Source organism: Nyctereutes procyonoides, unplaced genomic scaffold (genome assembly GCF_905146905.1).
Source record: "Nyctereutes procyonoides isolate TBG_1078 unplaced genomic scaffold, NYPRO_anot_genome, whole genome shotgun sequence".
Classification (NCBI taxonomy): Eukaryota; Metazoa; Chordata; class Mammalia; order Carnivora; family Canidae; genus Nyctereutes; species Nyctereutes procyonoides.
The window spans coordinates 20,328,896-20,468,009 of NW_026575147.1; the positions used below are offsets into that span (position 1 = coordinate 20,328,896).

The following is a 139,114-nucleotide window of genomic DNA, read 5'->3' on the forward strand; positions in this document are numbered from 1 at the left end:
TTTGAAGAGGATAATGAAGTCAAGTGATTGGAAAGTCGCTCCACAACTTTCTTGCTCTCCTTCATCATCTAGGAAACTAGAAATGGTTTTTAAAGCATCTTGGTAAAAAAAAAAAAAAATAAAATAAAATAAAGCATCTTGGTATAAGTAAGACATCCAAAGAGCGGAAAACTGAGACCTAAACGACCTCTCCCATCTGGGGAAACAAGCTCCAGGCAGAGGGCAGACTGGGGAACAAATCTGGCAGAACAAGGTGTGAGGAAAGTGTAGAGGGCGATTTGAAAAAAATATTGGTAAAATCTTCAAATGAAGATTGTAAGAATACAAAAGATTGCTTAGTAGAAGATCGCAGAGGTAGGACGTCTAAGGTTTGGAGGAATCGACATCTCACAAGGTACCATGCTTTCCTTTAAGAGCATTTCTACATACATTTTAATTACTTGAGCCTCTCAAACCACCCTGTTTTTCAGATGAGGAAACTGAGGCTTAGGGCCAAGTTCTGAGTGGTCAGGATTACAGGTACTAAAGGGCAGAGCTAGAAACAAATCTCGGTTCCTCATCAAATTGTTCTCGGCCGGCCGTTTCCAGGCCGAGGCAGTTCGGTGGCGATCCGGGAAGGGGCCGCCAAGGCTTCCTTCGCTGCAGGGCTCGGGCCGGCCTGCAGGCGGCGCCAGCGGGACGGCGGCCGCGGGTTCCAACTGAGCGGATACTCTCCAGCCCCGCACCGGAGGAAACCCGGAGTTATAAACCCGCAAAAGCCGGCCACTGCCTGCGCGAGGCTTTAAGTGTCCTTAAGCCCGAGGTAGTGGACGAGGCGGCTGGTTGTGCCCCCCCCCCCCCCATTGGTCCTTGGGATAACAGGTTTCTTTGGCTTCGGCCAGCCGCGGCCGGAGGAACGACGGACCGGCCCCACGGCCTGAGCCTCCTGGCGCTGCGCTGGAGCGCAGCCAGACTGAGGGGAGAGGTCGCGCATGCGCGCGAGGAAACACGCGCCGCCCCGCCTCGGGGTCCTGCGAGGGGAACCAAGTGCGCCCTCTGGAGCTGCCCCCGGGAGCCCCTACCTCCGGTGGGGCCGAGTCCTTTGCAGCCCCCCTACCATGCGACCCCCACTCTCCAGATTCTTTAGGACAAGATTTCCTGTTGTGAAACTTAAGTCACTCGCGCTGCAGCTTAATTTTATTTCTCAAAGAATGCCCTCCCCCCACCCCCATGGAACAGGCTACGAAAACGTCCTCGGTGCAGAAACGTGCTCCAGCGCCCTCCCCACCACTTCGGTGGTGCCGTGGGTCTCCGGGGCCCCGGCTCATCTCCACACACCATTTCTTTGTTTGCCTCCTTCAGGAAACCTTTCCTGATGAACCCCGGAAGGACCGCGGCCATCCCCATTCCTTGGGACCGGCCCCCTCCACTCCAGGACACTTAGGCACGGCTCGGGGACACAGCAGTACTGGAGGCCGAGGCTCCTACACAGTAGGAGGAGGCGTGTCTCGGGAGGCCCGAGGGCTCCACACCGCGCGGCCCCGGCCCCGTTCGTCTGTCCGTCCGCCCTGCGGCCCGCCCGCGGCCCAGTCTGTGCAGGGAGCCCAGAGGCGAGTTAAGGCAGCTCGGCTGAGGGAGAGGGGAGTGGGAGGGCGCCAGTTCCCCCCGAAAAGCTGGCTCACTGAAGGGGCGAGCTTCTCACCTCCCACTCCTCTCTGGAGGACAGGGGGAAAGACAGTCAATAAATAAACCCGAGGCGGGCCGGGCCCCCGGGGGCTCGCGGAGTCGGGGAAGGCTGGCGTGTGGGGCACGGAGGGGACACGCTCCTGTCCCTTGTGGGCTCGGGCCTCACGCGCCGGCTCCCCTTAGACGTGAAGACGGCTGCCGCTGGGCACGGCCTGCGGAGAGGGGGACGCGGCCGGGGCAGGCTTCGGGGGCGGCGGGGGCTTCTCCACGTCCACCCTCTTCAGGGCGCGGCCCCGGTGGCCCTCCGGCCGGCCCAGATACAGGAGATGTCTCCCGGGGCCCCCGCAGTACCTGGAGGGCCCCCCCGAGGGGACCCGGGTGAGCAGGGCTGGCGGGGAGCGGTGCGTGGGGAAGGGCATCCTCCGGCTGCTCCCGACCCCCAGGCGGGGCGCCGGGGCGGACAGCGCGGGCCGGGCGGAGGGGGCGGTGCACTGGCCTTCGGGGGGCACGTCCAGCCTCAGCGGCGGCCCGCACTCCCGCGGGAGGAGGCTGGAGCCAGCAAACAGGACCGGGGCGGGGGCGGACGGGAGCGCCCGCGAGGTCAGGGCCGCCATGGCCGGGGGCTCGGCCGCCTTCCTGGGCGGCTGCGGCCCGTGCAGATAGCGCAGCAGTTCCTCCAGCGTGGTGACTTCCACGGCCTGCCCGGGACAGCCGGGCGGCGGCGGCCTCACCAGCACGCGCGGCGCGGGGCCGCCCCCCGCGTTCCCGCCCCGCGCGCGGCCCGGGGCCTCTTTGGCATTGTTCCCGTTCTGGTTCCACTCCCAGGGGCTCCCGGCGTGGCGCAGGCGCTTGACCGGCAGCTCCGGCGTGGACTCGGGCGTGGGCAGGCAGGCCAGCTCCGGCGGGGCCACGCCGTCAGGGGGAGGCAGAAAGGTGGTGTAGAGCTGCGGTGTCTGCGCCCCGTCCCCGTCCTTGGACGGCGGAGGCTCTGCGCCCGCACCGTGCAGCCGGGCCAAGCTGCGAAGGGAGAGGGGGCGCGGGAGCCCCGGAGTCTCCACGTCCTTGCTCCGATGTCTGTGGGCTCGGCGGCAAGCGCAGGAGACCAGGAGGCCAGAGACCGAGGCGCCCAGGGCGAAGGCTGCAGCAGCACAGGCCAGGAGGAGTGGGATGGGGACGGAGAGGGAGGCTGAGGCTGGGGGGAGGTCCCGGCGCACGCCTGCTGACCGAGAGGGAGGAGGGAGGCTCAGCCCAGGTAGGTGGGCCTGGGAGGGCGAGTTGGAGTTTCACCTCGCTCCTGCTGCCGCTCAGCTTCACTCCAACACGGGCTGACTGGCTGACCGTCCTCAGCATGACCTCCCCTGACCCCCTCAGTGCACACAGGCCATCACACTAGACCTCACACAGGCTAGAGCTTGGGCCTGGGGAGTCCTGGTCCCAGCGCTGGCCCCTGTAGCCATGCCAAGAGCGAGTGCCAAACTCTGCCCATGCAGAAGGGGGTAAGTCTGAGATGCCCAGCTCTAGGGAGGGGAGGCTCCAAACGCGCATTAGTGAGCACCAAAGGCTGTCAGTGAGGGGCTTAGAATTCTTCAATCAGCAGCCCCACACATCACTCCTGTCCCTCCCAGCCAGCCCCTTACCCTGAGTGTGAGCTCCAAGAGTGGAAAACTGGGGCCGGGGGTGGGCATCACTTGGGGGGCTGGGGGTCTCAGGGGAAGGGCCAGGACCCAGAAGCACTGGTGACAGAGACCAGGTCAGAGCCATTGAGGCTTCTGTTTTCCACCTCTGACACCTGATCGGTGGGTCCTCCCCATCCCTGTTTTGAAACCGAAAGTTCTGGAACTTCAGCCTCTACTCTCCTCTGGGCATGGGGAAGGCTCACCATGCAGGACATTCTTTCATGTATTTTTTTTTAAAACACTATTTATTAAGCACCCTAGTGTGTGCCCAGCACCAAGCTCTATGCTAGGTATCTGGAGGATGCTAACCCTGTTCTGAGACTCGGTGTGTGGGGTGCTGGTCCGCTGCGCTGGAGCACAGGCTGGGTGAGTGTGGGCTGAGCAAGAGAAGATGATGCGGGGATAGGCAGACTCACCATAAGCAGAATCCCCTGTGCCAGAGTGACTCCCCGTAGCTCCATCTATGAAGAAGGGAGACAGAGGGTGAAGATGGGGGCAGGAGGAGATTCACGGGGAACCGAAGTGGGCGACTATGCCACAAGGTACAGAATCCCATGCCTGGGATGGGAGCTGCCAGCCATCAGAGCCATGTGCAACTGTGGCCACGGCGGCCTCTGCCCTTTCTGTTTACCTTCACAGTCACTGTGTTCCAGGGATTCCTGGGTCCCAGCTGGATCCATATCATTCCTAGGAGGGAAACAGAGGTGGCTTAGTGCAGTTACACATCTTGCCCCCAGCCCCCACCCTGGCCCTCAGCCTCCTCTCCTAATGGTGCGGACAGAACTTTCTCCTCGGCAGATCTGGGGGCCCCTCACTCACCCACCAGGTCCCCTGATATCCACACAGCCTCTGGAGCTATGCCATCCACAGTAGGGGTCCTGAGAAGCCAGACAGCTCCTGGGGAAATGGAGTCACCTGAGGCTCTCCATTCACATCACACCCCTGCCCACTCCCCTCCTCTCCCCCTGGCCTCCATGAGGTCCTGAGCCCATTCCCACCCTACCTAGCCCATTCCGCTTCTAGTCCCCAGGTACTGTCAGCTTGGAGGATGCTCCCTCCCAACTGCCCCGGCATTTCCCAGCCACCCCTACCCCAAGGAACCTCCCCCAAGAGAAGGTCTGCCCTCAAGCCCCCTCACCTCCGACAGGCCCCATGCTGGGCACAGCGACTGAGAGGGAGGTAGATAATGCAGCCAGAAAAAGCCACAAAGAGCCTGTGACCTTCGGTGTCCAGCTCCAACCCTATGACTCGCCGGGCCGTTTGGGCTGCCCGCTTCCCATTGCACCTGGGGTGAGGTCAGAAGGAATCAGAGATGGAGCAGGTAAGGCTATTTTCTCCCTGGTCCAGTTAAAGAACAGAAGGCTGGCAGGCGCACCAGCACAGAACATAACTCCTAGGGCTGCCCCACCACACTATCTAGCTTCTTGTCAAACCACTCTACCCTACGGTTTCTGCCATGCAGAAGCCAATGTTGGGAGTTCCCACCCCATCCCCACATCCCCCTGCCTCCTCACTCCCCCTTCCTGCTCTGCCAGACCAAGGCCTCACCTGGATGGGCTGTACGCATTGATCTCTTCCAACAGGACTGGCTCGCGTCCCCCAGCGGGCCCCCCTGGGGGCAGCACCTTCAGCACTGTCCCATCATTGGAGCCCAGGAACAGGACAGTGGTGTTACTGTAGGGGCCGGCCCTACCATCCACGGCTAGCTGAGTCAGTAGGGCCCTGGAGGGATAGGCCTCTGTCAGGGTGACCTGACTGGGGGAGCTGGAGTGTTTCAAGGACAGCCCCATGGATGGAGGCCGCTCCTGGGCCCTTCCGCCTTCTTTCCCTCCACTTTCCTGGCTTCTTCCTCCCACCAATACAATTTCTCTTGTGAGGTCAAAGAAGGAGAGTGGCTGGGGCATCGGGGTTGGGCAGTAGTTGTTTTTTTTAGCAGCATACCTGCTGGTGAGGGTGAGCAGAGGCTGATGGGTAGCAGGTGGCACAGCGGGGTCCAGCAGTGGGTGAGCCTTGATGAAGGTTAGAACGTCATCAGGGAGGTCTCGAGAAGAGGGGAACAAGGCAGCCACACCTACTCCTGCACAGGATCCTGGCCTGGTAGGTGGTGAGAAGGGGCAGCATTAGGACAGAGAGCCAGGGCCTCCGTTAGGCTCTGTGCGCCCGCTGACTGCTCTCAAACATGATTGGTAACCTCTGCTCTCCCCTTCACACAGACACTCATACAGCTACTTCCCCTTTCTTTGCAGGTCTCCAGTCCCACACCAACCCACTGAGCCCCCTCCCCATAATCCCATAGACCCTCTCTTTATAGTCTTGTATGGGAACACTGCTTGCTGCTGCCCCTCCCCAAACCGCCCCATCCTAGGTACCTGGGGGAGGGAACCCTGTCCTCAGACACAGGTGTCCAGGCCCCATCCAGACTCCTTTGCTCCTTGAACTTGCCCTCAAATCCACGCTCAATATCATCCAGGTAGAAGGCACAGACCGCAGAGCCAGGGATGCTGAAGGAGCCAGAAAAAGATGCAGGCTAGGTGTTGGAAGGAATAGCACAGCTCCTCCCAGGTGAGACGCAGCAGCTACCCTTCTGCACCACATTAGGGGGTGGGGCCTGAGAGGGTGAGGCAGCCCCTGGGGGCCAGGCTGGGAGGAAAGAGAGCAGAACAGCAAACCGGCTTTGATGGCTTTGATCAGAGTCTCCCCTCACTGTAGGGGCATCGGTAGGCTTTGAGAGGGAAGCTGGGAAGCTGGTGGCACAAGGGACAGAGTGGCCCACATCCATTAGTCTGGTACTAACCTATTGGTCTGGGTAGTGAAGACCCCAAAGAGAGCAGGGTGGCCATAAAAGTCCACAGGCCCAGTTAAGGCCTGTAAGACATCAAAATAGAAGGTAGAGTCCCCAGGGACAGAGCAGTTGAGCCTCAGCTTCAGGAAGGATGTCCAGTGGCGGTCCAAGGCCCGAGGCGAGCCACCCATGTCCCGCTTACACACACGGGCCACTCGGGAGAACTGCACCTGGGGGAGGAGAGGAGAGACTGAGAACAGTGAGGGCCCAGGCTGGGGTGGGGCTGGGGGTGGGAATCTGGAGTGCTGGAGCCCCAAGAGACAAATGTTAGGGGTACTGCAAAAGAAGGGCATGGTGTGTGGTAGAGGAGACTGGGTCAGGGACAAGGGACACAGCAGGATGTGGGGGGAAAGAGTTGGAGGCTCCTCAAGTTGGGCTCAGAGTCCAGGGGATTGCTTGGTGATTAGGGCCAGGTGCTCTCCTCTGACTCTGTCTGCTCAGGATCCAGCAGAACCCTCTAGCTACCCACCTGTGGTGCCCACCTCCTTACCCTTCCCAGCCGAGCATCTTCGACAGAGACCTCTCGGAAGAAAAAGTAGACATGGTCTCCGTGCTCCAAGGCATGGACAAAGTATGGCTCTAAGAGGGGAGAGACTGGGAATGGTATGCTCAGAAACTCCTGGCCCCATACAGCCTCTTGACTGCTTACACACACACACACACACACACACACACACACACACACACACACACACATACACACACGGTACCACCCCCCTGCCTGCTGGCTTCCTGCTACAGGCCTCCCCCTGCACCTCCTCCCCAAGAGCATCCTCCCTCCCCCAGGCCCGCCCTGACCTCTGAGCCACTTGGAGTCGTACTTGGCAGAACGGAGTGCGGGCTGAGGCCCAAGGCTTCTGTAAACCACAGCATCACTGGCCTGGAAATCCGAGGCTGTGGCCGAGTAAAGGCTGCCCTCTGGAGGGGTGGGTAGGGTGGGATCAGGGGAGGGCCCAAGGGTCTGGCTCTTCTTGGGCCTCCTTTACCCCTACCTCACTCAGCCTGGTCCTGCCCCCTACCTCTACCTCAGCCCTCAATGGGCAAAGACCAGATGGGGAGAAAGGCTAGGGCGGGAGCCCCCTCCAGATGTGGGCCCACTTCTCACATGCTTAGCCTGGGTGCACACCTGCAAAGATGGCCACATTGGACTGGGTGGCATCAAAGGGGCATCGAGCCTGTCCACTCAGCTCTTCACCCTCCTGCTGCAGGGACGTTATCTGGAGGCAGAGGGAGCAGGTCCTTGGAACCCCTGGGGTCTTGGAATCTGGCCCCGCAACCTACTCCTTCATATCCCCTTGCCTCTTCCCCTCACCCCCTCCAGATCCCTGCCCTCAGCACTCTGGGTCATGCCCCCCATGCGGGCTTCTCTTCCCACCGCCACCCCAACCCGCCACTGCCCGCCCCTGCCTACCCCATAGCTGCGGCACACAGGGCTGAACGAGTTGGTGCCACAGGCAAGAAGCGTCCGTGAGTCCCAAGGAACCAGAACACGGATGTAGTTGTAGCACTCGTCCTGGACGATGCAGAACCCTAGGTCAGCGCCCTGAGTCCCTGGAAACGAGGCTACCTCCCTCGAGCCAGTCAGAGCAATGTGGGGTCAAGTCCCAATTGCACTAGTCACTGCCCTGCCGCTTTGGGCAGGCCCAGGGGCCTGGCAGAGCCTAACTCTTATGTGACGATTGCCCTCTCCCTCTCATGCACATTGCCCCAGTGGCCTGAGATTGGAGCGGGTGGGAGTGGGCACGGTGAGGACCCCACAGCCAGAGCCTGGGCTGGGGAGCTCTCCTCCTGCTGCTTACCGTCAGCTTCCCCCGCACGGCGCAATTCTCCATGTCCTGACTCCGCCATGTCAGGTACTGAAAGGAGAAGCAGAAGAGGAACGTCGTGAGGTAACCAGAACGCCCCCTCACGTTGTGGCCCCTTTGGGATTCTTCCTCCCACCCATCTGACCCCCACCAGACCCTTCCCAGCCTTATCTCCAAGCCTGCACCTCCCCCCTACACGCCCCTCACCTTGTTGGGCACCAGCCCCTCCCCTTCTTCCTGGGCTTGAAGATCGAAGGAGAAAACATGATCCCTGAAGGGACAGGTGAGGAAGGATCAGGGCCAGGCCCAGGCACTGCACCTGAACTCCTCGGTGCCCATCCCACTCAGGTTCAACAGCTCAGAGATGAACCCTGCAGGCCTCCTGCCTTCTCTCCTCCCCCTCACTCCATGCCTGGACTTTTGTGCTCAGGTCCAAGCTGAGGTCCAACTGTACTATGGCTTGTACACTTGCATGTGTCCCCTGCAGGATGCCGCAGTGGCCATGCAGGTCCCATGTCTGCCCAGGAACATGCATGTTGGCCCCACAGCTGTGCTATGATCAATTTACCGGGCGGCCACTAGCAGGGTCCGGTTCAAGGTCAGGAATCTCTGAAAGTCCAGCCCGAGTTCTGCAACCACGGCATCATCCTCCAGGCCCCGGAACCAGGATGATGGGGAAGTGCCTGGAACACAAAAAGCTGGGTGCTGAGGGCCAGCCACACACCACACACTCCCTCAATATCCTTTCCGACCAGATGAAACCCAGCCATGGTCATCGTGAAGGAGCGAGAGGGGGCATGAAGTATCAGTAAGCTGATGATACAACTATTTATAAAATAACGCTTGCTGACTCAGAGGACTTCACTGCCACCAACCACTATGTGAGCACTTTAGAGACACTGCCTCATTGAATACAACTGGAGGAGGGAAGTACTAATATTGGCCCCATTTTACAGATGAGGAGCCAGTGGCTTCAAGCCACTAAGGAATCTGCATGGTTCCTTTAGCTTGGGAGTGGCAGGCACCAGGATTCAGACCCAGACTGTCTGACTCCAGAGCTGAACATGGTCCCTTCCTGGAAGGGCTGCAGGGCAAGGGCTCCCCTTCAGTTCCCACAGCGAACGCTGTCCTGTCTGGAGCACTGACTGCGGTTCTCCCAGCCCTCTCTTTATGCCCTCCTCTGACCAGCTCCAGCATCTGCCCCCCTGACTATGGAAACCATAATCGTCGGCACTCACAGGGAGCTCAGAGTTCAGGGGTAGATGCTATTTGTATGGTGCTCACAAGGCATCTGGCGCACGTTAGAATGACTCTAAATCCTACATAAATAACAGGAATCTGCAAGTAGATAAAGTTTTCTTCTCGGAAAAAAGTGGGTTTACAGTTTCCCTCACAGTGGGATCTGGGCTTAGCTGTGGTGCAAATGGCGGGGAGGGAGGGAGGGAGTGTTGGGAGCCACCAAAGCAGCCCCAAGCCTTCACTGTGTAACCAATAATAATAGCAAACACACAGCAAACACATACTGTGTGCCAGACAGTGTTCTCGGCACTTTTGTGTGTGACCTCACTCGGTCCCCTAAATAACTCTACTGAGGCAGAGTACTATTTGTTGTCTCCATTTTGCAGATGAGGAAACTGAGGCAAAGAAAGGTAAAAGGACTCAGCGGAGGTTATGCAGCCACCGAGCAGCTTGGCAGCACTCAAACCAGCATATATGTGGTCTGGCTGGGCCTGTGTTCTTAACCACCGGGTGACTGCACTGAGGTGCTGCCTCAGAGTGGAGGCCCAGTGATGAAGAGGCTCTACCTGTCAGCAAAGGCTCCCCTCTGCCAGGTGCCCCCCCTCCCAGCATCTCACCTCCTCCCCCGCAGGAGCCTGGAGTCTGAGCTCACACAATGGGCAGCCAGGCACTCACCTTGCAGGTCAGAGGTCAGCAGAGGGAGGGGGTCCTGGGGAAAGGCAGTCTGGGTGTGAGGAAGTGAGAGCACCAGCAGCAGGAGCAACCAGGGCATGAAGCGGGGGGCCCAGGGCATCCTGTGCGGGGCAGCTCAGGCCCCAGGGGGTGCCCCTTCACCCATATGCCAGCCCTGAAAGGAGACAGAGGAAAGTGTAGAAGGGGCCCAATCCCTTCACCCTTGGCAGTGGAAGGCTGCTCCCCTGACCTAGCTCTAGAGGACCCTATGGGCTGGGGGAGACAATCCTTTCTCCGGCACCGCCTGGTCCCAGCCAGCTGTCACTGTCACTCAGGGCCTTTCTCCAACTGGCCCAAACTGGCTGGTGTGGGGCTTGCAGGCATGACCCCAGGTAAGGACAGGACACACCCGCTCCCCTTCCAGCCTTCTCACTCAGCCTCTCCTGACTGGGCCTGGGACATTCAGTAGGTGACACCTCCTGGCCCCCCTCTTGCTAACCCCTTCTCAGTTATAATTAGACACTAAAGCCTTAAAATTATAAATAGTGACTCCTTGGCACTGGGAGGAGGAAGAGGGCACCACGTCTGCCTTCCCCTCCCTCACAGACCCCTGCGGCACCCTGGGAGCCATGCAGGCGCAATGCCCAGGCAAAGGCGGCTGCGAGGAAGCCATCACCCCCTCTAGGGTCGGGGAAGAACAGAGTATGTGGAGGGCAGCCTAGGAGTCGTAGTCTTAGTCTAAGTTCTTGCTTCAAGGGACCTTCCCATCGCTAGGGAGAAGTTGGGTCCTGAGGGGAGTGTGTGTGGGGGGTGCCTTAGCCAAAAATGAATCTGCATCAAAGCCAGATCAGAGGCTAAATTTAGCTCTGGCTGCAGCTGTCTGCCCGACCACTGTGCCCCCTCCCAGCCTCTCTAGCCCCCTGTGCCCTCCCTGGCTCCTAAGAAGCCCATGCATGTACTGGACAAGGAAGAGCAGAACTGCCCTCTGTGAGGAGCTGGGGCTGGGCTTGGCTCTACTGGTGAGGAGAGATGGCTGAACACGTATGTCCCTCTTTCCCTTTCTTCCCTCTTCGGGCTGCCTCAGAATGGAAATATAAATAATTCAATGACAGGCAGGCAACGGTAGCCCAAAGTCCAGGAAAAGATGGATATGGTAGAAGGGACTTGAGCCAGCCTGCCTTCCCACCAATCAGCACTGAACTTCATGCTGACCCTGGGTGGCACCCTGGTGGGGAGTGTACTCCAGCCTCCTGCCCTCCCTCCCCTCAGACTGAAGTGAGGGGCTGAGGACCTCCTGAGATTGGGCCAGAAGGGGGAGAATCCCTTCTTCCTGTGAACAGACAGCTCTCCTTCACCAGTCCTTAGTTGCTCATGCTGCCATGTCCCCTAAAGAGGTGACCCTGGGCTTCCAGACCCAGCCCATTCCATCTCCCCAACTCCACTCTTATGGCCAGGAGCCAAGTGTACCCCACCCCCAATCCAGCGTCACTGGTGGGGAAGCTGACGTCAGATGGGGTCCCCAGAGAGCTGGAGGAGGGGAAGGGGTAGGAACACCTAATGATGACCCCCCTCCCCAGGGGCCGAGCAGTCAGCTAACTAACGACCCCCTGGTGCTGAAAGGCCAGGCCTCCCTAACCGCCCCCCCACCATTTTTCCAGATGCTGTTGCTCCCAGGGGAAGAGAAAGGGACACAGCTTGTCTCCTATCCTCCCCCTCCAAGTTGCCCTGGGCAACTGGTTATCTTCACCCAGGAAACAACTTTGGTCTCTGGCAAGTGGGGAGAACAGCCAGACCCTCTTCCTGTTTCCAGGCCATGCCAGCTCCCATCTCCTGCCCTCAGGAGCTGCTGCCCTTTCCTTACCTGGGGTGGTGACTCCTGGGGGAGGGGTTGAGGGAACTAGGAGACCTCTGACCTGATGGAAGAAGGGACAGGAGGGAAGAGGCTTAGTTACACCTCTTTACCACATCCCTTAAAAGTAACTGTGAAAATTCAGGAGAAGGTAGGGGACATGCTACCCTGGAAGAGGGAGTGTATGTGTGGTGGTGGTGGGGGGGTTGACATCGAGGTTGATTACAAATGTGCTGGCCGCTTCATGCCTGAAGATGTGAGGGCAGGGGTTGGGGCTGGCCCCTAGCCAGAAACTCCTGGAATGGCAGGACCATTCTTGGGGGAAAGATTGACCCTGAGAGTCCATGGGGCATGATGACCACTCCCACATTAAAACCCTCAGAATCCAGCAGTCTTCTTAGCAAAAGCGCCCTAGCTAGGGACAATAGAGGCTAATTTGCATCTCATTTACATGCTCTTCATTTCTAGGCAAAATGCTCTGATAGCCAGCACCCCCAGCCCCTTCCTCCTTCCCAGAGAGCAGGTCCTGCCTCCTTCCCACCCAATGTCACTGCACCCCACCCCCAATTTACACTGGATTAGTCCAGCCTCTGAAAACACTTGGTTGGCCTTTGCATTGGTCCCCTAGACTTAAGTATGATAGATCTTTAGGAGGGCTTCCCATATCTGTTTTTAGAGGAACAGCATCTACGCAATCCCCATCCCACCCAGGACCTGGGGAAAGGCTCCCTCTCCTGGGACCAATCCCAGCTGCAGAATACCCCCTATCTGAAGCAAATGGGGGAGGCCTGGCCGGCTTTCTCCCCCTCCCAGGTCCTCCCTTTGCTGGGAGAGGAAACAGCCCTTCTCACTCCTCCTAGCCCTTGCAGCCACCTCTGGGGAGTGGCCAGGGTCATAACCAGAGTCTAGGGGGTGCTGGGGAAGGGATGGAGAAGGGGAGCCTGGGCTAGGGACAATAGCAGGAAGCTCTCAGGCTGGTTGCCCGCCCCAGTCCACCTTCCTCTGGGGGAGCAGAGGAGAGGTGAGGGGGTAGGCAGCACACGGAGAATCCTCGAGGAACAGGCTTAAGGCACATTCCCTCTCCAAGACATTTCTCCCACCCTCTCAGCGCCTGGCTCCTAACCTGCCCTCCCTCCCACCCAACCCCCAACGAAGATAATCCAGGTGTCTAGACCCTGGCATAAGGTGGGCCCAGGGCCAGAGCTCGACGTGTCTCCCCTTCACTGGATCTGGGGCTCCGAGAGGGGCGGGTAGCAGAGTCTGGGCCGGGACCGGGTCCCAGAGCCACGTTAGCGGGAGGAGGGGCTGGAGGGGCCTGCAGGCGCAGACAGAGTGGGGGTGGGAACGGGGGCTGGGGAGCGGAGGCGGGTCTCCGAGGCCAGTGAAACAGGGCCAGAGGCTGGGAACCGACGACGGCAGGCCTGGGGCCAGTGCTGAGCGGGGTCCGTGGGCTCAAGGTGCAGTCGCCTGCTAGGCTCTCCTCCTTCCGAGACCTCGGTTTAACAAAGCCTCGGGGCGAGTAGGGTGAAGGAAGGAGAAGGTTATGGGGACTGTTGCTTCGGGGAGGTGAGGGGCGCTTTCCCCTACTCTCTGCCAGAGCCAACCCCCTGAGATGTGCTCAGACTCCCCTGTTTGCACAAGGACAGAGGTGCAGCCGTCACACCAAAGTCCGGAACGACGCGTTCCCCTTCCCGACCCTGCAGGGACATCGAGAAGGTCCAGTTCTCCGCAGGTCTCAGAACCTTAGTTTCCCTCTGGGGAGTCAAGGGATCAGGTTTTCCACCCTCTGTACAATGCGCGCCTCAAATAATCGCCTTTCGCGCTCCCCAATCCAGAGGACACGACTCGGAGAAACCCGCTGGGAAGAGGCGCCCGGACCGTGCGCCCAAGAGTGCACTGACGGGGCTCGGCTACGGTCCCCTCCTCCCTCCGTGCACCCCAACTCCGCTGACCCTCTCCGCCAGGCAGGCACAGAGCGGCTGGCACCCTCCCGGGTCCCTCTCGCACTTCGGAAGGTTGTCCCCGTCTGCGGCACCCCGGGTCCTCCTCGCCTCCCTGCAACCCCATCCCTGCTCCGGGGTACTTGCTCCGAGATCCGGGTCAGCGAGACCAAGAACGCAGCGGGCGGGCAACGGCCCCGCACCGCGCCGAGTTCGCAATCCGTGATTGGGGCTCTGGCGGGATGTGACGAGCGTCCGATTGGGATGGAGCTTGGATCCGACCTCCCGGGCGCAGTCGGGTCGCGCGAGCCCAGGGTCCAAGTCGCAGCCCCCACTCCCGCCGCGGCTCCGCGCAGGAAAACAATGCGACCGCCCGGGGCTCTGGGCCCGGCCCCAGCCGCCCCGCCCGCCTCCCGGCCGGCCCCGCCTCTGACCCGCCTCCGGGTCGCCGCAGCCAATCCGGCTCTCGGATGCCGGCTGGACGCTGCCCTCCCAACACCTCTCCAGCAATAGTCCTTCCCGGGGGCGGAGCGTCGGGAGCACCGCCCACCGAGAGGGCCAAGCCGGGAGGCTGAGCCTGAGACCCAAGCCAGGCGCGAGATGGAGAGACCCGCGGACCGTCGCCGAGACTCGGGCAGAGCGGATCACATGCTTTGCAATGGAGAGGCCCTGGGGAGAACTCTCACAAGAGAGGGAGGAAGAGAAGCTGGAAGGAGAAACAGACGGGAAACCCGGGGACCTCGGCCGGGCTGGGCTGTCAGAGCCTCGCGACTCTCCCTTTCTCCCCAGTGGCTTTGGCTATCCTGCTTCCGCTTTGGGAGTCTTACCCCTTCCACCTCTATTCTCCCCCCACCCCCTGGCCCTTCTCTCTACTGTTTTCACCGCAACCTTCTTATTTCTCCCCTCGCGCCTCCTCCTCATGTTCATCACGACGCCAGTAATGGGAGGCCTAGCACGCACTTGAGGGCTTGCGGCCTGGGAAAGGAAAGGAAGACGTCACCAGGAGGTTTCCCTTGTCCCCATCATCTCCTCCCGTCCCACCCCTACTGTCAGAGCAGGATGGGTTTGGGCCACTAGGCCAGGAGCTAGGGAGCCAGGAAGCCAGGGTGGCTGGCAGTCAGGCTGTTGGTTGATGGAAGAGGACAGGTGAGTGGGGCTCAAGCCAAAAGAGAGATGTGGATATTGGGGCAAACGGACTCAGAGAATCACACTGAAAGAGGAGCAATATGGAGCCTCCAAAGAGGGAAAGTGACCAGTTGTCCCAACCCCACATAGCCTTACTGGACCCCAGATACAGGATTAGCATTGTTCCATCCTTCTTCAGAGGGCTTGGACATTTCTTCTCACAGCAAAACTGCTCCTCTTCATCCCCACTCTCCATAAAGACCCTTTGATTCTGGGAAGGTCAGCAGGGAGGGAGAATGAGATTACTTCAGACAGCTCTACTTGGCTCCCACCTTGGTATTGCCTGCTGAGATTCTTTCCTGCGTGGGGGCTGGGACAAAAGACTTTCTCAAAATTCCCAGGACAGTGGGTGGCCTGGGAGACACTGGCATTCTTGGATAGTTTTATCTCAGTGGGCACTTCCTTTCCCCTACTCCCACATACTAGTCCCTGGACTGGAGGGAAGGAGGGGCTGGGGTTTGCTACTTACGGCCAGTCTTTACTGAACTGAGATCAGGATGGGTAGCATCACTGACTGGGCTAAGCCTTTCACTGAGTAAGCAAGAAATATAAACACACAAACTCAGAGAGACACGGAGATGGAAGGCCAGGTGAACCAGTGAGACTAATCAGAAACAATAGGACAATACTTACAAAAGGCTAATTACAGAGGGTCTTGGGTCCAAGGCAATTCGGTATTTTTAAGGCTGTAAAGAGGTTTTGGGAGAAAGACACCTCAAAATATAGAGGCACTCAGAGTTTGAAAGAAATCTCCCCAGCTCTTAGCAAAGGACTTAAGTACTCACATATGTGCTCATTAAATAGATTAGTAAATGGATATTGAGGTGTTAATTCATTTAAAATTTTAGGGCCCAACTAAAATCCCAGTTCCATCTAATAAGTATTAAGCACTTAATTTCAAGCACAATCGGGATCCCTGGGTGGCGCAGCGGTTTAGCGCCTGCCTTTGGCCCAGGGCGCGATCCTGGAGACCCGGGATCGAATACCACGTCGGGCTCCCGGTGCATGGAGCCTGCTTCTCCCTCTGCCTGTGTCTCTGCCTCTCTCTCTCTCTGTGACTATCATAAATAAATAAAAATTAAAAAAAATTTTCAAGCACAATCCCCTGTGGGATGTGGTCCTAATCTTTAAAAAAATGACCACCTACCATCCCACCAGAGCAGCCCCAGCAAGGAGGGCCCCAAGACCACCAGCCCATGACAGCCACAACTCCAGCCAGCCAGCAGAAGTCACCAGGCACACACAATCTACACAAGTGATCACCATACGTAAGACCATCCCTTTAAGAGAAGTAGCTGTTTCATTAATTCATAGAAACAAACACAGAGGGACGCCTGGGTGGCTCAGTGGTTGAGCATCTGTCTTTGGCTCAGGTCGTGATTCCCGGGTCTTGGGATCGAGTCCCACATCGGGCTCCCTGAGGGGAGCCTGCCTCTCCCTCTGCCTATGTCTCTGCCTCTCTGTGTCTCTCATGAATAAATAAAATCTTTAAAAATAATAATAAAAAAAAAGAAAAGAAACAAACACAGAAAGGGGTGCCTGGGTGGCTCAGTAGGTTAAGTGTCTGACTTCCACTCAGGTCGTGATCTTGGGGTCCTAGGACTGAGCCCCATGTCAGGCTCTGCAGTCAGCAATTTTTAAAATTCTAATTCCAGTAAATTAACATGAAGTATAATATTATTTTCAGGTTTAGAATATAGTGATTCAACACTTCCATGCGTGGAAGTGTACTCCTTAATCCTCATCCATCCCCCCACCTACCATCAGTGTATTCTCCATAGTTAAGAGTCCATTTCTTGGTTTCTCCCTCTCTCTCTTATTTTTTCCCTTTGCTTATTTGTTTCTTAAATTCCACCTATGAATGAAATCATATTATATTTGTCTTTGACTGACTTATTTTGCTTAGCATTATATTCTCTAGCTCCATCCATGTTGTTGCAAATGGCAAGAATTCATTTTTCATGGTTGAATAATATTCCTCCATATCTATCTATCTATCTATCTATCTATCTATCTATCTATCTATCATTTTTATACATTCATCAATAGTGGACACTTGGGCTGCTTCCATATCTTGTTTATTATAAATAATGCTGCTATAAACATGGGGGTGCATTATCCCTTTGACTCAAGTGTTCTATTTATTTATTTATTTATTTATTTATTTATTCATTTATTTATGATAGTCACAGAGAGAGAGGCAGAGACACAGGCAGAGGGAGAAGCAGGCTCCATGCACCGGGAGCCCGACGTGGGATTCGATCCCGGGTCTCCAGAATCGCGCCCTGGGCCAAAGGCAGGCGCCAAACCGCTGCGCCACCCAGGGATCCCGACTCAAGTGTTCTTGTTGATCATTAAACTCTAACACCATTTCATTTAGTGCTTTTTCTGAGGTTTTATCTTATTTTTTCATTTGGAGCATATGCCTCTATGTCCCCATTTTGCTTGATTTTCTTTTTTTTTACAATATTTTATTTATTTATTCATGAGAGACACAGTGAAAGAGAGGCAGAGACACAGGCAGAGAGAGAAGCAGGCCCCATGCAGGGAGCTCAACATGGGACTTGATCCTGGATCTCCAGGATCAGACCCTGGGCCAAAGGCGGTGCCAAATCGCTAAGCCACCTGGGCTGCCCCGTGATTTTGTTTTCTTCTACTTTTCTTCTTCTTCTTCTTTTTTTTTTTTTTTTGATTTTATTTACTTATTTAAGAGAAATAGAGAGAGAGAGCATGAGTGGGGTGAGGTGCAGAGGGAGAGGGAAAAGCAGGCTTGGCAGGGAGCCTGATGAAGGGCTAGATCCCAGGACCCTGGGATCATGACCTGAGCAGATGCCTAACTGACTGAGCCATCCAGGTGCCCTTAAAATATTTTTTTTTAATTAAGTAATGATCATATAGATGCTCACTGGACTGGAGAGAAGAATGGAGGAACTCAAAGAGAACTTCAACAAAGAGAAAATATTAAAAAGAAATCAGAATTGAAGAATACAATAGCTGAAATAAAAAATACAATAACAGGAATCAGCAATAGATTAATGGTGCAGAAGATCAGTGATCTAGAAGATAGGAAAAGGGGAAGCACCCAAACTTCAAACAGCAAAAAGAAAATTTTTAAAAATGAGGATAAGAGATCTTTTGGAAAACATCAAGAGATAGGGGTCCCATAAGGAGAAGAGAGAAAGGGGCAGAAAATATAATTGAAGAAATAATAGGTGAAAATTTGCCTAATATAGGAAAGGAAATAGACATTCATGTTCAGGAAGCAAAGAGAGTCCAAAACAAGATGAAAGCCATGAGGCTAATGTTGGGTGTAGAGATTCCTTAAAAATAAAATCTTTAAGGGTACCTATATGGCTCAGTCAGTTAAGCATTTGCCTTCAGCTCACTTCATGATTCTAGGATCAAGCCCAGCATTGGTCTTCCTGCTCAGTGGGGAGCCTGCTTCTCCCTCTCCTCCATGCTCATGTTCTCTCTCACTATCTCTCTCTTTCTCTTCCAAATAAATAAATAAAATTACTTTTAAATTAAAAAAATTTTTTTAAGATTTTGTTTATTTATTCATGAAAGACACACACACACACACACACACACACACACACACACAAACAGACAGGCACAGGCAGAGGGAGAAGCAGGCTCCATGCAGGAAGCTTGATGTGGGACTCGATTCCAGGACTCCAGGATCACGTCCTGGGCGGAAGGCTGGCGCCAAACCGCTGAGCCACCCAGGGATTCCCTAAATTTTTAAAATTTCTTAAGTAGGCTCCACACCTAACTTGGGTCTTGAACTTATGACCCTGAGATCAAGAGTTACATGTTCTATTGGCTGAGCCAGCCAGGCACCCCCGCAAAATAAAATCTTTGGAAAAAAAGAAAAAAGAAAATGGCCACCTATTTTAGTTAAAATAAAACTCACATGCAATAAATGATTAAAATGAAATACCAAGTCTCAAAAAAAGCTACATTGAGTATAATTCCCAAGTGAAAAAAGACAATAAATGTTCTTGATGATGACTGCAGGGAAAGATGTTAGATACATTTTATCATGGTGGATGGGAGAATTTTGGTGCGAGTTGGCTTGGTGCAAAAGAAAGGAGAAAATGTTTTAAAGAGCAACATAGCATTGAGCCAGAAGCATGGACAGCAAAAGGCGGGGTATGACTAATGTAAGAAAGACACTAGTTACCAGCAGAGAAAAGGGCAAAGGGAGACAAATTAGGGAAGGCCTGGAACCCTAAAGTGAGTAGGTTAAAATAATCTCACAGGAATTGGATATCACTTTAAATTCTCAAAGAAGACAAGGAAACCTACGAGCAAGAAAATAGGTGGTTCCAGGATGAGGGGAGAGAGGCAGTCAGGTAAGGATGGTGGCACTGGCACTGGGTGTGGAAAGAATGGATGAACTACTTCAAAGGACAAATCCAAGTAACTCTGTTCCTACTCCTCAGGGTCTTGTGGAGAAAATCTCACAGTTCCACAGACTGGAGACTTTAATAAGTTCAGGATCTCCAAGCTTGAGAAGTCACCCTCTCCCAATCCTTACAAGTAGCTATTCAAACTTGCAGCTCATTCCTCAAGTTTCTTGCCTCACTACTTCTCTTATCTCAGCAGAACCCACATGCATCTTCAGAGAAAACAGCAGGAATGTGAGAATTCCAGCAACTTCTCGGGCCCTCTCCAGATGCACTTAGCTGCCTCGTCACATCTCTGTCAGTCCTGTAAATGAGGCACCCACATTGCCTGTCCAAGGTTCACCTTCCCACATTATCATAAGCTCCATGCACACAAGCCTAGCTAGGCTGTCTCACTTGTCACTGTACACAGTGCCTGGCACATAGCAGGTGTTAAATATATATATATATATATATATATATATATATATATATATATTTTTTTTTTAGGTGTTAACTATTAACACATTGGTTGCCTAATCTATCTACATCTCCTATGTAGGGGCCGTATTCCACATGTCTTCAAATCCTTTCTCCTTCATTTTTAAAAAAATATTTTTATTTATTTATTCTAGAGAGAAAGAGGGAGAGCAGGGGGAGGGGCAGAGGGAGAGGGACAAGCAGACCCATCCTGAGCACAGAGCCCAACTCAAGACTTGATCTCAAGACCCTGAAATCATGACCTGAGGCAAAAGGCAGATGCTTAACTGACTGAGACCCCCAGGCACTCTTTTCTCCTTCATTATTAACTTTTCTTTTTTCTACTGATACTTCCCCCTCAGTATCTACACATGCTCAAGGATCTAGTGTGATTTAAGAAAAAATTCTCAAAAAAAATTCTAAAAAAAAAAAAAAAAGAAAAGAAAAGAAAAAATTCTCAACTTTCCCTTGATGCTTGTCTGTATTTAGCTATTACTGGGTTTCTTTCTTCCCTTCATGGCTAAACTATAGAGCCTCCTATACTCACTGTATCCATTTCCCTCTTCTCATCCATCTCTCAATCTCCATATATTTTGCTCTCATCGATCCACTGAGATGGTTCTCATCAAGGCCATTAATGACTTCCTTGTCACATTCAGTGAAAACTCTTCGGTCTTTATCCTTTTGCCCTCTTATGGCATTTGACCCTATCAGCCCCTTCTTCCTTTTTTTTTTTTTTTTCAGCCCCTTCTTCCTTGAAAGTCTCTCCTCTTTTGGCTCCTGGGTACTTTCTCTTGACAGAAACTAGGGGCTTAATAAATATATTTTAAAAATATTTTAAAAGATTTACGAGAGAGAGAGAGAGAGAGAGAGGAGAGAGAGAGAGAGAGAACAAGTGGGAGGGGCAGAGGGAGGAGAATTTCAAGAAGACTCCACACTGAGTATGGATCCTGATGCAGGGCTCAATCTCATAACCCTGAGATCCTGACCTGACAAGAAACCAAGAGTCAGACGCTTAACTGACTGCATCACCCAGGTGTCCCAATATATATGTATTTTATTTTATTATTTTTAAAAGATTTTATTTATTTCTTCATAGAGACACACACAGAGAGAGAAGCAGAAACACAGGCAGAGGGAGAAGCAGGCTCCATGCAGGGAGCCCAACATGGGACTCAATCCTGGGTCTCCCAGATCACGCCCTGGACTGAAGGCGGTGCTAAACCGCTGAGCCATCGGGGCTGCCCTCAAATAAAGTCTTTAAAAAAAAATGATGTATGTGCTTTTCCTCATAAAATCTAGCTATTCAACCTGGGTCTTTCTCCTAAGCTCTAAACTCACTTTTAGGGGATCCCTGGGTGGCGCAGTGGTTTGGCGCCTGCCTTTGACCCAGGGTGCGATCCTGGAGACCCAGGATTGAGTCCCACGTCGGGCTCCCGGTGCATGGAGCCTGCTTCTCCCTCTGCCTGTGTCTCTGCCTCTCTCTCTCTCTGTGACTATCATAAATAAATAAAAATTAAAAAAAAATTTAAACTCACTTTTACAATTGCTTATTGGATAGTTCCATTTGGATTTTCCATAGGTTTTTACCACTCAGTGTAAAGACAGGAAACTTATCTTTTTATCTTTATATTCCCAGCACTTAGTCATAATGTCTGGCATTTGGTGAGTGGAGGAAGAAATAAATGCATCAGAGATGTGAACTACTTCCAGCTATGTCAGGTTGAAGTCTTGCCTGACTGCTTCTAATGACACTGAACTTTCTCTTCCTGAAATGATTCAGGAGTACTTACCATGTACTTAACTATGTTAACCGTGATGCAACCTCAGCGAAACAGAAACATAAGATGTTCCCTTTTGCATATTTTCCTAGATAATTGGTTTATCCAATTAAGTGCAAAACATCTTCATTTTAAATGTTTCAAATAGGGATTATTCAAAAAGGTATTATTGATTTTCTGTGGATGATATGGTGGAAAGAGCATGACTGAAAAAAAAAAAGAGCATGACTGGATGGTTAAGACTGACACTGAGCTGGGAAGCATGGCTTCAGATAAATCACTTCTCTCTAAGGCTGAGTCCACTGTGTGTGGTCACTCTCCCTGTTTGCCTACCTCACAGAATCAAATGAGGTAACGCAGGTGAAATGTTTGGTAAATCCAAGTGTTCCATGCATTTAAGAGGACATCACTGGGACGCCTGGGTGGCTCAGTGGTTTAGTGCCTGCCTTTGGCCCAGGGCGTGATCCTGGGGTCCTGGGATGGAGTCCCACATCGGACTCCCTGTGTGGAGCCTGCTTCTCCCTCTGCCTATGTCTCTGCCTCTCTCTCTGTGTGTGTCTCTCATGAATAAATAAACAAAATCTTAAAAAAAAAAAAAGATGCCATCACTTAACCAGGTTCCTTACTCAGAGGAAGCACTATGAACTTAATTGTACAGGAAACCAGTGAGGACACCGAAGTCTAGAATATACATGATTAATACTGTGTGCTCCTCTGCTACACAGCCACAAATGCTAGTTTTCACTTGTCTGCTTTGTTTTCCTAGTCTCCTCTTCTGATCTGTGTAAATTTTCTTTTTTTTTTTTAATTAATTAATTTATTTATTTATGATAGTCACACAGAGAGAGAGAGAGAGAGGCAGAGACACAGGCAGAGGGAGAAGCAGGCTCCATGCACCAGGAGCCCGACGTGGGATTCGATCCCGGGTCGCCAGGATCGTGCCCTGGGCCAAAGGCAGGCGCCAAACCGCTGCGCCACCCAGGGATCCCGTAAATTTTCATTATTAGTGCTCTTGCTTCTAAAATCTCCTGTTTTTATTTTTTTCTTTCCTCTCTTTAATTTGCTAATTATATGCTGTGGGTTCAGAGGTTACTGAAAATGGGTGAGATTAAGAAAAAATAAAAGACTTGAATGAATTAAATGAATAGTATTACACGTGACTATTATATTGCTACAAGTTCCACCTTATCTCCTGGCTCTTGGATAGGTTTTGAATTTATGCTTTCAGCCAATATCGATTGAGCACAATATTGATTGAGCACAATCCAGAGTACCTGGATTGAGTTCCAGGCACTCTGTAGGCATTAAGGATCATCCCTACCCTCAGGGAGTTTATAGGCTAATAAAGTCACAAATTACAGTGAAGGGGGTAATTCTAATAGGAAGGTGCACAGTTCTGAAGGACCACAAATCAGAGGGGTCTCATGTGGTTCCAGGGACTCATGATGACTCCACAGATTTGACTTTCCAGCTGAGAACTGAAGGTTGAGTAGGAAGGGAAGTGTGTGGGGCAAGAGTTCTAGGCAGAGAGACAGGAAGTGGGAAAGTCTAGAACACAGGACAAGGTGGAAGAAGAGGGACAGCAACCACACGTGTTGAGTACTGGAGGAACCAAGAGAATTGCAACATAGCTACAATACAAGGGGACAGATAGAGCTGAGGATAGGGAGCAGACACGAGGAGAAGCTGGAGGTCAGAGCACAAGGAATTGGTAGCAAAATTCTGGATTCAGCAAGTATCAATGTATTTGCATCTTCCTGTATTCACACTTCCCTTGTTTTTCAATTAGATTGCACATTTCTTTTAAAAAGGACTCTCGCCATCCCTATTGGTTTGGTAATGCCACCTATGACTGTCTCCAGAATGTATGATCAGTGAATTGATCAGAGGATACAGGAGTATAATGTTGCCACATTCATTATGAGGCTGAACTTACAATCTCATAATCTTGTGAAGTAACTAGCAGGAAAAGCACAGGCTTGGGATTCACACAAGGCCCTCATTGGCCAGTTAACTGGCTCTCGAATTTAGGGACAGGTTATTGAATCTCTTGAAGCCTCAGCCTTTTTCATCAGCAAACAGGATAGGGCGACATTTAACTCATAAAGGTACCAAAGAATGAAATGAGGTATTTATGTAACGTCGGGCAAAATGCACTCAACAAATGTGAGTCTGTAGTCACTTCCCTCACCGGAATTCTTTCCTGTGGGCCCCCACACCTTGCTCCTTAGCCATTCCCTTTCCTTTGGGCTTTGGAAGCCTTCCTTTCCACCTGCTCTTTCTGCTCAGCCTACAAATGTCCTCAAACCCCAAGCTAAAAATAGCCCCTCTCTCAGTCCAGCTTTCCACTTTCCAAAGCTACCTAGAAAATAGCTTGCTCTTCATCCCTTTACCATCATACTCGTCAAAGGAATTGTCAGCATTTTCCTGTCTAGGTTGTAGCAGGGGCCCTCAGCTCTAGAGCCTGCGAAGAGAAAGGGGAGTAGGGAAGGGGCCATGACCCAGCCACTGCCTCCAAGAGGGAGAACCAGTGATGCAAGGATGGCTTCGACTTCTGAACCTCGATTTACTCTTCAACTTTTGCCAACCAGTCAACTTCCCAATCCTTCCCTTTCTGCTAGAATATCTTATAAAATCACCAAAGCCCAAGGTCTCTCATCAAGCCTCATCCTGTGCTTAAGCAAGCTAAACCCTGATCCAGCAGGCCCTCTCACAGCTAAAAACTTATTGGAGCCTCTAATTCATTCTTACTGAGCTATTGGTGTCTCTCCCCTGATCCAAAATGCTGAATGTCTCCCTACTGCCCACAGAAGTGTGAACCCTTGAGCAAGTCTGTTAAAGCCTACCATGCTTTTTCCTTCTTCACTTCTCTCTCAAACAACCTGGGTTGCAGACATACAGAATAAATCAGCACTTCCTGAGTATGCCCCATATTACCTTTATTTGTTATATGGCTTATGGTTATTTCCATTGCCTGGGAACCAACACTCTCCCATATCTGCCTAGTAAATAGTTGAATCCATTCTTCTCATTCTGCTTGTTCAGTCCTATCAGAAATTATCTACGGGATGCCTGGGTGGCTCAGTGGTTGAGTGACAGCCTTTTGGCTCAGGGCGTGATCCTGGAGTCCCAGGCTCAAGTCCTACATTGGGCTCCCTGCAGGGAGGCCGCTTCTCCTCCCTCTGCCTATGTCTCTGCCTCTCTTTGTCTCTCGTGAATAAATAAATAAAATCTTAAAAAAAATTATCTTCTAAGTAATCTAAACTTCTCTTTACTCTCATTATTCTTCCAATTTCTATTAAGTTAATGATAATATTTGACTTGCATTGTAGTTACATATGCTTAAGTTTATCTCCCTGACAAAGCTGATTCTTTTATTTTTATTTTTTAAAAGATTTTATTTATTCACGAGAGACACAAAGAGAGAGAGAGGGAGACACAGAGACACAGGCAGAGGGAGAAGCAGGCTCCCTGCAGGAAGCCTGATGCAGGACTCAATCCCAGGTCTCCAGGATCAGGCCCTGGGCTCAAGGCGGCGCCAAACCGCTGAGCCACCCGGGCTGCCCTGATTCTTTTTTTAAAAGATTTTATTTATTTATTTGAGAAACTGAGCATGAGCAGGGCAGCAGGGGAAAGGGCAGAGAGAGGGAGAAGCAGACCCACTGCTAAGCAGCGACTCGATCCCAGGGACCCTGAGATCATGACCTGAGCCAAAGGCAGATGCTTAACCAACCCCAAGGCTGTCTGATTCTTGATAGTAAATGTTTTGGCCTCATTCAGAAACTGTAACTTACCTTCACTTCTGCAACCACATAGCCGCTACAAAGCACTGGCAGGTAGGCTTGTTTCCTCTAGTGGTTCAATGCTGTGCTGACATCTGCTGGTCACATGTGGTCTGGCTGCCCTGGCCCCAGCTCCTTCCTCTCTGTTATTAAGGGTGGGAACAGTCCATGCCACCCCTACCCAGCCAGGCACTGGAAGCCTATGCTCATGGTACCCCTGCACCAAGCACCACCTTCCCTGGAGACTCTGGGAACACACATCTGCTAGTCGCTGGCCTGCCTCAGGCATCTCTAGCCTAAGCTCAATTCAATTTTCAGTCTTTCCCCACTGATCCCCACCTCAGCAATTTGTACTTCACGTCCTTCAGCACCACAAAAATAGAAGAAGATGATCTCAAGGAACTGGGCATAAGGAAATGAAAAGACAGACAATTTAAAAGCAGGGGATGTACAATGCCTCCTCCTAACTTCACAAAATCAAGACTATTTCCTACAGAGTGCTGCTATTCCTTTTAACCTGTTGTGTTGCATTTCTAGAGCACTTGGGCCACAGACCTTCTGAGGGAGAGTGTGATGACCCGGAGGTAGAGCACAGAGCTGGTAGGTGGGGCTTGAGGGGCGGGGCCAAGCCAGAGGGCCTCTCACTGAGGAGCTTCTCCATTCTGAAAGCTCTCCCAGAACGGAGCGTCGAAGGCAAGATTGGCACCCAGCACTCGCCTCAGGTGAGGGATCGTCAGTGGCAGGCCAGGCTTTAGGGGTGATGGTGGAGAGGAGTCTCCATTCTGTCAGCCTGAGACTTCCGTGTTGTGAGACTCCCACTTGACAGAATTCGTGGGTCCCCAGCAGCAGTCCAGCTCAGTTTTCCTTGGGGCAAGGCAGCCTCAGAAGGGAGGGCCTGGTTTGGGATGGTATCAAAGCAGGGCAGAGGCACGCAGGTGATGTGGGTGCGTGACAGAGTACTGACAGGTGTGAGGACACCGTAGGGGCCACGGAGATAGACGTAAATAGACGTAAGGGCCAGAGGGAGAGTCTGGCCGGAGGACTGCAGGGCAGGACCCAGACAAGAGAAAAAGGAAGGCTAAAACAGGGAGAGAGAGGACAGCGGACCAAATGTGAGATAACCGCGGGTTCAATGAACAACTGGGTAACAGGAAGGCCAAGGAGGAAGGCAGGCTCACATGGAGCAATCTCCTCTTCCAGCTACGGAGCCTGGTCCAGAAAGGCAAGGCCAAGAGCAAAGCACAGTTCCAGGTTCCCAGTGGACCGGTACAGCTCTGGCAGACCGTCCTCCTAACGGTACCCATCTCCTCAGTGTCCTCAGACTCTCGTTTTGGTTTGGGGGAGAGGGTGAGGCTGCTCCTCACTGCGGTCACAACCACATCCTGCAGAGCAGTGGAGGGGAAGTAAGAAGCAAACAACCAGAAGCATGGGCAGAGACCAGGGGAGAGAACCCTGGGTATGTGGTGGTCATGTGCCACCAGGAGGGTCCTTGGTTTGGTCCCAGCAGAAGACCATGGGCCTCCAGTACCCCCTGCCCCATTTGCCATGCTTCCTTAGCCCAAGTCAAACTCATTGAAAGAATTCCAGGGAAGGAGGTTTCTTTGACTTATATAGTTCGAAGCCTTGTTTTTATCATTTGCTAGCGACTGTGGCCAAGTTGCTTCACTTCTCTCAGCTTCAGGGTTCTCATTGCAAGATGGGGACATCTACCTTACAAGGGGTTGGGAAGACTGGGACAATCCCCATAAAGCACCTGGAATGGATGTTCTCAATAAATGTTAGTTACTATTTTTATCAGGACTCCTGGGACCCCTATCTCACTAATTTCCTTAAAGACAGTATAATACAGCAGCACACACAGACTTTCGGATTCAGAAAAACAGTTGTGTCGGGCCTTGGGTAAATTATGTAAGGCAAGCCTCGGTTCGCTCAGCGGTAAAACGAGGAGAGTAATAGCCACACCTCATAGATGTATGGTTCCTGGCTGGCGACCACAATGGTCGCCATGAAAGTGATCTGCCAGGTAAGCCTCATCTTCTCCGCTGTAGTGCAGCAACAGCCTACTTCCCCTTAAGACTTAACTCATGGGGGCTAGTGGCCTGTATGATCTCACACCTCCAGCCAGAGCTGTCACTGCTCCTCTGGGAAGGGTGGTGATCAGGATGTCCTACAGTACTCTAGGGAAAGAAATGGGAATAAGGCATAGAGGACTGAGGGTGCCCAGGGGAGAAAAGATGAGAAAGAGAGAGGACAGTGAGAAACCAGAGAAAGGAGGAAAATTCATCTCTAAGGAAGCCTGTGGCCTTTCTAGTGACTGACCACATACCGTCTTGCGCCCCTTCCCCAGAAACTATGGAGTCCTTCAGCTCAAAGAGCCTGGCACTGCAGGCTGAGAAGAAGCTGCTGAGTAAGATGGCAGGTCGGTCTGTGGCTCATCTCTTCATCGATGAGACAAGTAGCGAGGTGCTGGATGAACTCTACCGGGTTTCCAAAGAATACACGCACAGCCGGCCCCAGGCTCAGCACGTCATCAAGGACCTGATCAAGGTGGCTGTGAAGGTGGCGGTGCTGCACCGCAGCGGCTGCTTTGGCCCCGGCGAGCTGGCCCTGGCTGCCCGCTTCCGCCAGAAGCTGCGTCAGGGCGCCATGACGGCGCTCAGCTTTGGCGAAGTGGACTTCACCTTCGAGGCTGCCGTGCTGGCCGGCCTGCTGACTGAGTGCAGGGATATGCTGCTGGAGCTGGTGGAGCACCACCTCACGCCCAAGTCACATGGCCGCATCCGTCGCGTGTTCGATCACTTCTCTGATGCGGGCCTACTCACAGCCCTCTATGGGCCTGACTTCGCTCAGCACCGCAGCAAGATCTGCGATGGGCTCAGGAAGCTGCTGGACGAGGGGAAGCTCTGAGGCCCGGGCCCAGCACATTCTACCTCGGCCAAACGGCAGACTGAGAAAGCGACAGCCAACAGGCCTTCTAACCCTGCTCATCAGCACTAATGCTTTTCAATCCTCTGAGACCACCCCACCCCCAAACTACTGGTGGAGAAGAGGCAGAGCCGAGGGTTGAGGCCTCTCTCCCACTCCAGCCCCAGGACAGGAAACAAAGCTGCCTGAAAAAGACGAAGTGAAACTTGGATCTCTACTTCCCCCATCAGGGACATTTGAAGCAGGGAAGCCCCTCCCTTGAGGACCAGGGAAGAGGGCATAGCCTAACTAACCCTTCAGGGGACACTAGAGACGAAAGGGGGTGTGGGGGCCCTTTGGAGCCGTTCTAGACCTCCAGCTCCAGGCAGAGCCTGGACAGATGCCAGAGGCTCTGCCCCAGAGCACAGGAAGAAAGGGCCAGGGCAGGGGAAATTCTCATAGGGGAAATAAAACTACTAAAACATGCACAGGGCTCAATGTTTAATCTCTCCAGCTTCTTATACCTTCTGACCATCACAGAGGCAAGAGATAAACACCACTTATCTTACCTCTCACCATTTCCACAGGAGACTGAGACATAGTTCCAAGTATCATTAGGGTTCCCTTGCCTATTTCTAGTTAAGAAACTAAAAAAACAAAAACAAAACAAAAAAACAAAAAACAAAACTGTACCGCAGATCAGTGCTACAAATTGCAAATAAATATGCAGTGGGGGAGCAAGGCATAGATCAAAAGGGTCTGGTGGGGAAGGAGTGTGACAAAGAAACTCCCACAACAAACAGGCTCCCCCCAAACTGTCCTCTTCACACTCCAAGGCAATTCTTCTTTCATCCCTTAGCCTCACATGGGCTGAAGAGAGGAGCAGGTTAGAAGGGTGAACTGGTGGCATGGAGAGTTCCGGTCCCTACATTGCTGCTTTTTATTCAGAGCAAGAGTTATAAAAAAGTTAGAGTGAACTGTTAGTCAAAACTGAGTCCAAATCCTTTACTTGGAGGTTGGGGGAAAGGCCCAGCACTGTCTGCCATTCTCTGCAGAAGGGCTAGATCACTGATTGCCCCATCTTGAGTAACGTGCTTGTCTAAGAAGGTGGGGAATGTGAAGAACTAGCAGCACTGGCTCGCTGTTCCTGGATTCCCCGCACCCCAGACTTACAGAAATCCCATTTTTCAGTTACAAGAGGAAAACAATAAGATATAGCAAATAAATACTACTTCAATATAGCACCAAATAAATTAGGTAACATAGTCAGAAATGGGGCGGAGGCTGAAGGCTGGGGGGAGTCCTTGCCTCCCTGCTCTAAGGCCAAGGAATGGTAAAGGGATAGGAAAGGCAGCATGGATGTAAAAAGAGCCTTCTGAATCTAAAGGACAACTCTAGATTCAGCCCAAAAACTGAGGAGGGTTCTGTTCTCTGTCCCCAGGAAAGCTGCCCCAGGCGAGGGAATTCTAGATCAATAGGAGGCTGGGAAGATGGCAGGAGGGAGGGAGGTGGGCTGGGAAGCTGTGTTCTTGAGCCTCACCTCAGGCTCCTCTCCCCCTCAAGTTGCTCCTTCAACATCTTGCTTCTCTCCATCAGTTTCGGGGACATCAGAGTTTGAAGATTTCATCCTCCTGGTCTCGAAGTGTCCGGGTCCGAGAGGTTCGGGTGAGTGGCACCGGACCTAGGACTGCTCGCTGCTGCATCCGAGGGGAGCTCAGGTGAAGGCCTGACTCCTCCCCAGGTATCCTGCAGGTGAGGAAAGGGGGAAAAATGACAGATCAGGGCAAGAACCGAGAAAGGGCCCAGTGAAGGGGTACAGAGCAAGCTATCCTCCCCTTCTTTTTCTTTTTTTAAAGATTGTATTTATTTATTCATGAGAGATACAGAGAGAGCGAGAGAGAGGCAGAGACGCAGGCAGAGGGAGAAGCAGGCTCCATGCAGGGAGCCTGATGTGGGACTCGATCCTGGGTCTCCAGGATTATGCCCTGGGCTGCAGGCCGGCGTTAAACCACTGAGCCACCAGGGATGCCCTATCCTCCCCTTCTAATAGACATGAGCAGCTTGCTCTGAGATGGAGTCTTGTCACCCTCTCGCTAAGTTCTAACCCGAATGCTCCTTCGTGGATCATTAGCGCTCATCTCCTCTACTCCAGTGAGCACAAAGAACCATTTTCTGCTGCTCTACCCATCCCAGCAGCCACTGGCTCTGTTGCTGTCCTAGGGCCACCTGGGCAAAAGGCTTTACCTTGCTTCTGCTGACACTGAGCTCTTACTTGTGTGCCTGGTCAGCTAAGGCTACAAGAATGGAGAAGTCTGTGGAAGGGCTTAAAATGAACCATTCAAGACTCACCCACTTTCTCCCTTTCTCAGCTTCTGGGCAGCAGCCTTCTTTGACAGGCTGATCTGTGAATCAAGCTTCTTAAGGAAATCTGAGGCAGAGAGGTCATGGATGGGAGTTGAGGGTTCCCGGCCAGGTGTGGGAAGGACTTCGCCATTAGCACGTTCTGAGCCTGGCTCTTGTTTCTTCCTGTCAGCTGAGTGTGGCCGAACTTCATCGTTCCTTGACTGTACATCTTCCTCTCCATTCTTCTCTTCCTCAGAATCCAAACCATTGAACAGGTCTCTGGGCTCTGTCAGGATGGGGATGTAGAGGGTTTTCTTCAAGAAGATGGAGTCATTAGTATAAAGGCGGTTTGCACGCTTAATCTGTTCCATCTTTAAAAAAAAGTCACCGTAATTAATAATAGTAATAATGATCAATCTTCTGTTTAGCATCTCATGCCTTTTAAAGTGATTGTACAGAGTCCTATCTAACCATATCATAACCAAGCTAAAATACAAAGGGTTGACAGTATTCCTCTTTTATTGATCAGTGGGTTCCATACTTTCTGGTGTTAGGGTCCCTTTATGTTATCAGAAAACTACTGAGGAAAAAAGCTTTCCTCAAATGTAGATTATAGCTATCAACATTTAAAGTATTATAAATTAAAACTGAAAAAAAAAATGAAAAAAATGTATTTATTTTAAAATAACCCATTACTGGGGCCCCTGGGTGGCTCAGTCAGTTAAGCATCTGACTCTTGATTTCAGCTCAGGTCATGATCTCAGGGCTGTAGAATTGAGCCCTAGGGTCAGGCTCCTTGCTCAGTGGGGAGTCTGCTGGAGATTCTCTCTTCATCTCCCTCTGCCTCTCCCCCATCCTGTGCTCACTCTTACTCTCTCTTCCAAATATATAAATCTTAAACAAACAAACAAACATGTTAACAAATATTTTAAGGAAAAATAACTATTTTCTAAAACAACAACAAATGGATCAAAAAGAGAGGCACTGTTTTACATTTTTTTTTGCAAGTTACTTTAACATCTGACTTAACAGAAGACCACAGAAGATTCATCTATCTGCCTCTACATTCAATGGGCTGTAATATTACATGTCATACAACTTCTGGAAAATACAGTACACTCATGAGGATGAAAAAGACAAAGCCTTGTTATCATTACTGTGGCAATGATTTTGACCTTGTAGATTCCTGAAGAGTTTCAGGTACTCCTAGGGATCCCTAGACCTCACTTTCAGAACTTCTGTTAAAGAAGAAGGAATTGAGGCTCAGAGAAGTTAAGTTAGTTGTGTAAGATGATCCAGCAGGTTAATGACAAAGCTAGAAATGGAATTCTGGGCCTTTTTACTCCTTCTGGGGATGCTTTTCACACTAATAATTTCATTGACCAAATATTTATTTAGTACCTATTTATTCATCACTGAACATAGTGACTGGCATTACTATCCACTTGCAACCCAAGGTAGAAATATCAATGCCAACCTTAACTCATTCTTTTCTTTGACCAACCATACCCAACTGTTCAACAAAAGTATTGCAAAAATCTCTCTCCCATCTGGTCTGACCTTCACGTTGCCTGCCAGCACCTTAGAACATATTCTTACTATTTCTCCTCTGGGTATTATAACAGTCATTTATTTTATTTTATTTATTTTTATTTTATTTTTTTATTTATTTTGTTTTATTTTTATTCATGAGACACACACAGAGAGAGGCAGAGACACAGGCAGAGGGAGAAGCAGGCTCCATGCTGGAAGCCCAACGTGGGACTTGATCCCAGGTCTCCAGGATCACGCCCTGGGCTGAAGGCGGCGCCAAACCGCTGGGCCACCAGGGCTACCCCTATAACAGTCTTTTTTTTTTTTTTTTTTTAAATAAGTGATGTGTGATATTCTTTTTTTTTTTTTAAAGGTTTTTTATTTATTTATTTACAATAGTCACAGAGAGAGAGAGAGAGAGGCAGAGACACAGGCAGAGGGAGAAGCAGGCTCCATGCACCGGGAGCCCGACGTGGGACTCGATCCCGGGTCTCCAGGATCGCGCCCTGGGCCAAAGGCAGGCGCCAAACCGCTGCGCCACCCAGGGATCCCCCTATAACAGTCTTTTTAACTGGTCTTCCTCTCTCCATTTCTATGTATCTCCACCCTGGTCAACAGCTATCTTTCTAAAAAAACTTAATCTGATCAACCTGCTACCTTGCTTATTAACCTCCTATGGCTCCCCATTGGCTCAGAGATAAAAGTCAAATTAGCGTTCAAGGGTTCTCAATCTACCCCCATAAAATGTCTAACCTCATCTCTCATCTTCTGCCATCTATATATTTTGCCATCCTGAACTTTTCATTTTTTCCCCAAACATTTTATCATCTTTCACACTTTTGTGTCTTTATCTACCTGAAATACTTCTCCACTGTCTTCTCTGCTGGGAAAACTTCTTCTCATCAACTATAACTCCCTTTGTGTTAACCTTCTCCAGGGCTCCCACGGTATACTGTAAATAGTGCCCTATAATACCTACTCTGTTATATTGTTATTTACCCTTTTGCATATTTGTCTTGCCCAAACTCTTTGAGTTCTTTGAGGGCAGGGATGCTGTTCCTGTATCCTAAGGCCCTTCTCAACATCACACAAACTTGGCACAGAGCAGAGGTTCATTAATGCTTTATGAGCAAATCAACTAGATAACAAAATATAGAAACTGCAAATGTAGTATATTAGTAAAAATCTTATGCTATACTGCGTTAAAATAAAACTGGATTAATCTCAACATATTGTTAAAAAAGTTTAAATTGGCTCGCAGTTTTGCAGCTTTATTTTGCAAAGCACTTTGGTACTATTAATTTCATTTTGCCTAGATAATATCTAGGTCCCTAACTCCAAGATGCTATGAATACTGTGAATCTTTTGGTTCTTTCATTTCCTAGAAGTACCATATAAGGCAACATCATTCCACCTTTAAAAAAGGATGTAACCAAAGCCAAACCCCAGAGGAGTCCTAGGCTGCTGAGCCTGTCTGTTGAGCTAGAAAGGCCCTTAGAATCTAAAGAGGGTAGCCCCGGTGGCGCAGCAGTTTAGCGCCGCCTGCAGCCCAGGGTGTAATCCTGGAGACCCTGGGTCGAGTCCCACTGCTTCTCCCTCTGCCTGTGTCTCTGCCCCTCTCTCTGTCTCAATAAATAAATAAAAAACTTTTTTAAAAAAGAATCTAGTTAAAGAGAATAGTTAAAAAAAAAGAGAGAGAAAGAATAGTTCAAAGGGATGATTTTAGAATGAGACAACCTGGTCTGAATCCCAGCTTGATTTAATAGACTAGTTAACTCTATTAAGTAGACTTGTAGTCTGTAGCACGTTATCTCCCTAACCCTCGTTTCCTTATTTTCTTTAATCTTTTTTTTTTAAGATTGTATTTATTTATTCATGAGAGGCACAGAGATAGAGAAGCAAAGACACAGGCAGAGGGAGAAGCAGGCTCCATGCAGGGAGCCTGATGCGGATAGGTAATAACTCCAGTAATCATTATTTAATACCTCTTTCTCATTTTACAAATGGTAAGGAAACTGAGGCCCCAGCCAGGTGAAGGGACATATGCAGGCACTCAGCTGGGATAGAGGGAGTGATCAACACCTTCATATCCACTTCCTTTGTTTAGGCCATGGCCTCTACTTGCAGTGTTCACTTTCCTATCCTCCCAATCTCCATCTGTGGAAATCTTAGCCATGTTTTCATTCATTCAAAAAACATCTATTAGCTTCTGTGTGCTGGGATTCTGCCAGACTCCAGAGATATAAAACGGAAAGAAAATAGTTCTGTCCCTTAAGAAAAGTACAGGTTATTGGAAAGACAAACACATACAAGGTATAAACAACAGGAGTATAGGTTTGTGGAGGAGCTATAGAAAGGAACTTCTAAGTCTTTCAAGGCCCCTTAAAATTCCCTTAAAATCTACACTTACGTCTGCCCTCGTCCCTTTCCAAATATAAATGAATCTTTTCTGATTTCCCATCCTTTGTTATTACCTCTACAAACTCACCTGCAATCATTACCTGTTTCCCCCTTACATTTCTCACTAGACTGCAAATTATATGAGGGCAACAATTACACATTTTATTTATGTTTTGATCTCTTGGTCTGGTTACAACAGTGCTTAAACATACCATGCACAGAAATGTTAGCTAAGGATGCCTGGGTGGCTCAGTGTGTTGAGCATCTGACTCTTGCTCTCTGCTCAGGTCATGATCTCAGGGTGGTGAGATAGAGCCCAGCATCTGGCTCTGCACTTAGCAGGGAGTCTGCTTGACATTCACTCTCCCTCTCTCTCTGCCTCTGCCCCTCCTCACCCTGTGATCTAAAATAATAAATACATAAATAAATCTTTTTAAAAATGCCGGTTAAAAAAATAACTTAAAAATAAAAAGAGGGATGCCTGGGTGGCTCAGTGGCTGAGTGTCTGCCTTTGGCTCAAGGTGTGATCCTGGGGTCCCGGGATGGAGTCCCACACCAGGCTCCTGGCAGGGAGCCTGCTTCTCCCTCTGCATATGTCTCTGCCTCTCTCTCGGTGTCTCAGGAATGAATAAAATCTTAAAAATAAAATTAAAAAAATAAAAAATAAAAATAAATGTTGGCTAAATTTGACAGGATATGGGAAAAAACTCATCAGTTTCAATGCAATGTATTTTTTACTGCTATCAAATATACCCCATGCACAGCCTGAAATGCCTGGTGTAGAGTATCTGTTTTGCACCATGGAGGCCACCCTACGGAAAGAAGGTAGAGCACTGAGGAGTAAAAAAGAACTAGAAGAGACAGACTTTAAAAACTTAGAACTAGGGGGGCCTGGGTGGCTTAGTTGATTAAGCAACAGACTCTCGAATTCAGCTAAGGTCCTGGTCACAGGGTCCTGGGATGGTTGTGGGGCTCCATGCTTGCCTGCCAGTCTGCTTGGGATTTTCCCACCTTCTTCCCCTCTCCTTCCCCCTCTTCCAAAAATAAATACATAAATCTTTGGGGAAAAAAACCCCAACAACTTAGATCTAGAGTGGTTAGAGCACTGGTCTCACAAAGAACCTTAGAAACCAACTCTCCACTGTTTGCTGTAAATGTTTAATCACTTGCAATTAAAAAGTTTCTATGTGGTTAATATTACGAGCTTTGGAGTCAGATCTGTTTGAATTCCCACTCTAATGCTCATTGGTCATTTGACCTTGGTCAAATTGGTTAACCAATCTAAGTCTGTTTCTTCATCTGTAAACAAATGTATGCTTGATGGGGATGGGAGAACCAAATGGGCCAATGTATGTAAAACCTCTAGAATAGAGACTGGCATAAATAGAGGCAGCTCCTCTCCACCCGGATAGTGGCACAGGGTCGGTCTCAACCAGACAAGGCAACACTGAGATGGGAAAACAAAAAGATAAAGGTGGGTCAGACCACAACACAATTAGGAAATTTCAGGGGAAGTTGCCTAGCCGGGTCATTACATTCTAATGAGGAATAATCTGTTCTGAGTGGTTGTCTGCATCCCTACCATGGAAGACTCACCGTCACCCCGTATTTCAGTGCGAGTCCAGCCAGGGTGTCTCCGGGGGCCAGCTGATGCTCCAGGCGTCTTTCCCTCACCGGGGAGCAGGCTGACTGCACCAGGCTTCCGTAAGAACGAGCCCGGCTCCCCTGTAGCAGTCCTGACCCCCCGAGGGGGGCCTGTCTAGAGGACGAAGCCATCTCCTCACCCCGCCGGCAGCTGGGGTTGCAACTGAGGGAGGCCTGGCTAAGTGCCGACAGCCACAGGGCTGGGGGCTAGGGACGTCTATCCAGGGGGTTCCTTTCCCCTGTCTCCTCTCACAACTCCCCCGTCTGCCCCGGCACTTCGCGCCCCCGCGGCTCTCGTTTGTCCCGCTTCCCAGGCGCCTTCCCACGAATCTGTATCCAGAGGATCCAGTCCCTACCAGAGTCTATCCTTATTAGCACCCCGCTGACTTTCAACCCTCCCACCACTATGAACTCTGACCTTTGAACTGTAGTTACCCTCCACCCTCCGCTCAGCTTGCCCCTCTCCCCCAGGTCAGGCAGCCTCGGCCTCCCAGGTTCCCCTCACACCCCGGCCCCGCCTCGTCCCGGGGTTGGTCGGCTAGTGTCAGGAATAAATCCAGCCCCCTCCTGGTGGGCTGTCGGCGGCTAGGGAGGCGCGTGAGGACCGCGAGAGTTTGTACTACACGTCCCACTCAGAGATCTTCCAAGGCCCGCTCGTCAGCAAATCCGTCACGGCCTCAACGTCGGTCTCCACATTTAAGTTCTTGTCTCCCCAGACGCCTCGAATCAGCCAAGATGCAAGGGCCGGGAGCCAGCTGGGTGGCAAGCCCTTTGAAAAAAAGACTTCATTTCCCAAAACGCCCCGCGCCTGCGGGGTCGCCGGTCGCGTGGGAAGTGCGGTCGGCCCCGCAGGCTGTGGGCGGGCTTTCCGCGAGCGCTGTGCATCTAGGGAAGCGCTTCTAGGGAAGTAAGGAGGCCAACCGGAAAGAAACCCGAGGGAGGAAGACGCTTACTCCTGCTACGGTGGCCTGAGAGGAGTGGCCAAGGCGGCTCGGGAGAGTTGTTCGCTTATGGAACTCAGTCGTAATGTCTTTCAAGAGGGAAGGGGATGATTCGAGTCAACTCAATGTGCTCAAAGTAAGCGCGAGAGGGGAGCATCCGGGACAGTTTCGCTGCCCCGTGAGGGAGCTGTTTTGTTGCTCTGGCAACAGCTGCGGGGCCGGCGCGACCAGAGCTGGGTAGTGACCCCTTCTTCGCCCAGTGATCTCTGTTCTCATGGTCCTTTTTGCCTTTCAATCTTTGACCCCTCTCTCCTCTCCCGCTGGTCCCGTCCGGCTACCCCCTGCAGAAACGGAGAGTCGGGGACCTGCTGGCCAGTTATATCCCAGAGGATGAAGCGCTCATGCTACGGGATGGACGGTGAGGGCGAGGGGTGATCAAGCCCGAGGGTGCTGCGGTTATAGGCTTCATATAATTTTGTTATCAAGGGGGGAGCGGGAGTATTCTGATGGGGGATGAGGGACAGGGATGTGGGTGGTGGAAATTGGGAGACCCTGGAGTTTGGTTTTGGAAAGGGTTGCTAGGTCCAGGTGGAACCAGACCCCACTCACCTGGCACCGAATATCTTCTACCCTCCTCTCCAGCTTTGCTTGTGCAATCTGTCCCCACCGACCTGTACTGGACACCCTGGCCATGCTGACTGCCCACCGTGCAGGCAAGAAACATCTGTCCAGTAAGTGAGGGAAGACAAATCTCTGCAGATTACTCTTGCAGTTTTGTTTTTAATTCTCTTCCCCTCTACCTTCAGGCCTGCAGCTTTTCTATGGCAAGAAGCAGCCAGTAAAGGGAATGGAGCAGAATCCAAGACAGCAGAATGAATTGAGGCAGTCAGAGATCAAGGCTGAGGTAGGTAATCAGGGAGGGGAGGGTGTGTTTTAGGTGGGCCTGCTGCACATCTTAGGCTTGAAGGGCTTCGACTTCTTTCTAGCTCTGAAGACACTGACTGTGTTTCCCATCTCCACACCAGGCTCCTCTGTTAACGCAGACCCGACTTACCACCCAGAGTGCTCTGCACAGAGCTCCTCACTATAACAGTTGCTGCCGCAGGAAGCACAGGTCTGTGGGGTGGGAAAGCCAGAGGTAGGGCGGGTCAGAGGAGATAGATGGCTCTAAGATAAAGGTATTACAAATTGTATTCTCAGGAATATTAATACTCCAGAGATGTTTACTGGTATTTCAGAAAAAAAAGAAATGTTGCTTTTTTTTTTTTTTAAGTTTAGGAAATGGCACTAAAGATTTTACTGATTTATTCATGAGAGACAGAGAGAGGCAGAGACATAGGCAGAGGGAGAAGCAGGCTCCCTATGGAGAGCCCAATGCAGGATTCAATCCCAGGACCCCGGGATCCTGACCTGAGCCGAAGGCAGACACTCAACCACTGAGTCACCCAGGTGCCCCAGGAAATGGCACTTTGTGATCCTACTTGAAGAGTAGTAATATTAATATATTCGAAGGGCTCTACAAAGTCTAAAGATTAAAAAAAAAAAAACCTCAAAATTTTATACGAGCCTTTTAAAAATTCATATGATTCCAAAATTCTTTTTTTTATGCAGGACATTTACTAATATCTTGAGGAACACAGTTTAGGAAGCCCTTCTGTAAGGGATTGGGAGTCATAGGAGAATTGGCCTTTTTCCTTTACTACTTTTATAGACGTTGATTCTTCTCTACCTAGACCAGAAACCCCTCGTCCCTCTGTCTCCCATCCCCCTTTACCACCCCCAGAGGTTGAGCCTGAGAGTGGGAAGATCACTAAGGAACCCATGCCTGGAGCTGGCCCACAGGCCAAGGAGTCAGCAACTGTCTCATCCCCTCTGCCCATGAGCCCCACGAGGAAACGAGCCCTGGATCATTACCTCACCCTTCGAAGGTTTGTATGCAGAATCACTTTCTTCAAGTTTTCTCTTTTCTTTCTGAGTTTTCTTATTTCAATCCTTCTCAATTGTTTTTCTCTTATCCCCACTAACTTCTTAAACCTCTTTTCCTGATTTATTCTATTTTCTGTTATTTGCAGCTCTGGATGGATCCCAGATGGACAAGGTCGATGGGTAAAAGATGAGAATGTTGAGTTTGACTCTGATGAAGAGGAACCTCCTGACCTTTCCTTAGACTGATACCCTCTTTTCCCCCTCAGTTCACAAATAAATTTCAGCAGGCTCCAGGAGTCGAACTTTCTTCAAGTCTACTTCCTTGCCCCATTTCAGGATTTCACAGGTGAATTTTTTTTTTTTTTAAGTAGGCTACACACCCACTGTGGAGCCCAATGTAGAGCTTGAACTCATGACCCTGAGATCAAGACCTGAGCTGAGATCAAGAGTCAAACTCTGATTAACCAACCAAGCCACCCATTTCAGGTGTCCCCCGTTTCAGGACAGCCAGGCCCATTCTTCCCTGAAATGTACACAGCTCCCCATACTTCTGACCCCTCCCCCACCTTCAACCAAAGTACTGCCAAGCGTCAGCTGCATGCAGCCCAATGCCCTATTAATAAGTCTGTCAGAGGAGGTCTTTGCCCTTCATGTTGTCTGCCTTCTTCCCCACCTTCACTCAAAGTTCTTTCCTCCTTCAGATCACATGAAGTTGTAGTTAGACACCAGGGGCCCTACCCATATCTGAAAAGAGGGCTGGGGTAGTAGGTACCCTGTGAGAGCAGAAGGGACTAACTGCATTGGCAGGGCCACAGGGAACACCAAGGGAGGGAGCTGCCCCACCTCTGCCTAGTAACTTGAACCTCCCTGCCTGCTGATCCCCAGAGTATAAATAATCCCCTGATGAACTGGCAGTAACCCTTGGGGGTTAGCGCCAAGATTCCCACCCCAAAGCCCAAGGAAAGAGGGAGGCAGGCAGAGTGGACAGAAGGGCCTTTATTTACAGGAAAGGGGAGAGATGAGGATTTAGGTATTCAGGGCTCCCAGCTCTAGTTGGTATAGGGAAAAGGTAGCGTTATCTCTTTTTTTGCTGGCGGCCTATAACAGGAAAGAGGAAACACAAGTCTTTGTTTTATCTCTTTGCTTCCTGCAAAGGTACTCATCTTCCCCTTTCCAGTTCCTTGGCCAGACTCATAAAGAGGTAATGCCTTAGGCCAGCAAGCATACCCACCCCACATGGCAAGTAAAAATGCCATGCCCACAAACAGGTATGTCTGGCTTCTTTTCCACCTTTCTGCAGGTATAATTTGGGGCAGGAGACTTTTCTATCTACTTTCTCACAGGATTTAAACTTCTCATGTGAATATTGCTTTGGCAGCCCACAGGCCATTAGTCACTAAGCTTTCAGATTCACTACCTATTTGCCCTTTCCGCCACACAACAAGTTTGTATTTACTCACGTAGTTCATTGTTCCGGGTCATGGCCTGGGCTGCCCGAGCTCGTGGCCCCTGCTGTGTAAAGTGGTAGCCAAAGCGGACAATGGAGGGACACTGTTCGAGAACGGTGGCCATCTCCATCTCCACTGCATCGCCAGGCCACTGGCGCTGGGGGAAGGAGAGATGAGACCTGTCAGCCATGCTCTCTGCCTGGTTCATTGTCCCACACCACCAACCCTTTGGGAGGTCAAAGAAGCTTGTTTCATCAGAGTGGGTGATGACAAGTGCTGACTTGGCTCCCTTCATAGAGACAATGAAGAGGAGAATTCAGACAAAATTAGATGAGATCCTGACCCAAGGGCTGCTCCAGAAAAGAGATTCAGTGAGTATTACCTGAATGCAAAGACCAGAGGAAGGTAATGCTGACCTGGTTGTCTACACGCAGCTCAGTGAGTGTGGCATTTTCCCGAACTGCCTTCAGCACAGCCATGAGCCCTGTGCTGCTAATGAAGTTGGATTCAATGTTCAGGCTCTGGAGGCTACGATTCTCACGCAACATATCAGCCACCGCCTGGGTAGTAGGGACTTGGGTTAGGATTAGGGGATAGTTTCACAGATGACTGAGGAGAGAAAGAACAGGAGCAAGAGGGAAACACAGCTCTTTGAGAAGAGTCCTTGAGGAGCTGTAAGTGGGGCTCAGGGAGATGGAAGGGAGCACAGGTAGTAGGGGAAGCGGGGAGGGTAGGCATGCAGTGAAGTTGGTGGGGTGGTAGAGAGGGCCATGGCTCTCTGAGAAGGTGATCAGAAGATTTCAGAGTGATGAGCCATAGGACTGGGCATAGGCTACCCTAAGAGAACATGATAGGAAAAGCATCCCCAGCACAAACCCTATGACAGCCCTGGCAGGGGTGCATGGTAAAGTATGGAGAGAGGGCTAGGGATTTCAAGTTGCCTTACATTGGCAATGGGGTCCCCACTCCTTGTGGCCACAAGACTGAAGCTCCGGACGTAGGTATTTTTCTTCATGGCCTCACATAACTCAGTTAGCATGGGTATTGGGATGTCCTGACAGAGGGGAAGAGGAAATGGCAGGCTAAGGGGCTCACATATCTGGGACTCAACATAGTTAAATGGGCATTTAGTATTTGGAGGATGGGTGTGGGGGGGGTCAGATACCTGTATGTTATTGAGGTTAACTTCCTCCAGCATCTTGTCATTGTTTCGAACACTCTTCAGGATCTCCTCAATGTTTGTAGGATTTGGGGGCTCATCTGGCACTGGCTTATACTTGTCAGGCTGTACCACACCTGGTGGGTGAGGGCCAGAAGGAAACCCCAGCCTGTCCCCCACGGTCTCCTCCTCATAGGTTCTCTTATTATTCATGCACCACATCCTCTCCGTGATCACCCTGTTTTACCCTTTGCTACCTTCCCGCAGACCTTGGGACTGGCTGCCAAAAGTCCTGGGTGCTGTGCCCCCAGACACACTCACTGCTAATGCCTTCTGTGTTGCAGATTTCTCCACTGCAGATGGCATCATAGTATTGCTTGTTGCTCATCAGTGTGTACATGCCCAGAATTGCTGGAGAGAGCAAGTAGAGGGGGACAGGGAATGAGAAGTGGTTTGTTCCCAGTACCCCTTCCTCATTCTGAATCTGTTGAAGTTTTTTTTTTTTTTAAGATTTTATTTATTTATTCATGAGAGATGCACAGAGAAAGAGGGAGGCAGAGACACAGGCAGAGGGAGAAGCAGGCTCTATGCAGGGAGCCCGATGCGAGACTCGATCCCGGGTCTCCAGGATCACACCCCAGGCTGAAGGCGACGCTAAACTGCTGAGCCACTGAGGCTGCCCCTGTTGCAGTTTTAAAGCCTGACCTCTCCCACTCTTCCAAAGAGGTTCCCGCTCTCCCTAGGTCCCAGAGTTCCCTTCCATGAGCTGCTCAAGGTGTGATTTGTAAAAAACTTTAAGACCAGGCTAAGGGAGGGTTCCTAAGGAACCCTAGAGGGGGAAGGAAGGAACCCTAGAGGGGGAAGGAAGGAAAGACCACACGTTCCAAAAAAAGGGGTGAGGGAGTCTGTCCCACTTCCTCCTGTTTTCAGCCAGACTAGTGACACTCTTACCTGCTTTATGATCCCTGTAAAATTGCCTTTGAGATGTGAACTTACTAAATTAAAGAATGAATGAACTAATACATAAAAATAATAAAAAAAAAACCACGACCTTGAGGCTTTCTTTAACATCCATGTCCTGTCCAAGGCTTTCCTCATGAGTCCCATGCCGTGGGTAGGACCCCCCGCCCCTGGTGTCATCACCCTCCTCAACTTTCCACAGCTGCCCACCTGCTATATCACACATTTCAGCATCTGTGGCGTTGGCCAGTGCCTCTTCCAGTTCAGGCTCCAGAGTGATCTGCTCCTGTACAGGAATTTCTCTCTTGGGCTGAATATAGGGCTTCCCTGATGGGGAGATGAGGGATGGTTCAGGTAGAGGCATTCCTCCTAAGATCCCTGTATCCAGCTTCCTTTCCTTCTCCGGGAGGTGGAGGTCTGGGTCCTAGGGGCCACTGTAAAGCTTGAGTCCTCTACCAGATCAGGACTCCTGAGTCCCCTGATCTCTTCTAAAAGTTGGAGAAGTGAAAGATGGCATGTAGGTTTCAGGGTGGCCGAGTCCCTGGGCAGCTAGGAGCTGGAAGGCAAGAGGGAGGCTGGAGGGGGGAGTACAGTTGAGAGACAACCATTTGGGTTTTGGTAGGCATGGTCGTGAGGGTCTCCATACCCTTTTTCTCCCCTGTGAAGGGCACCAAGTCGTCCCGCTCTTTGACCTCGAGTGCCTGCTGCTCCAGGTACTGCAAAAGGGCATCCCGGTCCAGCGGCCCTGTCGGACTCTTCTTTGTCTGGTCACGTTGCCTTAGTCCAGCTGGCAGGAGCATGTTCTGAGGGATAAGTTTTGGGGAGCAAGTTGGACCTCTGATCTGGGGCACCTTCCAGGGCTCCCTAAAACATCTGCAGACCCCTTTTCCTTGGCCCTTTTGGGACTCCAAGCCCTGTAGGCAGCCCTGATCTCAGCCACCCAGGGCCCCTCACCCTTCTCAAATGCCTGGAGACTGCTCCCAGCTCCCTACCTCGGGGTCCATCTCCTGTAGCTCGCAGTCCAGCTGCTCTAGCTCCTCAGGGCTCAAGGTCCTTAGGATCTCATCTTCATCTATGTCTCTGTATTTCTCCAGTTCCTTCTGATATGATGACATGATGGACCCCACCCCCTCCCCACTGTGTGGCACTCACGGAGCCTGGGGGACATGGGGAAAGTGACTGGATAATGGAAATGTGCACACAGACACAGCAGGACACAGACCGGCCAGGGGGCAGAACAGTGAACTAGATGCCTTGGCAGTTAGAAATCTAGTTAGGCATGGGAATATGGGGGAAGGTTAGGTTGTTTAGTTAGAACCAGAGCTTCCTTCTTCCTGCTTCCCCAGCTTCAACCACTGGTTGGGGATCCCAGACATCCAAGCTGGATTTGCCTGCCCATTGTATTACGGAGAAATCCTGGCAGCACCCTCCCCTCTGACCTCGGCGGTCGGTGCCTCTTGCCCAAGCACAGCTGCCAGGGCCCCTGCCAACAGCTGGCCCCATGCCCAGTTCCTATTGAAAGGAAGGGGGGCATACAGAGAGCTTCAGGGAAATTCCTCCTCTCTTCCCCATAATCGTCTTTTTCCTATACTGGTTTAAGGAAGCAAGGGGAGTGGGGAGAAAAGAGGCAGTTTTCTTACCCTATCCTCATTTCCTCTTTTATTGTGGGAGAATCAAGATTTCACTTTCTATGTTTGCTAAAACTAAAGCCCAAGGTAAAGCAAAGGCTCAGAAGAGCTGGGGGACTTCCAGGTTGGGGGAAGGGTGGTACGCTCTCAGAAGGGACTGAGTTCCCATAATTTGTCCCTGGCTTTGGATGGGAAGGTGACACCGGACCAATGGGTAGGAAATGCCTTCTTCACATGCAATAAAGTTTCTCTAAATACAGCAGGAAGATTAAACTTGTACAATCTTTTACATTATAGAAAATACACACAGGCTACACATACACACCATGCCAAATATGAAAGATCCACAAAGTGTGTGAGATACTTGCACTGACAATGTAAACTACGGTTAAGGGATAGGACGGACAGTGGCAGAAACATACGCCAAGAACAGAAACACGCTTCATATCATTCCCAGTAGGAGCCACCCCTTACCTCCCATCTCCCACTCGAGCTCTGATCCATAACCCCCCTGCCTTCCCCACCTACCAGTCCTGGTGGCCACTTCCCTTCTCACCTCCCCTTCTGTCGGTTTGTCAGTGCTACTGGAGCACTGTCTCAGCAGCAGGAGGAGCCCAGTGCCGGGGAAGAGGGTGGGGGAACAGTGAGCTCAGCATTTTATTATTTTAGCTCTGGCCAGGTGGGGGGTAGTGGGAGATCACATATACACAGCCCCCATACCCTGCCCAGCCCTGAGAGCCTCTAGTGGCCAGTAACAGCCATGGCACTTCCTTCCCTTCGTGCATATGAGCCCAAGTCCTACAAACTGTTTTAGGAGAACCACACAGTTCCTACTTATTTGGTGCCTTGCTATATTCAAAGCAGGGAATATAAGGTGATATGAAGGTAAGTATAAGAATTTTGTTTGGGTGTCTGAAGGTGTTTATAATCCAGCTGGAGGAACAAATACTTAGAATTTAAAAACGGAAGCTCACAATAAACACTATTAAACAAAATAAAAACCCATATATACTCAGACATTCACAAACTGCACCCAACTCTAGATCAGACACCAGACAAAGGAGATCTTTCTCTTTTATTAGATTAAAAAACACAAAACCAGTAGGAACTGGGGGGAAAGAAATAGAAAAGGGCTGGGCAAAGCTCAGAGCTGACAAAGGGGAGAAGCAGGGAGAGAAGGGGAAACATGAAGAGCCCCAAGTCAGGGCAGGAAAGAGGTTTCTAAGGATTAAACATCTCCTTATTTGATGACAATTTTCTGGCGCAAGGCTCGGGGCCCAGAACCAGGGAGGGGCTCGGGAGGTGGTGGGCCAGGGCCCAGGGCCGAGGCAGTGGGCGGCAGTCCGTGGGCAGTGATGTACTTCTTGTAGGCCTCACGGATGATCTTGAAGGCTCGAGCAGTGGCGTAGGGGATGTCTGTGACAGGGTCCCGGTACAGGGCTGGGCGATGGGTCACGGGGCAGACCTCCCGAACAGGGACCTTTGGGGGCCGGCCTTGGGGAAACCATTCCTCAAATGTTGCATCATCACTAAAAGTGATGAAAGTACGCGAGCAGCGAGGTGGAGGGACAACGGGTCCAGTGCCAGCATGGGGAGTCAGTGCAGAAGCTGTGGGAGTAGGATCCAGCCTAAGGGGAGAGATAGAAAAACACAAACACTCTGAGGAGAGAAAACAATAGATAAACATCAGGCAAGGAAAGAGAGGAAGGAGGTAGAGTGATGACAATGTTCTGAGAGAATCTAAGTGACAGGGAAAAGCAAGCTGGGCTGGATGGAAAAGCTGGAGAGAGAAGAAGGCTAAAAGAAACAAGGAGCTGAAGGAAGAGGACTCTGAAGGATAGCTGTGGGGGAAGAGCTGAGGAGGGCAGGGAGAAGGCTCTCTCCCCCTCTTCCCTACGACACACTCACCCTTCCACATCCACATTCTCTTCTTTAGGGCCTGGCTCCCCAACAAGCGGCACTGTCACCGAATGATAGGTGATTATGGGTCCAGGGCACTTCCTCTTCTTGTGCACCTGCTTCTTTTTGTCAGCCTCGAGCCTCTCGTATGTCTCTTCAGGGTCAAAGGAAGGTATGAAGGGATGATGAGTCCCCTTTGTGCCCACACCCACTTCTGTCCCCCAGTCTCTCAATTATCTTCCTAGCTGGCTAGTCCCTGCCTAAGTCATTCATGTAGATCCTCTGAGGCCTCCTAGCACCTTCTACTTCTGATGTTTTCTGCTTGCCCCCCTGACATCCTGACCACTTGGTTCCTCATACACTCAGAATAGTACAGCTTTAGAGCTGGAAGGGACCCTTGGATGAGAAGCCCACTGTTTCCCTGCATATTCCTCTATAGCTACCCTGTCCACTTGCTCCAGCCAGAGCAGCACACTGGGACTTCAGGCATTTCTAGTCATAACAGAGTTCCTTCCTATTTTAAGCTGAAATATGTTGCCTGATTACACTGTTTAACCTTTTGGGGCTGTAAAGGATGTGGATCTAATCTGTCTTCCACATGATGGTCCTTTACATAGTTGAAATTAGTGTCCATGTCTCTCTAGGCTGATCACAATACCCATCTCATCAAACTATTCCTCATACATGATTTTGAGACACTCTTTTTGCTAACAACAGTGGCTTAGGATACTCTTCTGCTACTGTATTTTTCAGTCTATGGCAGAAGTTGCAAGCTGGCAGTCCACTTAAATATGCTACGTAATCTGTTTTGCACTGTATTGTATTTTTTTTTTCAAGGCTTATTTATTTGAAGTGGGGGTGGGAAGAGAATCCCCAAGTAGATTTCCTGCTGAGTCTGGAGCCTGACATGGAGCTTGATCCCAGGACCCTGAGATCATGACCTGAGCTGAAATCAATAGTTGGATTTTTTAATTAAAAAAATATATATATTATTTATTTGAGAGGGTGAGTGAGAGAGCATGACCATGGGGGAGGGGCAGAGGGAGAATCAGACTTCCCACTGAGCAGGGAGCCCAATGCGGGACTTGATCCCAGAACTCTGGATCATGACCTGAGCCAAAGGCAGATGCTTAACTGACTGAGCCACCCAGGTGCCCCTCTGTATTGTATTTTAAAGAAAATTTTAGGGCAGCCTGGGTGGCTCAGCGGTTTAGTGCCGCCTTCGGCCCAGGGCCTGATCCTCAGGACCTGGGATTGAGTCCTACGTTAGGCTTCCTGCATGGAGCCTGCTTCTCCCTCTGCCTGTGTCTCTGCTTCTCTCTCTCTGTGTTTCTCATGAATAAATAAATAAAATCTTTAAAAAAAATTTTTTTTTGGAAAATTTTAATTAGTTACTGATATTTGAAAATGATGAACTTCATTCATTCATTTTTCAGTAGGCTCCACATCCAGTGTGGAGCCCAATGTGGGGCTTAAACTCACAATCCTGAGATCAAGATCTGAGCTGAGGGATGCCTAGGTGGCTCAGCAGTTGAGTGTCTGCCTTGAGCCCACGGCATGATCCTAGAGTTCTGGGATCGAGTCCTACATTGTGCTCCCTGCATGGAACCTGCTTCTCTCTCTGTGTCTCTCGTGAATAAATAAATAAAATCTTAAAAAAAAAAAAAAAAAAAGATCTGAGCCAACATCATGAGTCGGGTGCTTATAACTGATGGAACCACCCAGGTGCCCCAAGGAAATTACACTTAAATACAGAGATTTCTGGTTCCTCTTTGAGAGACACAGAGAGGCAGAGACATAAGCAGAGGGAGAAGCAGGCTCCCTGTCGGGAGCCTGATGTGGAACTCCAACCCAGGACCCCAGGATCATGCCTTGAGCCAAAGGCACTCAGCCACTAAGCCACCCAGGTGCCCTCCTCTTAAAATTATAAGAAAATCTGGCAACACTGCATCTATATTGTCATGCAGCAATAATGAGCTAAGCAGAATAACTGCCTCTCCTGAATGCTTCTCACAGTCTCTTGGCTGGACACTGTGACACAGGCAGTTCACAGTTGGTATACACATCTCCTCCTCAAGGGCACTGATTATGACTCATATTACCTACATATTATCAGGGCCAAACAGTGTTCTGCATGTTGCAGGCACTCAACGAGTATTTGTTTGTTTGTTTAAGATTTTATTTATTCATGAGAGACACAGAGAGAGAAAAAGCGAGGCAGAGGCACAGGCAGAGGGAGGAGCAGGCTCCATGCAGGGAGCCTGACATGGGACTGGATCCCGGGTCTCCAGGATCAGGACCCGGGTTGAAGGCGGTGCTAAACTGCTGAGCCACCCCGGCTGCCCACAACAAGTATTTGTTAATTCTCAATAGGTCAAAATATTCCTGTTCCTTTTCTCTGAATGAACCCAAAATTTCTGTTTCTTAAATATGGGTACAGGGGATCCCTGGGTGGCTCAGCGGTTTAGAGCCTGCCTTCAGCCCAGAGTGTGATCCTGGAGTCGCGGGATTGAGTCCTGTTTCGGGCTTCCTGCATGGAGCCTGTGTCTGCCTCTCTCTCTCTCTCTCTCTCTCTCTCTCTCTCTCTCTCTCTCTCGGCTCTTATGAATAAATGAATAAAATGTTTAAAAAAAAATGTGGGTATAATCCGCTAAAGTTGGACCAGGAAACTCCACTGATGATTTAGCCTTTCTTGTATTTGGAATTCTGATAGGTAATATTACTTTCTTTCCCTTCAGCCAACCTTCCAATCCTTCTCCTTTCGAATACTTTCCTGTGTCTTCTAGAAGTCCTGCTCCATAATCAGCCAACTCATCTTTGTCCTCAAGTTCCTCAACTCAGCATTCCTTCCACAACTTGTCTTCCTGGAAGCCTATCAGCCCCTCAGGCCACCACTCTCCCTGTAGCCCTCTGGTGGAGGCTGTTCATCCTGCTACATCCCATGCAGGGCATGCCTGTATTCTGTTGAGCCCACACTGCAACTTTAGATCACTGCTCCTCTACCCATCTGCAAACTCACTTCCCTTTTGTGACTTATGCCACCAGGCTAGATCATCTCTCCTTCCTGCCATGTACCATGCTCACTCCCCTCACTCACTGAAGACTTTGGCAGCGCTTTACATTCTTCCTCTCCACCCAACTCCTATCCTCCTGTGTCACCCTGATGACCTCAAAGTGCACATGGGTAACCCCTTCAACATCCCATCCTCAGTTTCTTTACAAATCTCATCGCTTAACAATCTTCCTGTCCGTGACATTCGAGTTATTCCATTCCACTACAGCTACAGCCTATACTTCGTTATTGCCTAGAACTGGCCCAGCTCTAAAATACTAAAATCACATATCCCAGGCTCTGGCCACAACATCCTATCCTTTGGATCTGTTTGCTCCACTACTCTAGATACCTCTGTTCTCTTCCTTGATGCCTCCTGCACATGGATCTCTCTACATTCTACCTAGCAGCCCCTTCTAGTCTTCGTTTCTTTTAAAATCAAGGTTAGGTTCCTCAGTCTATCATTTTTTTTTTTAAGATTTTTATTCATTTATTCATGAAAGACACACACACACACACACAGAGAGAGAGAGAGAGAGAGAGAGAGAGAGAAAGGGGCAGAGACACAGGCAGAAGGAGAAGCAGGCTCCACGCAGGGAGCCTGACGTGGGTCTCGATCCTGGGATTCCAGGATCACGCCCTGGGCCAAAGGCAGGCGCTAAACTGCTGAGCCACCCAGGGATCCCCTCAGTCTATCATTTCAATCACTCTTATCAGTCGAAACTCCCTGGCCCAGACCTGGATTGCTAAGTGCTCCTGGTGAAATATTACACAATGCGGTAGACTGGAACCACCATGAACACATGTTCCCAAAATTCAAGACTCCCCCAACATCAGCATATAATTATATCTCAGGTATTTCAAAGACCCTTCACTCTCCTCAAGCTGTCAACTCTATGCCCAACACCTGACAGGTGATAGTGTCTAGAAGAAATCAGATGAGAATCACTCCAACATCCTGCTGTGGGTTTGGAAACCTCCAAGTATAAACCATCCTTCCTTCCTCTCTCCCTCCCTCTTAACTTAAGCCAATTCCTCCATCTGTGCTCTAGCTACCCCCTCAATTCCACCTTTCACTTCTCCAAAAACCTACACTATTAACTCTTTCTTTTTTCCCTATTATTAAACTTTTAGATGCTTCTCACCAAAGATATAGTTCCCCCAATCTTTGAATGAAACAAATAAGGGAAACTATGTTTACCCCAAACACCACAGTTCTTATTCCTTCTTCCACCCCTTACAGCCAAACTTTTCAAGCTGCTTCAAAATGGTGTGGTCCCCCAAAGTGTTCCTTAAGGTCATCTCTGACTTATCTATCACCAAGACAAATGGACACTTCTCAGTTCTCCACCTGAGTGGCATCTCTGCAGCATTCAGAAGAGACTCATTTTTTAAAAGATATTATCTATTCTTGAGAGACACACAGAGAAAGGCAGAGACATAGGCAGAGGGAGAAACAGGTTCCCTACCGGGATCCCTACTCGATCTCAAGATCATGACCTGAGTCAAAGGCAGACGCTCAATCACTGAGCCACCCAGGTGCCCCAGAAGAGACTCTTTTAAACATTCTCTTTGCTTGGCATTCTTTTTTTAAAGATTTTATTTATTTATTCATGAGAGACACAGAGACAGAGAGAGGCAGAGACACAGGCAGAGGGAGAAGCAGGCTCCATGCAGGGAGCCCGATGTGGGACTCAATCCCGGGTCTCCAGGATCACGCCCTGGGCTAAAGGTGGTGCTAAACCGCTGAGCCACCGGGGCTGCCCTTTGCTTGGCATTCTTAAGACAATATTCTTGGAAGTTCTCCAACTCTCTGGCCACTGCTAAGCTCCTCTTATATGAGCCCATTACATTCTATATCTAGTCTGCAGATGTTCTTCAGCTTCTGTCTTTTCTTCCCCATGCTTTCTCCCTTGCTGATCTAACCTACCAGTGCTATCTATACTCTACAGACTTTTTCACGTTTCTGTTTCCAGCCCAGATCTTTTGTTAAAGTCCAGGTGTCTACACTGAACTGAACTCAGCACTGCATGGACTGCTCCCAGACTCCTCAAATTCAGTATGTTCATGAACTTCTGCAAGGTCTCCTATGTCAGTTACTGATGTAAAAAGCCTAGAAGTTACCTTATAGTGGCCCAAACCAACCAATGTAGTGAAAGGATGTGATATCAAAGTCACCTCACTGTTTGTGATGGTTCTCAGTCACTTCTGTTTTGAGGGATAGCTACTGTTCGAAAGTATTGAATTACCATCACACAAAGATTAAATACCGATTTTAAAGTCAATATAATGGGGCGCCTGGGTGGCTCAGAAGGTTAAACATACACCTTTGGCTCAGGTCATGATCTCAGGGTCCTGATATCAAGCCCCACATCGGGCTCTTTAATGAGTGAGAAGTCTGCTTCTCCCTCTCCCTCTGTGCTCTCTCTCAAACACATGAATTTTTTTTTTTTTAAGATTTTATTTATTTAGGGATCCCTGGGTGGCGCAGTGGTTTGGCGCCTGCCTTTGGCCCAGGGCGCAATCCTGAAGACCCGGGATCAAATCCCACGTCGGGCTCCCGGTGCATGGAGCCTGCTTCTCCCTCTGCCTGTGTCTCTGCCTCTCTCTCTCTCTGTGTCTCTCATGAATAAATAAATAAAATATATATATATTTTTTATGATAGTCACAGAGAGAGAGAGAGAGGCAGAGACACAGGCAGAGGGAATAACAGGCTCCATGCTGGGAGCCCGATGTGGGACTCAATCTCGGGACCCCAGGATCATGCCCTGGGCTGAAGGTGGCACTAAACCGCTGAGCCACCCGGATGTCCCAAACAAATGAAATCTTAAAAAAAAAGAAAAAAAAAAGTTTTGTTGTATTTAATGAAATAATTGTGAAAATATATCCTGAAGATGCCAGAACTGAAGTAAATCTTTTCTTAATCATTGTGTTCTTTTGGAGTTATCTAAATTTGAGAAATATAAAAGTGGAATGGGTTGGGTCCCAGATACTCTGTGTAAATAATCTTCCATTCCACATTGGGGCTATACACATTCAACTATACATGTTTGCTCACCTAAGAGCAAGATTCAGAGAAAGATTCGGGGGTGGTGGGGAGAGAAAGAAAAAGAGAACAAATTAAATACTATAGGTGATTGTGTTATTTTGCCTGATGAAAGTATGCCCACATTGAGCATTCAATGGGAGGTATGTAACCTGCTGTTCCCGCATGTACCACTCATGATTTAAGACTCTCAACTCTCAACACCTTATAAAGAAATGTGTGTTTTAATTAAAAAAAAAAAAAGGGGGGGGGGATCCCTGGGTGGCGCAGCGGTTTAGCATCTGCCTTTGGCCCAGGGCGCGATCCTGGAGACCCGGGATCAAATCCCACGTCAGGCTTCCAGTACATGGAGCCTGCTTCTCCCTCTGCCTATGTCTCTGCCTCTCTCTCTCTCTGTGTGACTATCATAAATAAAATTAAAAAAAAAAAAAAATAAATGTGTGTTTTGGGGTGCCTGGGTCGCTCAGTTGGTTGTGTCCAACTCTTGATTTTAGCTCAGGTCTTGATCTCAGGGTCCTGAGATTCTCCTGCTCCCTTTGCCCCTCCCCTCCATTCTCTCTTAAAAAAGAAATGTGTGTCTTGGATAGCATATTATAATACAAGATCATGTATTCAGCATGTAAAGTGAAGAGACTTTAAAGAATTTTGACTTGGGACTCCCAAGTGGCTCAGCGGATAAGTGTCTGCCTTTGGCTCAGGATCATTCCTGGAGTCCTGGGATCGAGTCCCACATCAGGCTCCCTGAGGGGAGCCTGCTTCTCCCTCTGCCTATGTCTCTGCCTCTCTCTTGGTGTGTCTCTCATGAATAAATGAAAATCTTAAAAAAAAAAAAAAGAATTTTGACTTGAAAATAGCCCATCTTATGAACTAATTCTGGTGAAGTCCTCATTTTTACAATTAGCATAAAGTAGGCATTATTGTCTGTTTGTAAACCAGGACAACGAGACACAAGTAGGTTAATTGCCAGCAGTCTTACAGCAAATGAAAAGCAGAACTAGGATCTGAACTCAGTTCTATGCAATTCTTATTTTACCCCCATACACTTTCTCTTCTACCTAACTTGTACTTCAGAGCCCTCCTCACTGCCTCTTTCCTTGCTACTAAGCCCTCACTCTCTACGTCTCCTTGACTCCCTTGTTCCAGATCTCCCTCTCCATAGCTGCTCAGGTTCTCCAGTCTCCACTTTTGTCACGCTCCTCAGCTCTCTGCCCACTGTTCTTAAAACCACAGACTGACCCAGTGAACGTAAGTTGAGCTCTTCTGTGATCTTGGCTTCTCTGAGCAGCTCTTCCTGGGTCAGAGGCCGCTCACAATGGGGCCCCTTTCGCCGCCGTGACTGGCCCTGCCTCTCTTGTACCCGAAGGAATGTCTGTCGTGTATGCTCAGCTGTAGATTGACGCATGGACTTCCGGCCTCGGAAAGAAGTCAGAGAGGAAAAAAAAATCTTTAAATTCATGTCCATCTCCTTTAATTTATAGTTAAAAAATTTAAAACTTATTTGGAAATCATTTCAAACTTACAAAAAAGTTGCAAGAAGAGTCCACAGACTACCCATGTATTCTTTACCCAGATCACCTCCTGTTTACCTTTCACCTCATTTGCACTGCATGTGTTTTCCTGAATGATCTGAGGCTTAATTTGCACACATCCTAGCTCCTGACCCTAAATACTTCAGTGTATATTTCCAAAGTGTATATTTTACTTATATAACTGTAGTAAACAACTTTAGTAAACATAACACTGATAGAATGCTTTATCGTTCTATTCCAATTTTGTCAATTGACCAAAACATCTCTACTCACTGTCAGAGCCATCGTCCTGTAGTTCTAGTGGCAGCAGTGCCTTCTCTTCTCGGGCCTTCTGAGAGCTACCAGCTGGAGTGCTGACCTTTCGAGGCCTCAAGCTCTTGAGAGGCTCCTGGGGACAGATTGGAATCAGATACCAGGGAATAGAATTGATAAGGAGAAAGATGAGGATCTTAAGAGAACACTAGCACTGTAGGAAACTGGACTGGTTGCAGGGAAGAGAGGAGTACTGGGACCTAATGAAGGGCAGAACAGAAATTATGGGAAACTATGGAAGTCCAATAAAACCAGGATACCCCCAGTACCTTATATGCTTTGGTGACTACTCGGCGCTTCCTTCTTGGCTCTTCTGCTTCTCCATCACTGGATGGTTCATCCCCTTCATCAATGTCAAAGTCAGAGTCCACCTCATCCTCTGTGTCTGACTGGTCCCCTTGATACTCATCATCTCCCGATTCCTGAGGACACAGGAAAAGGAGGTTCTCACTGTCACTGGAGTCATCAGTGCCCCTCCAGGAACAGAATCTTTTTTCTTTCTTGATGTAAGATCTGTTCCACAATCCTTCCCAGCCCAGCCCTTCAGTTTCCTCAGGCAAGAAGCCCTCCTAGCTGATGGACTTTGGCACCAGCACCACACCTTCCAGCATTGATCCACTGCCCGTAGCACAGTCTTAAGTGCTGGGATACAAAAGGATATCGTTTGATCTCTACCTCAGGGGTCTCACAGTCTGGCAGAGGACAAGACATAATTGTAAAAGGAAGTCTGAATACAAGGCAACTATAAAGTATCAAATGGTACTAAATGGTACTAAAATGTTGTAGGAGTGGCTCAGTCAGTTAAGTGGTCAACTCTTGATTTTGACTCAGATCATGATGTCAGGGTCCTGAGACTGAGTTCTGTATTGAGCTCCGCACTTAGCAGGGAGTCTGCTTGAGGATTCTCCCTCCCTCTCTGTCTGCCCCCATCCCTGCTCGCTCAAATAAACACATAAATAAATAAATTTAAAAATGTTATAGGAGCTTGGAGGAAGGCATATGTCCTATAGACCAGTGGTCTGGGAGGGTCTAAACTTTAACTTTATTCCTTTAGAGCAGGGGTTGGCAAACTTTTTCTGTAAAGGTCCAGAACAGAACAGGTTATGTGCTGAATTTGGCCAGTAGGTCAGGGTTTGCTGAACTCTGCTTTAGAATCTAAAGAACAAAGAGAACTTGAGTTGTGGTTTAAAATATGGTAGTGTTTAGACGGCCAAGAGGGCAGAGGTATCATGGGTAGATGGAATAGCAAGAACAAAGGTGCAGACGCAGGAATGTGTATACCTTGTTTACGAATAAAAACTTAGACCTCAGTAAAGCAGAAGGCTTGTCTTGGGCAAGAAATCTTCCTAGTCGACTGCCTTTGACTCCAGCACTGTCTTCTTCCAACATTAACTGACTGCCCTCCAAAGCTAGAAGACTTGAAAAGGTTGCCTTCAGTCAACAGAGAAACTCATGTATCAGGCTAATAAACTCGTGACTTTTAATTTGCAGGCCAATGATTCTCAATTCTCTCCCTCTCCTTACTTGTCCCATTATTGATAATCTTTGTTGAGGTAAACTTACTGAGACATAGGTCTCATTCCTCAGGTGTGTTGCAACAGAAAAATAACTGAGTTCTTGTAATATGTATAATGGAGAGCCAATGAAGATTTAGGGAGGAAGGAAAACTATATACCAGGGCTGTTTCAGAAAGCTCTGGAAGTTGTTAGCTGAGTGGAGTAGAGAACGTGGAGTACACCCTAGAACTGAGGGGTTACAGGTTAGGACTAGAATGGCAGCCACATTGGAAAGTAAAGGGAAAAACACACTTAAGGGCGAGGGAGTCAAAAACTGGGCAGGGTGGCACCTCAAACATGTGGCTCTCTCTTCAGTCAGGGATGTAGACCAACAGGCTAATCCTGGTACACATGCTGCCAAAGCAAGCAAACAGCACAGACAGCTGACATGCCAAGCTAGCCAGAGTTCAAAACTTGCACCGATGGCCATCATTTCCTCCCAACTGATGCTTGTGAAAGACTGCCTGGGAACACATTAATCCCCTCAGCTCTAACCAGGTATTAAGTCATCGCACCAGAGAGTAGTCATTCAACTGCACATTAGCTTAGTGTCCGTCCAATCAAGATGCTTTCACTAAGTTAGGGATTTACTACCATACCTTTGGCTTTTATCAAGGGTCATTAATAGGCATGACTAGATAAGTGAATGTTTCTACATCATCTAGTGAACCCATGACTTTATAATTTTATGTAGAAGTGCACTTCTTCCTAGGACTTAATGCTGAATAAATTTTTCTCTCTTAAAGAATGTATATGCCTCTTTCTTACTGAAAAAAGAAATTCAGGGCTTGGCTGCCAGGAAGCTCACAGCTAAATTTATTACTTATTTATTTATTTAAATATTTTATTTATTTATTCATGAGAGAGAGAGAGAGAGAGAGAGAGGCAGAGACACAGGCAGAGGGAGAAACAGGCTCCATACAAGGATCCTGATGTGGGACTTGATCCCGGGACTTTGGGATCACACCCTGAGCCAAAGGCAGATGCTTAACCACTGAACCACCCAGGCGCCCCGCTAAATTTAATATAAATTGCTATTACTATTTTAGCAGAGGTTCCTGGTACAATTACTTCTGATCTGTCTCTATTTTTACAGGTCCTACTTTTTGTTTATATTGTAAGCCTCCTTTAATCCTTTTTGGAAGCATGAAGGGTACATATTAAATAATGACTCGTAAAATGACAGGAATAGGAAAATGGCCTTTGGGGGAGGGATGAGAACATTCTATTTTAAACTATAGTTGGTCAACTGTGTAAGTAATGACTCCCAATCAAGTCCTGTGGATTCAAGTCCTATGGATTCAGTGTCCTTAATTTGTCTTGAAACTATTGCCCATTTTCTCTACTCCCACTGCCTCCTTCAAACCATTCTCCTCATTACAGAGCGAGTTTTCTAAAATACAAATCTGATCATGGTACTTTGATGAATCTTCTCAGTCGTCTAGATAAAGAGCAAAACCCCTCAACATGGTTCATAAGGCCCAACATGATTTGGCCTATGTCCACTCCCTCCAGCCTTATCAATTTTATTCTCCTTCAAGGTTCGGAGAAAGGAGAGTAGGCATGCATGTCCCACACAGACTCAGTACCTTTACACATTCTGCATTCCCCCCCCCCCGCCCCCACACACACCATTTCTCCTTATCCTGCTCCCAGCCCTACTGCTGTTCACTGAGTCAAGGCCTACTTTTCATACTGTAGTAAGCTTAAACATCATGTCCTCCAGGGAGGCCAAGCCTAACCAATAACTCTGGCTCCCACATATTACCACAGCACCCTAGCTTACCATTTTTTTTTTCCTCCTTATCACACAGTATTTCAGCTGTTACTCCTGCTGGTTCCCCCCACTGGGGTCTGGAATATGAGTAACAAAGTGGTGTTTTTAATACTTTATGCTTCCCTAGAACTTACCACAGTGGTTGGCTTGCCCTAGCTCTTCAACAGATATTTTAAGAATGGACAGATTCAATCAGCACCAGTGCCGGTCCAATCCAGAGAATGGACCAGGCACTGGACGTATACTGTTGGACAAAACAGACCTTCTCTAACCTGATAGAGCTTACAATCTAATAGAAAAGTATAAACAAGTAGGCAAACCAAATCTAATTACAATTCGAAATATATTATATGAAGGAAATAAATGGACCACTTTTTAGAGCAGTTAAGGAAGGATTAACTAAGGAGACATTTACGTTGAGATTTGAAAGGTGAAAAAAGTAGGCTGAGCTCCTCTATTTTGTGAAGAGATCCTTTTCTACCTTCAGGTGGATAACCAAGCAGTAGGCCAGAGTCCATACTGCGTGACTACGAGGAGCTCGAGTACGTTAGACGTCAGAAGTGAAACATGCAACCAAAGAAGTATACGGTTGGTTTCTTCCATGGTCTGGGGTGCCTCGGAGAGCCCCTCATCCCTGAGCCCTCCAACCCCATCCAGGAATCTCCCACCCGCTCTCGAATATCACTCCCAGGGCTGATTCTATCCATTCCCCGCCCCCTTCTTTGTCCGACGTTTCTCCGTTCAGGACTCCTAGTAGCTTCCTCCCCTCCCTCTTCCTGGGCCCGACTCTTGCCTCTGTGAAACCCCCGTAAGTCGTCTGGTAGAACTCATCTTCCTCCTCGGCTTCCAGGAGCCCAGAAAGCCGGTTCCCCGCGGTCTTCCGGGGGGCCCGGCCACCGGCCAAACTCATACTGTCTATCGAGACTGCGCCGCTACCAGCGGCCCCTCACCCAGCGCGGTATCGGCGCTCGACACAACTACCTGCGGCGGCGGGCGGCGGCGGCAGCCCTTCGTCCACAGGCAGAAGTAGGAGAGCGTCGAGACGCTTCTAGGCCCGTCTGTCAAGCCTTCTTTTTTTTTTTTTTTTTTTTTAAGATTTTATTTATTTATTTATTCATAGAGACAGAGAGAGAGAGAGGCAGAGACACAGGCAGAGGAGAAGCAGGCATCATACAGAGAGAGCCCGATGTGGGACTCGATCCAGGGTCTCCAGGATCACGCCCTGGGCTGCAGGCGGCGCTAAACCGCTTCTTTACCCTGCAGCCCCGCCCACGGGGAGGAGCGGCGTGGAGACCTCCCCAAGCTCCCTCCCCTAGCTCGCGCCGATCTGGACTGCCGAATGATTCGACCGGTGACGCCAGAAGCCCCACTACCCTAAGTCCAGAATTTGAGAGTCAACAAATGTTCACTTAGAAGAGGTCAGTCTCCCTCTGCTCCAGTCCGTTTTCCACTGTGCTTTTAGTAATGAACCTTTCTAAAAAACCAGACTTTGTCAGTCTTCTGCTCAAAGATCTTTAATGGCTCCCTGGCATCTATAGGTTAAAGTCCAGAATTCTTGGGGGCAGAATAGTAGTGTGGTTAATATTAAGAGCATGGATTTATAACCAACCAGACCTGAGTTTTGAGTTTAAGGTCTTCTAACTGTGTGACTTTGGACAGTTGGTGGAATCTCAGTTTTCTCACCAGTAGAGTGGGACGAGGGGCGCCGCCCGGCTGCTCAGTGGGTATAGCGTGCGACTCTTGATACCAGGGTCGTGAGTTCCAGTCCCACCTTGGACATGGAGTCTACTTAAAAAAAAAAAAAAAGAGGTGGGACTAATAACATCTACCTATTACAGTTGTTGAAAAGATTAAGAGATTAAGAGATCTAATCCTTTTAAACTGCTTCAGCAGGATTTAGTAAGCACATAGATGGTTAATAGGTGATAACCTATTAACATTGACATTAAAGATCCTGCATAATTTGGCCTCTCCCTGCCTTTCTAGTTTCACCTCTTGCCTCATCATCACATTCTGGCATCACTTCCCAATCCTCTGTCGTGCCTGTGTGCTTTTCCTTCTCCTTAGGATTCTTTTCCTTTCTTATATACCTGGCAGAATCCTGGTTATATTGGACAGTGATGTCTTCTCACTCGCCCACCTCGCTTCCTAGCAGTTTCCATAATCATGGAGATCATGCCTCCTCAATTCTCCAGAATAGTTCCAATCTCAAATAGTCTGTGTAATTGTTAAGACCCTGTGTCGACTTCTTTTCCATCTTTTATCCTGAAAATATGGTTGTCAAACCATAGCACTCGTACCTATGCTATGGTGGCAGCTATTACATTTTATTCTAATGATTTATGTATCTATCTCATTAGCCTGAGATCTTTTTGAGGGCAGGGACTTCATCTTCATCTTTATCTTCATCACCAGGAACTCTTATACACCTAGGACATACTTGGGGCTAAATAATGCCAGTTGAATGAATGAACGAACGAATGAATGAATACTTGAATGAGTAAAGTACTCATCCACTTATTTTGTGTTTAGGTTGATCTTTCCTGCCCCTAACCCCTCCATTCTGACCTTAGGAACTGTTCTAAGACCTTAAGGTTGCTTTAATAAAACTGTGTGTGTGTGTGTGTGTGTGTGTGTGTGTGTGTGTGTGTGTGTATGCACACATAATTTCTGCTAAGCCTGTATATGTGGCCCTATTTTGAGATCACTGGACTGTTCCACTTTTCCAAAATATATATTGGTGAACTCCCTTTTCAACTTCCTTGGAGGCACCAAGCCAACATGTCTTGCTTTGCTTCTGCTTCCACACCCTGCCATGTCTGCCATAGTTCTGCTATGCCAGGAATGTTACTGGGGAAGAGTAGTTCCATGACTCAGAGAACACCCCAGGGATTGAGTGGGAGTGGAGGTAGAGACAAGATATGGGAGAAAAGATGGGAGACACCCCTAGCCCCTTTTTGAATTTTGCCTTCATCCATTCAGGAGACATATACTATGAATCTACTTTGTGCCAGGCACTATTCTAGATGCTTAGGATATAAAAATGGAGGGACGCCTGGGTGGCTCAGCGGTTGAGTGTCTGCCTTTGGCTCAGGGTATGATCCCAGAGTTCCAGGATTGGGTCCCACATCGGGCTTTCTGCATGGAGCCTGCTTCTCCTTCTGCCTATGTCTCTGTCTTCTCTCTGTGTCTCTCATGAATAAGTAAATAAAATCTTTTTAAAAAGATATAAAAATGGATAAAATGTAATCTTTGCCCTGAAATGTTCAGTCTTATGAGGGAGACAAGCAAGTAAACAGACTTAATACAAAGTAGTAGGAGTAATAAGTAGCCATTTTCTGGTACCTAAGGAGAAACAAAGATCCTTAAAAAGCTACAAAACGGAGATCTCTTCTTTTCAGGAGGGCTGAGATCAAATTCACTAATCAAATCCCAGGGAGAAGACCTGTTTAACCTATTGCCTTGAATCAGGGCTTTATTGGTCTATTTCCGGTATTTATTTATTTATTTATTCATTCATTCTTATTTCCTTTTTTTAAAAAAATATTTCATTTATTTATTCATGATAGTCACACAGAGAGAGACAGGCGGAGACACAGGCAGAGGGAGAAGCAAGCGCCACGCAGGGAGCCCGACGTGGGACTCGATCCCGGGTCTCCAGGATCGCGCCCCCGGCCAAAGGCAGGCGCCAAACCGCTGCGCCACCCAGGGATCCCTCATTCTTATTTCCGATTTTTAAATCAGAAACAGCTTTATATCTTTCTAAAATAACTCAGGAAATGGTAGCCGCTGCATGCTTTTTATAAAAACAAGGATAACGTATTCAACAAATATTTATTGAAGACCTATGAGCGAAATCCTGTGCTAGACAGAGTGCCACCACTTCTTTTTTTTTTAAAGATTTTATTTATTTATTTATTCATGAGAGATACAGAGAGAGAGAGAGAGAGAGGCAGAGACACATGCAGAGGGAGAAGCAGGCTCCATGCAGGGAACCTGATGTGGGACTCGATCCCGGGTCTCCAGGATCATGCCCTGGGCCAAAGGCAGGAGCCAAACCACTGAGTCACCCAGGGATCCCCACCACTTCTTTAGTACCTGTATTGTTTAGTCGGGTGGAAGGGTATATATATATATATGCAATTATAAAATACTTCAGTGTCACACAATCCCATTGCTATGTAATGAAACGGCAACCCAATCATGTTAAGTTTGTCTACCTTCAGCACTCAAAGGAATATGAATAATCCAGCAGGTGGCAGCAAGGAAACAATTATTTTTATCTTGATGAGAGGGGTAGAAGGCAGAGGTAAATACGCAGGGATAGTCTGGACTTTGGGTCCTAGATTCTCTTTCTAGGACCTGGAAGACATCTGGGTAGAGAGAATAACCAGGCCATCTTAGGGGCTACCAGAGCAAGACACCTCCCTCCCCCGCCATTTCTCTTAATTTATTAATTGCACAAATAATTATTGAGTCTCTACCGTGTGCAGAGTCACAGATGGGAGTAGCTGGAGATAGAAGAATGAAACAGTCTTTGCTTACAGTCCGATCAGGGCGAGACAGGTCTTCAGATCCCCACCTGGGTTCACAATCTCCAGGGTACTTTGTTGTTGTTGTTTAAGATTTTATTTATTTATTCATGAGAGACACACACACACACAGAGGCAGAGACACAGGCAGAGGGAGAAGCAGGCTCCATAAAGGGAGCCCGACGCGGGACTCGACCCCGGTCTCCAGGATCAGGTCCTGGGCCGAAGGCGGCGCTAAACCGCTGAGCCACCGGGGCTGCCCTCCAGGGTACTTTGTTAAAACTGAGCAGCGTCAGTCCGCACACTAGACTAGAATGAAGAACTTATAGTGTCTCCATGCCCTTTGGGGCACAGATGTACAGAGGCAGGGGGCTAATAGCTTGCTTGGATAGCGGGAAGACTGATGTAGTCTGATTGCTTTCCGTGGCTTTTTCTGACAGGTCTTCATTCATTCATTTATCAGATATTTATTGCATTCCATAACTGTGCCCACCATTGCGCTTGAGGCAAAGTGTAGATCTGTTTTGAATGCCGTTCATTGGAAGGCAAGACGGCCGCGCACATTAAGCTAACCAGTAAACAAAACAGTAAAGCCGGAAAAACAGTCGCATGTGATGTTTTGTGATATTCGAGTGCTTAACGTCTCTGGCTTGACAACAGCGCTTCTGTCGGGAGTTCTTACCTGAGCTCTAAAATTGAGACCGGTTGGGCTGACTTATTTACCCCGAACTCTAGCAACTCAACACGGCCCTTTCCCGGAGCCGAATATAAATGGACCCACCGAGCCACCGTAGGGATGGTCTACAGTCCGGAAGGGCCCGTCTTCGACTCGCGGATTCGTTAAGGGCGTGGGGAGCCCTTGTCATGTGATCAATAATAGCCCTCCGATTGGCTGCCGGGGCCTCTCTTCCGGTTGAGTAGGCTAAAACGCCGGAAAGGTTACGCGCATGCTCAGTTCTCAGATTTTCCTGGCCACCCGGAGTGGAGCGGTGGGATTGGGCGATAAACAGGCTCTGGCTTGGGAGGAGGGGTGCGGGTGTTCGTTCCGCTGGGACTTTTCACGCCCCCTTATTCCTCTAGGTGTGGCTAGGTTCAGACGCGGGGTCTTGGCAGCTGCTTGAGCCTACTCCCAAGTAAAGGGAAAGCAGCTCCCGCGGAGAGTGGTCGAAGTTACCGAGAGGGTGCGAGACGGGAGTTCTCCCCTATACCAGCCAAATGGTGCGGCCCTGAGCTGTTTCACTGTCCCGACCGACGTGTCTGAGAGAGGCCCCGGAGGGGGCAGGGAGGCGGCCCGCAGACCGCGGGGTTCTGTGAAGAGACGTAGAGAAAATTCGATTCAGAGAAGAGGAAGAACCCTGTTGAGAGGGAACGAGGCCGCTCAGGGGGAGGGGGCTGCCAAGATGGCGTCGGCCTCCTCAGGGCCGTCGGCGGCCGGGGTTTCATCCTTTGATCCCGGGGTCCCTTCCTGCGCCTCGGCTTCAGGTAATCAGGGCGAGGCGTGGGCAGGGGTCTGGTGACGGCTGTGCGATGGGAACGAGAGCGAGACTTGGGAGGGCACCTGTAACTAGGGATGTCCGAGAAGTTGCCGGTAAGGACGACAGATAGCAGGGCTGTCTGAGCCGGCAAGGAGAGTCTGAGGAAACGAAAGGGAGGCTGTCAAAAATAGTAGTTGTCTTTGAGGAGACCGAATTAAGGACTTGAAGAAATAGGGTTAGGAAGGGATGGAGATTGAAGGTGGGAGTAGGGGGGAAACAGAAAGGAAACCGAAAGGTGCAGAGAAAACTAAAAGTAAATGGACGCTTCATTCAGTAGAGGAATTAGTGTGATAGGCGGGTGGAATCCAAGTTGATTATGGGGTTAGTTAGATAAACATGTGGAAGAGAAGCCATGGGGTTAAAACATGTTTAAGATTTATATGACGCTTTCTTTCGATTGCTGTGGAGTTGGGAATTGTGGATTTTATTGGGGGTGGGAGTTATTCGGGACCTCTTTTTCTTTAGAGACTCCCCCTGATGCTTCATATCTTCTCACTTAGTGCCCTACGCGCTTGGACATACATACATATTCTATCACACACCCTACTTCGATCATTCCCATTTCTAAACTCCCCAACTTTGGGAAAGAATGGGGTATTTTGAAGGAAGGTGGAAAATTAGAGTTCAAGGATCCTAAAAACAGGTGGAAGAAGGCGGAACGATGCAGTAGAGGTTGAGAGAGGTTATGCTGAGAAAGATGGAGTGGTTGGGGGAGGTGGTTCTACGTGCTGTGGGGGAATATTGCGTAATAGGAAATGGACTGGAAGAATGCTTAGACTGTATCAGGAAATTGGCACTTGGAGCCAGTGAACATAGCTCAAAGTAGTTAAAAACTATTGGAGATTGAGGGAGGGCTGAGGAGCCCACGAGAAAAGCAACAGATTGTGTGTAGGAGGGCAAATGTGTCTAAGTGTGGGGAAGGGGGTGGAGATTGAGTCAGAAACTGTTCTAGAGCTTCCATCAGAAATGTCTGGTGTTCATGGTGGCTTTTGCCTCTAAACTGTCAACAAGAGAGGCTGCCAGATGTTGGATCCTGTACTTGAGATGTTGACATTTCCTTAGGCCTGGGATTTCATCCTTGCCTTTTGAATTGGCTAAATAGAAGGTTCCACCTTTTGTATTCTAGCTGGCATGAGTGCGACTACATGGTGGCAAAGCTTCTTCATAAGGTGCAGTTTTATTTATGTGCATCTATTTTTAGTTTCTTGAGAGGTAATTTTTGTCTTTCCTGTAAAAGCATTAGAGGACCAGAGTAACTTATGTTGCATTCTAGGTGTGCTGGATGAAGTAAAATGACAAGCTTTTAATAGAGTAGTTCCTTAATTTAAAATCTTTTCTTCCTTCCCCCAATGCAGAGAGAACAATGTTTGTGTGTAGTCCTTAAACTTAACTATTAAATTATGTGTTCTTTCTATTAGAAACCAGGTTAACCTTAAAAGCCATGTGTTTATATCTCAAAATTTGATTCAGCCTCTTTCTCATGGAAGTACTGGTCATGTGGACAGATTTCGGAGTAAAGGAACTATTTCTTTTCACTTATTGATACATCTTCATTTTCCATCTCAACCCCTGCTTCAGATAGTCCTCTATCTTTTTCAGATGTCACTGTGTGATATTTTTATGTTTTTAAATTTACTGCCAGATCTGAGAGCTAGCAATTAGTAATTCAGATCATATAAATGTTTTTTTCTTGTTGTGTTTTCACCAGAAAATAAAGTTAGGTTTCAGTGAGCTTTACAGCTCCTTGACTCTACTATGTTCATATGAGAAGTGAAGGTATAAAAATGTCTAAAAATAGTTTTAGATTCCTATTTTTACTTTTCTTATACCTCCCCTCTTTGCTTCCTTGACAAATATTGAAGCAATTGGATTAATAAATATTCCCCAAAAACTGAGGGGATTTTTTTGTGTCCACATACACAGTATTGACTTTTTTTGTGTATCTGCACTTTCACCTAGATTTGGGCTTAGTAAATTTGAGTAAAATATTTCATTTTAATGATATAATTGAAAAGGATAGAATATTTGATTCTGATGGGGAGAAGAGGGCTATTAAAAATGGTTTATTTTTATTTAATGGGTTTTATTTGTGATTGGAGGTGAGTTTTGCTGTATCTGGATGGTACCAAGCAAATTAGGACATTGACAGGAATGAGTGATAGTTTATGCTTTCCTAAATTGTTAAAGGGAAGAAGGCTGGCCTTGTAGAAATTTAAGGTAAGGAATTGTGTGTGTGTTTGTAACCATTCAAAAACCAGTTTATTGTTCTTAGATGTTTAGCTGAACTCACTTAAATTTTGGTGAAACTTTGAAATCTTAAAAGCAAGATTCTTTGGCAATGTTGAAAATAGATTGAAAATAAGAATGTTGATTCAGGGACAGATTGATGTTTTAGATAAGCTACTCATAATCTTTGGTGGCTCAAAATCTTTTGACATTCAAATTAGGAAGGACAGATTATTATTATTTCTTAAGATTTTATTTATTTATTCATGAGAGACGCGGGTGGGGGGGGGGCACAGGCACAGGGGCAGAGGGAGAAGCGGGCTCCATGCAGGGAGCCCGACACAGGACTCGATCCCAGGTCTCCAGGATCATGCCCTGCGCTGAAGGCGGCGCCAAACCGCTGAGCCACCGGGGCTGCCCAGGAAGAACAGATTATTTAGGACAGTTGTTTCTGTCTAGATTATTTTACATTAAGGCAGAGCTGGTCTTTTATGCTGCTGACAAGTGAAATACAGAGGGTAGATCAAACCATACACTCTGAGAGATGTTTGACATCTTTTCCCATTGGAGTAATTACCATGTTTGGATTTGGGGGAGGCAGTTATAAATATCAGCTTGTAGACACCATCATCATGTGTTTGTGCTTATACTTTGTTAATAAAAGATGATGCTGTTTGCCATCTAGTCTCAGCTGTTTGGTGTGTAAAGGAAATTTATTCCTTCTTTTGCTTTCTCCCTCATCCTCATTATTTGGACAGTGGCACCACTTAAAAAATAAAATTAGCCCTGAAGAAGTGCTGTTCACAGTATGATGATATGTCACAGAGAGTCTATTTCGCTATTTGTAATTTGACTAGTTCATCAAGAGCTTGAAATTCAGGGACACCCGGCTGGCTCAGTTGGTAGAGTAGGCAGCTCTTGATCCTTGGGGTTGTAAGTTTGAGCCCCACATTGCTGTGCAGAGATTACTTAAAAATAAAATCTTAGAAAAAAAAAAGCTTGAAATAAGCTACTAAGTGTCCCCCCCCCTTTTTTTTTTTTTTTTACTACTGTGAAGGGAATAAAGAGTTTCTGTTTTGGAGCCTTGATTTGAAGTTTGAAGGAGTTAGAATGCTGAAGTGTATACTCCTCTGAAATAAGAGCTGGTGTGATAAAATCATGTGTGACTCCCCCAAGGAAAAAGCACTTGAAACATTAGAAGATCATGAACTTGTAGTTCCTTTTTCCTTCAAACCAGAACATTTTTGAAATTGTCACCCTTCACTTTATCATTGTATCATAAGCACAAATGACTTGGAAAAAACTTCACAGCTCTTTTTCCAACTTTATTTTACTTAACTATTGAGGGAAACCTCAGAGATCACAGGGCTGAAGCATTTTTTTCCTTGGGAACTTTATTGTAGGGCCAGCCTCATCAGTCCCTGATTCTGGTGGCTTTGTTCTTTCTGGAAGAGCTTCACCAGTAAATTATGCTCCAATCTGATAACTCCAAATCGTAGGGATTTTTTTTTAAAGATTTTATTTATTTATTCATGAGAGACACACACAGAGAGGCAGAGACAGGCAGGCTCCAAGCAGGGAGCCTGATGCAGGGCTTGACCCTGGATCTCCAGGATCACGCCTGAGTGGAAGGCAGACGCTCAACCGCTGAGCCACCCAGGCATCCCCAAATGGTAGGGATTTTGTTGAGGTTTTTCTGTCTGTGTACTTTATATCCAGTGTACAACATTGGTAGGTCAATCCTTTTCCCTTCGATTCTTTCATACTAGAGAAAAGTAATATAATTTGAGGCACTTTAATGGAGTGAGGAACTGAAATTTGGAAATGTAAAGATAAGACAGAACATCATGTAGTCAGAATATCACCAGTACCATTTTGGTTGACATTTTATATGTTAGGGATAGATGTTTCTGTTTGTTTTCTACATGGAGGTTTTGACACTTCTTTTTTTCTTTTGTTCCCTTGGTAGATTCTGCCAAAAAACTGACATCAAAATGTCATTGTTTTTGGTTAACCTTTTTTTTTTTTTTTTAATTTTTGAAAAAGATTTTATTTATTTGAGAGAGTGTGTGAGAGAGTGTGGTGTGTACACAAGCATGGGGAGGGCCAGAGGGAGAAGAAAAGAATCTCTAGTGGACTCTGCTGATTATGGAGCCAAAGGCCAGCCTCGATTCCAGGACCCAAGACCATGACCTGAGCCTAAACCAAGAACTGGACACTTAACTGACTGAGCCACCCAGGCACCCCTAATTAACTATTTATTTCTGTCATGGCTGCCCAAGCCCGGTCAAGTATGATTATATAGACTTACTAGGTATTCAGTATCTGATAGTTATTGGTAATGTACTGATAAGTTAGCTTTGGGTATCAAAATAGTATATTTTGCTTGCTAGTTTCTGAGTGCTGTTCTGGATTGATATAAAAGTCTTCTGATTCAGGAGCACCTGGGTGGCTCAGTGGTGAGTATCTTGCCTTTGGCTCAGATTGTGATCCCTGGATCTAGTCCTGCATTGGGCTCCCTGGAGGAAGTCTGCTTCTCCCTCTCCCTATGTCTCTGCCTCTGTCTCTCTCATGAATGAATAGATAAAATCTTAAAAAAAAAAAAAAAAAAGTCTTCTGATTCATAACTGCTCAAATAGGTGCCAGCTAGCAGTTATTCCATATTTTAAGATTTTATTTATTTATTTGACAGCGAGCACAAGCAAGGAAAGCGGCAAAGAGAGAGGGGGAAGCAGGCTCCCTGCTGAGCAAGGAGCCTAATGTGAGGCTCTGGATCGTGACCTGAGCTGAAGACAAACACTTACCTGACTGAGCCAACCAGTTATTACATATTTTATTGGCCTGTTTTTCTTCAGTAATACAGTGGAAAGATAGCCTGTGAAGTGAACAAAAGAGAGAACACCAGGCCAAAGAACTGGAGATAAGGAAGGTGGTTATTTTATCCTTTAAGCTGGATATTTTCTTTCCTAGAATTTTGGGTTGTTCTGACTTGACATAAAGCAAGAGCATTGTTAGTTCTATTTCTGGGTGTATTACTGTATCGTGAATTAAAGTATATTTCAGGGGGATCCCTGGGTGGCTCAGCAGTTTAGCACCTGCCTTTGGCCCAGGGTGCAATCCTGGAGTCCCGGCATGGAGCCTGCTTCTCCCTCTGCCTGTGTCTCTGCCTCTCTCTCTCTTTCTCTGTGTGTGTCTATCATGAATAAATAAATAAAATCTTAAAAAAAAAAAAGTATATTTCAGGAAGTATGGTACTTTCTGATAGCCTGGTAGAGGGAATCTGTGTTCCAAACCCCAGCCCACCACCATTTGGTCTCAAAGAGAGAATGTTTGGGTTGATGGTATTTCCTGGAGGAAACCCCCTTCCTAGCCCATTTCCCCTATTGCACTTCACTCCTCCACCCTTTCCTATTAAAAGAGAGCATCGTTGAGTTTCTAAATATGTGTTAATTGGTTTTGTTCGTATCTCCTATAAGCTTCCATCCTTTCTACTGTTTACTATTTGAAGTGAACTTATTTTCTCAATTCCTCCATTTTTTTTAGACTTTGTCTCCCAGTAATTTTTCTTTCTTCTCCGGTGAAATTCCAGTCTGTTTGTAATGGCTGTAGACAATATATATTTTTTTAAAGCTTTTATTTATAAGTACTCTGTACCTAACATGGGGCATGAACTTAGAACCCCAAGATCAAGAGTCACATGCTCTACCGACTGAGCCAGCCAGGCCCCCCTTGTAGACAGTATGTGTTAATTGGTAAATATCTGATTCCAGAAAAGGTTCCTTCCTGTTGAGTCAGAGGAAGACTTTGGCAAAAAGAGTAAGGAGGGCAGGTTCCTTGCAGTGACTTCAGTATATCTAATTTGCCTTGTATACTTAACTGAGCAATATGGAAGTAACCCAGAATAAGCACTATATCAAAGGATCAGTAATGTTGGGAGTGGGGTAGGGATGGTAAGCAAGGAAGTTGTAGGAAGAGAATGGGAAGAGGTTTTTTTTATTTTTTATTTTATTTTATTTTTTTTGGGGGGGGATACATAATTAGCTTGAGCAGAGTAGCTTTAGTGTGGACGGTGTAGTTAAGTTAAATTTGATAAACTTCAAATTTTCATTGACAAGAACCTGTGTAAAAGGGATGACAAAAAATTAACATCTCTGATTTTCCTTATAATTGCCTTGAAGTGCATTGTTGGAACAATTAATGTTCATTATGATATCATTAAAGTTAGACTTTCTCTGCTGAAACATGCACATTCCAATCCAGCAATAGTCATTGCTTTTTCAGGCTAGAAGAGCCAGGTTTGGAAATAAGAGGTGGCAATCTGCCAAGAAATCTCAAATACTTCTTGGCCATGGGTGGCTTATCCAGAGGACTCAGGTCTTTTAAAGACACCCCGCCCTATATTTTCAACCAAAATTTTAGTGTCGAGAGATACATATTTGAGGCCTGACAACCATGAAATTTGCTTTGTAGAAGCAGAAGCAAAAGTTTAGCAGTAGGGGGAAATGTAGAGATATTTTAATTAATTTCATTTTCCAAATTTGGTTACTGAAGTTGAGAGCTTGTTACTAATGGCAGAGGTGACGCATTGCAGCCATATGTTATCAAGATGAGTCTTAGTATTTAAAAAAAAAAATTAAAAAGTTGAGTCTTAGTAAACTTCTGGCTTATTCCTTGCTATTTAGTTGGCCTTTATCTGAGGTGGCCCCAGGACTGGTAGATGAAACTGCTTTAGAGCTTTTGTTTCTAGGAGTATCTTGGCCTTTCTTTTTTCCTAGGAGATCCTTAGGAAAACTTGACACTTGTTAGGAAACAAAATTTAGTTTTTCTCTGTGGCTTGGTTTTCTTAATTGGCTTGGTTTAGTCTTTATTGAGGGTTTAATAATGGTACTTTTTTGTTTGTTTCTAAACAGTTTTTGAGTACTCAGCAGTACTTCTCAGGAGGTGGGCTGATATTTTTAGACAGTTCTGAGTATTTTCGTTTGAAGATCATATGCAGGGATATAGTTAAAATGGCTTTCAGTATTTCAGGGTAACAAGGGCCAGAGAGATTGCAGTAGATAACTGGGCTGACTGTGTTTGTGTTGTCCGAGTTTTTGTTTTTGATGTTTTTTTTTTTTCCTTTTAAAACTCCTGGCTCTTAGTCTGATCAACCAAGATAACCCCTAAGAGTTAGCATTTTGCTTCTCAAAAGTCTGCTTATATCACTTTGTGCTATGTGTAGGTATTATTGATATGTTTATGTGGTAGGATTGAGCTGGGTTTCTGGAATTGCTTCTCAGTGACTTGCCCAGACAGAACTCCAGTTGTCTTTGGAATGCACTTCCGGCCAGCCTCTAGCATCCCCAAATTATACGTGTACTTCAAACATTGAAGTCAGTCACACACTGCCTCTTAGTTTCTCATCTGGTGGATGATGTCATTTCAACTCCGACGGAAATGCTTCTGCTCTGAAAGTGCAGGGAGAGACTCTGGTATTGCCATCTATTTTTTAAAAAAAGATTTTATTTATTCATGAGAGACAGAGAGAGGCAGAGACATAGGCAGAGGGAGAAGCAGGCTCCAGGCAGGGAGTTGGATGTGGGACTCAATACCTGAGCCAAAGGCAGATGCTCAACCACTGAGCCACCCAGGCGTCCCATATTGCCATCTCTGTTTTGTTCCACACTCTGGGGGGGGGGGGGGGAACAACTCTTATTTCAGAGGTTTTTACAGTTTGGAAATCTCTTTATTTCAGTTATCTGCTCTTTTAAAGCCAACTCATTTCCTCCTCTGAAATTTGCCCTTTTTTACACGTTTCAGAATTATGTTGATGATTTTTCCCGTTCCCTATATTTTCACCTTCCCCGCAATAGTGAATCTTAGCCTCCTGTAGTTCAATAGTAGTAAGCAAATGTATGGAGAGTCACTGGTATTTTGCCAACTGACTAGAAACTGACCTCTCCAGTACCTTTTTTTTTTTTTTTTTTTTCAGAAACACAATTTAGGGTGGGACCAAAGACCAAAATGGAGTTGACTTCCTTAAGACTAGTACAGAGTTACTCAGAAAAATACTCTGTGACACGGTGTGATGATTCATCATTGTGTTTTAGCAAAAATCAATTGGGTTGTTTCCATTTTGGCACTTGACTGGTCCAGCTGCTTTGAAATTATTTTAGTAACATTAAAGATTTCTCAACTTATTTTCATAATTTAGCAGATCTTTTATATTTTTCAGAGCTTGTTATCCAGGAGATATGCTGAAATTAGGTATCCCCATTTTATAGGAGAATATTCTGGAGGACATGAAAGATGAACCTCTTAGGGCAGCCCTGGTCGCGCAGCGGTTTACCGCCGCCTGCAGCCCGGGGTGTGATCCTGGAGTCCCGGGATCGAGTCTTGCATCCTTGCATCGGGCTTCCTGCGGGGAGCCTGCTTCTCCCTCTGCCTGTGTCTCTGCCTCTCTCCTCGCTCTCTCTGAATGAAAATAAATAAATCTTTAAAAATATATATAACCGCTCTTTTAAAAAAAAAAAGATGAAACTCTTATGTGCTGATGAAGGTTTGTTTCAAGTTATACAAGCATCTCAAAGTAATATGTGATAAAGAGTGTAGAGGAGTCACGCTTATTTGTAGCTTGAGACTGTCAGCAGCATTCTGGACATTTTCTTTTTACATTTTTCTTCTAGTCTGTTTCTGCAACAGCATAATGTGATTGTAATGAGCTTGAGTTAATGGGTGGGAGTGATGTTGGTCTGTATATGTGGGGCTGTTGAGTAGTGGTTTACTGGAAAATGGGAATATATAGCAAAGAGCACAAAAATAAATTCATCCCTGTATCTCTTTTCCTTAATTGTTAAATTATCTATGTAATTTTTTTATATAAAATTTGCATAGATAAGGAAAAATAGATCTTTAAAGTTAAAATATCCACCTAATTCCGCCACCAAGGTAGTTATACCTAAACATTTTGATATATAATCTTTGGGATCTTTTCAAAGTGTATAACTAAGAATGAGTTTTAGATAAGTATTTTATACAAATATTGTACTATGTATTTTTTTACCTTTTTCCATATCCTATCCATAAATGTGCATAAAATAATGGTTTATGTATTCCATTTTATGGCTAGAATTTATGTCACCAATCTCCTTTTGTTCATTATATTTTTTCCAATTATAGTATCCCATAATAGTTTTTATATACAATGCTGCAATAAATATCTTTGTATATATAGCTTTGTCCACTTGATTATTTATTTAGAATAGATTCCCACTTCTGGGTCAAATTGTACATGTATAATTTTAACACTTTTTGCTAGATACTGACAAATTACCCTCCAAGAGTGGAAGACCCTCAAATAAGATGTATACCCATGATTTTTTGAAAGGGTAGATGCCTGCATGCAAAGGAGCTTTGTACCTGAAAATTTTTTGCCAATATGAAATCACTCCAGAGTGAGATGATTTGGGGTTACAAATTTTGTGACCACTCTGAATTTTTCTGCTAGAACTTCTCATTTTTTGGATGTTTACCTAGAACTGCAAAAAATCATCTTTTATTTCACAGTATGGTGCTGGGGATCAGGTTAGGTCCTGTTTATAATTTTAAATTTCAGAGTTTTTCTTTTTTAATATACTTATTCTGCTGTAAACAAGTAGAACCGTAGAAGTAAGTGATAACTTTCTGTTTTTCCTCATTTAGGTTTCAACTTTCTGTGCTGTGGGGTCAACCGTAAGAGAGGTAGATCTGATGTGTATCTGTGCTGAAGAAGCATGAGCTCTTTGCAGTAACTAGCAGCCAACTCCTCTTCCCCATAACAATTGCAGACTTTTTGTAGTGGTAGTACATGGCCTTTTTCTGAAAAGGCTGTGAATATCTTGCATTTTGATGTTAGTTCCCATTTCTCTCTCCCCTCCCCCAAAAAGATGCTGTTGTAATACAGAAGTTTCTTTTCTCACAGTTCTACAGTGTAATATGAATCAATTAATTACCTTTTGTCTCCCTCAAATTCTTCCTCTAACTTTATTTTCTTTTGTTTCAATGAGTCTCCTCTCTTCCTTCCCTTTCTATTGCATATCTCATTTCCCCCTGACCTTTCTCATTCTATAGATAGGTTTCATAATTCACAATGATGATAATAATTGCTGGGATTTGTAGAACATTTATTATATGTTAAGTGCTATACATGATCTATTTAATTCTCTTAACCCCATGAGGAACATTTTATTTCTCCCATTTTATAGATGGGGTAACCAAGGCCTAGAGAGTTTTAACTAACTTGTTCAGAGTTGCCTAGTTAGTAAGTGGTGTATGTAGTACTCAAACCTAGGTGTTCTAATTTTAGAATCCCCATATCTGCCTCCTATGCTATTATTGCTCCCCTGACTAATCTGATAGTCTGTGTGTGAACTAATTTGATTTTAAACCAGATTAACTAATTCTTATTGAATGGGCGCTGACTGAACCAGGACTCCTTGGTGAAGGAAAGAATAGTACAGAAGACAACTCTCCCTTCTGACTTTGGCTCTCTAATAAAACAAAATTCTGATCTCTTCTGTGCCTAATATGTTGAGTTAGTAATTTCTCTCTCTTTTTTTTTTTTAAGATTTTATTTATTTATTCATGAAAAAGACAGAGAGGCAGAGGGAGAAGCAGGTTCTGTGCAGGGAGCCCGATGTGGGACTCGATCCCGGGACTCCAGGATCACGCCCTGGTCCGAAGGCAGGCGCTAAACTGCTGAGCCACCCAGGGATCCCCTGAGTTAGTAATTCTTTCATTCTTTCAGCAAGCATCTTAGAAATTAACATGCCAAGGATTGGCAATTGATTCTACAATTTCATGATCCCTAAAACAAACAGAGTTTGTCAGATGCTCACTTTTTGTCCATGCAAATTCAATAATCATAAAAGCCTTATGCTTTCAATCAGAGCCAGTTATGATTTCACACCAAAAAACAAACAAACCTAATCTGATATGAATGGAGCTCTTTTTTTTTTTCTGTTAAAGTTGATTTTTTATTACAAAGAAAAAGTACTTTCTACTAGTGAGGATCTTAACATCTGTAAAACTATGAAACTGTTCTTTCAAGAATCAGACTTGAAAGTAGCTTGCTGCTGCTCTAGAATACAGGCATTATTTGGTTCAGAACAAGGGTAACCTCACTAAAAGAAGTGAAAGGTGTTTTCCTACTATTTTTGCCAGTAACATTGATGCCTATTGCCAGAGGAACAGAGTTGTCATAATTGTTAACACTGATGGGGGTGTGCGTGGGTGGTGCAGTTGGTTAAGCATTTGGCTCAGATCGTGATCTTAGGGTCATGAGATTGAGTCACATCGAGTGGTGTGTTGGTTTCCCTGCTCAGCTTGGAGTCTGCTTGAATTCTTTCCCTCTGGCCCCTTCCCCCCATGCTTGCTCATACTCTCTCTAAAATAAGTAAATACGGGATCCCTGGGTGGTGCAGCGGTTTAACGCCTGCCTTTGGCCAAGGGCACGATCCTGGAGACCCGGGATCGAATCCCACGTCGGGCTCCCGGTGCATGGAGCCTGCTTCTCCCTCTGCCTGTTTCTCTGCCTCTCTCTCTCAGTCTGTGTATCTCATGAATAAATAAATAAAATCTTTAAAAAATAAAATAAAAATCAGCTTTCATGGGTGGGTCAATCCAGTGTCTGACTCTTGATTTCGGCTCAGGTCATGATCTCGGGGTCCTGGGATCGAGCCCCGCATTGGGTTCCCACTTAGCAGAGTCTTCTTGTCCCTCTCTGCCCGTTCCCCTGCTCATGCACTCTCTTTTTCAAATAAATCTTTAAAGACAAATTACCACAGTGAGTATACCCTTGCTTCTCTAGGGTTTGGCTTGTTGTTGCTGCTGCTTCTCCCGCTGCTGCAGCTGCTATTTTTGCTTCTGTAGGTCTTTTACGTTTTCTTTCTGCGGAGGAACTAGGTTTCAAAATTGACATGGTTGGTTCTATCTCATCAGTTGACCCACTCAAAAATAAGTTACTTGAACCATTATTTTTTTCTGAAGCAGTCTGTCTGTAATGGTTTCATATTCTTGCTTTCAGTACTGCAGCATTAGCTAGTTGCTTTTTTTTTTTTTTAAGGAGTTTATTTATTCATGAGAGACACAGAGAGAGAGGCAGAGACAGAGGCAGAGGGAGGAGCAGGCTCCATCCCGGAACTCCAGGATCACGACCGGAGCCGAAGGCAGCCCCAAACCGCTTAGCCACCCAGGCTGCCCTAGCTAGTTATTTAGAATGTTTCTTGGTCCAAGACCTGTTAGTGAGGAGTCTCAACTTCATGCAGTATAAACACAGTGTCACTGTTAGAACTTCATCTTGATGCTTTTACCAGAGAAAACCTCTCAGAAAGAAGCCCACTCAGATGAAGAAGCTTGATTATCCAGACATGTTTTCTTTTCTTTTGTGGTATTTTTTAACTAAACCTTTAATTATAAAAATTTTCAGACTTACACAAAGTAGAAAGAACGGTTTAAAGAACCTCCATGTGCCTGTCATCTAGCTTCAGCAACTTTTTGCCAAGCTTGTTGTAACTGTTCATCTCCATTTCCCACTTCCACCCCCTGGAATATTTCAGAGCAAACCTAATCTTCATCTGATTTCAGCATAAATACTTCAGAATGATATCTCTAGGGATGCCTGGGTGGCTCAGCAGTTAAGCATCTGTGTTCAGCTCAGGTGGTGATCCCGGAGTTCCGGGATTGAGTCCCACATCAGGCTCCCTTCGTGGAGCCTGCTTCTTCCTCCGCCTGTGTCTCTGCCTTTTTCTGTGTATTTTATGAATAAATAAATAAAATCTTTTAAAAAGAATGATACTTCTACAGATAAGTACTGTATGGGGGGGAGGGACTTGTGACATAATCACAGTAGTGTTGTCACATGTACAAAATTAATAGTGGTTATTTAATTTCTCCTCTTAAGGCTCCTGTCTCAGAAATCTTTTAAACTAGTTTACTATTTTTCTTTTAAAGTATCTTTTAAAAAATATTTTAATTGTATTTATTCATGAGAGACACACAGAGGCAGAGACACAGGCAGAGGGAGGAGAAGGCTCCCCACAGGAAACTGATGTGGGACTCAATCCCAGGACCCCGGGATCACAACCACTGAGTCACCCAGGTGCCCCTAGTTTACAGTTTTTCTGATCAGTATCTAAACAAATTTTATACATTCTATTTGATGGATGTGTCTCTTAAGTACTTAATTTAAATGGTTCCCATATACCCTGTAGTATCAAGAGTCAAATGAGCTACATTTCTAAGGTTTGAAAGTGCTCTACAAATAAAAATTTTGTCATGGAGAGAAAAACCCTTTTTAAAAAGGTATCCGTTCAGTTTAGTCTTGTAGCCAGTATTAAGGAGAGGTAGGAGAATGTGGAGATGCCCAAGTGATGTTGAAAACAAAAATTTGTGAGCTCCTCCAGGTCAGGAACATAAAACTCTGTCCATAGTGCCTATGCTTGGTTTCTGACATGTAACAGATGATCAATAAATAGTTGAGAGGTGTTAAAATTGAGCCATTGTTGAGAAGCCAGACTGTCAGCCTCCACACCCACTTTTTTTTTTCCTTCCATTTATTCATGAGAGACAGAGAGAGGCAGAGACACAGAGGGAGAAGCAGGCTCCATGCAGGGAGCCTGACATGGGACTCGATCCCGGGACTCCAGGATTATGCCCTGGGCTGAAGGCAGACGCTAAACCGCAGAGTCACCCAGGGATCCCCCTCCACACCCACTTCTGCCTTGGGTAATATGCTCTCCTCTTTTGTAGCACATGCTACATTTCATGGTGTGGACTGATCATGTAGACATTTTAATAATAATCTTCGGAGTTTTGGCTTAAATGGGAGAGGCAGGTTCCTGATACCTTAGGAGAAGTTTTTCCCTTAGTAAGTTGTAACATTAGAACTCTGCCCTATAATCCGGTTCCCCACCCAGAAAGAGAATGATATATATGGATCATGGATATGGATTATAAGATAATCTATCCTTATCAGACAATATTTTTCACAAAGATGCTAGAAAATAAACTTTCTGCTAAACGATATTCTGGTCTTTTTTTTTTTTTTTTTAAGATTATTTGAGGCTCAGGGAAGGAGCTGGGTCGGGGAGGGACAGACGGAGTAGAAACCTCCCCACTGAGCAGAGAGCATAGAGCTGGGGATCATGACCTGAGCCCAAGGCACCAAGCCACCCAGGTGCCCCCACAGTATTCTGATCTTATTCATAGAGATGAATCTCATTTCCCTTAAACATTGGCTGGCTGGTATTACCACGCACAGGGTTGCCATGTTGAGTTGTCTACTTTTCTCTCTTTTTTTTTCTCCCCACTTCTTTTCTGCCCTCTGCTCCTTCTTCTACTTCTGTACTTATACAAGAGAAATCTTGATAATAAGGTGAACAGGTACAATGCTGTTGACTCTGCAGTCTCTGGGATTCCTCCAGTAAGTTTCTTATTGGCAGGCTTGGAGCAAGTGGTCAAATCTTAGTGGATAGTATCTGGTTCCTTAAAATGTCACTCTGTTCTTCATTGGGTTTCTGGACCAACCTGAGTGTTACAGCAACATTGGTAAACTTTAGGTATTTTTCTCTTCCCTTCCCTTCTTCTTTAGTAGGTTAGAGCTCTGATTTGTGCCCCAGGGGTGACACTTCAGGCAAGGAAGAGAGGAATGAGACAGGTCTTTGTTTTCCTCCTGTGTTGCTTGGTCTGATTATCATTGTCATTATATATTTTTAAAGATTTTATTTATTTAGAGATGGAGCATTAGTCCACATGAGCAGAGGTGGGGAGAGGGAGGGAGAATCCCAGACAGACTCTAGAATGCTTAGCGGGGAGCCCCATGCAGGGCTTGAGATCATGATCAGAGCTGACCTCTAGAGTCTGAGCCTTAACAGACTGAGCCACCCAAGTGCCCCTTATTATTATTTAAATCCCATTATCATTTTAACTGCTTCAGCCATAGTGTCCTTGGGATTAAGCCCAGTTTTGCATTTCCTGATAGCTAAGCAGTTGGCACCAAAATTCCACCAAGTGAAGTCCTGCCCTAGTTCTGGGTACATTGTAAGAGTGTAGCAGCACTAGAGCTACATGTTTGTTGGATAAAACTAGGAAAGGTTAGTAAAGTAGAACTTTTCATAGAGGGATCCCTGGGTGGCGCAGCAGTTTAGCGCCTGCCTTTGGCCCAGGGCGTGATCCTGGAGACCCGGGATCGAATCCCACATCGGGCTCCCGGTGCATGGAGCCTGCTTCTCCCTCTGCCTATGTCTCTGCCTCTCTCTCTCTCTCTCTCTCTCTCTCTCTCTCTGACTATCATAAATAAATAAAAATTTAAAAAAAAAGAACTTTTCATAGAGTAAGAAAGCTCTGTGCTTAACTTTATGCCTTGAAATCATTACCTTTTTTCCCCTCCATTGTTTAACTTTGTCTAGTGACTACTTACATACAGAGGAGGTTATTTTTTAGGTAAGACTGTTGTTAGACTAGGACTGGATGTTGGCTCTTCTTGGTTCTGCCAGATCCCTTCCAAACCTTTTCCTTTGGGGTAAAAAAGGAAGGGATAGGCCAGACACTGACCAAAGAGTCCAGAATCAGTATTTGTCTATTCAACTGAAAGCATACTTGGACGCCTGGGTGGCTCAGCGGCCCAGCGGTTGAGCGGCTGCCTTTGACTCAGGGCATGATCCCGGAGTCCCAGGATGGAGCCCCACACTGGGCTCTCTGCAAGGAGCCTGCTTCTCCCTCTGCCTATGTCACTGCCTCTCTGTGTCTGTCATGAATAAATAAATAAAATCTTAAAAAAAAAAAAAAACATACTGATTTTCTCATTGAGAATCACTGATTCTGTACTTGCATGTGTCCACTTGCAGGAGGGTGTAGGGGGATGGGGCAGCAGCTGAGGGGTTTGGGAAGAGCCAAGTAATTTGAGATGGTAACTAAAATTCCATGAAGGTCTGGATAATTGAATATTAAAACCTTGCTGTGAGCCCAACTTTGCTCTTTTTTTTTTTTAAGATTTTATTTATTTATTCATGAGAGATACACAGAGAGTCAGAGACACAGGGAGAGGGAGAAGTAGGCTCCCTACAGGGACCCTGATTCAATACTCAATCCCCGGACCCAGGCGTCATGCCCCTGAGCTGAAGGAAGACGTTCAGCCACTGAGCCATCCAGGTGTTCCTGCTCTTACTTTAGAAATCACATAGAAGGGACCCCTGGGTGGCGCAGCAGTTTGGCGCCTGCCTTTGGCCCAGGGTGCGATCCTGGAGACCCGGGGTCGAATCCCACGTCAGTCTCCCTGCATGGAGCCTGCTTCTCCCTCTGCCTGTGTCTCTGCCTCTCTGTCTCTCTCTGTGTGACTATCATGAATAAATAAATAAAATCTTTAAAAAAAAAAAAAAGAAATCACATAGAAAGAACATATTTGTATAGCATGTTATGGTCAATTTGATATACCTTATCTAATCTTTACATAAGAGGTTTTTTGTTTTGTTTTTTTTTTAATGATGTCGGTTCCTTATATGAGCCCATGTGGGGCTTGAACTGACAACCCTCAAGACCCGAGCTAAGATTATGAGTCAGATGCTCAACTGACTGAGCCATCCAGGTGCCCCTACATAAGCCTTTTACTGTAGCTTCATTTTTATTTAAGCATAGAGAACAATATGCCTGGTCTAACAGAGTTTTGAACCCAGGTCTTCTGATTTTTATTTATGTATTTGAGAGAGAGAGAGAGATAGCAACAAAGATAGCAAGAGACAGAGCACAAATGGGGAAGAGAGGGAGAAGCAGGCTCCCCGTTAAGTGGGGAGTCCTTCACAGGGCTTGAACCTAGGACCCTGGGATCCTAGGTCCCTGAGTCGAAGGGGCACTTAACTGAAAGCAGGCACTTACCCGACTGAACTACCCAGGTGCCCCAGGTCTTCTGATATTTAAATAGCTCAGCATGTTGACTCTTGACTAAAAGATTGTAAGATATAAAAGGTTAGGCTTTTTTGTTGTTGATGGATACCTTAAATTTTACAGTAAGTCAATAGCTGTTTTAATAATAAATCTGGGTTGTCCTGGCTTCTTGACTTGGGGTTCCAGTACTAATTTATGTAGTTTTTTACCCAGCTGAAGGTGATCTGATTGAAGATGAAGCATCTATAAAGGGTGTAGATTATTGGGCTTTTCTGGTTTTCCAATTTTCTGGGTCATTTTGTGCAGTAAGTATATCCTTCTAACCGCTAGGTGACATTTCCATTGCCTCCTGTCTTGGGAAGAGGAATGAAAACCATCTGTTCCCCATTTTTTGCCACCTTGACTCACTATGGGCAAGGAAACTTTGCTGCTCTGTTTATTGGTAACAAATATTTGATCTGTGGCCGCTGTACAACTAAGGGCTATTATCACAACTTTCCCTCTGAGCCCAGTTATATTCTGAAAGTCTCTTTGTCTTAATCATAGTTAGAGCTTCACCTTATTACCCTTAATCCCATGTGTTGCTGTTGCTGCCTCACCACCAATCCTTAGACGTATACTGGAACTGGGATCTTTCTACTTGGATATTAACATATTGTTGAAGATCCATCCTGGACTCCCTTTTTAAAATTTTCTTTAATATGGCTAATCTTTATTCCCTTTGAATTTGTTAAAATTAGATTGAAGGGATGTATGTATCAGTAGTCTTTGAAGATAAAGGTCAGTATTTTCCAGTATGAAGGGGGATGGATGGTCTGTCTCTCTGAGTGGTCATATGTCTCCAGTGTGATCATGGATGAAGGTTATGGGAATGGCAAACCCTTGAGAATTAATTTAACCTTTCAGAGTAGATTTTCTACTGATAGATTCTTTAGTCATTTTGTAAACATATTCTTAAAATCTTTCCTAAATTTAAATGGATAAAAGTCATAATGCTTATGAGATTGAACCACACACTTATCTTACACATTTCCACTGATTAAATATATTTGGTAAGTAAAACTCACTTTAGTAAATGAGTAAACACCAACAAATTCCTGTTGAGTTTACAACAGAAACCAAGATGAGGTAGGGATGCAGAATCTTCATTATTTCAACATTGCATTTTCTTATCCTTAGCTGTCTTGTCCCCATAGATCAACTCTATACCTTTCTTCTGAAATAATTAATAGAAGAGTAAAGCACCATAGGTGTGCTCTGAAAGTTCTTACCCTTTTAGGCTGTACAGGAAAAATTATTAATCAAGCCCTAGACTCTCCAACGAGTCTTAGGTATCACCTATGCCCTTTCTCTTTCAGCCATGGTATCAGATGAGACCCTCTTGACTCTGATGGTTAAATGTATTGAGAACAGATAGATTTCCCAGAAAAAAAATGTGGAAACTTCAGTAAGAATGGGGACTAGAACAAGAATGGAATATGCATAAGGGTACTGTGAGTATGGAGAAAGAAGAGGAAAGGATATTTAAAATCCCTATCCAGAAGTATTTAGTTATCACAGAGCAAGAGGCAGGAGCTCACTGTCAGATTTAGTTGGACTCAAACTCCAATTGTTTCAGTGTGCTTGATAGAAATTGTGGGTGCTAGTGTACATATGCACACTTCTGAGCATGTTTTGTTTATTTTAACAGCATCAGGAATCAAGAGATCCGTGGGGTCTGAGGTGAGTTGGATAATGAAGCCATGTTGCTAAAACTTTAATTCTGTAATACAAGGATACCTGTTTATGACATCTTTGTTTTCCCCTTACTTGGATCTTGGAGGCTAGATGGGATTCTTATATCTGGTAAACTAGAAATTATACAAGTACTTTTGTTATAGTTTATTATAGATATTAATAATAGCCCATGTTGATTGATCTTTTTTAAAAAAATGTGTCAAATGCAGTGTATTGAAGATTAAATACCTAAGTGCCCTTTATTCTTATTTAATTCTGTAAATGTTCCTGTGAGCTAAGTACCATTGCTATCCATGTTTTACAGATTAGAAGAATGAGAATTAGAGGTTCTGTAACTTGCCCAAGGTCACAGAATTAATAAGGCTAGGATTAAAGCCCACTCTGGTTTTGCTGTTAATACCTCCTGGTTGCATAGCTTCAGTGAATTTGAAGAACTTCTTTTAACTATACAGATGCTGTTAATTTCCTGAATTTTTCTTTTCTGTCCGGAATGTCTTCCATTTGCTTAACTTTCTTCCTATGCAGTATTTCCCAAACCTCTTCTTATTTCTTGCCTCTCTCCTGGGTTTTGTGACAGGGCTTCAGAATGCAGCCCCCTTCCCTGGGATTTTAGGTTTTTCTCTTAGAACCTTTTCCAAGATCTTTGGGATTAAATACTGTGGGTTTTCTGACACTAAGGACCTTAGCAAGAAGAGTAGAACTTGAATATCAGGCCCTAAGACAGGACACCCTATTTATACTGGCTTTTTTGCCTCTGGCTAATTAACTTAATGAGACCTGACATCATGAAGAATACCTTTGTGTCTTTTGTACTCCATCTTGATGCGAGAAATAGCCTTCTAAGCTCTGCTCTACTGGTATTACTCCTTACTTATTTCAGGAACTGTCCTGTGGGTGGAAAACAAAGCTGTATCATGTTCATGGGAATCTCTTCAAGGCACCGAGGGCTGCTGTCTCAGAGGAGTCATTGCCTCAGCATTTTATTTTTTATTTTTAAAATATTTATTTATTAATGAGAGACAGAGAGAGAGAGACCGACCTAGGCAAAGGGAGAAGCAGGCTCTCTGCAAGGAGCCTGATGCAGGACTTGATCCCGGACCCTGGGATCCCGCCCTGAGCTGAAGGCAGATGCTCAACCGCCGAGCCACTCAGGTGTCCCTGCCTCAGCTTTTTAATTTCTGGGCTTACAGTACTTGTATTTGCAAGCAGCTAGATCATTTTTACTGGTGAATTCACTTTGAGCAAGTAATGTTCAGGTCAGGTTGAAGGTTAGAGGGGTAGAAATTTCTGAAAGAAAGCTGGTGAAAAAAGAAGAGGTCTGTGGAACCACTTTAACCTGTCTTGCTTTTGTAAACTGAGGCTTGTTCTTTTTCCTGGAACAGCTGTTTCATAGTTTTCTTGTTTCTGCTTTTCCTTGAGACTTATTTTTTTATGTCCTCTTCTTAAGGCTCAAAGATGAAATATGTATCCCTTGGAACTTTCTGTGTTCTTTTAGCCAGTTAATTCATTGGGAAGCAACACTATAGCTGTGAGGGTGTTATGAAGACTTTATAAAATATTCTTAACCTAGAACAAGTAGGTTGAGTGTTTCACCTTGTTTTAATGTACCATTACAGTAGCTGTATGATGGGTGTATTACGTGGGGATCATGTGCTAATACTGACTCTTCTTTTCTCAGGTGCCTTATGCCTCTGGCATGCCCATCAAGAAAATAGGCCACCGAGGTGTTGATTCCTCAGGAGAGACAACATATAAAAAGGTGTGTCTGGATGGAACCCTTTCATCTGACTCCAGGAAGGGATAAGTCTGTCTCCGTTGGTATTATTCTCCACAATCTGTCTCATTTCTTGATATTCTAAGCCTTTATACAAGAGCATTCAAACAATTTGGACTTTAAAGTGAATTTCAGTTCTGGACCACTTTGCGAGGTGCTCAGGCTTCCCAAGGGGCAGTGTTCACCTTTCCATTGAGTATTTATATCTTGTTTGATACGGGGTATGAAGATTTCTTGAAGTCCTATTTCTGGCACACATAAATTTTTCATGTTTGTGTCTTCTGCATTTATGGCCTTGTCCTAAGTAATAGAGGTGGACTTGTATCTGTCAGGGGCCTGATCCTCTCTGGGAATGGGCTTAAGGCTCTTGTTAATTCAACAGATGTTTATTGAGCTCTGTTTATGTGCTGAACATTGAGACAAAGGATGAATTTCTAGGCTAATTAGGGAGGTGCACACTTAAAAATCTAGATAGATATAGATACTTTTTTTTTTTTTTTTTGTAATATCTACTGGGGCGACCTAGCTGCCTCAGTCGGTAGAGCGTGTGACTCTTGATCTCAAGGTCGTGAATTTGAGCCCCACATTGGACATGGGGCCTACTTAAAATGAAAAAATAAAATAATCTCTGTACTCAACATGGGGCTCAAACTTGTGACCCTGAGATTAAGAGTCATATCCTCTACTGACTGACCCAGCCAGGCACCCCTCTAGTCATCTTTTTAGTGCTTAATGAGGACTGAGTAGAAATACAAGTAATTTAATACTTGGTGAGAGTTAGAGATGAGGGAAATCATTTAGAACAAAACTGTCCAGTAGAACTTTCTACACTGATTGAAATGTGCTATAATATGTGTTATCCAATAGTGGCCACTAATCATACTTGAATGTGGCTGGTAAGACTGAGAAGGCAAATTTTCTATTTATTTTTATTTTAATTAACTTAAATAGCCATATGTGGCCAGTGGCTAGTGTTGTAGACAATACAGATCTAGATGGTGTGGTATTTCCCATGGCATCGTAAGAGTGAGGCTCTTAAATTTGTGTTTTGACCACAGTATGATAATTTTAAATCTAAATATTTCTCTGAGAAATAATTTGAGTCTTTCAGGCTTTCTTCTTCAATTAGGAACTCTTTTTGCCACTCTTGTCGTCCTTGGGACACCAGTCAGGACCTCCTTTAAAGAACTGAAACTTCTGTAGCCAGGTAGTTATCAGAATACCAATTAATTTTAGTTACATTCTCTATTACATGATTAAAATGTTTGTAGAGCCCCAGATAATCTGGGGGCGGGAATCTGGAGTGAGACTTAAGATTGTTCTCTCAGTATAACATATCTTCCAAATGTTGATATGGATAGGGACTTCCAAATATAGATAGGGTTAGGCAGGAACACCTTGCCCAGCTGAGGCTGACTCAGACAGTCCTGCCTTTGCTACTGTGTATCTTTATACCCTTCTAGTCTTTACCAGGCTTAACTACCATGTAAAGTAAGAGGAAAGAGGAACTGGACTGCCCCGGCTTAGTCTGGAGTACTTAGAAGGGCATTTGCCTTTTTTTTTTTTTTTTTTTTTAGATATTCATGAGAGACACAGCGAGAGAGAGAGAGAGAGAGAGAGAGGCAGAGACACAGGCAGAGGGAGAAGAAGCAGGCTCCATACAGGGAGCCCGAAGTGGGACTCGATCCCGGGACTCCAGGATCATGCCCTGGGCCAAAGGCAGACGCTGAACCACTGAGCCACCCACGGAACCCCCTGGGCATTTGCTTTTGAGTGCTGTGGCTCTTCCTTCCTGAGTTTTTATTGTTCTTTTTCTTTTTTCTTTTTTTAATTATTGTGTGTTTTCACACATTATTTTCCAAGGTTATAAATCCTTTGTTAAAACAAGAACAGCAGCAAAAAACAAGCAAGCGTCCTCTAATTCTATACTTCCCCCTCCTGCCATGCATGTGTACACCGTTATTGTTCTGATCAGATTTAATATTAGAAAATTTCCTCTCATTTCTCTTCTATTTCTCAGACAACCTCATCTGCCTTGAAAGGTGCCATCCAGTTAGGCATTACTCACACTGTGGGAAGCCTGAGTACCAAACCAGAGCGTGATGTCCTCATGCAAGACTTCTATGTGGTGGAGAGTATCTTCTTCCCCAGGTACAGAGGTTGATGTTCAACAGAATGTCCTGGAAGTGTGGCTTTTTCATATTAACCTCAGGGCAGTTTTAGGGGTTCAGGTCTAATTTAGGCATGTGCCCAATGTCCAGTCCTCAACTTGATCTTAGTCGGGGTGATGTGGGAATAGAGAATTCAGAGAGTAGATACTCTCCTTTGAATGTTTCCATGAGCCTCTGGTCTGAGCCCTAAAAAGCAATTCAGTGCACTAAGTAGGAGGCAGTGTGATTCCCTATGCCATGTCTTAATCCCCGTGTTGTGGCTTTGTCCCACTAAGTAACTGACTCATTTGCTCCCTCTCATTCTCTCAGGAGGGGGATGTATTGACCTGCCTCTGGTTTACTCTGAGTGGCTGCCCAGGGTGGACAGGGAGTGGTAAATTACCACTTTTTCTATTTAACCCCACAGTGAAGGGAGTAACTTGACCCCTGCTCATCACTACAATGACTTTCGGTTCAAGACCTATGCACCTGTTGCCTTCCGTTACTTTCGGGAGTTATTTGGTATCCGGCCTGATGATTACTTGGTAAGCTTCCAGTTCTCAGGACCCTGTTGACTCCAGTATCAGAGGGATCCTCCCAAAGGAAGACCCTCTCTCCACAGTCTTGCTCTAGTTTTCCTTTAGAACAGAATTGCATCTGTGTATTTAATTTCTGATTGGATAGGCCCTGGTATTTCTGAACTTCTTTTTTTTTTTTTTTTTTTGTATTTCTGAACTTCTTGTCTACTTTTTGGACTCTAGTACTCCCTTTGCAATGAACCACTGATTGAACTCTGCAGCTCTGGGGCTAGTGGTTCCCTCTTCTACGTGTCCAGTGACGATGAATTCATCATCAAAACGGTCCAACATAAAGAGGCGGAGTTTCTGCAGAAGCTGCTTCCAGGATACTACATGGTGAGGGAAGACGAGCACTGGCTACCTGTGCTGCCTACTCCACTCCTGCATGAGCCTGGGGGGCTATCTTCAGCAGAGCAACACAGTGTCAGCACTTCTGTCTTAGAGACATAGTTAGTTCATTTGGGGGCTTTTTGTCCCATCTCTGTTGCCTTTCTGGGGCTAAAAGGGATTTTGTTTGTTTTGTTTATTTATTTATAGAAGATTTTATTTATTTGTGAGAGCACGAGTGGGGGGAATGGCAGAGGGAGAGGGAGAAGACTCCCCACTGAGCAAGGAGCCCACTGTGGGACTCAATCCCAGGACCCTGGGATCATGACCTAAGCCAAAGGCAGACAGTTAACCGACTGAGCCACCCTGGCACCCCTATCTGTCCTATTTTAAGTGTTATTTAACTTAGACCATCCTACCCAAAGTTGAAATTCAGTGATAATTTTGTTTTCTGTTCTTAGTCCACCTCCTACACTAGGGAATGAGGTTGGTTACTTCTCCTGATAGTACTCTACTCCATGTTACTCTGACTGCACTCAGAACTTCTGGAGAAGTTAGTTTTGCTTTGCATCACACCTGCAAGAATTTACTATACCAAGGGCTTAGAGTTAAGACTTTTTCAACATGATCTTTGCTTAAATCTCTCTAAAAGAATATACCTATCATATATTGAGAATCCTGAATGGTACTGTATTGGAGGATCTGTGGCTCAGCTTGGTGATGATCCATTCACTGAGATAGATGTATTGGGAAATTGTAAGCAAATAAGATGTGGGCGTATGGGCAGATAGATTGTACCTGAATCCCATGTAGCAGACAAAGGAAAGTGAGTGGCAACTTTTACCCTTGATTTTCACTGAAAATCAGCTGACTTCCTTTCCAACTTCTTTTTTTATGCCCTCAGAACCTCAACCAGAATCCTCGCACTTTGCTACCTAAGTTCTATGGACTGTATTGTGTGCAGGCAGGTGGTAAGAACATTCGAATTGTGGTGATGAACAATCTCTTACCACGGTCAGTCAAGATGCACATCAAATATGACCTCAAGGGCTCAACCTACAAACGACGGGCTTCCCAAAAAGAGCGAGAGAAGCCTCTCCCTACCTTTAAAGACCTAGACTTCTTACAAGACATTCCAGATGGTCTTTTTTTGGATGCTGACATGTACAATGCTCTATGTAAGACCCTACAGCGTGACTGTTTGGTGAGTTTGTCGTATTTCCTTTCCTCTCAGATACCAAAAATCTCAGCCACTAAAACAGTTTATTGTTCTTAGGCATCAAATCTGTGGGAGATAGGACTCAGTTCCTTATCTCCATATGTCCCAGACTTCATTTAAAATAACTTTCACAGTAGGTCATAGCTGAGCCTTTACATTTTTACATTATTTCTGTTGATCCTCCTCTACCTGGCTTTATTTTCTTCTGTACCTCTGCTCGGCTTCATAATTCTACTGTCTCCTTATTTTCATACCAGCACTATCATTCCTCAGATCTTTGTCCTGCCTGCCAAATCCAGATTTATATCTTGGAAGCTGATTGCTGCTGAAGGAAATCACATACCTGTGTCTAGCAGCATCTCTACAGGTTGTTGCTATTCAGCCTCAGGATTGTTCACCAGTCCACTTCCTGTTCCTTCTCAGCACAAGATATCACATGATTGGCACTCTCTCCAAACCATTTTCTAACTCTTATCCCCCAGCCTTGTTTCTCACCAGACTACCTCACTTTTCTATTCCATACCATCCTTTTGTCCTGCTCCCATCTCCAGTTTATAAACATGTCTATGCTTACCATCCTTTTTTTTTTTTTTTTAAAGATTTTATTTATTTGACAGAGAACACAAACAGGGGGAATGGCAGGCAAAGGGAGAGGAAGAAACAGGCTCCCTACAGAGCAAGGAGCCTGATGTGGGACTCGATCCCACATGACCCGTGCCAAAGGCAGATGACTAAGCCACCCAGGCACCCCTACCCTTACTCATCTTTAATCTCCTTTTTGCCCAACTTGGTGGCTTGTTTTCCAGGTCAATCCCTTTTGCAGGACTGTTTCTTTAGGGTTTTGTTTCACAACTTCCTTCCTTTCCTTCCCCTGGCTTCAGCCTCTACCAACTGTTTTCTTTCTACATACAAACTTTCATTTCTTCTGTCTTAAAGTTAGGACAATTCTTTTTTTCAATGTCTCCATGTAATGATGCTTCTATTTTTTCTTTTTATTTATCTTCTATTCCTGCCTCAATGTACTGTCATGGCTTTTGCTCTCACCCCTTCAGTTGAGCTACTCTCCCTAGTGACTACCTGGGATGCCAAATAGAAAATACTTCTCCGTCCTTCCTTGAATTTTCTGCAGCTTGACAGTTGACTATTTCTGCTTTCTTTCTTTCTTTTTTTTTTTTAATTTTTTTATTTATTTATGATAGTCACACAGAGAGAGAGGGAGAGGCAGAGACACAGGCAGAGGGAGAAGCAGGCTCCATGCACCGGGAGCCCGATGTGGGATTCGATCCCAGGTCTCCAGGATCGTGCCCTGGGCCAAAGGCAGGCGCCAAACCGCTGCGCCACCCAGGGATCCCCTCATTTTCTTTTTTTTTAAGATTTTATTTATTTATTCATGAGAGAGAGAGAGAGAGAGAGAGAGAGAGAGAGAGAGAGAGAGGAAACAGGCAGAGGGAGAAGCAGGCTCTGTGCAGGGAGCCTGACATGGGACTCGATCCCGGGTCTCCAGGATCGCGCCCTGGGCCAAAGGCAGGCGTTAAACCGCTGCACCACCCAGGGATCCCCTATTTCTGCTTTCTTAATGTACCTTCTTTTGTTTTTTGTGACACCTTTCTCTGTTGATTTTTTTACATCTCTGATTGTTTCTTTCTCAACTGCTGTTATAGGATTGTCTTCCTCTACTCACTCCGTAACGTCCATCCTTGTCCTTTGCTTACTCTGCATCTACCTGTAAGGTAATGGCCTATTTTAGTTTGGCTTCTTTGGTTGAAAGGACTGGATGCAGAGCAGAGAGTTGTTTTCAAACTATGCTTAAGAATCATTCCTATGCTTTTTTCCTCCTTTTCTCCACCAGCCTAGCAAACCACCTTTGGTTAAGCTGCATCGCCAAAGTGGGCTACTGGAACTATTGGAACTATTGGGAGTATACTTTTTTGCACCTTGTTCTGGGATGGAAAGAAGGTTGAGAACTATAGGATATAATCCAGGTTCCTTAATATGATGCATTGGGCCTGTCATTGTTTTGCCCCTAGCATTCTCTGTAATCTGCCACACCTGTCCTTTGCATTTTCTCTTTTAGCAGTACCAGATTATACTTACCTGAAGGTAATGTGCTGTTTCATGCTTCTAGGCCTTGGACTATTCTTTCTTTTATTTATTTGGACTTATTTTCTAATTTATTCTTCCTAAACTTAGTTATGTATCACTTCCTGATGCTCTGTCCTATCAATCACGTAAGCACTTCTGTTGCACATATTAGACTGTATTGGATTTATTTTTACATTTGTTTCTTTTCTTAAATTATGATATTGTTTGTTTATTTATTTATTTTTAAAGATTTTATTTATTTATTCATTCATGAATAAAGGCGCTATTCATGAAGGCGGCGCTAAACCGCTGAGCCACCAGGGCTGCCCTATGATATTGTTTAGAACAGAAACTCTCTTGAGTATCTTTGTATCCCCATAGACAGGCACAATGCCTGCAGATGGTAGGGCTTCAGTAAATACTGAACTAAGTCGAAGCTTGGTCATATAAAGTCCTGCAACAGATCTACTCCATCACAAAATGCACTTTTACCAGACTTTCCTTGTGAATTCTTTATAGCACAAATATGTATTCCTCGTTTCCTTGAGACTCTGATGTTCTTTTCACTAAGCGATACAAAGAAAGAACAAACAGAGTGTTGTGGCAACACTCATATATTAGGCAATGACCTAATATATATTTACTCAAATAGAAGAAAGCTGAAGGGATAGAAATAATGAGTGACCAAGGAGTTTAATAAATTCTTCACCAGGGAGTAGGAGGAACATAGGATAAGTCTGTAGTTAATTTTGGAGGTTGCCTGTCAAGAATAATTGAATCTTGGGGCACCTGGCTGTCTCAATTGGTAGAGCATGCAATTCTTGGTCTTGGAGTTGTGAATTTGAGCCCACCATGCAGGGTGTAGAGATTACTTGAAAATAAAATCTTTAGGGGCACCTGGATGGTGCAGTCAGTTGAGTGTCTGACTCTTGGCTTTGGATCAGGTCATGAGGTCAGGGTTGTTTGGATGATCTGTGCATTGGCTCCACACTGAGCAGGGAGTCTGCCAAAGTTTCCCTCTCCCTCTGTCCCTTCCCCTCCCTGTACACACACCTCTCTCTCAAATCTAAAAAAAAAAAAAAAAAAAAAAAGTTGAATTAGGAAAGCTGTGAGATCCTGAAAAAAAGTCCTCCTACTTTCCAAGGCTCAGAACATTGCTTGTTTTTTTCCTACCTTCAGGTGTTGCAGAGCTTCAAGATAATGGACTATAGCCTCTTGATGTCAATTCATAACATAGATCATGCACAGCGAGAGCCTTTAGGCAATGAAGCACAATGCTCAGCTGACACTCGCAAACCAGCCCCCCAAAAGGCCCTCTATTCCACAGCTATGGAATCCATCCAGGGCGAGGCAAGGCGAGGCGGCACTATGGAGACTGATGACCAGTAAGTGGGTTCATGGGCGGTGGGAAGGGGAGTGTAGACTCACTGAGGAAAAGATACAGCTTCTGGGATAAGAGTAGCCCCAATTCAGCAGAGAAGTTAACAGTATTAAGGCTTACAAAACTGTAGAACAAGCCTTCTTAAGAATGTGAAAGGAAAGGAAGAGGTCTTAAATTGGGGATTTATAGTCCACCCAGGAAGGAGAGCTTTTCAAAATTAAAACACCAAAAAAAAAAAAAAAAAAAAAAAATTAAAACACACACACACACACAAAAATTAAAACACCAAAAAAAAAATATACTCAGCGTCTTAGACACATGTCTGCATATTATAACTTCCTCATAAGTAATTTACTATAGGCAACTTTATGGAAGGCATCTTTCTTACCATCATGGATCTATCAAGGAAGTGTATTTATTGGAGCATCATAAATGTCTTGTAGATGGTTTCATTTTTAAGGTATCCTTTACTGTGACTCTCAAGAAGAGTGTCCTAGTGGGCGTGAATTAAAATATGAAAGGAAGGAAGTTCAGGTTACTTGAGTGTGTCCTGTGTTGCTGAGTAGGGGTAACTTTAGAGTCTCTTTGGTGGAATTGGGGCTGGAGAGGCAGGCATGTGAGACTTGGAGAGAAGGAGGTTACAATACATACTGCAGAGTCGCTCTTGGGGTTAGAGGAAGATTTTCACTCTTCCCCAGTTCATGGAAGCTGGGACAGTTACATTGAGGTCTCAGTTGCCTGTCCTGATCTGATTCGAGGTTAAGAGAAGCCCCAATATGCTAGGGCGGAGATTTTCTTACTGTTTTCTTCTTGTCTTCCGGAACAGTATGGGTGGCATCCCTGCCCGTAATAGTAAAGGGGAAAGGCTGCTGCTTTATATTGGGATCATTGACATTCTCCAGTCTTACAGGTGAGGAACATATGGATCCCAAATGAGGGGGCAGAATGGTTGCGGATAACCACTCATTTCTTTTCTGGATGGGTTTATCACTAAATTCTCCCTGAAACAGGAACAGTGAATTGCAGTCTAGCTGCTTACCTCAGTTAGGTTTCAAATGGTGGTTTATTTCCTTGATTTTGCCTGTCTCCCTGGCTTCCTTACCCTGCCATCTTCCCAAACATAACATACACCTCTGTGCAGAGCTGAGTCAGTTCTCAGAAGCACCTGGGTAGAATACACCATCTGTCTGGCTCTTTGTGAAAAACCTGTGAGGTGAGTCATACTCCACATTGGGATATAGCTGGAAACATGTTCCTCTTTTCCTCGGAGGAAAAACAAGAGGACCACTGTGTTCTGTGCCAAGTATTAACCTATGGAACTGAGGCAGTGAAGTGGTAGTGAGGGAGGAGCTGGTAATGCTTTATCCCAGTTTTACCCCTGTAAGATTTCAGCTACTAACAATGACTGGGCAATACTCGGTTTACTGGTTCAGAGTATTGTCATCCCCCCTTCCAGGTGTGCCCATCTGTCCCTTCATTTCTCCTTTTTGCAGTCAGTGTTCTTGTCCCTGACTTGCCAGGGACATGTTAACTACACTTTTTCCACAGGGGAGGTAATTGACTTCCCTAGAAACAGCTTTGATCTCTGTGCTGAATGAGTATTATTGTGTCTGTTCCTTGGAAAGCTAGTGTGAGAGAGGGAATTCTTTTCCAGCTTCTTTAGCTCCGTAAGAGATAACTGTGTCATTCATTTAAAAACTATGTGACTCTGGTGATACACATTTTTCTTGGCAGGTTTGTTAAGAAGTTGGAGCACTCTTGGAAAGCCCTGGTACATGATGGAGTGAGTATCAATAAGTTTGCTAGAGGCTGTCCTCCTGCCTCCTTCAGTTCTGATTTGCTCCCTCAATTTCTTTCATTCTTCATTTGTGGGTTCTACCCTTTGGTTAGGGTCTCAGCCTGGGAGAAAATGGCCCTTGGACTAAACAGTGATTCTCTTGCTGGGCCTCTCCCTCTTTAACCATGCAGCCCTCTCTCTGCTCTGCAGGATACCGTCTCGGTGCACCGCCCAGGCTTCTATGCTGAACGGTTCCAGCGTTTCATGTGCAACACAGTGTTCAAGAAGATACCCTGTAAGTGGTTACTACCAGATGACCCCCCAGGGACTTCCTTGTTCCGGGAGATGGGTGGGCAAGACACCTCTGCCAGGGAACTGCCAAAGCCCTTTCTGCTCCACCCATGTCCCGTGAGAGCTGCTACCCGTCTTTATGTCACTTTGTCCGTCCCCATGGTTTCCGAGTTGCTGCTTTTCCCCTGGCTCTCCCTTCATGCATCATTGAGGTGAGGGCCATTTCTGGGAAACACGTTCTGGGGAGGGAGAACGTGTCATCATAGGAATAGGATCCATGCCATAGGCCAAGATAGAGCCAGCCTTCTAGTCAGAGACAGGCAAGGATATTACCAGTGTTCTGTTTTCTCTTCATATCCTTAGTGCCAAGGAATTCTCAGACTAGGATCAGAGGCTTGGAGAACCATTTACTGATTTATGCTTAGCAGTGATTCTTACTCTCTTCCCTCAACTTTCTTGGTTGGAATGTGCCAGTATTCTTCTTTCCAAACCTTCCAATGCTGCTGCTGCTGGCAGACTTCCAACTCCTTCTTCCCATCTCTTCATCATAGGGCCTCAGTCGTCCCTCAGTGTGGCAGAGAGAACTTAGGTATGCCAGACAGTCTTAAGAAACATGGAGAATCCTTTCAAAGTCTTTGCAGAGTGACATATAAGCAAGTGAGTGACATATAAGCATCGTGGTGCCGAGTGCTAAGTACTACAAGGATGCAGAGTGAGAGGGTCCTCTTCGTCAGCTTGGACTGGAGGCTGCTATTAAAGAACCAGGGAGTGACGGAATGGAGGACATCTCCTCGGGTGGAAGTGAAGCCAAGGAAGTTGCATGTAGTAGGGGAAAGATATGTATGTGTCTCCTTTCCTCTAGGTTCTCTGCTTTCCAAAGTGAAGTGAACCAAGGTGCACACCCTCTCCTCTGAAGAGTAGTTCATAGAGCCTGTCTTTGTTGACACTAGCCCTTCCCGCTTTGCAGAGCACCTTTGGGTTTGTGTTGGGGATGCTAGTGACTTGTGGCTATGTCTTGGTGATGGTTTCTCAGGTGGGTGCTAAGTAGGCTCTCTCTTTCCCTTTTGAAGTGAAGCCCTCTCCTTCCAAAAAGTTTCGGTCTGGCTCATCTTTCTCTCGGCGAGCAGGCCCCAGCGGCAACTCCTGCATTACTTACCAGACATCGGTCTCTGGGGAGCACAAGGCACAAGTGACAACCAAGGCGGAAGTGGAGCCAGGTCAGCGCCAGGGCTGGGGTTCCCATGTGATTGGGCGCTCCCTCCCTTCCTTCTGAACCCTATCTTATCTGCCTAGGACCTCTACTCCCCATTCCTGTCCAGGAAAAGCCAAGTTGCTACATTTTTTCCCTCTGTATTTCCCCCACCCCATTTTGTCTTCTTTTTTATTGATTGATTTTCTTCCCTTTTCTTTTTTCCAGGCGTCCACTTCGGTCGTCCTGATGTTTTACCTCAGACTCCACCTTTGGAGAAAATCAGTGAGGTTTCGACTATTCCTGACCCCTATTTCTCACCTGTAGTTGGAGAGACTTTGCCAATGCAAACTACAAGGTTGGTTCCTTGGCCTCTTTATATAATCCTTTCATCTCTCTCTTCAGGTCCTTGGGAACCTCCATAATTTTGTTTTTTCAAGAGATCATTATTTATCTTTTGCTCTTCACTAGATTTTTGCAGGTTTACTTTCCTTTAGTTCATCTTTAGTGATTTGGAGAAGTGTGTCAACATCTCTGCATCTTTAGGGGGGTGTGCAGACTATTCTGATAGTCAGAATTCCTCCCAGCTAACCCTTTATCTCCTGGTGAGTTAGGTGAGAATTTCAGCTTACTTTGTAAGCCTGGAAAAATTCCTGGGCAGTGAAGAAAACGAATAGTCAATCTTATAAAAGGATCCGGTAAAAGATTACGATTTAATGTTACATGGTGTGTTGATTATTCCATCATAATAAATTAATCCAAAACTTAGTGTCTTAAAATAACAAACATGTATCATGGTTTCTGTGGGTTAGGAATGTGGGTACAGCTTAGCTGGGTTTTCTGGGTCAAGGTCTTTCATGAGGTGTTGGCCAGGGCTCCCATCTTGTCTGGAGGTTCAACTGAGAGGCTTCACTTCTAAATTCATTTATATGCTTATTGGCAAGATTCAGTTCCTTGTGGGTTGGTAGACAGAGGGCCTTAGTTCCTTGCTGGCTATTGGCTGGGAGCCTCCCTTGGTTCTTTGCCACATGAGCCTCTCCTTAGGGCAACTGAAAACATAGCAGCTCACTACCCTCAGGGCGAACAAGCATGCACCTATGTAGAAGCCATAGTCTTTTTGTGACCTAATCTCAGGATTGGCATTCTGTCACCTGTACTTCATTCTAATCACTAAATGTAGCCCACACTCAAAAGGAATAGATTACAGAACAGTGTGAATACCAGGAAGCAGAGCTCATTTGGAAGCCACCTAAAAAAATCAACCTATCACAGTCTGTCTTCTGGCCCCCAATGATTCATATCCCTCCATGTGTGAAATGCATTCATTTGCTCCCATGGTCTTCAAAAGTCTCATCCCATTACAGCAGCAGCTTAAATTCCAGAATTTTGTCTTCTGAATTAGGTCTTGGTTTGGATGAACTTCCCCAGGTGGTGTTCCTTAAGTATAGCTGCTCTCAGTATTTGGACTTGTGAAACTAAAAAGACAGCTGTTTTCTCCCTACACACCTAGCAGACAGTGATGAGGCAGTAAGTAGGTAACCACTGAACACATTCCTGTTCAAAAAAAAAGGAGTGAGCAAGGCACAGATAGTCACTGGTACATAGCTAGTCCAAAATCCAGCAATTGTTAGAGTTTCTTTGATCAGGGGAAATACAGGGAAAAGGCATGGGAGTAATTCTCCATGACTCTTGGCTCCACCCTTTGAACTCTTGGTTTTGCTTCCTGGGTCTTCCTTTTTTTATGAAAGCTAGAATGTGTTTGCAGCTGAGTAGTTTTCTCAGTCTGCTTCCTGCCAGTACAATTTTGGGGTCCAGCGGTTTCTTCATTTTGCACCGTGTCTGTCCCTTTCAGTTCAAGCTGATAATGTTTCTGCTTTTAGAGTGCCCTCAAAGATTTTGTGGGCCTCCTGTGAGTCTCACTGGGATTCAGTCCTCTAGACAAAAGTCACACCCACAGATACCTCTTTCATAAGCCCTGTGCTTATGAGAGATCCTGTTGGGAAGTTGAGAGGATCTAGGAGACATTAATCTTTTTGAATGGCCTTTTCTTGAATATTATTCTAAGGAACCAACTTTGATTTTTCCAGTCTTAAAAAAATGTTTTATAGTCCTACCCTTGGCTTTTTCTTTAGACCACATTTTCCTGGCTGTACCCAGGTTTTATGCTTACTCACAAGTTGTTTCTTAATGTAAGCATTGTTTGCTATCTAGAGGGGCTCAGAATGTTCAAAACCATCAAGTCCTGGCAAGTCTTTCTTTTATTTAATTCACTGAATTTTCTTCCTCTGTCATATTTTACTGTAAGCATTAAGAAGGAACCAGGTGGCACCTTTAGCATTCTGGTTAGAATTCTCCCTAGCTCGATCACTCAATGCATTAGACCCATATTCTCCTTTTCACATAACTGCGCATGACATTGTTGCAGAACTTTGTCCCACTACAGCACAGGGAATCCCCTTTCCTTCAGTCCAATAAGATTTTTCTTTTCTGTGAACCCACACTGGCAACGCCTTCATTCAAGTCTAAAATTCTATAGTGTATTCATGGCACTTTTAAACCTTTTTTTTTTTTTTAAAGATTTATTTATTTATGAGAGACACAGAGAATCAGAGACATAGGTAGAGGGAGGAGCAGGCTCCCCACAGAGAGCCCGATGTGGGACTCCATCCTGGGATCTAGGATCATGCCCTGAGCCAAAAGCAGACCGCTCAACCACTGAGCCACCCAGGCATCCCACTTTTAAACTTTCACTAAAACTTTCCTTAAAGCCCACTTCCCCTCTTCCAAAGCCACTTCCACTTTTCAGATTTTTGGTTCAGCAGCACTTTACTTCCAGGTACAAAAATGTATATTATTTATTATTGTGTAAATTACTCCCACCCCCAACTTGGCAGCCAAAAAACTACAGACATTTATTATCTCAGATTTTACGTGGCTTAAATATCTAGGTGTGACTTAGCTGGGTATCACTGGCTTGGGTCTCTCAGGAGGTTACAGTGAAGCAGTTCCTTACAGGCTGTTGGCCAGTGGTACTTCCTCAGTTCCTTATCACATGCTCTCCATGTGGCAGCTAGCTTCCGTCAAAGCAGAGTGTGTGAGAGAGCACGAGCCCAAGAGGAAGCTAGGTGTAGGGTCTTTTTGTGACCTAATCTCAGAATTGACTTTCCATTACCTGTGCTGCATTCTGTCCTCTGGAAGAGAATCCCTAAATCCAGCTCACACTCAAGAGGAGAGAATTACACAGTGGCACAAACATCAGGCAGCAGTGATCACTAAGTGCCTACCACACCGAGAATTAAGAGCAGAAGGAAGGAGGATATTAGGAAATATCTTGTAGTACTTAAGAAGCTAAATAGTTAATTAAAACAACATGCTTCTGAATCAGGTAGTTTCTTCATCTCTTCTATCTAAATCCTAAATTGACCCTGAAGTGGAATATGAAGAAGAAATACGAGATTTGACTTGAGAGGATTGTTTTTCTCTTTTTTTTATCTTCTGATTCTTCTCTCTGCCTCCATTTTTTTTCTCCTGTTAGCTCAACCCTCTTGGAAAAGCCTGAAGTTGCAGAGTCCGAGTTCACCCATGTGAGTGTCTGGGATGGTGGGAGGGCGGTGAATGCTTTCTTTGAAGGGTATAAAGAGGATCACTGATGGAATGAAACAGGGAATTAATTGGCAGGGTTAGAGGGACTGAGTACCCCGTCAAGCTTGCCTTTTTAAATTTTGTGGGGACCTTATACTTGGAATCTGGGGATTAAATAGAAGAAAACTTCTTAACTCTGCCAGTCAGGCTGAAATTAACTTGAATTCCTTTCCTGCCTCATTTCATAGTCCACATCTTAACCTTACACCCTTTTCCCTTTTCAGTGAGCAAAAAAACTCAGAAGATCTGGAACAAGATTCTACCAGTTTGGTGATCCCAAAAAGCCAGCAATGCTGAGTTTTCTTCTTCGTGGTCATCACAAAAGGAGTGTAATGGAGGCTAGGGGAGCTCTCTGTCTCCTTTCTGAAGAAGAACCTCTTCTTCCCTCTCCTTATGAATGGGCATTAGTGCCTGAAGACAGTTGAGGACAGCAGCATCCTCTCCACTTCTAGTTGGGTGACACGAGTTTTCATCTGGATCCACAGTTGAATTGTTTTCAAACTCCCATTCTTCTTGCTGGAAGTGGGGTTGTTGGACCTGGTGATTTTCTTCCTCTTCATCTACCTTTCACCAGGAGCTGGACTCTTTAATTTCCTCAGGACTGATTGGCACATTATCTCCACCTTTGTGCTTTCTCTGGAAGAAGACCCTTGTAATCTTTGTAAAGGTTTTGGGGAGTAAGGATGTTAAACCAACTCCCACCTTCCTTTTTTTTCCTTAAAAAAGGAAAAAGCTAGCACACAGCACACAATTTGAAGCCAGGCATTTTTAGATCAAAACTGCAGAAATGTGGGGAGAGATGCCTATTCAAGGGGTTCCCTCAGAAGAGCCCCCTGGTGTTTGAAAAATGGAAGTATGGAACTGCTTTGACAGGAGTAGCTCCTCTAACTTTTCTCTTGATGAATTTCTTAAGGCTGAAGGAATGGAGAAAGTGGGACATGGGGTATTCCTTACCCCTTTTGTTGAACCAGTAGGGCAGTCATGGGCCCGGAAGATCAGAGCCCTTGCTAGGTGGGACCCTACTTACTGCCAGGCCATCACAATTATTACTGTTTTGCAATTTCAAATGTATTCTGCTTGTTTTTCTAAATATGAAGACTTAATCAAATGAATTTGAATCCTTCTCAAAAGGAGGTTTCTTCTTGCTCTTCCCTACGTTTTCCAACAGTGTTCTGCTGTTCGAGGAGTTGAGGTGGAGAGGAGGCACCTGTGTCCGTTTAATAGTCAGTCTGTATCTATGAGGCTAGAGAATATTCACTTAGACTCATGGGGACCCAGCAGACTCTTGCCTAGGTGAGATCATTGCTGTACCACATGTCTCGTCCCTTCTCATGCAGAGAAATCAGAAATGGGAGCTATGTAATCCATCTGTTCCCCATCTCCAAGAGTTGCAGTCCCCCCTCTGGTCCTCTACCTCCTGTCAGGGGAAGAAGGGAGTCTGGCATCTCAGGCAGATTGTTGAATACTATCCCGTCTCCATCCCACCCAGCCTTGATAGTAGGTTAGCCCATCCCCCAAGTAACTGTCTATATTAGACACCCCCAGCCAGTTTCTGGCTGCCTGTCTTTGCTGCCATGTTCTTTTTTACAAGAAGGAAAGAAACAATTCTTGCTATTTTTTTTCATAATTTACTATTTATGATGTATTTAAGTGTTTTATTCAGGACAGAGTTCTGTAGGGGGTGGGAGGTAATATTTGAGGGAGGCTGGGTCTTAGGGAAGAGAATGGGTTATCAACATTTTTATGAAGTGTCACTATTTGCCTCTACTTTGTATTCTTCAGAAATGGCAAATGTAATATAAAAATGATAAATAATCTGGTTTTAATGTATTAAACTTTCATCAGTTATTTAGAACTCTTGTTTCTTCCTGATTCTTTTTATACCATCTGCTCCACCCTCCAGCCCCAGCTCGGGCTCAGTGTTGTTTTGTGTTGCCCTGAGCAGATGCTGCAGCCTTGCCAGTTGCCTGCAGGCTGGTGTAGGCTGGTGCTGGCTTCATTCCCTACCTTCCAGCCACCCCTCCGCTTGCACAACTTCAACCTGACAAGGAAAAGCTGTGAATGAATATGAAGGGAATTACTGCAGGTCTGTTGCCTACCAAGTGGCAACCTACTTTGACTGATGGGTCTGGGAATCCAAAGGTCAAAATCTTGCTCAAGTTTAGGAGGAAAGGGGGATCCCTGGGTGGCTCAGTGGTTTGGTGCCTGCCTTTGGCCCTGGGCGCAATCCTGGAGTCCCGGGATCGAGTCCCACGTTGGGCTGGGGCCTGCTTCTCCCTCTGCCTTTGTCTCTGCCTCTCTCTTTCGGCGTCTATAAAATCTTAAAAAAAAAAAAGTTTAGGAGGAAAGGAAAATGACAAAGCAAGCTTGAGATGAGTTGGCCTTTGGATTCCTTTTCTTTCCTTTCCCCGACCTGGGGTTAAGGTGTCACTTGGAAGACCACAGATACTGCTTCCCTCAGTTCTGTTTTCCTCTTCTGTGAGGTTGAGCTTTGTTATTAGTTAGGCTTTTTTTTTTTTTAAGATTTTATTTATTTATTCATGAGAGAGAGGCAGAGACATAGAGGGAGAAGCAGGCTCCATGCAGGAAGTCCAATGTGGGACTCCATCCTGGGACTCCGAGATCACGCCCTGAGCCAAAGGCAGATGCTCAACCACTGAGCCACCCAGGCGTCCCTAGGTAGGCTTTTTTACTGTGACGGAAACTAGACCAAAGAAGGGGATGCTTGTTCTAAGGCATGCAGGGACGGGAGCTTTGGAGAGAAGCAACTTAATTGTATTCAGTTCTTTATCTTGTTAAGATCAGTCTACAACTACTTACGCAGCAGCTAATGAGCAGTGCACTGGACAGTTGGAGGTCCAAAGAAGTAGTTGACCTTCAAGAGTTTACAGTGTTCAGGAGGAGCACACAAAAACAATGTTTTTAGATGGGCTATGGTTAAGGATTTCAGTTCTCTCAGAGAATGGCACAATATATTAGGTGGAAGAAAATTAGAGGCTACTGTGGACTAGAGGTATTGGAGAAAGTTGCACATGAACCCAGAGCCTAGAGGCATGAGAAGGGTCTGTTTCAGAGAATAAGGAGAAGCCCACAGTGGAAGCAATGGTGGAGAAGATCTGAGAATCTTGGAGTGGGTATAGGTGGAGGCCAAGCAGGAAATCCTGCCTGCTAGGCTGAGGAATTTTTTAAAGTATTTATTTGAGAGAGCATGAACGGGGTAGGTGGGTGCAGAGGGAGAGGGAGAAGCAGACTCCCCACTGAGCCGGAAGCCTAACCTGGGCTCGATCCCAGGACCCTGAGCCAAAGGCAGACGTGTAACCAACTAAGCCTCTCAGGTGCCCCTAGGCTGGGGAATTTATTTTAAAGTGTAGGCAGTAAGGAACTGTAGTATGTTTGTTTTTTTTTTTTTTTTTTTTTTGCCTCTAAGTAGGACATGATCAAAATAATTCAGACAAATCCGTTGACAAAGTTCTGTAAACGTGGATAGAAAAGCAGATTTAGACTAGAACAATTTAGGTGTAAGGGTGTGGGAGAATAGATGTGATAAAAAGAAAACTGCTAGAACAAGTAATTGGAGTGAAGAAGGAACTGGGGATTCTCAGTTTTGAATTTGAGTTTAAGCCATAGGCATAGCCCTCCTTTAGACTGGGTAAGGAGAAAACTGCCCTAATAGGAAGCAAATCTGCACATATTAGGTATAATTGTCTCTGCCACCCTGATTCAGTGCATGCAACTGTTGAGTGGGTAGTGTAGCTAACCTCTTACAGTCAGAGGGTCCCTCTAGTGGTGAGCAGCCGCTGCTGCTTCTATAGTGGGACCCTGCAATCCAGATGCAAGTTGGGCTTGCTAGGGGAAAACTTCAATAACAAAAAGTTAAGGAAACCAAAAAAAGACTATAGGATAATAAAGCTGGAGGGGCACCTAGGTGGCTCACTTAGGAATCTGACTTCGGCTCAGGTCATGATCTCGGGATCCTGGGATCAAGCCTTGTGTGGGGTTCCATGCTCAGTGAGAAGTCTGCTTCTCCCTCTGTCCCTCCCCCTGCTTCTGCACACATGCTCCCCCATGCTCTCTCTCTCAAATAAATAAATAAAAATCTTCAAAAAGGATAGTAAAGCTGGAAATCCTGGGTTAATGTTTGTTTGTTTGTTTTTCCTCTTAAGCAGGTCAATTTTAGCTATTCTGGAAGTTATTCACCACAGTTGGAGTCTCATCCCTTCTTGCTATTTAAAATATATTCCAGATTAAATGTGTATTCTTTAGTGTTTTTTTTTTCTTTTTTAAAGACTTTATGCATGAGTGACACAGAGAGAGAGAGACAGAGAGAGGTAGAGACAGGTAGAGGGAGAGGCAGGCTTCATGCAGGGAGCCCGACGTGGGACTCAATCCTGGGTGTCCAGGATCACACCCTAGGCCAAAGGCAGCACTAAACTGCTAAGCCGCCCAGGCTGCCCCCCTCTTTAGTTTTTCAAGGACACAAAATGATCAATATTATCCATAAAATTATTATTTGAAAGTTTATTGTAATGCATCTGTTTCCATTTTTTTTTAAAGATTTTATTTATTCATTCATGAGAGACACACAGAGAGAAAGGCACAGACACAGGCAGAGGGAGAAGCAGGCTCCATGCAGGGAGCCCGACATGGGACTAGATCCCTGGTCTCCAGGATCACACCCTGGGCTGAAGGCGGCACCAAACTGCTGAGCCACCTGGGTTGCCCTGTTTCCAATTTCTTTTTTTTTTTTTTTTTAAATTTTTATTTATTTATGATAGTCACACACACAGAGAGAGAGAGAGAGAGAGAGAGAGAGAGGCAGAGACACAGGCAGAGGGAGAAGCAGGCTCCATGCCCCGGGAGCCCGACGTGGGATTCGATCCCGGGTCTCCAGGATCGCACCCTGGGCCAAAGGCAGGCGCCAAACAGCTGCGCCACCCAGGGATCCCCCTGTTTCCAATTTCTTAACTCAGAAATTTCCAACCAAAAGTAGAGTAGTGAACCATCATGTATGCATCATCCAGTTTTCAATAATTATAAGTGGAAATAAGGGCAACTATCCCATCCCCACTTTCTTTCTGCACCTCCAAAGGATGAAGTAAAAATAAATCCCAGATGTCATCCTTTCATCCATAAACATTTCAACATATGACTTAAGAGATAAGAACTCTTTTTAAAATATGTATATAACTAGAGGGGTACCTGGGTGGCTCAGTCAGTTAAGCCTCCAACTTGATTTCAGATCAGGTCATGATCTCAGTGTCTTGTGATCAAGCCTGGAGTGGGGCTCCATGCTCAGCTGGGAGTCGGCTTGAGGTTCTTTCTTTCTCTCTCCCTCAGCCCCTCCCTCTGCTCATGCGCAGCTCATGCGCACACATGCACTTGCTTTTTCTCAAATAAAATATTTTATTTTTAAAAAAATATTTTATTTATTTATTTATTCATAGAGGCACAGAGAGAGAGAGAGAGGCAGAGACACAGGCAGAGGGAGAAGCAGGCTCCATGCAGGGAGCCCGATGTGGGACTCGATCCTGGGTCTCCAGGATCATACCTCAGGCTGAAGGCGGTGCTAAACCACTGCACCATGGGGGCTGCCCAAGAAAATCTTTTTTTATTTTATTTTATTTTTATTTTATGATAGTCACAGAGAGAGAGAGAGAGAGAGGCAGAGACACAGGCAGAGTGAGAAGCAGGCTCCATGCACTGGGAGCCCGATATGGGATTCAATCCCGGGTCTCCAGGATCGCGCCCTGGGCCAAAGGCAGGCGCCAAACCGCTGTGCTACCCAGGGATCCCCCAAGAAAATCTTTTAAATAAAAAGATTCTCTCCCTCTTCCCCTCCCCACGTTGGCTCTCTCCAAAGAAAATAAATAAATAAATAAATAAATAAATAAATAAATAAATAAATAAATAAATAAATTACATATACATATATAGGGGCACCTGGGGGCTCAGTAACTTAAGCATCTGCTTTTGGCTTGAGTCCTGCATGGGGCTCCCTCTTGAGTGAGTCTACCTCTCTCTCCCCCCTGCTCCTACTATCTCTCTTGCTCACTCTATCTCAAATAAATAAAAATCTTCTAATATATATGTGTATGTATATATATAAAACAACATGTCTTAAAAAATAATAATCCTTAATAAATCTCTAGTCAGTGGTCAAAGTTAGATAATTGATTACAAATGAATTTTCTTAGTAGTTTTTTAAAAAGATTGTATTTATTTATTTATTCATGAGACACACACAGAGAGGCAGAGACACAGGCAGAGGGAGAAGCAGGCTCCTCACAGGGAGCCTGACATGGGACTCAATATCAGGACCCCGGGATCACGACCTGAGCCAAAGACACTCAACCACTGAGCCACCCAGGTGTCCCTCATAATAGTTTTTTGACCCTAATCTCTCTTGAACTCCCAAGTTTTTGCCCCCCCCCACCCAACCAAAACATCTTTTATTAAGGTCACTCATAGCCATGTGGCTAAATATATCAATGTTCCTCTTGATGTGTCAGTGGCATCTGACAGCTTATTACTCCTTCCACTTAGCTTCTGGGATACTACTTTCCCCTGGTTGTCCTTACCAAGGTACTCACTGCTCCATCTCTATCCTTTACTGGTTCCTCCTTTTCTCTCTAACCTGTAAATGTTAAAGTGCCCCAAGATTCAATCATAGGACCCTTTCTTTTAGTTTGCATTCACCCCCTAAGTAAGTTTATAAGTTCTTACAGTAGCCTAAAGACCCTGTATAATTTCCCCAACTCTCCTATCACCTCCTGATTTAAAGAGCATCTCAATGTTGGCTAAAAGCTCCCAAATTTCCATCTCCAGCCCAGACCTTCCTTCTGAACTGCAAACTCCTATATCTACTCACTTAGTTGACATCTCCAACTAGGTGTCTAATAGATATCTTTTTTTAAAAGATTTTATTTATTTACGAGACACACACACACACACACAGAGAGAGAGAGAGAGAGAGAGGCAGAGACACAGGCAGAGGGAGAAGCAGGCCCCATGCAGGGAGCCCGACGTGGGACTCGATCTCGGGTCTCCAGGATCACGCCCTGGGCCGAAGGCAGTGCTAAACCACTGAGCCACCCGGGCTGCCTCTAATAGATATCTTAAACCTAACATGATCAAAGCTGAATTTCTGGTTCCTGTCCCTCCTAACCCATCTTCAGAAATAGTGAGGGGGCACCTGACTGGCTCAATTGGTAGAGCATATGACTCTTGATCTCAGGGTCGTGAGTTCAAGCCCCACTTTGGGCATGGAGCCTGGGCTGAAGGCGGTGCTAAACCGTTGAGCCACCAGGGCTGCCCAATGGAGCCTAGTTAAAAAAAATAATAAGGGGCATATGGGTGGCTCAGTCAGTTAGCATCTGCCTTCGGCTCAGGTCGTGATCTCAGGATCCTGGGATTGAGCCTTGCATCGGGCTCCTCACTCAGTGGGGAATCTGCTTCTTTCTCTGCCTCCCTCCCCACCCCTCATGCTTGATCTCTCTTTCTCTTGCAAATAAATAAAATCTTTAAAAATAATAATTACTTAAAAGAACAGTGACTATATTTCTCTAGTTGTCTAGAACCAATTCTGGTATCTTAACATTCCCTTCCCTTACATCCTCTATTAAATCCATTGGCAAATTCTGTAAGTTTTGTATCTTACGGAATACTCAAATTCCAATCACACGTCACCATTTCACCTCTTATTACCACACTAGAATAAGCCACCATCATATTATCTGATCACTGAAGTAGTCTCCTAATTGGTTTATCTCCTGTTCTTTTTGCCCACAGTCTGTTCTCAATGCAGTAGCCAAAGTGATGCTGTTAAAACACTACATCAGATCCTGTCAATCCTCTGTTGAACACTTTCCAACAGCATCTATCTCACACAGAATCGTTAAAATGATGTTAGGCTATATACCAACCTATTTACTGCCTTTGCTTCTTTGGCTTTTTTCTTCTCTCCCTCTCTCCCTCTACTCCCATCTCTACTGGACTCCATGTTCTTGAGAGCTTTTTTGGAGGTTCTAGCAGGGGAGCACTAGATGGGAATGCAGGATTTTGTTTTGCTACTTGTATACCCTTGACTGAAGAACGGTCCTCCTCTATTGGGGATGGTCATCTTCTTCCCCTGAGGGCACAGTAGCTTTGGGAGGGATGCACATGGAGCGGTGACAGAGGAAGGGGACACCCACCTAGGCAGCCAGATCAGCCAAATCAACCCTGGCGATGAATGGGGTGACAGATGTCGCAGCCAGATTGCCCTTACATTCTGGACTCCATGTTCCTAAATACACTCTTGCCTCAGGGCATTTCCACTTGCTCTTTCCCCCAGGTATTGTTTTTTTTGTTGTTGTTGTTATTTTTAAATATTTATTCATAGAGACACACAGAGTCAGAGACACAGGCAGAGGGGAGAAGCAGGCTCCCTGCAGGGAGCCCGATGTGAGACTCGATACTTGAGCCAAAGGCAGATGCTCAACCACTGAGCCACCCAGGCACCCCTCCCCTAGGTATTGTTTAGGTCTCTGTAAGGCTTCCCTAATATCCTACTTATATAAAATAGAAACCTCATCCACACTGGTTTATTTTTCTCTGAGGTGATCACCATTATTTGAATAAAATTGTATATATTTTAAAAATTTGTATATATTTTAATATGATGCAACATATTATATATATGTTTATATATAAATTTAACATATAAGGTAATATGTAAACTTTAGGGGTACCTTTAGTCCTAAAGTGTCTGCCTTTGGCTCAGGTCATGATCCTGGGGTCCTGGGATGGAGCCCAGCATTGGGCTCCCTGCTCAGTGGAGAGCCTGCTTCTCCCTCTTTCTGCCACTCCCCTGCTTGTGCTCTCTTGCTCTTTCTGTCAAATAAATAAATAAATAATTTTTTAAAAATATAAACTTTAATACTATATAAATGAGTATTAAATTATATAAATACCTAATGTTTATATTTTATTTATCTATTTACTTGCTTATTGATTTCTCTGCCTTTTCCCATAAAATATAAGCTTCACAAGGGCAGGATTTTGTTTTGTTCCCTTCCAAGTGCCCAAAATAGTACCTGAATCACAGGTAAAATGAATGGTTTCATTTTTGCTTTTTTCATTACAGAACTCTTATTTTACAAAAACGTGATCCTATCAGATTTCATCGTTTATGTGCATTGTTACAACTCACATATCTTTTAACTGTAGCTTCTGACATAATGCTAACAGGACATCCTGTTCAAAGACAGTATGTTCTCCATTTTCCAGGTTGAATTAAGTCAATCATATAGCACCTATTTTTCACTCTCATTTTTTTAAAGATTTATTTATTTATTTGAGATAGAGAGTGGGGAGGGGGCAGAAGGAGGAATCTTCAAGCAGACTCCTTGCTGAGTGCAGAGCTCAACATGGCACTTGATCCCACCACCCATGAGATCAGGACCTGAGCCAAAACCAACAGTTGGATGCTTAACTGACTGAGCCACCCAGGTACTCTCCATTATCTCAGTTTTTTTTTAAAGGATTTTATTTATTTATTCATGAGAGATACAGAGAGAGAGAGAAAGAGGCAGAGACACAGGCAGAGGGAGAAACAGGCTCCATGCAGGGAGCCTGAGGTGGGACTCAATCCCAGGACTCCAGGATCACACCCTGAGCCGAAAGCAGGCGCTAAACCGCTGAGCCACCCAGGCATCCCATTACCTCAGTTTTTAATGGTCACTATATTTTGTATTCTTTACAATATCTCCATATACTTTTAAAAGTATACTAAGGGGATCCCTGGGTGGCTCAGCGGTTTAGCGCCTGCTTTCGGCTCAGGGTGTGATCCTGGAGTCCTGGGATTGAGTCCCACCTCAGGCTCCCTGCATGGAGCCTGTTTCTCCCTCTGCCTGTGTCTCTGCCTCTTTCTCTCTCTCTCTGTATCTCTCATGAATAAATAAATAAAATCTTTTTTAAAAAGAGTACTAACTGGGATTCCTGGGTGGCGCAGCGGTTTAGCGCCTGCCTTTGGCCCAGGGCGCGATCCTGGAGACCCGGGATCGAGTCCCACGTCGGGCTCCCGGTGCATGGGGCCTGCTTCTCCCTCTGCCTGTGTCTCTGCCTCTCTCTCTCTCTCTCTCTGTGACTATCATAAATAAATAAAAAATAAAAATTAAAAAAAAAGAGTACTAACTAAGCACTGGTTACAACTTATTAAATATCTGACTAAAGCTGAGAAGGTGACACTTCTCGCACAGGTATCATGGATCATGGTTTCCCAGAACAGTGATGACACATTCCAGAACATTCAATTTCTAGGCCCTTTGTTTGGGTTCAATGTTTGTCTTCATATACATTTAGAAGAATACTAACTTATAGTTATCCCTGATGGTCAACTTGTCTTTGGAGCTGTATTATCCTGATTAACCCAGAGCATTTTTTTTTTGTTGTTGTTGTTGATGAGTTTTATATTTTATGAAATATCCCTCTCCTTTTTTTTTATTTTTAAATTTAAAAATTTTTTTTTATTTTTTTCTCCCTTTAAAAAAAAGATTTATTTATTCATGAGAGACACATAGAGAGAGGCAGAGACACAGGCAGAGGGAGAAGCAGGCTCCATGCAGGGAGCCCGACGTGGGACTCCATCCGGGGACTCCAAGATTGTGCCCTGGCCGAAGGCAGATGCTCAACCGCTGAGCCACCCAGGTGTCCCTGAAATACCTCTCTCCTGATCTGATCTCAGCTATTTTTGCTGATTGCGTTTTGTGCAATATTAATATAGCTACACATGTTTTTTTGTTATTACTAATTTTTTTCACACTTTCCCTTTATTTTTACCTTGTATCACTTAGTTTGGTGTGTCTCTACATTGTGTAGATATATTTTTTAATGTATTTCTTGTCTTGTTTGAACATATTTTGGTTATGTTTGAACTTGCCACTAATTATTTTTCTGTGCTTTGTTTACCCTTTCCTGTCTATGGTTATATTGACAGCTTCCCCCCCCCCCCCTGATAGGGAGATTTTACTCCTATTCAAGCTCTGATGGTTACCAGTAACTTTTGACATAGCTATTAAAACCAATCTCTAGGGGTGCCTGGGTGGCTTTGTTGGTTAAGCCTCAGACTCTTGTTCTGCTCAGGTCATGATTGTGGGATTGTGAGATGAAGCCCAGAATCGGGGTCCACGCGGGAGGAACTGGGGTAGAGGCTGCTTAAGATTCTCTTCCTCTCTCTCTGCCCCTCCACCCCCTCTCTAAAAACAAAAACACAAACACAAATAAGCAAAAAACATTTAAAACCAACATCTAGGTAATATCCACAACACTCCTGTCCCCCATTTCCAAGTATGGTATTCTGTAGCCATGCTTGGTGTCTTTTTCCTTTCCCTCTGCCTTCCAGGAGAGAGAGAGACCTAGAATTTTCAGTTTCGTGTGTGTAGGGGAAGGTAATCCAAAGCATTTTTGAATGTTATTCTTGATTAACAAATCAAAATGGTTTACCAGTTTGTCTCCTCTTTTTTGGGAGTTAGTTATACAAGAATTGGTTGGTCAAACATTTTCTGGGTTCCAACCATGTGTCAGGCTCTATACTGGGCTCAGGGAATTGCAGATTAAGACACCTTTTTTACCCTTAATTAAACGGGAGAGAGAGAAATCAAATTTGAGAGGAAAAGGGCTTAGTGGTTAGGTGCACAAAGCACTATGGGGAAGTGACGGAGCTGGAATTTCATTACTCATCCCACCACTTTCTAAAAAATGAAGATGCTGGCAGACACATCCACAGCAATTCCTTCCTTCCTTCCTTCCTTCCTTCCCTCCCTCCCTCCCTGCTTTTTTTTCCTCCCTCCTTCCTTTCCTCTTCCTTCCTTCCTTCCTTCCTCCCTCCCTGCTTTTTTTCCTCCCTCCTTCCTTTCCTCTTCCTTCCTTCCTTCCTTCCTTCCTTCCTTCCTTCCTTCCTTCCTTCCTTCCTTCCTTCCTCCCTCCCTCCCTGCTTTTTTTTCTCCCTCCTTCCTTTCCTTTTCCTTCCTTCCTTCCTTTCCTCCCTCCCTCCCTTCCTTCCTTCCTTCCTTCCTTCCTTCCTCCCTCCCTCCCTCCCTCCCTCCCTCCCTTCCTCCTTCCTTCCTTCCTTCCTTCAAGATTTTATTTATTTATTCATGAGAGACACAGAGCGAGGCTGAGACACAAGCAGAGGGAGAAGCAGGCTCGCTCCGGAGAGCCCCAGGCGGGACTCGGTATCAGGACCTCGGGACCACGACCTGAGCCTAAGGCAGACGCTCAACCACCAAGCCACCCAAAAGCCTCATCTACAGCAATTTCAAAGGTTCCTCCACCGCTTCTCTTAGATCCGCCAACAGGGAATTCAACCAGGGAAGGAAGGAAAGACAAGGGAAAGATGTGCGCCGGCCGTCCCTTACATATCCTTTTATTTGGGCGGTGCCTACAACTCCCAGAGAGCAACGCGGAGGGGAGCGGAAGCGGCTGGCCGAGCGAGGCCTGTGATTGGTGGTAAGCGCTGGGCCAATGGAAGGATTTGTTGTTGGGCAGTCTAGAAGAACCGGTCGGAAAGGGAGGAAGCTGGAAAGATGGTGTTGGAAAGCACTATGGTTTGGTGAGGAGCTACCTCGGGACCTGTGAGGGGCGGGACTGAGTGGGGGCGCGTGTCGCGCGAGGCCGGCTGGGCCTGGGTGGGGGTGGGGTGCCGTTCGGTGAGATGCGGCCCTGGTCCAGGGAGAAAGGCGCCCCGTCGACTCCCTGAGTCATTCCGGCTCGGGAGCGGAGGACGGGCCCCGAATACCCCCCCCCCCCCCCAATCAGGCCTCTGTCAGTGATTTACCGGCCGATCCCTGCTTCCTTGCTGCCTTTTAGCGTCGTTTTAAGGCCAGCCCCAGATCTGCTCTCTGTAGGTAGCCAGAGTCCTGCTTCTCAGGTTTATCTGCCCCAAGCGGAGGACACACTTTTTGCAAGGTTTCAACAGTTTCTTCAAAGTATAAGAGTAGAATATAGTATGGAATAGAACACAAACACAAATTGCCAGTTGGATGGAACAGCCACCTAAGAGTTTTCTTTGGGGGGCAGGGAATGAAGGATAACATTGCCAGATAAAATATAAAGAAGATGCCCAGCTAAATTTGAATTCATATAAGTAGTAGTTTTTAATATAAAACGTGGCTGTAAGTATGTCTCAAATATTGCACAGGACCTATTTATACTAAAGGATTATTTGTTAATTATGTGTAGTTCACATTTAACTGGGAGTCCTATTTGTTTATTTGCTAAATCTGGTAACTTCTGGGACAGAGCATATTACGGTAGAAAAGAACAGAATTTGGAATAAAAAATCCCAAATTTCTGCTACTTACCCGCTGCATGTTCTTGAGAATGTAGTAAATCTCTCATGGGGAATAATCATGACCTCCACTTGCCTTATAACACAGGTAGGTAAAATGTTTGTGATGGTACTCCATAAACTGGATAGCACTGTACATCTGTTAGTTGCAGTGTACTTGAGGAGTCTTCAAGAGGGGATTTAAGAGAAACCTTGAAGGGACTTTTTGATAAATGCTGAGGAGAGACCATGACAGATAGGGGCAAGGGGAGAAACAGCTGCTGGAGTGTAAATGCCCAATGTGTGGTTAGGGATTTGGAAATAGGCTACTGTGACTTGGTTTTAAGGTGGTTGGTTTAAGATACTTTCTTTGAAAGATAGAAAACCACAATGTCAAGCTAAGATGTTGAACTCTGGTACCCTTCAATAGAGGACTTCTGAAAGAGTTCTGAGCGTGGTGGAGACAGGGCTGTATACAAAATGGCAGTTAAGAATATTGGCCTGGGGGCATCTGGGTGGCTCAGTGGATTAAGTGTCTGGCTCTTGACCTCAGCTCAGGTCTTCATCTCAAGAGTTAGGAGTTCAAGCCCTGTATTGGGTTCCACGCTGGGTGTGTAAACTTAAAAGAAAAAGAAAAAAAAATGGCCTGGGTTGATGTATAGGAAGAAATATTAGGCCCAGAGAGACATATTGGTGATCAACTGTAATAGCCTAGGCACAGAATAATGATGAGAGCCACTGCTTTTTTTTTTTTTTTTTTTTTTTTTTTTCTGTAGAGCCTCATGCTCTGCTGTGCATCAAAATTCTGTGGAGGAGTTTGTTAAAAATTGCAGGTATTTGACTCTGTTCTCCATCTGTGAATTCAGACTCCCAGCCAGGGAAGTCCAGGCATCTGTATTCTTTTATTTATTTATTTATTTATTTATTTATTTATTTATTTATTTATTCATTCATTCATTCATTCATTCATTCATTCATTCATTCATGAGAGACACACACACACAGAGAGGCAGAGACACAGGCAGAGGGAGAAGCAGGCTCCATGCAGGGAGCCCAGTGTGGGACTGGATCCCTGGACCTAGGATCATACCCTGAGCCCAAGGCAGATGCTCAACTGCTGAGCCACCCAGGAGTCCCTTTCTGTATTCGTTTTTAAATGAAGACTTTATGGAATGGCTAGATAATATCATAAGCCCTTATTTTTTATTTTTTGAAGATTTTATTGAGAGACACACACAGAGAGGTAGAGACACAGGCAGAGGGAGAAGCAGGCTCCCTGCAGGGGAGTTGGGACTGGATCCCTGGACCCAGGGTCACACCCTGAGCCCAAGGCAAATGCTCAACCGCTGAGCCACCCAGGTGTCCCATAAGCCCTTATTTTGAGATGAATTTTTGTTGGGAGGAATTATATACTATCGAACAAAAGTAGTCAAGAAATAGGTATATTACTCAATTCATATATATGTCAAGAGTAGAAAAACTAAACTTTTTTAGGGATGCGTACTTAGGTGTTAAGTCATCTGTGTTTTTAATACCACCATACTACCCTCCCCTCCCAGTGTTCTGATGCATGACGAAGTGTGAGCCCTGAAGCCACACTCCCCACTGTCTTTCTCCCCTACCTCTCAAGTCCCCTTGCTTACTCTGATGCCTTTCTTCCAGCTGTCATCCATCTGCTGCTCTTGTCCACAGCTCTTAAACTTGGTAGCTGTTCCAGCTGGACAGTCTTTAAAGCCTCCATTGTTTTTTATATTTGGTTCACTACTATGTTTGAAGCTAGAGAAGCTGTTGCTTCTCCACTGGGTGAAAATCAGAAAGAGTGTATCAGGGAAAAAAGAATATAATGCATGGTCAGTAGAGTCAGCCTTGACCTCTACGTAAATTGAGTTTTCACTATGAGAATTAATGTTTCATGCTTCCTATTAGCATGCTTAGCGCTGTGCTAAGTACTTTCTATGCATTTCATCATCATAGCAATCCTGTAAGCCTACCTTACCTACATACAGTGAAACACATTTTATTGAAGTAACTAGACCTTAGAGAAATTAAGTAACTTCTTCAGATCATAGTATTAATAAGTAACAGATTGAGGATTTGAACCTGAACACCGCCCTTTACCCCTTTTCTGTTTCTTTTTTTATTTTTTATTTTTTTTTATTTTTAAATTTATTTATTTATGATAGTCACACAGAGAGAGAGAGAGAGGCAGAGACACAGGCAGAGGGAGAAGCAGGCTCCATGCACCGGGAGCCCGATATGGGATTCGATCCCGGGTCTCCAGGATCGCGCCCTGAGCCAAAGGCAGGCGCCAAACCGCTGCGCCACTCAGGGATCCCCCCTTTTCTGTTTCTTTCAGTAGTTTCTTAATTACCTCTCTTCATCATTTTTGGTTTCTATTTATTGCCATTTAAAGGATACTAAGAAAAAGATGGCCCCCAGCCCATATTTTGTTTGCCAGTGGAAATGAAGTGTCTCATCTGGGAGGACATCTTCCTCCCAGCAACATAGATGGAATCATTGACAATTAGAGTTCTAAGCAATCTCATCAGGAATTGATCCTGTTTGGGGGTTATATAACTGCTTCACTTTCTTGCCTTCTTATGGTCTCTGAGAAGCCAGAGCTTGTATTTCACATTATCTGGATTTCTTAGATTGGGAAAAACTGCAATGATAAAAGAAGTGAGACCCCAGATCCATGAAACCTCATTTTTATAGTTTGGTCCAGCTGTCTAAGCTGTTAAACATTTTTTTTTTTAAGGATTTTGTTTATTTATTCATAAGAGACAGAGAGAGAAGAGAGGCAGGGACACAGGCAGAGGGAGAAGCAGGCTCCATGCAGGGAGCCCAGTGTGGGACTCCATCCTAGGTCTCCAGGATCATGCCCTGGGCTGAAGGCAGTGCTAAACCGCTGAGCCACCTGGGCTGCCCGCTGTTAAACATTTAACCAGATGATTGTATTGTGCTTTCCTGCACTCAGTGCTGCCAAGCATGTATTTTATAAGTATTTTCTACCTTTGGAATACTTCTATTTTGAAGGCAAAGTTAGAATATTCATCCATGACAGTGCTTAATAACACTGAACTGCAGCTTATAAGAAGGTGATTGTGGTACATGAACAGATTGCAATGTTTGGTGTTCCTTTTTTTTTTTTTTTAAGAGAGGAAGGGGGGATGGGCAGAGGGAGAAGGAGAATCTTAAGCAGGCTCCACACCCATTGCTGAGCCCGATGTGGGGCCTTGATCTCACAACCCTGAGATCATGACCTGGGCTGAAATCAGTAGTTGGCTGTGCACCTGACTGAGCCACCCGGGCACCTCTCCTTTGGTCATTTTGAGTCAGTAAGTTCAATGTAAGGCTTGACAGTCTGTGTGTGTGTGTGTGTGTGTGTAATTTGTAGGTGGTTCTGTGTGATTCACAGAGACTGAGAGCCACTGCTATGCATGACAGTGTTCCTCAGAGAAGTGTTGGGGTAGGGGTAGGGGTAAGGGGTCCCTGAAACTAGAGAGACTGTCTCAGAGATCCTGCAATATGTCTTCTCTTTCTTCTCTCCTAATCTGACAGTGTGGACAACAGTGAGTATATGCGGAATGGGGACTTCTTACCCACCCGGCTGCAGGCCCAACAAGATGCTGTCAACATAGTTTGTCACTCTAAGACCCGCAGCAACCCTGAAAACAACGTGGGCCTCATCACACTGGCCAAGTACATGGGGCAGAGGAGGAAGGGGCTTGGTAGGTGGGTGGGTAGTTTCTTACATGTGACCGGTTGTGTTAGGTTGCTGAACTTTGCATTTGCCCATCAGCCTTTTCTAGACTATGTTCTTCACTATCCAGTAGAAATATAAATAGCAACATGAGTTTAATATTAATCTGAATTTAGTACAGTTATGAAACTAAATCTGGGGTGAAATTTCACAGTATATTTAAAAGTCAGTGAGAAGTCATTGGGTAAAATGAGAAGTCATTTTGGGTAAAAGTCCCCAGGGCCTGTATTATACATCCTTTTACCCCAAAAGTTATTTGTTTTAGGAACTGATAATCCTCAAATGAGTAACCTCCTATCCCAGTATAAATGTTGTTAGCTGGCACGTGGGTCTAGAAATGGAGTGGGTGGGAGACATACTCAAGCGTCCACCACAGTTGGATTCTTGGGGCCCTGAGAACAGGATAACATGAGAAGAGTTCAAGGGAAACATTGAGAGGAAGAGGGCAAGTTTTTTACAAAGTCAACCCCTTACTTTCTGTGCTCATATCTACTAAATACTAGATTCCCCCCCCCCCCAATTTTATTGAGATACAATTGACATACAGCATCAGTTTAAGGTATACAACATAATGATTTGATACGTGTATGTGTTGTGAAATGGTGATTGTGGTAAGTTTAGTTAACAGCCATATCTTACATAGTTACAAATTTTTCTTTCCTTATAATGAGAACTTTTAAGATCTACTCTCTAAACAGTAAATGTTTGATTAAGAAAAGTAGCGATTACAGTTACTATCAAGGTCTTTAAAGAAAAGATGAGTCAGTAGCAACCGGCTGGGTCAGTCAGTAGAGTATGTGACTCTTGATCTTGGGGTTATGAGTTCAAGCCCCATGTTGGGTGTAGAGCTTCCTAAAAAAAGAAAAGATGAGTCAAACACAGGTTTGGAGGCACTTGTCCTGACCTGAAATTATAGAAACTCTTTCCCTACCTCCCAGTGACTGTGAAGTGCTGACCACACTCACCCCTGACACCGGCCGCATTCTTTCCAAGCTCCACACTGTGCAACCCAAGGGCAAGATCACCTTCTGCACTGGTATCCGCGTGGCTCATGTGAGTCCTACTGGATCCCTTTGATTGTTCCTCCTTGTTCTGAGGTTCTGCCCCCGATGTTGTTCATTTCTTCCCTAGTATCTTGAGCTAGAACCACAGGAGGGGAAGAGAAGTGACCCAGAGAAAGGAGTAGAAAGGATATGGTGGGATGAATTCCAGGACTGGTGATGGGTGAAGGAAAAGACCCCTGGAATTAAGGCTTAGCCCCTCTTCCTTGTCCCGACAAAGGCACAGCAAGGAGGGAAGGGTGGAGAAGGGGTTAGACCTTGTAGGAACATGAATAGACTGGAGGAACATAGAAACTATAAGAAAAGAAACAGTGTAACAGAGGAGCGAGCTAAGTGATTCCTTTGGCTGACTGTAAGAACTTCCCCTTCCTTTACAAGCTGGCTCTGAAGCACAGGCAGGGCAAAAATCACAAGATGCGCATTATTGCCTTCGTGGGAAGCCCCGTGGAGGACAACGAGAAGGATGTGAGTCCAGGTGACAGCTGGGGAATGTGGCAGTGGGGTCTCTTGGGCCTTAGGAGAGCCTTAGGCATTGGATTCATCATTTTTGGGGAAGGTGGATGTGCAGAATTCAGTGTTTCTGTTGGGGGCCTCGGGGAGGTTAACCGATTTCTGTATGCTTTTGTGAGGTGTGTCATTTCCCCTCATGGTATGGAACAGATTTCCTCATCTTCCCTCTTCCTAGCTGGTGAAACTGGCTAAACGTCTCAAGAAGGAGAAAGTAAATGTTGACATTATCAATTTTGGGGAAGAGGTAAGTAAGGACGGGTTGGGGAGCATGGACTCAATTTGGTTATTAAATGGAACAGTCTTTACCCAGAGGAGTGCCTGTGCTGTGAGACAGTAGCTACAGATAAGAGCTGAAATGACAGAGGAAGGGGAGTAGGGCGGGAAGGAGAGCCTCCTGTGTTCTTCCCTCCCCCAGGAGGTGAACACAGAAAAGCTGACAGCCTTTGTAAACACATTGAATGGCAAAGATGGAACCGGTTCTCATCTGGTGACAGTGCCCCCTGGGCCCAGCTTGGCTGATGCGCTCATCAGTTCTCCAATTCTGGCTGGTGAAGGTGGTGCCATGCTGGGTCTTGGTGCTAGTGACTTTGAATTCGGAGTGGATCCCAGTGCTGATCCTGAGCTGGCCCTGGTGAGCAAACGTTGACCTCAGGTAGAGCCCAAGGGTCCTATGTTGTCCTCCTGTATTGAGGACCCACATGCCACATAGCGTATCTTGGCCCAGACAGTCCTGAATTTATTTTCCCAGACTCCTTTTTGGTCCCTTTTCCCCTTAATTCTGTGTGATCTGTAGGGGAACCGATGTCGGACTGTCTTATTTACTTCTGATCAAACCCCAGGCTTTGCCCAACTCCTTCCATTTTCCCTGTCACCTCTTACCTCCCCAGGTTCTTCCCCATGTGCTCAGACCAGAAGCTGCCGTTTTATGTTCCCTTCCCACCCCTCAGCTGACTTCCCAGTGCCTGCGAAGAGGGGGGGTGGAACATCTAACCTTGCCCTGCCCTTCGCCAGGCCCTCCGTGTTTCTATGGAAGAGCAGCGGCAGCGGCAGGAGGAGGAGGCCCGGCGGGCAGCTGCAGCCTCTGCTGCTGAGGCGGGGATTGCTACGGCTGGGGCCGAAGGTGAGGGATGGGGCCAGGGAGCCGGGCGTAGATGCTGGAGTAGTGGTGGGGAGGCCTGGCAGCATAGGCGTGTATGAGCTGGGGGAACGGTTTGGGGGTGGGTCTGTGTGGAACACAGCGCCAGTTCTACTCTGCCGCTCTCTTCCTTTTTCCAGACTCTGATGACGCCCTGCTGAAGATGACCATCAGCCAGCAGGAGTTTGGCCGCAGCGGGCTCCCCGACCTAAGCAGTATGACTGAGGAGGAGCAGATTGCCTATGCCATGCAGATGTCTCTGCAGGGTGCAGGTGAGCCAGGGCCGGGGAATTGGTGCTCAGGCAGAGAGATTGGGTAGTGGAGCTGAACAGACCTCTTTTCCTCAGAGTTCGGCCAGGCAGAATCAGCTGACATCGATGCCAGTTCAGCCATGGACACATCTGAGCCCGCCAAGGTGAGGGCCAGCAGTGACTCCCCACCCCGATCTCACTTGAAGTCCCCTAGCCCTCTAGGCCTGGAACCATTCTTCAGGGTTTCATAGATGAGCTTTATGAGGAGCAGAGGGAAAGAAACACACAGATACACATTTCTTGTTTGTAAACCCTGTTAAGGCAATAGAATGAACTCAGTCTGGGTTGCGTAAGTGTCCTGATCTTTAATTTTCCTTCCTTCTTGGCGGGAGCATTCTAAACAGGTGGATAGGTATTGTCTTCCCAGGAGGGTGAAAGAGGGTCTAAGGCAAAGAAGAAGGAGTGGGTGTCTGATAGCAAGAAATCTGAACCTGGTGGCATCTGTTTTTATCCTGTATGCTCAGGAAGCAAAGTTCAAGTTTCTGTTTGGTCAGTAATAAATGGGAGTTGGTACCATATATAGGCACTGGGGTTTTCCTGAATGGTCCTTTTTGCCCTCGGCCAGAGGTGTCCCCACCCCTAGTCAAGTGGAGAGGGGTTCAGGCAGCAGCGGGTTCCCCAGATAGCTCAGCCCTTGCCCCAAGGTGACACTGCCCTTTTACAGGAGGAGGATGATTATGATGTGATGCAGGACCCCGAGTTCCTTCAGAGCGTCCTGGAGAACCTTCCAGGCGTGGATCCCAACAACGAAGCTATTCGAAATGCCATGGGCTCTCTGGCCTCACAGGCCAACAAGGATGGCAAGAAGGACAAAAAGGAGGAGGATAAGAAATGAGACTGGGGGCAGGGGTGGCTGAGCCTACTCAGGGGGCTGTACTGTGTGGGGCGGGAAATAGAGTTAGATATGTTATCTGTAATCAGTACAACCGAAATAAAGCTTGGCAACTTTGGTTTCTCTTTTGCTTCCAGTAGTGGTAGCTCTAAGTGTGACGGAGGGAAGGAGTGCCTGGCACAAGGAGAGTCCCCTGTGGAGTCCTCTGTGTCTGTAGCACCTGGCCTCTAAATTCCGATCTGATCCCTTTCCGTCTATCTCCATGGCAGTCTCTCCTGACACTTCCGCCCTGGGGCTGTTTCACTGATTAAGAGGAGCTTTGCTGAGAGTTAATTTGGGTGGGCTCTGGGGCCACAGGGGTGAGTAGAAAACAGTACTGGCCTTGAGGCGCCTGGCTGGCTCAGTCTGAGGACCATGTGACTCTTGATTTTGAGGTTGTGAGTTCGAACCCCATGTTGGGTTTAGAGATTACTGTAAATACATACATATGAATAGTACTGACCTTTGGGGACTCTAGCAGAGCGGGACTGGCCTGGAAATGAGTGATTACACACATCTAAGTGCCCAAGGGAGCATGAACAAGGCCCTGTAGAAACAGAAGAAAGGGCCAAACCCTCACAGCCTCTGGGAACGCTCCTGGGGATAACATTTGAGCCCTGTAACAGGACGAAACATTCATCAGCCAACAGGGAAGAAATGGGGTGTTTCCAGTCAATAGGGACAAGTATGTACTGATGGCACAGAGGCCCTTGAGAGGGGTCAGAGACTGGTTGGGCAAGTGGCACAGGATGGTAAAATCAGCAACAATCAAAATACTGAAGATCAGGGAATCTTGAGGTCTGACTTTCACAAGGTGGGGTTTATGAAGCCACAAGATAAACATGGTGTATCTCTAAATGCAAGTGTGTAAACCCACATTTAGAGGAGGGTTTTTTTATAGGCTATAGAATAGAATGCAAAATCCCAAAGCAACTTACTGAATGGGAGAAGATATTTGCAAATGATCTATTCAATAAGGGGTTAATATCTAAAATATATAAAGAACTTCTACAACTCAACACCACAATCCCCACCAACAGCAACAATTCCCTAAACAATGCGCCGAAGACCTGGATAGACAGTTTTCCAAAGAAGACCTAGATATGGCTGACACATGAAAAGATGCTCAACATCAATCATCAAGGAAATGCAAATCACCTATACTAGTTAGAATGACTAATATCAAAAAAACAACAAATACTGATAAGAATGTGAAGGAAAGGGAACCCTTGTGCCCTGTGGGTTGGGGTGTAAACTGGTGCCATCGTGGAAAACAGATTGGAGGTTCCTCAAAAAAATAAAAATAGAAATAGCATATAATCCAGTAATTCCACTATTGGGTATTTACCCCAAAACACAAAAGTACTTACTTGAAAAATATGTGCACCTCTCACATTATTTACGATAGTCAAGATAATGGAAGCAACCTGTGTCTATTAGTAAATGAATGGATAGACGTCTAGACCCAGAATATTCTAGAACCCCATCTCTTCCCTGTTGGCTGATGAATGTTTTGCCCTGTTACAGGGCTCAAATGTTATTCCCAGGAGCGTTCCCAGAGGCTGTGAGGGTTTGGCCCTTTCTTCTGTTTCTACAGGGCCTTGTTCATGCTCCCTTGGGCACTTAGATGTGTGTAATCACTCATTTCCAGGCCAGTCCCGCTCTGCTAGAGTCCCCAAAGGTCAGTACTATTCATATGTATGTATTTACAGTAATCTCTACACCCAACATGGGGTTCGAACTCACAACCTCAAAAGCCAATCTGCTTTTGGCTCCAGTTGTAAGTCCCATGTTGGGCTCCTTGCAGGGAGCCTGCTTCTCCCTCTGCCTATGTTTCTCATGAATAAATAAATAAATTCTTAAAAAAAAAAAAAGGCAAGCTGGTGTATGTCTTCTTGAACCCACCTCTACGTACTCCTCAGAGATAACCATTTTTTAAAAGATTGTATTTATTTGAGATAGAGAGAAAGCAAGCAAGTGCACAAGCTGGGCAGAGAGTACAGAGAGAGTGGGAGAAGCAGACTCCCCACTGAGCAGAGCGCCCGATGCAGGCTTGATGCCAGGACTCCCAGGATCATGACCCAAGTAGAAGGCAAACACTTAACTGACTGAACCACCCAGGTACCCCAAAGACAACTTTTTTAAAAAAAGATTTTATTTGAGAGCAAGCACAAGCAGGGGGAGTAGAGGGAGGAGAGAATCTCAAGCAGACTCTGCACTGAACGTGGAGCCCAACATAGGACTTGATCTCAACCCTGAGATCATGACCTGAGCTGAAATCAAGAGCCAGATGCCCAACCAACTGAGCTATCCAGACACCCCCTGCCCAGGAACTTTCTAAACAAACGTTTCATTTCTAGAGTTCTTCAAAGTTGTATATAGCCGTTCATTCTTTTTACCCTGTTGTGTTGTATTACATGGTGTGAATGTACCATAATCTTATCCTTTTTCCCATTGCTGGCCATTTGCATCGCACCATTACTTTTCTATTAGCAACAGGGTTATAGTGGAATGTTCTGTATATCCCTCCTGATGCACATGTGCAAGAGTTTCTTTAGGCTGCTTTAAAGAATAATGCTCAGTTGTTTTTCAAAGTGACTGTATGGATTTGCGCTTCTTCCTGTGGTATAAGAATTCCTATTTACCAACATCCTTTCCAGCCCTTGGTATCATTAAGACATCATAATTTCTGGGCAGCCCTGGTGGCTCAGCGGTTTAGCGCTGCCTTCAGCCCCGGGGTGTGATCCTGGAGATCCAGGATCAAGTCTCACGTCAGGCTCCTCTGCCTGTGTCTCTGCCCCTCTGTCTCTCTGTGTGCCTCTCATGAATAAATAAAATCTTAAAAAAAGAAAAAGACATCTTAATTTCTGCCAATCTAATCACGATAAATTAATTCATTGTGGTCTTGATTTGCATTTTCCTGATTACTAATAAGATTGATCTTATTGTAATTTTTATTTTTATTTATTTTTAAAGTTTTATTTATTCATGAGACACACACACAGAGGCAGAGACATAGGCAGAGGGAGAAGCAGGCTCCACGCAGGGAGCCAATGTGGGACTCAATCCCGGGACCACAGGATCACGACCTGAGCCAAAAGCAGATGATCAACCGCTGAGCCACGCAAGGGCCCCTTTTTGTAGTTTATAAAACTAGGTCATTATATTTCCATTTTTATGAAATGTCTCTTCATGTCTTCTTTTTTTTTTTCCTCTCTTCATGTCTTCTGTCAATTTTTCTGTTGGGTTGTCTTCTTATTGTTGTTTTGTAAGAACTCATTAACTCTTTTTGGTACTAAATTATCAATTATTTATACATATTGCAAATATGTTTTATTTATGACTTCTCTTTTCAGTTTAAAGGTAGTTTTTAGTGAACTATTTTTTTTTTAATTTTTATTTATTTATTCATGAGAGACACACAGAGAGAGACAGAGACACAGGCAGAGGGAGAAGCAGGCTCCACGCAGGGAGCCCGACATGGGACTTGATCCCTGGTCTCTAGGATCACACCTTAGGCTGAAGGCGGTGCTTAACCGCTGAGCCACCAGGGCTGCCCTTGAACTAAATTCTTAATGTCAAATTTCTCAATATTTTCGTTCAAGGTTAGTGTTTTTTGTGTCCAGCAAACTTTTCCAGGGGTCAGAAAGATATCCAGTGATCCCTTGTTTTCTTTTTAAAGGTTTATGGTTTTGTCTTTCACATAGAAATTCTGTATTCCATCTAGAATTGATTTTTGTGTACATTGGGATAAGGATCCAATTTTATTTATTTATCTATTTATTTATTTATTTATTTATTCATTCATTCATTCATTCATTCATTCATTCATTCATTCATTCATTCATTTAATTTAGTAGGTGCCACTCTCAGCACGGAGCCCAATGTGGGGCCTGAATCATGACCCTAAGAACGAGGCCTGAGCTGAGGTCAAGAGGTGCGAAACTGACTGAGCCACCCAGGCGCCCCAATTTAATTTTTAAGTATGAATAACCGTTTAAAAATTTATTTATTTATTTATTTATTTATTTATTTATTTATTTATTTATTTATTTATTTACGAGAGATACAGAGAAAGGCAGAGACATAGGCAGAGGAGAAATAGGCTCCATGTAGAGTCTGATGCGGGATTCAATCCCAGGACTCCAGGATCACGGCCTGAGCCAAAGGCAGACGCTCAGCCACTGAGCCACTCAGGCATCCCTGGATAACCATTTCTTACAGCATTTTTTACTGAAAAATTCCACCCTTCTCCAATGATCTGCACTATTACTTCTGCCTAGGTCTAGATTCCATGAATTTTGTTTCTAATTATCTTGAAGTCAGACCTTAAAGCCTGAATATAAACAAGATTACACAAAAAGAAGCTACAAAAACCTACTTTGTGTTTACATTATATTCATATTGAATAAGTTCCATTTCTGAATAATGGCTTTTGTAGGTATTTGTCTCTAAATTTCAGGGAAGACTAGTATTTTTTGAATTAAATATTACTTGAAAGAAGTGGCCCATCATCAAGTCTTAGGAATCTTATTTGTGTTGGTTATGAAGTACTGGTCACTTTCCTGGGCCTGGGTGTGGTTCACCAAGCAAAATCCTGTTCTGGCAGTAATGACAGGACCTAATGCACCAGTCTTCTGGCCCTTTGTATGTTAACTGGGTGATGTCAGTGTTCATGAGGATGACTCAACCAACACCACAGCCTCTTCCAATTCATCACCACACATTCATTTTGTGATCATCACAGTTCATCCTTTCACACTTTTGGCTACACCCTGGATTGTGTCCACTTTAAGTAATGCTCCCCACTGAAGTGAAATATTCACTTGGTCCATAGACCCCTATATTTTCAGCTCTCCTACTTTGATATTCTCTGTATACTTTTCAACAGTTGATGTGAAGAAATGGGTATACTCCTTGAGTACTTTAGGAATTTAAATAATCAGAGAAGTACCAAAGATTTATGTATGAGGGTGTTGAAGAATTGGAAGCAACCTAATATCCAACAATTACGTTACATTAGTATGACCTAATGCATTATCAATAAATTTATTTTGGAAGACCATTTGATGAGGTAGGATATTATAGTTATATATCTATAATATTAGCAAATGCTTATCTAACATAATGTGCCAGAGACTATTTTAAATGTTTTACATGTTTTAAATTATTTAATTTTCACAACAATCCTGGTCTATTGCCCCATCACTCTGAGGTAGCTGTAGCATTATTAATCCTATTTGATAAAGAAGGCAACTGAAACCTTGCAAAGCCAGGTAACTTCCTCTACAATTATTCTCAGTTTGATCCACAAACTCCTGGGTGCCCCCAAGACACTTTCAGGGGGATTGTGAGTTCAAAACTATTTTCATAATGATACTAGGACATCATTTGCCTCTTCCACGTGTTAGGGTTTGCACCGATGCAAAGGCAATGAGGGGAAACTGCTGGTATCTTAGCATACATCTAAGGCAATAGCACCAAACTATACCGGTAGTCATGGTACTCTTTACCCCCCACATGCTCATGGTTTAAAAAATAGACCAAAAACTTCGTGGTGAAGCAGTAAAACATATTAGTTTTATTACATCTGAACCCTTGAGTGCACAGCTTTAATATTTTCTGAGGCAAGTGGGAAATACACAGAGCACTTCTGCAGACTGGAGCCCAACGACCACCTTGAGGAAAAACACTTGAGAAACTGAGTTGTGAGATTAAGTAGCCACTATTTTCACAGAACATTTTTACATAAGAGAACAACTGCCAGACAAGTTATGGTTATTTAGTCTTGGGTATTTGGCAAACTTTCTCCCCCCATCAGAAAAATGAAAGGAAGACTCACTTCAAGAAACGACAGTTTTTGTTGCCAGTGAAAATTTGAGCTCATAAGTGAAATTTTTTTTTTTTAAGATTTTATTTATTTATTCATGAGAGACACAGGCAGAGGGAGAAGCAAGCTTCATGCAGGGAGCCTGATGTGGGACTCGATCCACGGTCTCCAGGATCACACCCTGGGCTGCAGGCGGTGCTAAACCGCTGAGCCACTGGGGCTGCCCTTATCTTTTTTTTTTTTTTTTTAAGATTTTTAAAATTTATTTATTCATGAGAAACAGAGAGAGAGAGGCAGAGGGAGAAGCAGGCTCCACACAGGTAGTGCAACGTGGGACTCCATCCCGGGTCTCCAGGATCACGCCCTGGGCTGAAGGCGGCACTAAACCACTGAGCCACCCAGGCTGCCCTAAAATAAATAAATCTTAAAAAAAAGAAAAGATTTGCATGCTTTTTTGATTGAGCCAGTCAGGCACCCCAACATTCTAAAAAAAAAATTTTTTTTTTATTTTTTTTTTTAAGATTATTTGAGAGACAGAATCAGTGGGGGAAAGGGGCATAGGGAGAAGGACAAACAGACTCTGCTGAGCAGGGAGCCTGATTCAGGGCTTGATCCCAGGACCCTGAGATCAATGACCTGAGCTAAAGGCAGATGCTTAACCAAATGAGCCACACAGGCACCCCTCAAAATTTTTGCAATGGATGATATTATATTTTTTCTACTGTATATCAGAATTGCATAGTGTAATGTTCCATCATTTGGAAGATCTGCATTACACATTGAACCAGTATCCTCCAAATGATCTGTTCCAAATGTAAGAAAAAGCAATGGATTCAAATGTACAGGTTACAAAAAGTTTACTGATATGGTTTCAGATTCTATGTTGCAACTAACCTTTAAGAAATTAGTCTGTGTCAAGTTTTGGTATAATATCAAGTTTTGGTATAATACAATTATCTGAAAAAGCTATTGAAATATGCCTCCACTGAATCACTAACTTGTACACCTGAAACTAATGCAACACTATGTATTAACCAACTGAAATTAAGGTAAAAACTAAAACTATGGAAAGAAAGAAATATGCCTCAATTTTTCCCAACAGCATATTTGTGAGACCAGATTTTCTTTACATACTTCAACCAAAACAACATACTGCAACAGGTTGAGAATCCAGTTGTCTTCCTCTATTGAAGATATATTAAAGAGATTTGCAAAAATGTAAAATAGCACACCCATCTCATTAAATGTTTGTTTTGGAAAATAGTTTTTTTTTCCCCCATCAAAACTAAGGTATGGTAACATGTAATGGGTTTGTTGTGATTTTTAAAAAAGATTTTTTATTTATGTGAGAGAGTGAGAGAGCAAGAGCAGGGAGGAGGAGCAGAGGGAGGGACAAGCAGATTCCAGACTGGGCATGGGGCGCAACATGGGGCTTGATCTCATGACCCTGACACCACAGCCCGAACCAAAACAGAAAGCCAGATGCCTAATCAACTGGGTAATCCTGGCACCCCTGTTGTGATTCTAAATGGATTAATATTTAATTTTTTTCCTCAGTTTTAATTCCTAATATATCAAATTTCTATACATTTAATCTACATACATAAAAGCCTTTGGGGGATCTTCAACTTCTAAGAGTAGAAAGAGATCTTGAGACCAAAAAGTTTGAGAACCACTATTCTACAGCTTGGAAGTGATAGGACAGCACCTAGGAAGTTGGGCAATAGGGTCTATGCTCTCTCTGTCTCTTTTTTTTTTTTTTAATTTTTATTTATTTATGATAGTCACACACACAGAGAGAGAGGCAGAGACACAGGCAGAGGGAGAAGCAGGCTCCATGCACGGGAAGCCCGACGTGGGATTCGATCCCGGATCTCCAGGATCACGCCCTGGGCCAAAGGCAGGCGCTAATCCAGTGTGCCACCCAGGGATCCCTTTTTTTTCTTTTTTTAAGTAGGCTCTGTGCCCAACATGCGGCTGGAACTCATGACCCCAAGGTCAAGAGCCACATGCTGTACTGACTAAGCCAGCCAGGTGTCCCTATGGGGTCCATGTTCTTAAATGTTTCATTATACCTGCTATTTCTCTTTTTACAAGCACTGGCAAGACATATGTGAAAATGTCATAGTATTTGTGGGGGATGGAAATTTGCAGTGTAGTAAAATGTTAAAACTACTTGCTTGAAAATAACTTCCTTTTTCTTAAAATAAAAAAAAAAGATTTTATGTATTCATTCAGAGAGAGAGAGAGAGAGAGAGAGAGGCAGAGAAAGAAACAGGCTCCATCCAGGGAGCCCGATGTGGGACTCGATCCTGGGACTCCAGGATCAGGCCCTGGGCTGAAGGCAGGCACTAAACCACTGAGCCACCTAGGGATCTCCCAACTTCCTTTTTTCTTTTCCTGTTAGCTTCTTCCTTCTTTGCTTCCATCTCTAATGATAAAGACCTCATCTATCATTTAAACCACCATCTTGGGCACCTGAGTGGTTCAGCTAGTTAGGCGTCAGTTTTCCTCTTGGATCATGATCCCAGGGTCCTAGGGTCACGTTCTGAATTGGGCTCCTTGCTTTGCGGGGAGCCTGTTTCTCCATCTGCTGCTCCCCTGGCTTATGCTCTCTCTCTTTCAAATAAATAAATAAAATCTTAGAAGAAAAAAAGAAACCCGACCATCTTGGCATAACTTCATCCCCCAAGTTCCTTTTTACTCCACAAAAGCCCGGCTAAACCCCAAGCTTGAACTCACCCTCAACCCACTGCTTTATCAACTTTTTCATCTCAACTTCTAAGGTTCAGAGAGGGCAGGTAATTTGGCCAAGGACTTAGCTAATGAAGGGGCAGAATCAGGATCAAAACCCAGGAAGGCAAGTCTCCATGAAACAGCCATTTCCTCCTCGGGGAGCCGGTCAGCCCTCCTCTCACCATTTCCTTGTAGCGACCACTCCGCCCCTGGGTTTCCTCCCGATCACTCAGCAGATGATGTCACCTTTGTTATCATGAATTCCTTCGCTCTAGCCTCGGCCACCACCTCCTGGCATCAGTTAGGACCTTGCTCCAGTCTCTTCTGTCTTCAACACCTGCTCTGCCAGTGTTTTCCTCTCTGTGGACTTGGATCAGGTCCACACCACAGATAACCTTGCTTGAGACTATACTTTTTTGACATTTTATCTTACAATGAATATCTATTTTCTTTGTAATAACAAAAACAATGGATAATAGTAAATATATCAAAATGGAAAATGTTCACAACATATGAAATGAAACAAGCATCCTTCAAAGCAGGCAATTTTTATTTAAACATATGTGGGTTAATTAAAAGACCATCACCTAGGGATGAACAGTAGTCACCTACCTCTGTTAGCTGAGTTTATAGAATTGTCTATTCTTTGCACTTTGCTTTTCTTTCCACGTTTTACGAAAAGAATATGTAACTGGTATTGTAATTAAAAAAAAAAAAAACCTCAAATGTTTTAAAAACAAAATAAAATGCCCTCTCCTTTTTTTGGGAAAAAAAGACTTATTTATTTATTTTTAGAGGGAGGGAGGGGCAAAGGGAGAGGGTGAGAAAGAATCCTAGGAAGCCCGAAGCCCGAAGCCCAAAGAGGGCCTCCATCTCACGACTCTGAGATACAACTTGAGATCACCTCCCTGAGATCACGACCCTCAAATCACAATCTGAGCGGAAACCAAGAGTGGGATGCTCAGCCGACTGTGCCACCCCAGTACCCCTGCCTCCTCCTTTTTTAGCCATCACCCCATCTCTTTTTCTTTCTTTTTTTTTTAAAATTTTTATTTATTTATGATAGTCACAGAGAGGGGGGGGGCAGAGACATAGGCAGAGGGAGAAGCAGGCTCCATGCACCGGGAGCCCGACGTGGGATTCGATCCCGGGTCTCCAGGATCGCGCCTTGGGCCAAAGGCAGGCGCTAAACTGCTGCGCCACCCAGGGATCCCCTCTTTTTCAAACTTAAGCTGTTCCAAAGAGCAATTTGCTCTCCCTGCTCTTCCTCCTCACCTTCCTTGACTCTGCATTTTGAAGAAGCTTCTCTGGCTGAGGTGGCCAATGACATTCTCTTTACAAAATCTAGCCCTTCTCTTGCTTGCCCTCTCCATAGCACTTGACCTGGTTAAACATCCCTTCTTGGAACCTGTTCCTTCTGGCTGCCCTGTTTCAACAGTCTTCTCAGGCTTCTCTTTTCTCTGCTCTTTCCTTAAATGTTAGATTCCTCAGGATCCTGTCCTGGGATTTCTTACTTCTCACTCTGTACTGTCTCCCACTCAACATCCCCAACATGTCAATCTTGGGGTGCTCCAACATCTTATCACAATTTTATGTGCTGACTCCTGCATCTGTAGTTTCAACATATAGATGGAAACCTCTTCCAGATATTCAAACCCAGAGAGCCTTTCAGACACAGGTATCTTCACTTGAATGACCCAACCCACCCCATCTTTGCCCCACAATTGTTCTTCCTGTTTTGGCTTTGTTTTTCCTAATGGGAAAAATCATCTTTGTTTTTTTCTATTTTCTTCCTTCCTCACTGTCAAGGAGTGTTGAAATCCTGCCACTTTTACCTCCTTAAGATACCCCAAACTCATCCTCTTCTATCACTACTCCTACACACATTAAGGTGCAAGAAAATATCAATAGAGTATGTAGCAAAGAAAAAAAAGTAAAGAAAAGAGAAGAAAAGGAAAAAAAAAAAAAGAGGTGCCTGGCTAAGACGGTGGAACATTGAGAGTCTTGATCTTGAGGTCATGAGTTCAAGCCCCACACTGGGCATAGAGCTTACTTTAAAAAATAAGTAAATAAATTAAAAAAAAAAAGTAAATAAATCTTGAAATGAAAAAAAGAAAAACAGACTGACAGCAGGCTTCTAATCACGGCTTCTAATCAGCAACAGTAGATATAAAAACACATTGGAATTTTATCTGAAATCTTGAGGGGTGCCTGGGTGGCTCAGTCCATTAAGTGACTGGCTCCTTGGTTTTAGCTCAGGTTGTGATCTCAGAGTGGTAAGATCAAGCCTTACATTAGGCTCTGCACTCAATGTGGAGTCTGCTTAACATTCTCTCTCTCCTTCTCTCTTTGCCCCCCACCTTAAATAAATAAATTAAAATACTTCTTAAAAAATGAAGCCTTGAGGGGGCACCTACGTGGCTCAGTGGTTGAGCATCTGCCTTTGGCTCAGGTCATGGTTCCGGGGTCCTGGGATGGAGTTCTGCACCAAGCTCCCTTCAGGGAGCCTGCTTCTCCCTCTGCCTGTGTCTCTCTCTCTGTGTGTGTCTCTCATGAATACATAAAGGAAATCTTAAAAAAAAAAAAAAAAGCCTTGAGGGAAAATAAATGTCAGGTTTTTAAAGCATATTTTTTTCTCAGATTTTATTTTATTGTCATATTTTGACCAATATGACAATATTGGTCTTCAAATACTTGTGAAGTATTCTTCTATTGAACATCCTAAGAAGGAAATGGAGATAGAATATGAATAAACTACAAGGCCGTTATCTGATAAGTACAGAAAAATCAGAACAATATGCCTACTAAGTTAAGACTATAATGATGAAACAACAGAATGAGATGAGAGAAAGGTAGCTTTCTATACTGAAAGGATAAATTTAATGCAAAATAAATTATTATAATTGAAAATACCTAGGGCCACCTGGGTGGTTCAATGGTTGAGCATCTGCCTTTGGCTCAGGTCATGATCCTTGAGTCCCTTACATCAGGGCTCCCCGCAGGGAGCCTGCTTCTCCCTCTGCCTATTTCTCTGCCTCTCTGTGTCTCTCATGAATAAATAAATAAAATCTTTTTAAAAAGAAAAGAAAATACCTTAGAGTAATCCAAGATATGTTTTTCTAGTAGTTTCCATTAGGACACCAAAAATCACTGGGGCATTTGGTCAAATGTCACTGCAAGATCTCAAGAGACATACTGGTTCAGTACATCTTGGGCAGAGTAATTCATTTGCGTTTTATTTATTTTTAAGGGATTTTATTTTTTCATGAGAGACACAAAAACAGAGAGAGAGGGAGAGGCAGAGAATAGGCAGAGGGAGAAGCAGGCTCCATGCAGGGCACCCGATGTGGGACTCAATCCCAGGTCTCCAGGATCACACCCCAGGCTGCAGGCAGCGCCAAAACGCTGCACCACCTGGGCTGCCCTATACATTTTTAATAGATACTTTAATGTACATAGAAATGTTAAAATAAATGTAGAATATTTCTGCATTTTTTAATTGAAGTTTAACTAACATACAGTGATATATTAGTTTCAGGTGTACCATATAGTGATTCAATTATTCTACACAGTTTTTGGTGCTCATCATGATAAATACATTTTTATTTTTTTATTATTTTTGATAAATACATTTTTAATCCCATTTATTTATTTCACCCATTCCCTCACCCACTACCCCTCCACAACTACTATTTCTCTGTATTTAAGAGTCTGGTTTTTTGTTTCTTTTTGTCTTTGTTTTGTTTCTTAAATTCCACATTTGAGTGAAATCATATTTGTCTTTATCTTACTGACTTATCTGACTTAGCATTATACCTTTTAGGTCTATCCATGATGTAATTTTTGAATTTAAAAAAAAAAAAAAAAAACAGGGATCCCTGGGTGATGCAGCGGTTTAGCGGCTGCCTTTGGCCCAGGGCGCGATCCTGGAGACCCGGGATTGAATCCCACGTCGGGCTCCCGTGCATGGAGCCTGCTTCTCCCCCTGCCTGTGTCTCTGCCTCTCTCTCTCTCTCTCTCTGTGACTATCATTTAAAAAAAAAACAAACAAAACCAAAACAGGGGCAGCCCGGGTGGCTCAGGGGTTTAGCGCTGCCTTCAGCCCAGGGTGTGATCCTGGGGACCCAGGATCGAGTCCCACATCAGGCTCCCTGAATGGAGCCTGCGGCTCTCTCTGCCTCTCTCTCTCTCTGTGTCTCTCATGAATAAATAAATAAAATCTTTAAAAAAAAAAAAAAACCCACTGGTCATCAGAAACAAAATAAATTTTTGACTTACTGCTTTGAGTAAATGTCATTTCAAAATTCTTTTTTTTTTCATTTCAAAATTCTATCACCAATTTTGGTAATAAAATTAGGAAAATCTTTAGTTCATTTAGTACACTTTTTATGATAGAAAATTAGGATTTCATTCTTTAAATACTCCACATGCAACACTTACCCCTTTTCCAATAGTAGACCATAGTTATTGGGTTTTTGTTTGTTTGATTTGGTGCTGAAATCCAGAAGACCATAGTTTTAGGAATAATTAGTATTTATCATTTTTAAAAAAGATTTTATTTATTTGAGCGAGAGGGAGCATGAGTAGGGGGAGGGGCAGAGCAGACTCCCTGCTGAGTAGGGAGCCCAACGTGGAGCTCACTCCCAGGACCCCAAGATCATGACCCGAGCCAAAGGCAGATGCTTTAACTGATTGAGCCACCCTGGTGCCCAGGATTTATTTTTATATAGTTATGACTATGTAAATTTCGTTCACAACCAAGCCAAACGAATATTATGATTAATTTGCCTCCTATGTGAGTTTTTGTTTTTCCCAGAATTTATAAATTGCCTTGTGTTTTGTTTGTTTCTTGGTTTTGTTTCATACACTCTGTCAGAAGTGTAGACCTCTTGGGGTGCCTGGGTGGTTCAGTTGGTTAACTGTCAGACTTTTGATTTTGGCCCAGGTCATGATCTAATGGGTCCTGAGACTGAGCCCCAGTCAAGCCCCTAGATGAATGGAGCCCTGCATGTGGGCTCTGAGCTCAGCCAACGAGTTGGCTTGAGGATTCTTTTCCTCTGCCCCTCCCCCCACTCGAGTGCTTGCATGCACTCTCTCAAATAAATAAGCAAATCTTTAAAAAAAAGTGTACAGGTGCCTGAGTGGCTCAGATGGTTAAGTGTCTGCTTTCAGCTCGGGTGGTGATCTCAGGGTCCTGGGACTGAGCCTCATTTCGGGCTCCCTGCTTGGTGGGGAGCCTGCTTCTCCTCCCTCTTCCCCAATCCTTCATTTATGCTTGCTCTCTCTTTCTTTCATAAATAAATAAATAAATAAATAAATAAATAAATAAATAAATAAATAAATAAATAAAATCTTTAAAAAAATAAATTAAAAAAAATTTTAAAGTCTAAACCTCTCAAGTTGGTCAAACACAGTTAAGTAGCCTGTTGACCTCATGTGATGTCAAGCTGGTCTGGTGGCAGAAGCCTGCTACAAAATTGTCCTGGCTCTTTCCTACAACTTCATCCAGGGAATACTTTATTTCTCTTCTGTATGAATCAACTCTTTATTTCGGAGATACCATGTTTTGATTTTCCCTGGTTTCATGCTCTGTTTTAGTACTTCATCATCCACTAGCTTCCTGAGGAAGGGAGCATGGAAATAAAATTTCCTGTCTTTACATGACTGGAAACATCTTAGAGTAATTCTAGACTAAAAATAATATTCATATAGAATTTTGAGGTCATTGTCCCCATCGTTTTGTTTTCAGGAGTATTAGCAAATCCAATGCTATTCTATGTATGCAACTGAGTATCCCTTGTATGCAGTCTGGTTTTATCTCTCAAAGCCTTTAAACATTTTTTTCTTTTTTTTAAAACATTTTTATTTATTCATGAGAGACACAGAGAAAGAGAGAAAGAGAGAGAGAGAGAGAGAGAGAGAGAGAGAGAGGCAGAGACACAGGCAGAGGGAGAAGCAGGCTCCATGCAGGGAGCCCGACGTAGGACTCGATCCCGGGTCTCCAGGATCACAACCTGGGCTGAAGGCAGCGCTAAACCGCTGAGCCACCCGGGCTGCCCTATCTCCTAGTTTAAACCTCTAATTTTCATTTTTTAATTTTTATTTTATTTATTCATTTTTGAAGACTTTATTTCATGAAAGACAGAGAGAGAGAGAGAGAGAGAGAGAGAGAGAGAGAAGCAGGCAGAGACAGGCAGAGGGAAACGCAGGCTCCACGCAGGGAGCCGGATGTGGGACTCGATTCTGGGTCTCTAGGATCACGCCCTGGGCGGAAGGCGGCGCTAAACCGCTGAGCCCCCGGGGCTGCTCCTAATTTTCATTTTTTAAAGACTATTTGAGAGAGAGAGGGAGAGAGCACGAGAAGGGGAAAGGGCGGAAGGAGAAGCAGAAGGCTCCCCGCTGAGCAGGGAGCCCGACTCAGGGGTTCGATTCCAGGACCCCCAGATCATGATCTGAGCAGAAGGCAGACACTTAACCAACTGAGCCATCCAGGCATCCCGTTAAACCTCTAATTTTTAAATGTTTTTCCATTCTTTGTATTTTTACTCTATACTCCAGGGTATTTCCTCAACTTTATCTTAGGATTCTATTAATAAATTACTTCCTTCCATTTCCATACTTTCAACTTCCAAGTCTTTTGTTTTCTGAGTGTTCTTTTAAAAATAGTATCCTCTTCTTGTATTGTGGATGCATTATCTTCTCTTATTTTTCTAAAGATGTATTTTCTTAAGATTTATTTATTTGAGAGTGAGAAAGAGGGGGTGCAGAGGCAGAGGGAGAGAGAGAGAATCTCAAGCAGGTTCCCCTCTGAGCACAGAGACAGACACAGGAGGTCAATATCATGACCTTGAGATCATGACTTTAGCTAAAATCAAGAGTCAGATGCTTAAACCACTGAGACACCCAGGTGCCCCTCTGAAAACATTAATTGTAGTTTTTTGTAATTATCTTTTGATCCCTTCATTATCTGTTATCCTTGGTTTCTTTTCTTGTCTTTCATGCTTGAGACTCCCTTCAGCTCTGTTAATCTTTGTCTATCTGTTCCAACTTAAGCATGAGATCTAAAAGAGCAACTGAAAGCTCACAGAGGTCCGAAAAAGCCAGCTGGTGGGCCTTACTATGTGGTGGATGAGAGAGGGCCCTGATTTTGGGGTTCCTGTAAACTTTTTCTCCTGAGTCAGTCATTGTCTCCAAAAAGGAATGTTCTAGTCCTCCTAACCCTGCTTTCAAAGGACTAAGACCTTCTAAATTTTTAAGTCTTTGTAAGTTCTAAGAATCCAATTATTTTATACCTTTGGGATTCCAACTCCAAACCTCAGGAGTAAAATGGAAAATATTTAAACGTAAGGATTTAAAATCTCACAATATGACTTTCCATTTTTTCAAAATTACATCTCATTTGCTCTAGTCTTCTCTTTTTGTCCATGTGCATTTATTTATTTTTCTTACTCTCATTTTTTTTTTTAAAGTAGGCTCCATGCCCAGTGTGGAGCCCAATGTGGATACTGAACTCATAACCCTGAGATCAAGACCTGGGCTGAGATCAAGAGTTGGATGCTTAACTGAGCCACCCAGGGGCCCCTCCTTACTCTCAATTTGATATAGTTTTTGGATGGAACAGAGATAAATGTGTGTGCTCAATTCACCATATTTAACCAGAAGCTTCTTCCTGAAGTCTCAGTTACATAATTTCTCTAACTCATAAGGTGGATGTGAAAATTAAAGGTTGTAGTGCATTATTTAACAGCATTTTGAAAGAGACTTTTCCTGTTGCTTTGGGATTTGGGCTGAGTCTTTAAGAAGGGAAGAGGAGCATGTAGGTACTCCACATTATAAGGAAAGACTACTGGACATACAAGAGAGAACAACTCCTCCAACAATGATGGCCCTTCTCATCTTCAGCCTATGAGAGATGGGAAATTTGACAAGGGAATGAAGAGGTATGGAGATAGAATAGCTGGTCTATTTTAGAGTTTTTTGTCCCCCCCCCCTTTCATTGTGAGGCAGATGAGCAGAGGCTACAGACCAAGTAAAGAGAGTACCAAGAGATAGGGTACTTGCAAAAACAGAGGTGGGCTTCTCACTCCTTGGCTGGATGTTTCTTGGGTGGTGGAGTCATTGTCTAGTGCTGGCCAAGAGTACAACAGAGCACAAGTTCCAGAAGAACTTGATATGATTTTCTGGCATTTGGGAGATGCATATGGACATAGGGATGAGTATCTGCTGATGGTTTGGATGGTTGCAACCAGGATCTGGAATGGCAGTGCTAGGGGCTAGCCTGTGCTTCCAGCATTTGGCATGGAAGAATATGGGAGTTTCCTATGAACCAAAGAGACATGATGGAAAGTACTTGGGCTTGAACCATCTAGATGGGACCCTCCCCAAGAGAGGTCCCTGTAGGGCAAGAAGACCCTGATAGCACTGTGGGCGAGAAATTCAGGGTACTATGCAAGAGGTCAGCTGGAGTGTGTGCTGCAAACATGGTGGGGTTGTGCAGTGTGGAATGCTCCATGTGTCTCCTCAAACATCACCTCCCCACCAACTGAAAGCTAGCACTTAGGCATCTGTTATTCAAACATTCTAACAGTCTGGTCATATAAACTGTCACCCCTTTTCTTCCACTATTTCTTTTTTTTAAAGGATTTCATATATTTATTTACTGTGGACAGCCTCTCCTTTGCTGTACTGCTCACTGTTCTCTTGTAGTGCATTAAAAAATAAACAAACAAACAAACAAATAAATAAATTTCAAGTAGGCTCCATACCCAGCATTGAGCCCAACACGGGACTTAAACTCATGACCCTGAGATTAAGACCTGAGCTGAGATCAAGAGTTGGACACTTATTGGACTGAGCCACCAAGGCACCCCAACTTCTTTCTCTTTAAAAAGAAAAGATTTGGACAGCCTGGGTGGCTCAGCGGTTTAGCGTCCCCTTCAGCCCAGGGCCTGATCCTGGAGACCGGGGATTGAGTCCCAAGTCAGGCTCCCTGCATGGAGCCTGCTTCTCCCTCTGCCTGTGTCTCTGCTTCTCTGTCTCTCTCCTTCTTTGTCTCTCATGAATAAATAAATACAATGTTTAAAATAAATAAATAAATAAAATAAAAAGAAAATATTTTAGGAACGCCTGGGTGGCTCAGTGGTTGGGTGCCTGCCTTCCACTCAGGGCATGATCCTGGAGTCCTGGTATCAAGTCCAACACTGGGCTCCCTGCATGGAGCCTGCTTCTCCCTCTGCCTGTGTCTCTACTTGTGTCTCTCATGAATAAATAAAATCTTTTTTTTTTTAGATTTTTATTTATTTATTTATTCATTCATTCATTCATTCATTCATTCATTCATTCATTCAGAGAGAGAAAGGCAGAGACACAGGCAGAGGGAGAAGCAGGCTCCATGCAGTGAGCCTGACGTGGTACTGGATCCGGAGACTCCAGGGCCACACCCTGGGCGGAAGGCAGGCACCAAACCGCTGAGCCATCCAGGGGTCCCCTGAATAAACAAAATCTTAAAAAAAAAAAAAAAAAGAAAAGATTTTAAGGGTACCTGGATGGCTCAGTCGGTTAAGCATCTGCCCTCAGCTCAGGTCATGATCTCAGGGTCCTGTGATGGAGCTCCACACCATCCTAGTCCACAGGGTAGGGCTCCCTGCCCAGTAGGGAGCCCACTTCTCCCTCTCCCTCTGCCCCTCCCCCTTTGCTTGTGCTCTCTCTATATATCTCAGTGATATCTACACCCAACATGGGCCTTAAAATCACAGCTCTGAGGTCAAGGGTCGCAGGCTTTACTCACTAAGCCAAACAGGCACCCCTGCTTTCTTCCACTGTTTCAACCTTGGAGGAGAGGCAGAGTCAGGAGGTGAAGGAAGGTGGAAAAGAGCCAAGCCATTGCAGGTCTTGCACTGTGGGTCTGGCCTGAGTGAGGGAAGGGGGAGATAATGAATATAAGATCGAAGTTTTAAAAATGGGCTGTTCAAGACTTGAAGTTTATGAAAATGACCAAAAAGCCATTAAGTCTACTTAAGAAATGTGTTCCAAGGATAGGGAAGGTTGCTGACAGAGCCAGGATGACAGCAGTGGTTGAAGGCATGGGGTGGGGTGGAGATTCTTGGCATCATATCAAATCCAGACAATTCAATAAACCAGTTATAACTTAAAGTGCCAGGCATTAATTCTGCAAGTTTTCTTTTTAAAGATTTTATTTATTTATTCATGAAAGACACACACACACACACAGAGACAGAGACAGAGATGGAGAGAGAAGCAGACTCTATGTAGGGGGCCCGATGTGGAACTCGATCCTGGGACTCCAGGATCACACCCTGGGCTGAAGGCAGACACTCAACCACTGAGCTACCCAGGCATCCCTAATTCTACAAGTTTTTACTGAGTGCCTCTTCTGTGCCAGATTCTATGTGAATTTTAGGGGATAAAAATGATGAGCAAAACCAAAGGAGTCCCTGCCTGTATGGATAATCAAGTGACAAAGATATGCTGTCTAAGGTGGAAACTGCATTTGGCTGCAAAAAATGGAGACCAGAAGTAACAGTGATCTGCATTAGATTCAAGTTATACTTTTCTCTTGTATAAGAAGTCCTTAGGTAGGTAGTTCACAGAACCCCAATCATCAACAGGGTCCAGTCCTTCTCTCTGGGTCACCATCCTCAGACTACGGTTTTTGTTTCTTAAGGTTAACTCATGGTCCAAGGTGACTGATGAAGCTCCAAGCTACTGTATCTGCATTCCAGCCAGAAATCAGGAGGATGGGGAAAGGGTGCAAAAAGATTAATATAAATTCTTTGCCCCATTTATTTATTTATTCAAGTAATTTGTTCTCAATGTAGGGCTCGAGCTTATGCTAAGATCAAGAATCCCACGTTCCACCAACCAACCCATC

General features: G+C 45.6%; 8 protein-coding genes across 19 annotated transcripts; 4 read left to right on the forward strand and 4 right to left on the reverse strand.

Moving 5' to 3' along the window:
* Positions 1-1,200: 1,200 nt before the first annotated feature.
* SEMA6C (semaphorin 6C) lies at positions 1,201-13,947 on the reverse strand. 7 transcript variants are annotated; one of them, XM_055312589.1, is made up of 19 exons: positions 11,761-13,947; positions 9,903-10,074; positions 8,557-8,671; positions 8,196-8,259; positions 7,983-8,039; positions 7,595-7,696; positions 7,310-7,400; positions 6,982-7,101; positions 6,674-6,762; positions 6,136-6,353; positions 5,711-5,842; positions 5,283-5,435; positions 4,890-5,063; positions 4,480-4,626; positions 4,161-4,238; positions 3,973-4,028; positions 3,758-3,802; positions 3,303-3,398; positions 1,201-2,884 (listed from the first exon to the last, which is right to left on the reverse strand). In XM_055312589.1, exons 2-19 carry the CDS (start codon positions 10,018-10,020, stop codon positions 1,845-1,847), a joined length of 2,895 nt encoding a protein of 964 aa, XP_055168564.1. In that variant the 5' UTR covers positions 10,021-10,074; positions 11,761-13,947; the 3' UTR covers positions 1,201-1,844. The 7 variants fall into 7 exon arrangements, with proteins under 7 accessions (XP_055168564.1, XP_055168565.1, XP_055168567.1 ...); XM_055312590.1 differs by having other exon boundaries at positions 13,836-13,939; XM_055312592.1 differs by having other exon boundaries at positions 1,201-2,803; positions 11,761-13,921.
* An 11,700-nt stretch (positions 13,948-25,647) lies between these two features.
* TNFAIP8L2 (TNF alpha induced protein 8 like 2) lies at positions 25,648-28,697 on the forward strand. The gene is made up of 2 exons (XM_055312678.1): positions 25,648-26,029; positions 27,655-28,697. The coding sequence occupies exon 2, from the start codon at positions 27,660-27,662 to the stop codon at positions 28,212-28,214; it is 555 nt and encodes a 184-aa protein (XP_055168653.1). The 5' UTR covers positions 25,648-26,029; positions 27,655-27,659; the 3' UTR covers positions 28,215-28,697.
* A 2-nt stretch (positions 28,698-28,699) lies between these two features.
* Positions 28,700-36,947, reverse strand: LYSMD1 (LysM domain containing 1). Its single transcript, XM_055312677.1, has 3 exons — positions 36,084-36,947; positions 30,561-30,925; positions 28,700-29,957 (listed from the first exon to the last, which is right to left on the reverse strand). The coding sequence occupies exons 1-3, from the start codon at positions 36,261-36,263 to the stop codon at positions 29,819-29,821; spliced, it is 684 nt and encodes a 227-aa protein (XP_055168652.1). The 5' UTR covers positions 36,264-36,947; the 3' UTR covers positions 28,700-29,818.
* An 82-nt stretch (positions 36,948-37,029) lies between these two features.
* SCNM1 (sodium channel modifier 1) lies at positions 37,030-39,305 on the forward strand. 2 transcript variants are annotated; one of them, XM_055312676.1, is made up of 7 exons: positions 37,030-37,208; positions 37,420-37,490; positions 37,715-37,785; positions 37,879-37,976; positions 38,098-38,186; positions 38,806-39,000; positions 39,145-39,305. In XM_055312676.1, exons 1-7 carry the CDS (start codon positions 37,158-37,160, stop codon positions 39,242-39,244), a joined length of 675 nt encoding a protein of 224 aa, XP_055168651.1. In that variant the 5' UTR covers positions 37,030-37,157; the 3' UTR covers positions 39,245-39,305. The 2 variants fall into 2 exon arrangements, with proteins under 2 accessions (XP_055168651.1, XP_055168650.1); XM_055312675.1 differs by having other exon boundaries at positions 37,034-37,208; positions 37,715-37,803.
* A 671-nt stretch (positions 39,306-39,976) lies between these two features.
* On the reverse strand, positions 39,977-44,846 carry TMOD4 (tropomodulin 4). 2 transcript variants are annotated; one of them, XM_055312494.1, is made up of 10 exons: positions 44,750-44,846; positions 43,558-43,722; positions 43,212-43,368; positions 42,776-42,892; positions 41,927-42,016; positions 41,612-41,742; positions 41,393-41,500; positions 40,863-41,006; positions 40,459-40,603; positions 39,977-40,096 (listed from the first exon to the last, which is right to left on the reverse strand). In XM_055312494.1, exons 2-10 carry the CDS (start codon positions 43,678-43,680, stop codon positions 40,074-40,076), a joined length of 1,038 nt encoding a protein of 345 aa, XP_055168469.1. In that variant the 5' UTR covers positions 43,681-43,722; positions 44,750-44,846; the 3' UTR covers positions 39,977-40,073. The 2 variants fall into 2 exon arrangements, with proteins under 2 accessions (XP_055168469.1, XP_055168467.1); XM_055312492.1 differs by having other exon boundaries at positions 44,722-44,842.
* A 396-nt stretch (positions 44,847-45,242) lies between these two features.
* VPS72 (vacuolar protein sorting 72 homolog) lies at positions 45,243-58,326 on the reverse strand. The gene is made up of 6 exons (XM_055312745.1): positions 58,159-58,326; positions 54,302-54,454; positions 53,994-54,108; positions 53,428-53,604; positions 46,102-46,246; positions 45,243-45,821 (listed from the first exon to the last, which is right to left on the reverse strand). Exons 1-6 carry the CDS (start codon positions 58,273-58,275, stop codon positions 45,434-45,436), a joined length of 1,095 nt encoding a protein of 364 aa, XP_055168720.1. The 5' UTR covers positions 58,276-58,326; the 3' UTR covers positions 45,243-45,433.
* A 333-nt stretch (positions 58,327-58,659) lies between these two features.
* On the forward strand, positions 58,660-100,555 carry PIP5K1A (phosphatidylinositol-4-phosphate 5-kinase type 1 alpha). Of its 4 annotated transcripts, none has more exons than XM_055312694.1 (15): positions 58,660-58,783; positions 82,244-82,275; positions 83,969-84,049; positions 86,085-86,215; positions 86,642-86,759; positions 86,976-87,128; positions 88,024-88,323; positions 91,600-91,805; positions 92,628-92,711; positions 93,536-93,584; positions 93,789-93,873; positions 94,940-95,086; positions 95,287-95,416; positions 98,594-98,642; positions 98,925-100,555. In XM_055312694.1, exons 3-15 carry the CDS (start codon positions 83,987-83,989, stop codon positions 98,925-98,927), a joined length of 1,518 nt encoding a protein of 505 aa, XP_055168669.1. In that variant the 5' UTR covers positions 58,660-58,783; positions 82,244-82,275; positions 83,969-83,986; the 3' UTR covers positions 98,928-100,555. The 4 variants fall into 4 exon arrangements, with proteins under 4 accessions (XP_055168669.1, XP_055168668.1, XP_055168670.1 ...); XM_055312693.1 differs by lacking the exon at positions 58,660-58,783 and adding an exon at positions 62,861-63,379; XM_055312695.1 differs by lacking the exons at positions 58,660-58,783; positions 94,940-95,086 and adding an exon at positions 62,861-63,379.
* Positions 100,556-111,209: 10,654 nt separating this feature from the next.
* On the forward strand, positions 111,210-119,736 carry PSMD4 (proteasome 26S subunit ubiquitin receptor, non-ATPase 4). Its single transcript, XM_055312697.1, has 10 exons — positions 111,210-111,289; positions 115,568-115,708; positions 116,708-116,822; positions 117,209-117,295; positions 117,516-117,584; positions 117,756-117,971; positions 118,352-118,460; positions 118,616-118,747; positions 118,823-118,890; positions 119,451-119,736. The coding sequence occupies exons 1-10, from the start codon at positions 111,264-111,266 to the stop codon at positions 119,619-119,621; spliced, it is 1,134 nt and encodes a 377-aa protein (XP_055168672.1). The 5' UTR covers positions 111,210-111,263; the 3' UTR covers positions 119,622-119,736.
* Positions 119,737-139,114: the final 19,378 nt, after the last annotated feature.

Coding starts and splice junctions, on each gene's coding strand:
- VPS72 (XM_055312745.1), bottom strand. CDS start 58,275: ATGAGTTTGGCCGGTGGCCGGGCCCCCCGGAAGACCGCGGGGAACCGG. Junction 54,455..58,158: donor CTTACGGGGGTTTCACAGAG/GCAAGAGTCGGG, acceptor CTGTGTCCTCAG/GAATCGGGAGATGATGAGTA. Junction 54,109..54,301: donor TAGTCACCAAAGCATATAAG/GTACTGGGGGTA, acceptor ATCTGTCCCCAG/GAGCCTCTCAAGAGCTTGAG.
- LYSMD1 (XM_055312677.1), bottom strand. CDS start 36,263: ATGGCTTCGTCCTCTAGACAGGCCCCCCTCGGGGGGTCAGGACTGCTA. Junction 30,926..36,083: donor CACTGAAATACGGGGTGACG/GTGAGTCTTCCA, acceptor TTTTTTTTAAAG/ATGGAACAGATTAAGCGTGC. Junction 29,958..30,560: donor CTGAGAAAGGGAGAAAGTGG/GTGAGTCTTGAA, acceptor CCTCACCTGCAG/GATACCTGGGGAGGAGTCAG.
- TNFAIP8L2 (XM_055312678.1), top strand. CDS start 27,660: ATGGAGTCCTTCAGCTCAAAGAGCCTGGCACTGCAGGCTGAGAAGAAG.
- PIP5K1A (XM_055312693.1), top strand. CDS start 63,298: ATGGCGTCGGCCTCCTCAGGGCCGTCGGCGGCCGGGGTTTCATCCTTT. Junction 86,216..86,641: donor GAGAGTATCTTCTTCCCCAG/GTACAGAGGTTG, acceptor TTAACCCCACAG/TGAAGGGAGTAACTTGACCC. Junction 92,712..93,535: donor GACATTCTCCAGTCTTACAG/GTGAGGAACATA, acceptor TTTTCTTGGCAG/GTTTGTTAAGAAGTTGGAGC.
- PSMD4 (XM_055312697.1), top strand. CDS start 111,264: ATGGTGTTGGAAAGCACTATGGTTTG. Junction 111,290..115,567: donor TTGGAAAGCACTATGGTTTG/GTGAGGAGCTAC, acceptor CTAATCTGACAG/TGTGGACAACAGTGAGTATA. Junction 115,709..116,707: donor GGCCTCATCACACTGGCCAA/GTACATGGGGCA, acceptor CCTACCTCCCAG/TGACTGTGAAGTGCTGACCA.
- SCNM1 (XM_055312675.1), top strand. CDS start 37,158: ATGTCTTTCAAGAGGGAAGGGGATGATTCGAGTCAACTCAATGTGCTC. Junction 37,977..38,097: donor AGTCAGAGATCAAGGCTGAG/GTAGGTAATCAG, acceptor TCTCCACACCAG/GCTCCTCTGTTAACGCAGAC. Junction 38,187..38,805: donor TGCTGCCGCAGGAAGCACAG/GTCTGTGGGGTG, acceptor TTCTCTACCTAG/ACCAGAAACCCCTCGTCCCT.
- TMOD4 (XM_055312494.1), bottom strand. CDS start 43,680: ATGTCATCATATCAGAAGGAACTGGAGAAATACAGAGACATAGATGAA. Junction 41,743..41,926: donor CAACACAGAAGGCATTAGCA/GTGAGTGTGTCT, acceptor CTCACCCACCAG/GTGTGGTACAGCCTGACAAG. Junction 40,097..40,458: donor GACCCGGAACAATGAACTAC/GTGAGTAAATAC, acceptor TTCCTGTTATAG/GCCGCCAGCAAAAAAAGAGA.
- SEMA6C (XM_055312589.1), bottom strand. CDS start 10,020: ATGCCCTGGGCCCCCCGCTTCATGCCCTGGTTGCTCCTGCTGCTGGTG. Junction 5,436..5,710: donor GACAGGGTTCCCTCCCCCAG/GTACCTAGGATG, acceptor ACCACCTACCAG/GCCAGGATCCTGTGCAGGAG. Junction 4,627..4,889: donor AATGCGTACAGCCCATCCAG/GTGAGGCCTTGG, acceptor ACCTCACCCCAG/GTGCAATGGGAAGCGGGCAG.